This window comes from Aythya fuligula, chromosome 5, assembly GCF_009819795.1.
Source record: "Aythya fuligula isolate bAytFul2 chromosome 5, bAytFul2.pri, whole genome shotgun sequence".
In the NCBI taxonomy this organism is placed as follows: Eukaryota; Metazoa; Chordata; class Aves; order Anseriformes; family Anatidae; genus Aythya; species Aythya fuligula.
In genome coordinates this window covers 7,161,385-7,302,483 of record NC_045563.1, presented here as the reverse complement: position 1 = coordinate 7,302,483, position 141,099 = coordinate 7,161,385, and the positions used below count along the sequence as shown (strand labels likewise).

At 41.2% G+C, this 141,099-nt stretch overlaps 2 protein-coding genes and 1 long non-coding RNA gene across 13 annotated transcripts; 2 read left to right on the top strand and 1 right to left on the bottom strand.

The window, feature by feature from the left end:
• Positions 1-791: 791 nt before the first annotated feature.
• WDR89 (WD repeat domain 89) lies at positions 792-22,297 on the top strand. Of its 8 annotated transcripts, none has more exons than XM_032187782.1 (4): positions 5,933-5,991; positions 6,897-7,010; positions 7,910-8,044; positions 19,204-22,297. In XM_032187782.1, exons 3-4 carry the CDS (start codon positions 7,992-7,994, stop codon positions 20,402-20,404), a joined length of 1,254 nt encoding a protein of 417 aa, XP_032043673.1. In that variant the 5' UTR covers positions 5,933-5,991; positions 6,897-7,010; positions 7,910-7,991; the 3' UTR covers positions 20,405-22,297. The 8 variants fall into 8 exon arrangements, 7 of the variants coding, with proteins under 7 accessions (XP_032043674.1, XP_032043679.1, XP_032043673.1 ...); XM_032187785.1 differs by lacking the exons at positions 5,933-5,991; positions 6,897-7,010 and adding exons at positions 8,158-8,287; positions 9,348-9,663 and having other exon boundaries at positions 7,991-8,044; XM_032187786.1 differs by lacking the exons at positions 5,933-5,991; positions 6,897-7,010 and adding an exon at positions 8,158-8,287 and having other exon boundaries at positions 7,991-8,044.
• Positions 22,298-36,041: 13,744 nt separating this feature from the next.
• On the bottom strand, positions 36,042-47,769 carry LOC116489420. 2 transcript variants are annotated; one of them, XR_004253293.1, is made up of 4 exons: positions 47,598-47,769; positions 42,901-43,099; positions 41,861-41,978; positions 36,042-38,778 (listed from the first exon to the last, which is right to left on the bottom strand). It is a non-coding gene; the product is annotated as an uncharacterized LOC116489420 (long non-coding RNA). The 2 variants fall into 2 exon arrangements; XR_004253292.1 differs by having other exon boundaries at positions 36,042-38,102.
• A 709-nt stretch (positions 47,770-48,478) lies between these two features.
• Positions 48,479-125,027, top strand: PPP2R5E (protein phosphatase 2 regulatory subunit B'epsilon). 3 transcript variants are annotated; one of them, XM_032187827.1, is made up of 14 exons: positions 48,479-48,552; positions 51,144-51,307; positions 95,626-95,822; positions 108,184-108,285; positions 110,191-110,283; positions 114,671-114,801; positions 114,896-114,955; positions 115,574-115,682; positions 116,705-116,758; positions 116,860-116,910; positions 117,783-117,902; positions 118,946-119,073; positions 121,560-121,646; positions 124,429-125,027. In XM_032187827.1, the coding sequence occupies exons 2-14, from the start codon at positions 51,151-51,153 to the stop codon at positions 124,526-124,528; spliced, it is 1,389 nt and encodes a 462-aa protein (XP_032043718.1). In that variant the 5' UTR covers positions 48,479-48,552; positions 51,144-51,150; the 3' UTR covers positions 124,529-125,027. The 3 variants fall into 3 exon arrangements, with proteins under 3 accessions (XP_032043718.1, XP_032043717.1, XP_032043716.1); XM_032187826.1 differs by having other exon boundaries at positions 48,480-48,552; positions 51,147-51,307; positions 121,560-121,661; XM_032187825.1 differs by having other exon boundaries at positions 48,480-48,552; positions 121,560-121,661.
• Positions 125,028-141,099: the final 16,072 nt, after the last annotated feature.

Here is a 141,099-nt window from a genome sequence, read left to right as displayed (position 1 = left end):
AGGGAAGGCATAAGGAGTCCTTGCCACTAACTAAATGGCCAATTAAAAACAAATCTCAACACATGTACACCCGTAGTATGGGTGATCAGAAGGAGGAGAAGAACAGAATACCTGTCTGCAATTAATCTGTTTCTTTTATCTGAACTTTTCCTGAAACACCTGCTAGCCTTTTAAGGGTAGTTAGAAAGTAGTTGGGGAGGCTGAGGATGAGCCCACACTGCATGCCCTAATTTTCTCATGTTCAACAGGATCATCTCTGAAATCTTAAACTGGCACCCTGTGCAGATTATGAGTAAATGCTAGCATTTCTACCAATAGTAGCATTTGCTGATATAAAAAAATACTTCAGAAAAGAGATGACAGCTCTTACTAGAGGATGCAGAAAGTTAGCTTAGGTTCTCTGAAGTCAGAAACTGGTAGCTCTGAGCTAAACTTCAGTAAATGGTGTCTTTATCAAACAGCTTGACTTTGCTTTCAAAATACCCTTTTATTGTTGTATATAATTAGAGTACATGATTTGTTTTGATTTATTCATCACTAAGTGGCAACTAAACATCAAAATACCATCAGTAATCCAGGAGCTTGATAATCAGTCATAATAAACTTGTGTCATTTTACAGTTTTTCTCAAGTTCTGTTTCTCTTGACTTCTGCAGGTGTATCTGCAAAACATGATGTAGAGAAAATCCAATTGAAACACAAGTGAGATGTAACATTTCAAGATGTTCTAAATCAACCCTTCTTTTGAGCAGATCTCATTATCTTTTAGTACTTGACCTGCAAAAATCTGCTGAAGGAATTATGTTCATTGATTCCAGGTATGTAACAATTTGTCTATGTACCTATGCAGATTAATTACAAATTGCTTCAATGTACTAGTTGGCATAGCTGGCCAAAATATACTATCACATAAATAATCTTTGCATGCTGGAGTGAGCATACAATGGAAGAAGAGACATTGTATGAAGCAGAAAAGTATGAAGAAGTTTATACAAGAAAAAACTTCATTGTATGTATTTATTTCATAGAATCATAGAATATCCCGAGCTGGAAGGGACCCATAAGGATCATCAAATCCAACTCCTGGCACTGCACAGGTCTACCCAAAATTTTAGACTGTGTGACTAAGTGCACAGTCCAGTCACTTTTAAAATTCAGACAGGCTTTTTTTAGATAACCAAGTAGTTAGCATACCTCTGCTTGATTTGATAGACCTTGCCTGAGTAGCTCCAAGTAAAACTGCAACCGGCAATATTCATAGAATTATCAAGCCTTACTAACATTATTTGACAGGGAGTAATTGAAAATATTTTCAACTTCAATTGAAAGTAATTTCATCTACATTTAGATATTCTCATTTCTTTTTCTGCTTTGAGTGTTATACGTTAAATAACTAAAAATAATGGAGCTTTCATTCTCCCTCCGTTTTTAAATTGAGCTTTACTGGGGGGGAGAAGAAACGCTGTTCAGTGACCTGTATTTGAGCGAACACAACCCAAGGACAGGTTAAAAGCAAGATACTAAAAATATTTATGGTGCTTTATGGTAATGTCTAGAAGTTACTGGGCACACCTGGGGACAGTCATGTGCAAGAATATAGCAAAAAGTTCCTGTTCCAGAGAACTTACTATTCGAGTACTTGAGCTTAGTCCTGGACTACATGACACTGAATGTCAGCTTTGTCTAGACAGCTTCGCTTTCTTTTAAGGTGGGAATCATAAAGATGCCTTTCTAAAAACATGTTTTAAGTTCTTTCTGTAATGTAACTGTCAAGAGTTACAAGCGATCTCCAGAGCAACTGCCATGCAATTACTGTGGTGAACTTCACAGATATATTTCTAATATATATTGTGACTCAGTACCTTCTGTAATATAGCTGGATTCATCTGGGAGTACTGAATGCCAAATGTGAGGCTGTGTAACTATGTCATTCCAGTTGATCTTGCAGCTGTTTTCGCTATGTGAACAATGAACAGAAGGTATTTGTTGAATTTGTGGCAATACTAACCAGCCTGGGAAACTCAGATGGAAAGCTATTGACTAAAAATATTTCTCACTGTATTATTGACATTAACCACACATCCTTAAGTATTATAATGTATTAAATTCAAGATTATTTTCAATGAAGCAATATAGATCTTGTTTTGACATCTTCAGAAAAAGTGATTACAGTGCTGGGTGTTGGATGGACTTCAGCAGGAGTAGCATTCACAACAACGATGGGAAGTATTTACTGTGAAAACTGTGCATGTAATTTGTGTCTTTGTGCTTTGTTGTCATGTGTTTAGGCATTTCAGGAGGAAAAAAAAAGGGGGGTCCCCAAATGAACTAGAGCAAAAATTAACAAAACAAACAACAAAAAAAAGGGCACTTCATGGCAGTTGGTGAATTGGTCTGTCCTCGGTGATACCTGCTTGATGAGCAGTTTTCTGTCAGCTGTGCACCTGAGCCTCCACATGAATACAAATAGCTGTATTTAATCTGGTTCAAATAAACCATTTAAAGAGCAGACTTTAAGGTGAAATCTAGGTGAATTATTAATGTTATCTGAAATGCAAATTGAGCATCTCACAATTTTGCAGAGTGATTATAGAGAAGGGTATGAGGGTACTATCTTCTGATAGATTATAGTGCTGGTAGGTACTAAAACCAACAATACTATACTTACACTGGAGTATGTAGAATTAATTAAAATTTTGCACTGAAATGTCAGGCGACTGAAATGTCAGTACTTTGAACTAGCTTTGGACTTACGTTCTGTGTTATGAGTTAAGCGTTACGTGTTAGGAGTTCAGAGTGCTATTAAACTGAAGCAAAATAATATTTTTAATTGTGTTCTGTGGTTATTACCCATGTGACCTGATCTCATTACTGGATTTAGTTAAAGCTCCTTTTTGTCTTGCTAGAAAAATATAGTTAGTCCAAATATTTATATTTTAGGTTTAAAAATGCCCGTGGAAATCAAACATGAAAATATTTCCATGTTTAAAGATGCTTGTTGAAATAATGCATTTATTAAAAACTAAGACTTTATCTACGACATTGATACTATTATGCACCATAGTTTACAGAATTTTTCAAAAAAAAAAAAAAAGACCACAAATCTAATGTTAAGGGGTACAAAATAAAGATTTAATCGGTATTTCTCATTAAAACCACTTTATTATACTTGTCAGGGCTGGAAAATTCGAGAAATATTTTGATGATTGAAGGACGAACTGCTGTCCGCCCTTAGGATGACGTTATTAGCCCAGTAAAACACGTCATTTTATTTATTTATTTTTTTGTGCGGTTCCCGACGCCGCCTCATGGCGGCGCTGCCCCGCGGCCTCCCGCCCCTTCCTGCGCATCACTTCCCGCCCGGCGCACAAAATGGCGGCCGGCGCGGCGGGCGGGGCGGCCAATGGGGTGGCTGGGGGGGGGCTGCGGGGGCGGGGCTCGCGGCGTGCGCGGCTCGCGGCGTGCGCTGAGGTGAGGGGCGGAGGGGAGGGGGGGCGCTGAGGGAGGCGGTGGTGGAGGGGCGCTGATGGAGGGGCGCTCCTGGGGCTGCGCTGCCTCTTGCCTCAGCCCGAGCTGCCCTCCAGGTGTGTGACAGCGCTGCTGTCCGTGCTCCTGTGAATAAAAGCATGCGTGTCCGTGTTGGTGCTCGGGGGGGCAGTCAGCGCCCGCGCTATTTGGGGGGCTCCAAGCGTCCTGAGGGGGGCTCTGACTCGGGGCTGCGCCCTGACCGCTAATTTTTCTTATTTGAGGGGGAAGAAACTTGTTTTCTGTTCTTGAAGAGCAAAAGTGTACTTAAACTACTGTCAAAGATGTAATGCTTGTGCTCTTAAATAATAATTTGTATAACCAACGGGTATTTTGGAATACATTGTGCTACAGAACTTAACTTCTTCCTGTGGAATAACGGGAGTGGAGTTGTTAATGTTGTGTCGTGACTATCATGGTTATAACATTATCATCCCAAATTCACTTTCCCTACAAACTTACTTTCAGAAGGATCCAGAAACGTGAGATTTCTGCCAGGCAGAGAAGGACCTGGGAGTGATGGTTGATAGTCGGCTGAATATGAGCCAGCAGTGTGCTCAGGTGGCCAAGAAGGCCAACGGCATCCTGGCTTGTATCAGGAACAGTGTGACCAGCAGGGCTAGGGAGGTGATCGTCCCCCTGTACTCAGCTCTGGTGAGGCCGCACCTCGAGTACTGTGTTCAGTTTTGGGCCCCTCGCTACAAGAAGGACATCGAGGTGCTTGAGCGGGTGCAGAGAAGGGCGACGAAGCTGGTGAGGGGCCTGGAGAACAAGTCCTACGAGGAGCGGCTGAGGGAGCTGGGCTTGTTCAGCCTGGAGAAGAGGAGGCTCAGGGGCGACCTTATCGCTCTTTTTAGGTACCTCAAGGGAGGCTGTAGCGAGGTGGGGGTTGGCCTGTTCTCCCACGTGCCTGGTGACAGGACGAGGGGGAATGGGCTTAAGTTGAGCCAGGGGAGTTTTAGGTTAGATGTTAGGAAGAACTTCTTCACTGAAAGGGTTGTGAGGCACTGGAACAGGTTGCCCAGGGAAGTGGTGGAGTCACCATCCCTGGAAGTCTTCAAAAGACATTTAGATGTAGAGCTTAGGGAAATGGTTTAGTGGGGACTGTTAGTGTTAGGTCAGAGGTTGGACTCGATGATCTTGAGGTCTCTTCCAACCTAGAAATTCTGTGATTCTGTGAGATCTTCTCTTACTATGCCACATCTTGGGTCTGTAAGAAGTTTATTCTAGCAACTAAGCCCTGTTTTTGCCTTTTATTCCATAATATTTCAAATGAATTTCCTTTTTGACAGTAATCATCAGATACAGAGAAATGTGGGCACAAAGCAGCTCTTGTAGGATAACTGGTCATCAACAGTGACCAAAAAGATTTCTGTAGTATCCCGGCGATTGCTTTCTATGTGCTGATTTTACAGAATACTTATTTAAAGCTTACACGTAGGCTTCTGTTTATTGAAAAATTAGAAAACAGAGTAGTTTCATACATTTTCCTCCAAATACCTTTTTATGGGGGCTGGGAGCAGTCCTGTAGGGAAGGTAGACCTGGTCTCCTTAGTATGCTCTACGTGTGTGTAGGCAGTGATGTGGGGCCTGGTCAGTAGCTTTTTAAATGCCCTGAATAAGGTGACTTTTATTTTTTTTCTTCTGAATGAGTCTTGGGAACAAAGGTCCTTTTGCTGGGCAACCCCAAGATCTGGTCTGTACCGACTGTGTGGGAGGGAGGTCTGTGAAATGACTGCTGGCATTATGTGCTGGTAGCAATTCCCAGCTGGGCTCTGCAGCCTTGGCATGCTTTTACTGTAACTGTACAAACAACGAGATTTCTGAGCTTTTCTGAAAAAAGCAAAGCTGAAGGAAATCACTGCTGCCATGCTGATGGGAAGTTGCCAGTGCAGGATTCTAGGGCTCCATCCTAACTGGTGGATGAAAGACAGCTCTGTGGGTCAGCATCTTCCGTGTGATGACAGCTCTGTTATGGGGCTTCACACAGCCATAAAGTGTTGAGGCTTGTGAATTTGAGACTTGGTCTGCTCAGGTTTTGGACATGGGTGTGTTTTGTGACTTGCAAGCATTTTAGGCGTGAGCTGGACAATGAAGGACGTAAGACAGGCAGGAAAAGTGTATTGCCTGTAGGCATGTGGGGTTAGGAAGTTCAGCCTTAGATGTGACTTTGCCTCTTCAGATTTTAGCCTGACCTGCTGTGAACTTCTCCCTTAGCTCCTTCCCCTTCTCACGTTGCTGCACTGTCTCTTTTCCTTTAACGCAAGCTTACACAAATATTGCCGCTGTATTATCCTCACTTATTTCCTCCTGTCACCTTTTCCTTCCCTTTTTCTCCTGAAGATGCAGGAAGGCACAGCTGAGCTGCAGCCCTGCGCACCTCCAAACCAAGCAGTGTTCTTGCAGGTTCAGCTCTGGCTGAAGGGTACTTTGCTGACCGGTGGGTTGGTGCAGTCAGCATGTGGAGGTGAACGTTGTCAGTGCAGTCTGCAAAAGAAGCTTAGAGCATTTCGTTTTGGGTTAAATAGGTCCGAAGGTAACCGTGATACATGGATGTGACCAACTCTAGAGTGTTGTATTAGCTTCTAAATCAAATGGGAGGAAGGAAGATTATGAAATTGTGTGTAGAAGATTGTTGCTTTTTAGATTTAAACTGGAAGAGAAGGATGCCTGACGCTGAGATCTTATCTCTAGTTCAAATGTCAGTAATTTGGTTGAAATGCTTCTATTCTATCTTAGCTGATATTTTGCTGAGAGTTTTGACTAAAAATGTTTTGGTGAGAATAAAACAAAAAATGGGGGCAGACAGCTCACTGGAAAACTAAACCAATCTATAACACTGGCTCAAATTGCTGGACAAGTACTGAGTAGTTTCGTTAGGCTATTCTGAGCATCCCAGCTTTAGAATGTGTTTTCTATGCCCTCTCTAGGTCGTAGGGGATATGCAAGCATTTTCAACATTCAAAATATTTTGTAAGTAGTGGAAGGAAGCAAATACAGCTATGCAGCTGTCTATTTTGACAAGTTCACATTAATATTTTCTTAAAAACTCATCGATCGGACAAATTCGGGTTATTTCATTATGCCAGATGTTCAAGTCCAGAAGGACTATTGCATGATCCAGTCTGATCACCTTTGCAAGACAAACTTTACTGCAGCTTATATCCATTACAGCCTTTGCATAAATTTATGTTCCATTTTGAGGTGAACTTAATGTTTAGTTTCAGACTAAAAGTTGCAACAGATGAAGGAAAAAAAATATTTTCAAACCCATTAGTCCATATTGGTTTTGTAATTTTGAGTAATTATTTGTAATTTGTGACTTCTTGCTTTGTCAGACTTCACTTTGCTTACTATTTTTTCATTCTCTAGTTTTTCAGCTGTTCTGGTAAATGAGAACCCACGAGAACCCACTGCAGAATGAAAACTAAGGGATTCCGGAAATCCTTTTCCTAATAAAGCAGCTGAAGCTGTGAAAAAGCAGAGGTGCACTAAAATACTCAATTCTTACACTAAATTAAACTAACTGATTCAAAAAGCTTTAAAATTACTTTTTTTTTTTTTTTTTTTTGCTATATTGTGTTTGTGTGTAACACTGATTCAGTTTGAAAATGTTGAATGCCTCCTTTTTGCACTTCCATTTTGCTTTAGGATGGAGGAATGTGCGTATGGTCAGTACCTATAGCCACTACTGACATTTTTTCAGCAGAATCTTATCTTTGTTCTTGAGCTATCAGCAACTTTCCACTTGCTTCTTTCTGCAGCTGGACATAACTGTTGTGATCTCTTTTTCCCTCATGCCTGTTATTCCTAGGCAAAACTTTCCTGTTGCTTAGCTTCCCATTAAAAGTAAGATGTAAAAGTGCTGTCTGGTTGGTAAGCAGAACTAACAAGCCAACAGTAAAATGAAATTGGCAGATGGCTTGCTAGCTGCAGTTACGCTGGCAGTACCTGGAATGGGAAGCTCAGATGCTGAAGATTTTTCAATAATTTGAGGATCTTTTAGTAATAAGCTTGTACTTACGTTTGTTGCTGTGGGAATGATTGAGAACTGGAGTTAAGTGCTGTTATTCCCTTGTGCAGTCAGAAGGGACGAGCAGATGGCTGGGAGAGCAGGAATTCCTGTTCAGAAACATACAAACATTGCTCTTTTACAAGCAGACCTGACTTACTCAAGCTTTTTGAACAATTTGTGGGGGATTTCTTGAGGGAAGTGAATTTGATTTTAGCTTAGTTTAGTTTAGTTTAGTTCTCAATAAATTTAAGGAGGTAAATGACCTGATTATGAACGAAGAAATGGGTTTAAGAAAAAATGCCTTTAAGTGCTTTAATATCTCAGGTAAATATTACCACACCGCTATGTTTATCAAATATTTTTGCTTCAGGAGTGTTCGTGGGACCCAGACGTGAGCCTCTCAGACTGAGAGAGGCACGGTTCTTCCCCCTGTCATAATAGAAAATTTAGTGATGGGTGTTTCTGGACTTCATGCTTCTGGGATGCTTAAAGAACAAATACACATGTAAAAGTCACTCAGTGTGTGCTGCTTTGTGTATTTTTTAGAAATACCAGATCTGGATCAGGGTTGTTGTGCAGGAGTGTAACTGTGATCCATGTGTGTTCCCTACACCTCAGGGCATTCTGTGGTTCTGTGAAGTCTGGAAGACAGAGAGCTCTGAATTGATTTCACAAAATAAGACTTCTGGACAGCCTGCAACTCAGCCTGATTTGGGAAAGGAAAAGTTGCAGCGCAGTTGAATTTGAGGTGGTGTTCTTCTTGGGTTTTTGAGGCTCCATAGCTATATATGAAAGCTGTCATTTTTTTGATTAATGTTCTGATTTGAGGTTCTTTGGTTTTTAAAAGGGGAAGAAAAAAGTTGGGAACCAAATCCTGTTGCTTGTAGTACTTCAGACTTATTTCCTATGTCTTACACTGTACATTTAGTTTTTATTTCTTTTTAACATCACTCTGTCAAGGAGATGATCAGCTTATCGTGAACAGATTTAAAGGAGTGGAGGAACACATAGAAGTAACAAGAAGAGCAAGAGCTCTCTGGTGGAACTGCGTGGTCCAGAGCTGAGCTGCAGGCGCTGAGTGATGGAGCTGGCTGACTGCTGGTCATGGGTGACATCCAGCGGGCTGAGTGCGAAATAACACATCCTGCACGCCCTGGGAGCCCCAGCTCCGTGGGGTTGGCTGCGTGTGACTGTTTGGGGGCACGCTCAAGCCCTCAGGCTCCCCTCCCAACAATTTCAAGGGTTTGTGGAGGGAAACCCATCGCCAGCTGGGAGTTGGGTGCTGGCTGTGTGCCTGCCTGCCCTCTTGGTGCGGGTTTAGTGCCGCTTCCGAACTGCCCATGAGCAACTGTTGCTGGCTGGCAGGAGGTTTGGTGTCCTCCAGAAAGAACTGATGAGCCTGCTTATCTCGCAGCTGCTCGCCTTTCAGTCGGCTTTCCTGTTTGTGCAGGGACGGTTGTAGGTGCCAGGCTGACGAGGCTCTGAAGTAGATAAAGCCAGCCAGACTTTTTTGCCCCCGCTGTTTCGGTTGGAAACTCTTGACAGTTAAACTTGATTATAATTTCTGCTCTAATTTTTATTTATGGTCAGTTTATAGTCTTAAATTGCTGTGCCAGTATTGTTCTTCAGCAGTTCCCCTCCCTACCCAGCACTTACTCCTTTGATGTATGGGGAGATAGTAATCGTGTGCCCTCTCAGTCTCTGTCTCTGCCAAACTATACAAGACAAAGTATCCCAGCTACATCTTGTAAAACAAACAGTCCATTCCCTGGATCATCTAATCTGTCCTCTTCTGCTCTTGATTACAGTTTAGTTATCAAGAGATTGGCTTCAGCAATGAGTCCTGCTGGCAGCCTGCCGTGACCCTGGAAAATCTGGAGTGACCAAAGCGATGAGAACAAGTAGGGCTTGAGAGCGGGGTTATTAAAATGCACGAAACTTTTGACTTGCCTTTTTGACCTTGTCTTGTTTTAGAGCAACATATTCCACTGAAGATGTTGGAAAGGTCTCTGTGGATCTCTGGAAAGTAAAAATTTCCTTCGTTGGTTGTAAAAAGCATGTAGTTTCTGTTTGGATTTGCCAGCTCACTTGGTGCTTCAGCATCTTTTATATGGAGACTGGAAGGTAAATTCTCTTCAGTATCATAGAGTCAACATAGCTCCAAGACCTTCTATTTCAGCCTCCTCCATCCTGCTGTTGTCACTTAGATGGCCTCTTTTTCCTTTTGTCTGCCACAAAGCATTGAAAATTGAGCTTAGAGCATGGTAATGGTTCACCAGAGCCTGCCAGCTGTCGGGCTCTGCACAAAGGGCATGTTTTGGAAACTGATAGCCCGTGAGCTGCCACAGGCATGCAAAGATCTCTGCTTTCTCCTGTTTGATATTGGAGAGGCTCTGACAAATCACCTTGGTGTGGTGCTGTTCTGGATTAGCTGAAAGCTGTGGGATGTGGTTGGGGAGGATGCCTGAGGGAGCTGCACGTTCCTGGGGAAGCAGACGAGGAAAACAAGGAGATGCCATTTCCCCTGCTTAGGCTCTGCAGTTTGGGCTTGCACAATGCACCTAGAACCAGGCACAACGGTGCTGGCAGCGTGGTATCAGACTGTCTTGCATGTGACAATGTAGGGGCCACGTCTGCACCTGCAGGGGAATATTTCTGATCAGCTCACCGGCAGCATCCTTAGTGAAGGTGTGAGCTGTAGTAGATGATTTGAGCTTGTTTTTTTTTTTAAGAAAAGTATCCTGAAAGCATAATAGCCTCGTGTTTTGACGCATGTGTGTACTTAAGCTAAATTGCTGTTGTGAAAGAACTTCTAAAATATCCTGGTAAATAAAGCGTTTTATCTTGTTATAGGTATTTTGGCACCAACGTGTGGTAGCAAGAGCTATTTTTCCTGCTGTAGCGAAGTTTCTTTATATCCTTTTATTCTGGTTGCTGCTAAATTTAGGCTGAAATTTCCCAGGCTTCCTGTGGTGTAGAAACAAATTCCTTGGAAGAATTTCAGCAGAATTTACTAATCCCTGGGAAGGCTCTTCTCATTTCCAGTTTCTCATACGAGGCAAGTGGCAGTACCTAATTCAAGGGAAATAAATGCTCTTATTTCCGAGCCGCTGAATTATTCATGCAGCAGCACAAGTAATTTTTTCTCTCCGCCTTTCCCTGTAGGGTGGATCTTTGGGGTTGCCCACTCGTGTGGTGGTTTTGTTTGGTTTAAAATGGCACTGAAGGCTGTCGCTCCTGGAGTCCTGTGCTGTGATCCCAGACTTGAAAGGGCATCGAAGAACTTCTCAACTGGGGAATTGGAGAGTGCATCGCAGCATTCTTGTGACTTCTGCTTTTTGTCTGGTAGCACAGATGTTCAGAACAAGGCTTTTCTTTGAAAGTCTGCTGCTGGCTGCACTTACTAAGGCTTCTGTACCTGGCTATTATGAAGTAGGCAAATACCATCTTCATTTCACTGATTAAGAAAGGAAAGAGTGAATGTTGTGGCTTGCTGGGAACTCAGTAAGCTGTTCTTCTAGGATTGGGACTGGAAAGTGTTTGAAGGCCAAAGTCTTGTCCAAATCCAGCCTTCCACTCAGGTACATGGCATCGTTCCTGCCTTCCTTCCCTGTGAGATGGCCGTCTTGGCGCGTAGCTCTGGTGCCAAGTCACACACCTTGCTGTGTCTTCTACCAAAAGCAAACTGTGTTAGTGAGAAGGCAGGTGAGAAATAGTTCAGAGGAAGCTGTGGGCCTTCTCTTAGCTGATAACAGTTGTGTTGTGGAAGTGTGAGTGGAGACAGACGTGACGCTGCACCCAGCAGCACATCGCACCCTGCACAAATGCTTTGCAGCAGCGCTGCTGGCTCCGTGCAGAGGGATGAGTTCCCTCTCCCCTGTCCTGTGCTGCTGGCCACGAGAAGTCAGGTCGCTTGGTGTCTGCAGTGGGACGTGCTCACAGGAGAGTGGAAATGACTTCTCTACGGTCGCTGTGCTTTGAGAGAAGCACAGATGCAGAAGGCTGAGACTGGGATTCCCTTCGTGGTTTGCAGCAGCTGGGTGACGAGCCGTGGTGGTGTTACAGACAGGCACCGGGACGTGAAGGTGCTGTGCTGTGAGGCTGGGAGCTGCCAGGCGTGCCCTGGGGCTGCGAGCGCTGCTGTTAGCACAGCGCTGGGACCGCGCAGGCTGCGGGAGCTGCTGGGTGCACATCGCCTGCCCTGCGGTCTGCCCGCGGTGCTGGCTGGCACCCCACGTCCCTCCCTGGGTCAGGGGTTGTTAGAGAAAGGGTCACAGAATCACAGAATCACAGAATTTCCTAGGTTGGAAGAGACCTCAAGGTCATCGAGTCCAACCTCCAACCTAACGCTAACAGCCCTCCACTAAACCATATCCCTAAGCTCTACATCTAAACGTCTTTTGAAGACTTCCAGGGATGGTGACTCCACCACTTCCCTGGGCAGCAGGCCAACCCCCACCTCGCTACAGCCTCCCTTGAGGTACCTAAAAAGAGCGATAAGGTCACCCCTGAGCCTCCTCTTCTCCAGGCTGAACAAGCCCAGCTCCCTCAGCCGCTCCTCGTAGGACTTGTTCTCCAGGCCCCTCACCAGCTTCATCGCCCTTCTCTGCACCCGCTCAAGCACCTCCATGTCCTTCTTGTAGCGAGGGGCCCAAAACTGAACACAGTACTCGAGGTGCGGCCTCACCAGAGCTGAGTACAGGGGGACGATCACCTCCCTAGCCCTGCTGGTCACACTGTTCCTAATACAAGCCAGGATGCTGTTGGCCTTCTTGGCCACCTGAGCACACTGCTGGCTCATATTCAGCCGACTATCAACCATCACTCCCAGGTCCTTCTCTGCCTGGCAGCTTTCCAACCATTCCTCTCCCAGCCTGTAGCTCTGCTTGGGGTTATTGCGCCCCAGGTGCAGGACCCGGCACTTGGCCTTGTTAAACTTCATGCAGTTGACCTCAGCCCATCAGTGCAGCCTATCCAGATCCTCCTGCAGAGCTTTCCTACCCTCAAGCAGATCGACACACGCACCTAACTTGGTGTCATCTGCGAACTTACTGAGGGTGCACTCGATGCCCTCGTCCAGATCATCGATGAAGATATTAAAGCGGCACATGTCAGCGGCACAGAACCAGCTGCGATTCCCTGCTGGGCAGTTTCTCTTGCTTTAGAGGGTGATGTGGATGCTTCACCACGGGTGCTGTCTGCGTGCTGGGCTAGAGGGCACTTCGGGTGCTGATTGTGCCTGGGGGAGAAGGAAGGAGCTGTGGGCACGAGCCTACCTTGGATGTTTGCTCCGGTCCAAAGATGAGGGCCCAGCACTAGGACAGTTTTCCTGGCAGTTCTTGCCTGTCTCCTGGCATCCAGCTGAGGCTGTGAGTGTGCGATTCACATTTAGATCTGCCTTTGCAGGGAGTTCGTAAATAGAATATTCTTTCCAAAAATAAAGCAGGGAGAATAAACATCATTTACAAGATAAATGCCCTGGTAACGGTATCCCTGTTTGTCATTTAACCTGTCCTTGGGCATGTTTGGGTCTGCCGTCCTAAAATAGGATTGTTTCCGCTGCAGCACCTCTCAGCTTGGTCTGGGAGTAGCCAAGAGAGTAAAAGAGAGCGTCTCCTATCCTCCTGTTACTCCTTCTCCTTTTGCTGGACCACCTCAGCGTGTGGATGCAGTTACAGCCTCTGCCTGGGGAGGTCACTTCTGAGAAACTTCCCTCCTTGATCAGATCCAGCTGCTCGAGCGTGGTGACAGAGCTCTCACTTTGCTGCCCCTCTGTTAGCAGGTCTGTGTCACCAGCATGGGAGCAGAACAGAGAAGATAAAAAATGCAAGACCCTCAAATTCCTTTGAAATAAGGGTTGACACTTGTTCTGGAGTGAGTAGCTTAGTTGTCTGGGCATCAGATTTTAATAATTCTAATGTAAATTTGAAGCCAAAATGAATAATTCGAGCATTTTTACAATTTGTACAGTATTTTCTGGCTTAAATTATTTATTTACACATTTTTTGTGCATCCAGTGGATATTGGGTTGTTCTACACTTAAGTTTTCTTTTGGTTCGTGAACTTTTATCATAAAGCTTTCAGTCACTGAAGTTTAGATACTGACGCATTGTACTTTGAACCTGAGGGCATGCCTCAATTTTTAAATCTTCACCTGCCTCCCCCATATCTTTGTAGTGTTGGATATGAAATCAGGATAGGTCTTACTATTGTGAATGCAAAATCTTTCACCAACAAACTTATTCAAAAGTTCTGTTTCAAAGGAGATATTCAACCTGTGGATTTTGATTTCTGCTTTTAAAATCAAGCTTAGTCAAATCCAAAAGCTGTTCTCTCTGTAAATGTCTGGTATAATTGAAAAAGAGGCCTTGTTCCTGGATGCCACGACTGTTTGTGCCCTCCAAAGATGAGTACCCAAATACTGCAGTTTCCTTTTCTGTTGTTGCTGTTTCTTAAAGCCTAAAGCAGCAAGGTCCTGTGATGTTTTCCCTTTGCTCTTTGCTCATTCTGATTCATATTTTTCCTCTCAGCAGTACTGGTGTTTAAGGCTATGTCCTTGGTTCTCTGTCCCAGCTACAGATTCCATTCCTGAACAGGATTGTAGCCCTGAAGTCTGTGCTGGAGGGAAGGCAGGATGAAATTGAGTTCATGGGATGCAGAAAGTTCATTAGCTCTGTTGTTTTTTGTTCTTTTCATAGACTTGGGCAGTCATTTGTATCTTTTTGCTACTTTCTGTTCCCTTGATGTAATATTTTTCTCTGTGCTACAAATGCAAAACGGATGAATTTTTTTTTTTTTTTCTTGCTGTGCTTTATTTGGAACCTACGTGTAGCTGATCTGAAAGGATGAAATAATTCTGGCAGTTTACGTCTTGTCTCTGCACTTTAGCACAGCCTCTTGTGCATCTTAGTCCCTTCCTGCCTGGTGGGCTGAGTGCTGTTCTCTTTGCCTTAGCAAAGGCTTTATGGGAACGCTGGAAAAACACCTTATCTTGCTGCTTTGGTAAAAATAACAAAATCAGCCCCGGGAGCTTGTATCCTGCAGAAATTATGCATGCCTGATGGGGTTTGTGCGCTTCCCCTCAGTGCTTAGATCGTTTGGCTGATCCATCTTCTGCTGTGAAGTGGTGCCAGCGAGGAGAGGTCTCCGAAGACGTTTTGCATTAGTGAAGTGCAGCGTGCTAATGCGTCTCCTGCACCGATGCTGTGCTTTGCATTTTAAAACAAACCCGCAAAGCACACGTAGCCTCGCCTGCGTGAATTGCTCCCACCGTCCAGGGCTTCAGGTTTAATCCTCGTTTGTTCTTGAACTTTCAATAATCATAAAAATAAAGGGAGGGCCTCTCAGCATTGTTTATAGTAGGAAAGAGCGGTGCAAGATTTCATCTACTGTTCAAATCCCTTGCTATTTTTGGTATTTGACCTCTGCGGAGAAGATTGCCAAACCTACAGGTTGTTTTCATTTTTATTACGCGCGTCTCTTCTCTCACAAGTTACTCTCGTGTATTGGCTCAATCTTTGAGGCAAAGTTCCATTCCTTCCACGTTTCCCATGGTGGTTTTCAGAGATAATTTTATGTTCCTATATGCTGTTGAGCTAATGTTCCCTTTCAGAATTGAGACCTATGCAATTTCACAGCATCTCATGTGCAAAACTAAAAGGAGAAGGAAAATTGCTTATGAATTCTGATTTATTTTTTCAAAAGCTTTCTGGATTATAAAGGACTCGGGAGCCTGTTGGCTTGAGTTTAAACTGCGATGTTTGGAGTGGTACACAGAGAGCCCAGCACTACGTGCTCAGACAAAATGAGAGGTTTAGTTAAAGGGTGGCTTTGCCTCATTCGGGGTGCAGGTGAGGGATGCAGCAGCAGTTCGGGATGAGGAGCGGCACCACTGCGGGTGGCGGTGGGCATTGGTTTCGGGAGCAGGTGACTGGCAATAGCCAGATGCTGCAGCCAGTGCATGTACTTGTGTAAATGCACGTGGTATTTATTGCTTTTCCTGGCACGTTGACAGCGCTGCGTTTTGTCTGCGGTAAGACTGTACTCAGTAGGTCCAGACCGTGGGCCTCTGTGAGTTGGAATAAAGGAGGAATCTGAACTTAAATCGACTGCCTCATGCCCACAGCACCGGCCCAAACCTCTTCTTTTCCAAAGGCCTCTCTGCCTTCTCTGCTGAGACAGGAGCGGCGCAGCCTCTGAGCCCTGCAGCTTGCCAAATTGATCCCTGTGATGGCAGTTGTGCCGTGTCCAAACCGTGCCATGCTGCGAAGAGGCTGCTCAGTGACTGACCCAAACCAGGTGCCCGGGTTGTCGAAGTCGGACTGCGCGAGGCTAAACCACCGTGCCTGTGCTTCCCTTCTGTGGCGCAGAGCAGTGTGTGCTTTGCAAGTGGCAGCACTCCAACGCGTCGTTATCTCCTATTGTGTTTGGAAGACCATTGTTTCCTATTTGTCTCATAAATTTAACGGAGATCCTATTCCTGCCATTTAAACTTTCCCATCAAAATACAACAGCGACTTCCTCTCCTGCAGAGGAAGGGCTGGCAGCTACACCCTGAAGTTTGAGCATGAGTTGTTTATATAACCTTCAATCACAATTTCGTAATAGTCTGAAGACTTTCTTGCTCAGGCAGACATTTTACTGAGTTTTTAGCAAAAACCTGGCTGCCATCAATGCGCTATTACGGCTTCTTAGTTGTTGCAGTGGAAATAGGATTGAGAACTGTACCCTCCAGCCTCCTGATGATATATAAATTGCACATCTATCTGGAAAACATGAAGTGTTTGCTGGTACTTTAACCTAGCTGTACCTGCGTCATTTGGGAGTGAAAGCTTAGGAGCTATCTTGGGCTAATTTTATTTCCCAGAGAGTATTATTAAATCTGGATGAAACATGGTTCTGCAGTCTGGCCTTTCACAACTTCCGAGAACCTGCAGAATTCCCTCACCCTCCTCTGACGTCAAAGCCCTGACACGAGAGTTGCAGAAGCTGCTCCCTGAGTAATCTTCCTCTATCACAGCCGGTAATGCTGAACCACTTCAGCCTGCTTCCCAAATGGGCAGCGTTTGTCAGGAATGTGTCCGAGCTTACTTGGCCTTCTGAGTATAAAAAAAATAGGTCTCAATATTTTGAGCTTGAAGCTTGGGTTGGTCTGGAAAAGTACCTTTTTCTAACGAAATTTACAGACCCCACCCCAAATTTTCTCTAAGTGTGGCAGTGCAGGATAGCTGGCTTATTAAAAAAAAAAAAAAAAAAAAAAAAAAACAACAACAAACTCCTTTCTCCATGTTCAAGCTCGTGCTTGAAACTGCATTTTATTGGAAGCTGCTGTTGTGATTCTTCAGACTGATTTGATTCTTCAGATTAAGTAAAAGCTGTCATTATTAATAATATTGTTAATCATAAAATATTCTAGATGTTTAAAATTTCAATTAATTTACATGGAATTTTAATAATTTTGTAACTTTCTTGCAGTTCTGTCTCTTAGTATCGTGTTATGATTTTTGAGTTACCTTAATTAGCCTGACAAAAATACTGTTACAGTGCTATGTGGTGATTTTTCAGAAAATGAAGTTCAACAAATCCAGATACAATTGGGCCTTAGCCTTTCATGTAGCTGAGCAAGTGGCGTTTGACAGCAGCCTGCTTTTGGTTCTGTTAAAAGCTTGTTCCATTTGAGGACAGACCCGGAAAAGTGGGTAAGAAGTAGGCTCCGTGGGTAGGTTGTACACAAGCTAATGCCAGAAAACATGTTGAAATTCTTGGAGGGGAAAGGAGTTTCCACAGGATGTCTGCATTTTATGGCAAAAATTACTTGTAGATGTGCTCTGAAAGGCAGCTTTGATGTAGGAGATTAACCTGGGACCTCGCTGTCGGGATATTACCCAGTTGAATAGCCTCGGCACATTATTTGTGACTTGGGAATTAAGCTTTTATGAGTGTGCCTACTTAAGCTGTTTTATAAGAATTTGCTCATTTGTTACACGGTGTGATGAGTATCTGTGGGCGCCTAACAGGAGCGGGGAGAGCAGAACCTTGAAACTATGAACAACAGGGTTAAATAAAAACAAAACAAACGCAGAATGCAGTTTTGTCATGGCAACTTTTCCTTCGTTGCTGGTCTCTCTTGGAACATTAAAATGATTTGCCAAAACCAAGGAATCGTGGCAACTTGCTCATTCTGTCCCTAAAAATCCAGCCTGAAGAATTAGGAGGAAAAATTGATAGGACAGCTGGAAAAGTTTGAGGATCTCTTCCCGCATTCTGGCCTGCCTGAGTTCTCTTTGGTTTCTAACTGGATGTTCTCAAAAAGAATCCATCTGTGTATGTGCTGGGCACTGGCCTGGTTCTTAAGGCAATAAGGAGATTTTTTGAATACTGCTTTACCCATATTTACATTAGCTGAAGTACCTGTACAGCTGAGAACTTCAGAGTTGACCCCCCGAACTTACTGATTCTTTTTTTTTTTAACGCAAAAGAGTAGTCTAATTGACCCTGTAATTTGGACAGGAATCATCCATGTGGATGGTTATGCCTCCTTTCCATACCCCAGCCATGTCTTTTTGTTGAAAAATGATCAGTTTGTGAACTGTGATGGGGTTCAGAACACAGGGTTTGAAAACACCTGCTGTTTGTAGTGGTAAATACTGCATGTCAATTGAAATGTTTGAGGACTTTTTCTGACTGAATTGATGGAAGCCTTCCCCACAATTACAGAATTGAGTTTTCCTTTGTGCTGCAGCAAGGAGAACTTTTATTTTCCCAAGGACTCCTCATTCTTTGTGAGGGCTGAAAGAATATGTTTGAATGTTGCTTTTGCTTTGGAAAATTTTATACTTCTGTATATCACCAAAATACTGTCTGTTTGAGAAGAATTCAGTAATTCCAGATGAAGAACTGCCTCTGAAGGGAAGATTTTTCATATCCAGGTGCACTAAAAAAAAATAAATGCGGGTATGTGTTTTCTTTAGGAGTCTCAAGATGAGTGTGGGCTCTTAGGAGGTTTGATGCAAATGCCAAAGGCACTCAGCTCCTGCGAATTGTGGTGTTACCCTGCTGCCCGTGTAGGTGGCCCATGGTACACTTACTGGCGTTGGTGTGTGTCATTGGGCACCTGAACACTTGTACAATTTCCCTCATCTGGCCATTTCAGGCTGTAGTTCTTAATTTTGTCTTGTTCTCTGCCTATGCTTTGTGTGGCTCTCAGTGGAGAAGTTAACCCAGGAAGGCTCTGCAGTTGTCCTGGTGGAGCTGTCCGTGGGCTGTGCCTGCTACCAGACAGAATTGTTCTTCAGGTGCTGCTGATGCCTTTGCCTTTCCACTTGTGGAACATCGCTTTGCCACTTACTTCAGAAAAACAATAAAGCAAATGTAGCTAAATGACTCCTACAGCATTCACAAACAGACTGTGTAATCTTTGAAGGGGATTGTATGATGTAGTGCTTACAGTCAGGAGAGACTGAGCACCTTTACTTGGGAAACCCTTGCAGGTTTTCTGTTTCTGTAAATGAAGTTGTAGGCAGAATGTCAGGATAATCAGATTTGATTTCATACATTACCTCTTTGCAACAAACTTTTTCATATATATGTGTATATATATATATATATGTAAAAACCTCATATATCAGAATTTTATAATTAAAACTCGGATTTTATTTATTGCAGATTTCTGACAAGGCCAGGAACAGCGTTTGAGATGTCTGCACTCGAGAAGATCGAGGAGCAGCTCGCCCGGCTGCGCATAGCGAAGCGTTCGGTGCTGAGGGAGGAGCCCGCCTACTTACTGGACATCGACGTTTCCCGCTCTGCCCCATCCGAGAGCAGTCGCTGCGTGGCAGTTTCGTGTTCCAACCAGTCCATTAGGCTGTATAACAGGGAAACATTAAACTTCCTGCGGGAGTACAGTAGCCGTCCTGGGATGCTTAATGGAGTCAGGTTTGCGCACACGTGTGACAGCCTGGTGTTCTCTGCGTGCAGCGATGGCACAATAAAATGTTGGGATATTCGTTTAGCGGCTCAGAAGGCCGTGCAGATATTTAGTGGCTATCCTTCCAACGTCTTTATCAGTTTTGATATCAATTGCAATGATCTCATAATTTGTGCTGGAACAGAAAAGGTTGAAAAGGATACGTTTCTGGTGTTTTGGGATGCAAGAGGCAACACAGACTGTGCCGGCACGACTAGGGAACCCTTGGGAGTCTATTCTGAAAGTCACAATGATGATGTCACCAAAATCTGTTTTCATCCTGTCAAACCCAGTTGGGTAGTTTCCGGGTCAACCGATGGCTTGGTTAATGTGTTTGACATCGACAAGGACAACGAAGATGATGCTTTGATATCAACCTGCAATTCAGATTCATCGATAAGTTTTATTGGCTGGTCCGGGAAGGGTTACGAGCAGATCTACTGCATGACACATGATGAGGGATTTTGTTGGTGGGACCTTGCTCAGTTAGATACTGAAGAGCCCATAACTCTGCTGCGCATTCAGGATGCCAGAGACACGGTCTGTATTGAGAATGACAGCTTGAATTACCTGGTGGGTGGTGCGTACCACGAAAAGGCAGACAGACTCTTTCTTATTGGAGGAACATCAACAGGAAAAATTCACCTACTGAGCTGCGGTGCTGATGGGCTGAGCCTGGTGGGCACCCTCGGTGGAGGACACTCGGCCACCATTCGCTCTTTCTGCTGGAACCTGGCAGATGAGTCACTGCTGACGGGCGGAGAGGATGCTCAGCTGCTGCTCTGGAGGCCCGGAGCTGTGGAAAAGTCCCTCGCAAAGAAAGAGACTCTGAAGATCGCTTCCTCTGTGCAGAAGAGAGTCAGGGTTCACAACAGCTCCCTCAAGAGCAAGAAAAAATGAAATTCTGAAAATAGGAGCCTGCTCCGTGGAGTTCTTCCATTTGCTCAGTCTCCTGGGCAATACGTGGCCATTGCTTTATTCGGAGGTGCTCTGTGGAAAGAACCATGCTGCTTGAATTCTGCTTGGGAATGTACATCCGTCATCAGATGAATGCCTTTTTTAAAAAAAAAAGTTCCTAATATTAATCTGAAAAGAGTAAATGTTTGCTCTTTAGTTCTTGAACAATAGATCTTAAATCATTTTATATAAAAAGATTTTTTTATGGTTGTTTAATGTCTCAGCCAACATATTTAATGTGTAATATAGGCCTGTGGCTTGCATAATTTGTTACTTTCCCAGTGAAATTCCCTGGCATGTTTTAAAAGCTTTTGTATCTCAAGCTGTGTTTTTCTTCCTTTACAGAGAACTTAATGAAATTGCTCAACATATTAAAAGATTTTATGTCACTTCTGAACGCTGGAGGGAATTACTTCTTGATGAAACAGAAAATAAGTCCTGTTCTTGCATTGTCATGTTACTGGTTTGTAGCAGGCTCATAAAGCAGCACTTGACAGAGCCATCTTTTTCATAGCAAAGGTACAAATGTATTAAACTAAACAGGAATGTGCTGTTCCATACAGCTAATTCTTTCAAGTGTATGAGAAGTGTTAAACTGGCATTATTTAGGGTGTGTTTCCTGCATGAAAACACGTGAGGATCTCCCCAGCAGCTTCGTTCTGTCCTGGTGAGTGCATCTCAGGGAGCGCACCTGGAAGACGGGAGATGTTCAGCGAGTTAAAGATGGGCATAATTACACCAGTTGTGCTTAAAATCCCCAGTCCTGCATTTGAAACCAGCTAGTGTCATGTGCAGGGTGGGAATGGTAAAACACAAACCAAACATGGCCTTCTGAGAATAGTTCCTGAGCAACAGACCGACATGGGGGAGCTTTAACAAAACCTTTTAGGAGTCAGTGCCTGTCCTTTAAGAAATAGCTCTCTTTGCAGAGTTTATGCATTTCTCTCAATGATATCTCTGACTGCTTTGTTTCAGTGTTCCATCAAAGAGCCATTAAGTGGTGTAAAAATTGCCTTGTTCTGAAAGGGCTGAGTTTTTCTGCTTATTCTGCTCCCCTGGCAGCCTGCGATCTGTGCGTCTGGCTCTGCACACACAATTACCTTCAGCTTTCTGAGTGCTGCTGCAGTCAGATTTCGGGTGTAATTACACTGAATTGAACATACGGGAGCCACAACTGGAAGCAGCAGAAGAGTATTTAAGGATTGTGATGTTACAGAACAGCTGGCAAAAGAAGGGAGAGGGTTGTTCATGTGAGCCTGGACAGGTGATTCTTCCACAAGTTATGAACCTCAGGCTTGGAGGATTAGCTTGGAGTTCAAAAACAGTTTCTGAAGTACAGAAAATACCTCCAGTGTACGGTCACGGCTGTGCCGAAGATGCCTTAATGATCTCTGGAAATGAATCCCCTTCACACAGAAGTACCAAGTTTCCACATGGTGTGTTTTGCAAGCTGCTAATGCCCTCCAGCCACAGCTGTGCATCCATCGTTGTTCTGGGTCTGCCTGGTGGTAATTAAGATGTGATTCACTTTGCTTTTCTTCCTGCTGGTTATTTAAATGTGTGGCTTCAATTCAGAAGTCACATCTCTCTGAACCTTATTTTTTTTTTAATTTGTGTTGAATTTAAGTTACACCAACATCCTTATACATGAAGGATCATCAGAGTCTGTCGCTTCCCAAATTAGTTCATGCTATTTTAAGATAACTTGGGTGGTGTTATGGCTATGATGCACCTGCACCATGTGCCCTTTCAGGTGTCTCGGGTCACAGGTTATTGCCTGTTCCTGTGGTTTTGTAACAGAGTGGGCCAAAAGATTCAGACCCCTCTGAATTTACCTCAATGGCCAGATGTGGACGTGGGTCGGTACCAGCAGCTGGCGGTGGGGAGCTAAAGGAATGTTCCAAGACCTGTTTCATTGCAGGTGCAATGTCCAGCTTGGTTTTTGTGTTTACCGACCCTTTTCCTGGTATCTCAACACGTTCCATGGAGTAAGGTCTTTTTCTTGAATAAAGTTGTGTGTGTGTTGCAGAAATGCAGAGAGGGAGCTTTGGGTGCCTCTGCTTTCTTTGAAGTGTCTCAGATCACTTGTGTGCGCTGTCAGCGGTATCTCAGTGAGAGCAGTGGAGATAGGAGTTGTGGGACTGGCATGTTTGAAGTTTTCAGCCTCTATCTGTTAATTAATTTCTATATTAATTTGATCCATAACAAATCCATACCCATCACAGTAGTTAATTTCTATATTAAATTGATCCAACAAATCCATACCATCGCAGTTAAGCCATGCCTTCCCTGATAAGTTCACCCTTTTACAAACGTGACTTCTGCAAACAGTGGGATGGGAAAAATGTGTGTATATCTCAAAAACCTGCAAAAGCACAGCAGCTGGCAGGAGTCTTGGGCATGTAGTGCCCCTGAAAACATTTGATTCCTCTTAGTTTTCTTTTGTGTTGACTTAATTTCAGGTTAGTATCCACTAACAACTAATTAGTGCTCTGTGCTTTTGTGAACTGAAACTTTCTTAGAGCACAAAGCAGAATATGGAATCATAAATAACAGCCTTTAAGTGAGGCAGGTTAACTTGTCTGAGTGCACTTCAACTCTTAGGTCAGTTTTGATGTCTCTGAGTTGGCTTCAGTATTGTTCAGAAACAGATTTGACCTTTATAATTGAAACTGCAAGTAGCAGGCATTCAGAAATTGGCATTGTATTAACTGCTTAACCCTGGGGGAAGCTTTCATTCCGGAAGCAGTATCAGATTTTTTCCAGTAAATGAAAATTAAAAATCCAGATAAATTACCTGAGTGAAGAAAAGTGTCTGTCTTTATTCAGAGGTGACAGCAAACCCATGGTACAGTATTTCTGAGCAGCAGGAGAACGTTATTTAGTGAACACGTGAAAGAAAACAGGTTTACTCACATTCAGCATGTTCCCAAATTTCCTCTCTGTTTATTCTTCTGTCCTCTGCAGGTAAAACCCAACACTGGCATGCCAGCCCTTGTGCTCTGTATATGAACTTCCCAGAACCAGAGAATCACAGAATGGTTGGCAGAGACCTCACAGCCCACGTGTGCCGGGGTTTGGTAGGGATGTGGTTATTTGTAGTTATTTAGCAGAACTTTTATGCTCCTGAAAGAATCGACACTTCTAGTGCCCCTCACAAAGCTCGTCTGTGTTTGTCATTGTTAATTTGGAACGACTTCACCTCATCCCACGAAAATCATCTCCTGTTTGGCTCCTTGGTTTGTTCTGGGGGGAAGCGGTGAGGTGTGGTTTGGTGACTGCCTCTCTGGAGTGGGAGAGAGGCGCAGCAAAGGCAGGCTGGTGCTGGTCCCTGCCAGCCCCTGCTCCACCAGGGGACCCTCTGCCTTTGAAGTAAGCGTAACGGCTCGATGGAAGCAGGATAGGGCCTTCACTGAATTATGCACAACATAAACACCCTTCAAGCATAAAAGCCAGTTCCTGTTTGTCCCTGGGATGAGCAATTTGCCAGTGAAGCGTGCAAGAGAGGCAGAAGCTGCTCCCAGGGCTGGGTGTGCTCTCAGCCTCTGCTGCCGCTGCCGTGTTTCACAGGGCAGAGAAAAGGAGAAGGAAAGAGCGAGCGGGGACGTGACAGAGGTGGCAGTTTGGTCTGTGAGTTTGCGACTGTCTGTTACAGAGAATCCCAGGCTGGTTTGGGTTGGCAGGGACCCCTCCCGCCAGCCCAGGCTGCCCCCGGCCCCTTCCAACCTGGCCTTGGGCACTGCCAGGGATGGGGCAACCACATCTGCTCGGGGCAGCCTGCACCAGGCATCATTGTACTGTGCTCCATTTCTTGGTTCCTTATCAGAATTACTTGCACATAACTCAATCTTGTGAAGATCTTTGGTAACTTCTAGTTTTCCCTACCAGTTTACTAACCTGCAGGGGGATGGTGGGGTGACAGGAGCGGAGCGGGGTTAACTTCGGTTGCTGCTGTCATCGTGGTCTGTCCTTCTCCAATATCAGCACGTGTTTTGTGAAGTCATACATCTTCACGCCTTTAGATCCTTTGCAATCTGTATTTTGAAAGTATTTCTACCTTTCTGGAAAGTGAGTGACAGAAAATATTACTCTTCGCTTTGATCCTATATACTCTTGCTGCAATTTCGACACCAGTATTTTTATGGGAACACATTCTATTTTCAATTCAGTATCAATTTCAGTCTCACCCTCTCATGTTCTGAATAAAGATTTGATGCTGCTGAGAATCCCATAAAGGCGGTGCTCGAGCAGCTGTTGCCACAGGAAATCAGAACTGGCAATGGGAAATGCGAGGAGGGATTCAAGAGAGTTCCCTGCACTAATTTAAAACGATCGCTTGGGAAGGTTAAATATTTAATAAAAGTTTAAAAGAAAAATACGCAATTTCAGCAGATCACCAAAGGACCCTTGCATCCCAAACCTGCTGTTATTGATGGCAGAAAGTACATTCACAATGAAGCTGAAGCACAAATGCAGACTTCACTTTTCTGGATGTTTTTAATCCAGGGACTCTCAGTACCCAGTGGAGCACAAATCATGCCACCATCCACTACTTTGGACCCAGATTAAAACCAAGGGGCGCATGCACACAAGTAAGAAAGCTGGAAGTGACGGTAACTCAGCTCTACTGGGACTTCTCCAGTGATGGGGAGCTATGCCTAGAAATTAGCACGGTTGTTCTGAGTTTTTGTTTGATACCATTCTTGCGGATATGTAAGGAGTGAAAGCATAAATCAGTAAACTGTTTGTTACACTACCTTAAATTGTAATTATTCCTGCCACAAATTATTCTTTGCAGGATGTTGTAAAGCTTGCATTCACAATTTCATGTCTCTTGCTTTAGGGAAAAATGATTTCATCCTGTACTGTTTTTTTCCCTTCTTATCCTATCAGAGTAAGGGACGACAAAGTCTGGACTCTGTGCCCAAACTCTGGTTCTGTTGCGGTGTCAGTGGCTGCCCAGCTGCATGTGCCTCTGAAATAATCCCCGGGTTTCCATTTGGCAGTAACGTAAGATGTTTCTTTGGTATCTCAGCAGCGGAGTGCTGGGGAGGACAGCAGTCCATGTGCGAGCTGGGAACCATGACTTGAAAGAAATTGAGTCTGACTTGCTTTGATGATGGAAAGGGTTATTTGTACATAGAAATCTCAAATACTGGTTTAAAATTATTTTACTTGGGCATCTAGAGAATGCAGGCGCAGCATTTTTGGGATCCGTTTGGAGAAAGAAGCCTCAGGACTTCACTGTGCCGGTGACCTTGGTGAACTGTGTCAGTTTAGGACTGGTACGTGAGGGATCGGGAGAAGTAGGCGGGGTGTCCCTTGCCATGAAGTACGGTGTTTTATTTGTTGTTATATTTTTTTCACAACTTTGTGTAGCTGTAGATTTGCAGCAGGAACACAGAGTAGCATTGGCTATGCTACACTTCCTCAAAAAACACATACCGACTATACCTGAACACGCAAATTTAAAACTTACGCTACCAAATGAGCGCTTGGCTGCCAAGCAGTTGTGTGTCTCCACATCAGGCCTTTTTGACAAGACTAAATGGGGAACAATTACATTTGTCATTATGCCAGCACTGCAGAGACAATACCCGGAGGGACAACAATGTCTTGGATCAGCCGGGATGGTGTTTGTGCTTGACACCCTGAATCAAAGCCTAGCTGAGGCCAGTTCTAGGCAACCTGTCCTTTACTAGAAAGAAAGGAGCACTTCATAAAACAAATCTGTTTTGCTAAGTGACAATGTACAGCGATGCGTGGGTTAGAGGAATACCTCTAGATACCAAACCAAGGTAGTCATAAAAGATCTCAGATAGCCTTCTACTTGTGTATATCATTAGAGCGACAAGAAGATTAAATGATTGCTGGAGATAATTCTTAGTTAGGCTGAATTTGTTAAGTCCTAAGTATTGCAAGTAATAGAAGGTATGGAGGCAATACAGGATTGTAACAGGAGCACAGAGGCATCCCATCCCACCCCATCCCATGGAAGGAATGGTAGCAGTTTGGTAAAGCATCTTGGCTAAAACATGCCCAAATCCTTATTTATTTTTATAAGTGTTGTTTAACATTTCTGATCTGGTTAATTGCCAGGATGCCTAGACAGAAAGCAAACGAGCTCTCGGCTGTTATGAACCAGAGTGGTGGCACGTGCAACAAGTGACTGCTTCTCATCCTTTTAGGCATCCACCTGCTGACCAGGACATCGTGTTTCTCAGTTTTCAACTCATTTTTGCTGACCCGTTCTAAGCCTGAACATTTATTTTATTTCATTTATGAATTTGCTCCCATTTCTTTTCTAACCTGTGCATGCCTTCAGATGAGACGTAAGTAGTTGTGGATTCTTACAGGCACATGTAATATATTAGGCTCATTTGCTGATTGCTGGATTTATTAACATAGTAAAGTTGGCACATGGAGTCACCTAGTTATGCATTAATGCGGCAGTTTTAACTGTCCTGACAATACCCCTCAAATATTACAATTCTCTCCCCCCCCCCCCCAAAAAAAAAAAAAAAAAAAAAAAAAAAGGCCCAAGACTTGATTCTAGTTCACAACTTCTGTAGGTCTGGGCGTTTTTAAGAAGTTTGGTTCATGAAACAATTCAGAAAAGCTCTGTAGTATTCTGTAAGGGAAAAATCAGTGTTTCTCAGATGGCTCTATAAATACATTTGGTAGCTTCAGAAATAAGTGAAGGTATTTCGAGAGCTCCAGGCGTGTTTTTGCACATAATGCTCTGGTGAGCTAACAGAGGAAATGAACTTCCTCTTGTTTGCAAAATAGAAACCCCCTCAAGTTCTTAACATTTTTTCCACGCTGCTTGGAGAGTTAAGCTACGACGCAGGTTTTTCTTGTCGATCGCAAGCTTCCACACCTAGCATGTTTCTGAGCCCTCCTACAAATCCTCAAAGAAAGGTCACAGCATTAGCTAGTGAGGATGCAAACCAGCATGCTCAGTTAGGCCAGAATCAAAGGAACAGGAGAATGAAGTGTATTCATATAGCTGACCTATAGAAGGAAAGAGGAAGAACAGGTAGTGGTGTGTTTGTGCCATTTTTCCATTCTTTTTCCATTTTTTTTTTTTTTTAAGTTGGTTTAATGTACTCTTCAATCCAGGGTCATTTAGTATAGAAGAGAAAGTTCTCTGGTACCTCTGAGAAACTCCTGTCCTTGTTCTCTTCTTGATCTCTCACTATTTCTGCCTTTAAACCATTTCTGTCCTTCAGGCACAGGTGAACTCAGCAGTTACCAGGATGATTTCCAACTGTATGGCTCCCAGCACAAGAGCTGGGACAGCACCAAAGAAACAGGAAACACTGTTTTTAAAAAACAACAATGTGTTTTTACTCGCCAACCTGCAGGAACATTACCGAGTGCTCTACAAGCACTGTTTGGTTTGCTGACGTTTTGGGCCACGTGGTCTCCACGCAGGATGCGGAGCGTGGCGTCTGTGTGCCTGTTATCAGTGGGATTGCGCAGAGGAATCTCGTGTTCACCCACACCTGCTGAAATGATGCTCCAAGAAGTACTTCGTGTGATGGGCCAGGTGGAGGAGCTTGCAACTTGCTTATGCAGGTGATCAGTCAGCTATCAGAAGTGTTTTAATGTGGTGGATATTAAAGCAGCTACGTAAGCGGAATATTCTAAATATACATGTGGAATAATAAACCATCGGTAATCTTCTGGAAGGAAATGGTGTTCTGACATTCAGCGCTTACTTTTCCCAGATTTGAGACAGGATTTGATTTTTTTTTCCACTGACTCCAGTACAACTAAAAATAAACCGCCTCATTTTTAAAGGCACACCTTTAGGCTTTACGTGGTTACTTGGTTATCCTCAAGGAGCGACTTTAGGACTGCTAACCCTTACAGCCCAAGCACAACCTGGGTGTCTAAAAATTGATATTTCAGTTTTTGTTTCCCAGCCAGGGGAAACAAGGCAAAAAGCTCCCCACTTGCACATGAGAGATCTGTGCCAGAACTGGCTCGGAGCTGAGAGCTCCTGCTGCTCTCCTCCAGTTCCTCTGCACGAGGCTGCTGCGGCTTTGGCCTCTTCTTCAGGAGCTTATCGTATTACTCAGAATTTATTCTGTTCATTTAATGCCTTGAAGCCCCTGCTGAGGTCTAGACCCCCCAAGGACAGAGACGGTCTGTGCCACAAGGAGCATGCAGACGATGTACCAGAGGGAATAAAACACATAAAGAGAAACAGATGGGTGAAGCAGGTAGGTAGGATGTGGCCTGAAAAAAAAAAAGTTTTATATTTCAGTAGATCCATTTAGCAAACATGGTGGTAGGAGTCCTGATGGCTCTGTTCTACCAACATTATTTTCCTTGCTAGGAGAAGGCAAGCACGGACAAGCAAGTGCTTGTGCCAGTCTGACAGGCAGCTGCTCTTGGGCAACGAGGGATGTGGGGCTGACAGCATGCTCAGCTCAATTTCTCTCCTCTAAGCAAGGATCTTTGCCAAGCTCTGCCCTCAGACCTCTCACGCTTTGCACCTGTACGCACGTGTCATGCTGCTGAAGAACAAACCGTCCCTGTGAAACGTCGCAGAGCTCAGCCTGCTTCGTTCCCACTGCCCCAGCCCCACTACTCTGTAACCACGTCAGGAGCACACCAAACATTGTGTTTTGTGCTTCAGCTGCTGTGCACAGGTCGGGACTTACAGTTTGGGAGCCCTGAGGTGGGATCTGACCTCAGCATGGTTGGGCAGGTGCTGCAGGCTGTGCTCAGAGCATGGCTCCATGGCTGGTGGGCTGCATCGAGTGCAGGAGGCTGGGACCAGTTCAGAGGTAGGAAGCCCGGGCTGTGATGGCAAGTAGCTCCGAGATAAAGCTGTGTGAAGGCTCTTCACCTGGGTGAGATGAAAGCAATCTTGTTAGGTTTTCTTGGTCTTTTGTTATCGAAGAGCTGGAGGGGAGAGCATTAACGGCAAGCCTGAGGAATGGCAACAAAGGAGGTGGCCGAAGTGGGAGCCAAGGGAACACGCAGAGGCTGCTGCCTTCTGAGCTCTGCTGGAGTGCCTTCGTCTGCCCGCTGCATTCCCCAGCGTGTCCCATAAGCTGCAGCGCCTCTCGATCCATGCCCATGTGGGATGGCAGCGCGAGGTGTGTGACGGAGGAAAGGCTGCGCTCAGTTCCCTCTGCAGATTGCGTAAGAAGCAGAGATGGTACAACAAGGGTTTTGTTTCACTGAAGTTTGACAAGCCCAAGGAGTTTTCCTACCAGGTCTGTTTGGTTACCGACAGCTGAGGGTTGTTGCATTTCATGCACTAAAGCCACTGACAATGCCTCTAAAAGCTTTCTCAGAAACCAGGGCAGGTCTTCAAAGGCTGTGATCATTCTTAGCCTCCATTATGAGAAAGTTAAATATGTTTTTAGTACACATTTGGGCTTTCCCCAAGCCATGGAAAACACCTGGAAAGCATATGGAACACACCCTGACACCTGCTGAAAAATCTTAACTTAGATAAAGTCTCCCTTTTATTCTTAAACAATGCAGGGGAGAAAAACCTCCTTCATGCAACACAGACCTCAGCTTCAGAGATGCTCTCAGGTGGAGCGAGGGCAGCTGTTGCCCTTTTGGAAAACTGTACAAATCCCCTGGGGTGATGCTGCTGTGTAATGGTGATGGAAAGCTGCCAGGGCAACCCAAGGGCTTCGTGCACCACCATCAGGGCTGCTTTTGCAGGGGTCCACCTGCTGAGGCGACACACTGGTGGAAGGTCTGCCAGCAAAGAAGTGGTGGTGATGTTACTGCAGCACTTGCACCACAAACCTGCTTGGAAGGCTGCATAGTGAAATGCATCTCTTTAGTCGTGTGATGTTAGAAGCACTGAATCTTCCCAGGAATAAAAGAGCTGCTGTTGCAGCCAGGCGCAAGTGCTTTGGATGTAAAACAAAACAAACAAACAATCAAGAAAACAGCACAAGTTGTAAAAATTATGATCTTTAGATGGCACTTCTGGTGTTCTGCAAGTGACGCCAGGACACCAGTGGCTGGATTTTACGCTTACAGAGTGGCTAGTTAAAAGAGAATTACCGAATGTGTTTTTTATCTGGGACTGTTACAGTTACAACTGTACCTTGTAACTCCTCAACTGGCTAGAAATGTGCACATAGCAACATGGCCTCGATTAGTAACGTGGAAATACACACAGCAAGCTGAACTCTACAAATAATTGTCATTTCTCTAACTTACGGTGCTTTGCCTCAAGTGCAGCATATAATTATAATGCCAAATTAGATGTGAGTGGTGATCTGCTGCAGGGTAGGAGGGCTCTGGACAGCAGGACTGATGGGCTGAGACCAGCTGTATGGGGTTCAACAAGGCCAAGTGTCAGGTCCTGCATGAGGGGCACAACAACCCCATGGCACACGATGGGCACGGGGAGGAGTGGCTGGAAAGCTGCCTGGTGGACAGGGAGCTGGGGGTGTTGGTCAATAGCGCAATGAATATGAGTCAGCAGTGTGCCCAGGTGGCCAAGAAGGCCAACAGCATCCCGACTTGTATGAGGGATAGTGCAGCCAGCAGGGCTAGGGAGGTGATCGTCCCCCTGTGCTCTGCTCTGGTGAGGCCGCACCTCGAGTACTGTGTTCAGTTTTGGGCCCCTCGCTACAAGAAGGACATGGAGGTGCTTGAGCGGGTACAGAGAAGGGCAACGAAGCTGGTGAGGGGCCTGGAGAACAAGTCCTATGAGGAGCGGCTGAGGGAGCTGGGCTTGTTCAGCCTGGAGAAGAGGCTCAGGAAAGGCCTTACTGCACTCTACAAACAGCTACCTCAAAGGAGGCTGTAGTGTGGCAGGGGTTGGTCTCCAAAGCAACAGGACAAGAGGAAATGGCTTCAAGTTGCAGTGGGGGAGGTTTAGGTTGGGTATTTGGAAAAATTTCTTCACTGACCAGGTTGTGAGGTACTGGAACGGGCTGCCCAGGGAAGCAGTTGTGTCACCATCCCTGGCGGTATTTAGAAGATGTGTGGATGTGGTGCTTTGGGATATGGTTTAGTGCCCCATGGCAGGCTTGGCTGTGCTAGGTTAATGGTTGGACTTGATGATCTTAGATCATCACCTAAATGATTCTATAATACACAGCCTCTGTACAACTGAAACCTACACACATACTAAAAAAAAACTTAGGGCATTAAATGCATAATACTTGGACATAGCAATTTTTAAAATTTCTTTCGGACCAAAGGTTTCTCTGAATACATTAGAATTAGGGTAAAATTAATTAACAGCCAAGAATGTTAAGTATCTAATTCTGCAACACATCTGTGAGAACTGCTGAATTCAGATTCAGTAGGATGACTGCACTGAGTGGGAGCTCAACTCATCAATATTTTCCTTGCAGAGGTCATAATGCAGAGAGAAAACATGCCCTTCGGCATGTGGCGGTTTATCTGTGTACATTATAGAATTCAACCTTTGAAGACTTTTTTTCCATGTAATTACAGTTACAGGAAGCTTACAGTCTCTCTGAAAGGCATGTGAGTGTGGGCCCTCTAGGTGGGGTGCCTGCACTGTTCTGAGGAGTACCTGCTGCTTTGGGATCTCAGGTGCAAATAGGATCCCCTAGAAAGGAGCCCTGGCTCCGTGGCCTCTCCTCCACTGCCATACCCTGCAGTCCTTCATCTCTCCTGCGTGCCAGAGAAAACCACAGGAATGAAGTCAGAAGGATGTACAGAAGCTGCTTACAACAGCCCGTGAGCACTGCAGCCTCTGCTCTTCAGCTACCAACTCCACGCAGGATAGAACTCAGTCATTTATTACAATAACCGAAGTGCGAAAGGATGAATGCCTGCAAGCTGAAACTGGACACCAGTCAAATTGGCAATAAGGTAAATTATAATGGGGGTAGGGGGCACAATTAAGCATTCCAACAACTTCCCTAGACCCATGGAACACCATGCCACTGGAAACTTTGACTGGAGGTTTTGTTTGTTTGGTTGGTTTGTTTTGTTTTGAGAAATGGTTTAATGCAAGTGCCAATTTGAGTTGTATCTTTTACCAGACTAAGTGATCACAACAAATTTCTGGCCTTTTCCGTCTACAGTTTGGGCTGCACCCTGTCCCAGTTAAAATATGAACTAGAATAAATGCAACTGTTAGATGTCTTGCGACATGAGTGCTCTGTTTGGCAATGCACGCAGACTCAGCACAATGCATCGAGTCTGACTTCAGCCTGCACGACTGTTCCACTGGCACCTGCTTTCAGAGGGAACTTGTGTGATATGAAGGGACGTTAAAAAAAAAACTTTCCCGAAGTGTCCAAGGACTTTTTGTAGAGTCAAGAACAGAGATGGCTTAATGCTGGTTTTGGTCTGAGCAAGCCAGCTGGATCTGGGAAAAATCTCCGTCTTTCTCTTAGGTGTTCTTGGAGTTTCTGAACAAGCAGAAGCGATGAACTTGTCCTCTCCAGATGACCAGAAAAGTCTGTTAATGTATCTGTCCCCATTCTAGAAGCAGAAAGGTAAGATGTTTCCGACTGGAGGTTTATTTCAAAACAAAGAACTGCTGGCCTTATTTCCTCAGGCAGCCTCAATTTCCAGGTGGGGTCTGCTGTGGCTGTGAAATGAGCCGGATTGTCAGCTGTAGCCTGCCTGACCCAAACCCAGTCTCCACAATTATCTGGTGATAGAGGTCTTGTAGCAGTCAACTTTGGCTTTGACGAAGTGTGGCTGGTTTTGGAGGAGAAAGTTGCTCTGAAATCAACCTCAAGTGATTAAATCGTGACCGATGGATTACAGCTTTCGGAATAGTCCTTGATCACCTTACTGACCTTGATTAGTATTTACGAACTAATATTCTTAAAGGGCTTTTCAGCATTTATTTTGCTCCATCTTTTGTTTGCCAAAAGAAAATAAATAAATTGTCCACCAAAATGTATGTTTGTAAGCCTTTAAGTTGTAGATGAACGTTGTGAAGGCTGTTGTGCCTTGTTTGTACGGTACAAGGAACTAGATTTTCTTTAAGTGTTGGATTGATAATTCTAGGTAATCCTAGTGATAATGCAAACTACAGCTACTCACTACTGCATCATGTTTAAGCACTAATAAATATTCAATTTTTTCCCTCAAACTTATTTTACTGAAAAAAATCAGAATTATCTTTGAACTCGTTAGCCAGGAGTACCAACTTTCATTGAATTCTACTCCCTTCTCTTTTCCCCATTAAGAAATTCTCACTCTCTTTAATTCATTTTAATAATTCTGTTGAAGGCATTGTGCCCTCTACACTTCCATCAATTCTCAGCTTTCCTTAATTTGAAACATTAAATGTTTGAACTTCAGATCCAAACACTTAAAAAAATGAAGTCAACTCCCTGAAAATGCACATGCTAGCCCGGCCTTTCTAAATTGGGCTCTGAAGTCAAACTTAAGCTGTAAGCAACACCGGATTGTTTCAGGACTGCATGGATATGGTCCACGATACAAGTGCAGTTCTGTGAGTGAAGAGTTGAGCTTGTGTCTTTGTCTTAATTCTTGAGTACTTTTCATAATAAAAGTGCAGATGAGCTCCTCTGAACAAAGGAGGGAGCCAAAGGAGCAAGGAGCTTTTGGAACCACCTCCCTGCTTTGGTTGCCTTGATACTTAGCATAGCACGAAAGCATGAGAAGCTCTGAATGCACATGGGAAGGATTTGGCGACTACCAAAGGAGCAACTTGTGTAAACAGAGTGGAGCAATTATGGAAGCAGCTGCTAAGGATATGCCAAGCAAAGAACTCCGTATCTTTTAGTAAAGAAACCCCACGTGTATGTGTGTGACCCTAAGCCAGAAACCTCTTCGTTTCACCTCCCAGAGCAGAACCAGATGCTCCATCCTGCTGCAGGAGGGAAAGAAGATGCTCTCACTGGGTCAGATAAGGAACTGAAGGAAGGGCAACATCTTCAGTTTGGCTTTCAGAAAATGTTTATCTGTGCTCCTGGTGTATTTTCCCTTTGTTTAACTTTGGATATGTTGTTTTCTTATCCATTTTTAGGAAAAGCCTGCAAAGCTGAAGGAACCTTGTGCACCCTAGGACATGGGAATGAGAGAAACTAGTAAAGGAAGGCATAAAGGGAAGTTTTTTCCTCCTCAGAAGCCTGATGAATGGTGCATTAATACACATAAGGTTTTTAAATTGCAATTTGTAACAGGGATGAGAGCAGCAGGAACAAAGATATATTTAAATACACACTTATGTATTTCATAACTATATTTAAAGGTGTTAAAGAACAACAAAGTTATGGGAGAAAATGGTGCTAAGAAAGACAGGAAATAAGCAATTCACAGGAACAAAAGAACTATAGGATGAGAGAAATTTGCTAGATTATGTGTCGTGTGTTGCAGACACGGAGTGGTTTGTTTGTACAGTCTAATAGGTGTATGTTTGAGTACAGCATTATTCCTATTTCCCCCTAGGTTACAAGATCCAAGGAAATGGTTCAGGTTGAGCTAAAAAGAACAGTGAAATGGGCGATGTTTCCAGAGGGGAGGTATTATGCACTTACTGGGAAGGTTTGAGAATTCCTCTTGCAATGATTGGCCCTGGTCCCTCGCTCTTGTTTGTATCTTGAATTAGCAAGTCACATAATGAATTATGCCAAGTGACAGAAGGGAAAATTTCTGTGTGTGGAGCAGAGTCACGCTCCCACAGGGAATTGGCTTCCTTGGCATTATCAGTGTTTTCAGGCACTGGTGACCCTCTGAGTGAGAAATGGAAAGAAAAATGATGAGCCAGATTTTCAGACAGGCACGCACAATTAAACACATTTGAATGTGCCTTATTTATGCTCATAAGGAGTTGTTTGTACTTCTCTCCTGACAAGTTTCAGCTTACTGTAACCTTCTTTGATAGCCACGCAGGTTGCTGCCCTCCTAAAGGGCTTGATTAGCTTGACCTTACTTTCATCCTTTCTAGCAGCAACATAGCCCTGGCTGGCTAGAATAGATTTCAGCCTGCTGCAAAGGTATGCACAGAAGTTACAAATTAATTGGGGAGGAGAAACGAGCTAGATGTAAGAGATTCATATACTGCATCTTTCTGTGTAAGGCTATGGAACAAGAAGGTGAGGGGCTGCGTGTGTTTACTTTGGGCTTACCAGCATGTGTTTGAGGCTGTGGCTATGATCAGCACTTTCATATGAAGTTTCTTTCCCACTTAAAATGTATAAAGCTGTAAACGTGGTTTTTTTGCTCTTTAATGTAACAAACATCAGTAGAAATCATTTTACCTAATGACATCTTACCTAATGAGTTGGCCTACACTTGAACCTGGCTTTCTGGGTGAGGAGTAACAGATTCGGATGCCTCGTGTTACCACTGGTATCGTTTGTGATGGTTTTACTCAAGCACACTCGTGTGTGAACCAGAACTTTTTGTACAGGTGGAAAAGTTACCCTACTTCTGGGGCTCTTGGGTTTGTACTGTTGTCCAGCTTCCCAGACAAGAAGGGAATTCTACATACATAAGCATGTGTCTTACTGTAGCAAGCAAATGGGTTCAGGGATGCTTTTGCTGAGTTAGTGGAAAAGTTGAATAAGCATGGCTGTGGTAAAAAAAACGCAGAATGAAGATAAGAAGTAGATAGATACAACTTTGCAGCTCACAGTTTATTTAAAAGTACTTGCAAGTCAGTACAAGCAGTCCTGGAATCTTTTTTTTTCTAGATTAAAGAACCAAAAGAAGAACTGAAATATTGCAATTAATAAAACGTAAGGAATTCTTGGCAGAGTTCAGTGCATGCAGGTAGTCCACCCGATGTCAGTACCCATCTTTCTGTGGCCAGGGTATGTGGTAGGATAAAGCAAAAGGAAGCTCTGCTCCATGTAGTGGAAAATGCTGACAGATAGGTTGTTTTTTTCTGTAGTATTGATTTTTCTGAGCACAATCTTTTTTTTAAAAAAAACATCCTCTCAAGAAATTCTTTGGCTGTGTACAGCAGTCAATGGCACTTAGTCCCATTAGTGGGAAAATGGATGTAACCACCTAGGGAGTCTCTGTTCAAGGAAACACGGGAAGACAGACTGAATGGAGTCTCATCTTACTCAAACTAGTTAGACATTTTGACCAACAGTGTACTCTGTTTAACCACAGAAAAACTGCTCCGAGAGGATGTTGCCATTACTGGGAGTTGTACCAGAAACGGCATCACCGTGATCACAACTCCGGTGAGAAACCTTTCAAGTCTCTGGTTTCACAGTTCCTGCCTCCTGGGTTGCTCTGAAGTGACCAAACAGTGAATTGAAGGATGAGACAGCTAATGATAACGCGATATGATGCAAAGGACATGGTATAAAATATCTTAAAGCACAGTGAAAATGGGCCTAATGGCCAGTTTGTTAAAAAAAAACAAAAACAAAACACCATCAATTGCAAAGTAATTGGAAGTGTAAATAACTTCAATTTTGTAAATAAAAAAGACTTAATGGGTTTTGGAGTGTGGCCAGTCTACTGGATTCTCAATGAAAACACACATTTTACAGCCACTGGAAACTTTCTGTGTTGGTATGATGGAAGAGAATATCCCATAAGTACTACAAATCAGAGAAGTTCTTGATGATGAAGGTATACAAGGGTAGCTAATGCTAGATTAGCTTGCACTCAGCCATTTTGGTAAATAGTATGTGTAGAGGAAAAACATCAGGAATTTCATAATTGTTCAGAATTAAACTGGCCATAAACATGCCTAAACAAATGGCATAATTCTTAGGGCCTCAGATCACAGCAGAACAGATAGGTAGCTCACTGAAGATTTTCCACGCAAAAAAAAAAAGAAAAAAAGAGTTAGTATACAGGGTCTAGAAGAATGCAAAGTGGTCTTCGAAAAGCTTTATTTTTTCCTTAGATGCTTAATATAGTCAGTGGAGAGTGGTCACAAGCAGCTCAGAGCAAGCCTGCCATTCAGTGGAGAAAAGTTTTAATGGAGAAATGGTGAAGACTGTTCCCAAACTGCCTCTCCCCAAGGGACAAAGCAGCCTCATGAGCGTTTTAAGACTTAAACAGAGACTACTTGCCTGGACCTTACGCCAAGGTTGCTCCCTTGTTGAATTTTTAGGAAAAAAAACTGTGATGGGAAGGGGTCCATGAACACACACATGCACACATACAGGGGTTGAATCTCAAGCTGGCATTGCTGCTAATTCACCCAGGCACTGAAGTCCCCTTGCTTCCAGGATGGGGGGCGGTACAGACAACATCAGCATTGTGCTGCTGCAGGAATACCAGGCTAAGACATACCTGTGGCATATGTTGGCTGATCGTTAGCTGAGGTAGAGAAAATGTGTACCAGTTCCTGCTTATTCTGACAGCACCCTGAGCAGGGACTGGCTTTGAGTGTTAAGGAGAAATCATTCTAAGTCCTTAAGTCATTCTAAGAGTATGACAGATCTCCAAAAACCACTTAATCACTGGGATAAAATAAACACGTAAAAGTTCTGACAGATGTATTGTACAAAGGAGCTTTAGGCTTGATTACCCAGGCCATACATGGGCAAGCTGTTACCAGTCTTCCTGCAGCTCTGGATGGATCAGGAATACAAGGTACTTCCCTTTGTGCGTCCATTCCAGAAAGCAGGGGGATCTGAGATGTGAAGAACCACCACGTAGGACTGCCTTGGGCTAAACTGATTTGTGTCTGGATCCATGCTTCAACCTGCAAGAAGGATACTGGGCTGGGATTCCAGAAATAAGACTTCTGCATGGGAAATATGAGCCATCCTATTCAGCACAGTTTGTAAAAGTAGCAGCCATCTGTTGGGGTTTATAGAAGGCTGAGAAACACAGGATGTTTACTTTCATTCAGATGTGCAGTGAATGTGCCTCCTATGAGCAGACTTGTTACAATACTAATAAAACAACTGGGACATTAAGCCCAAGAGAAAAGCTCGTTAAATGTAGCAATTACATAAATTGAACGAGCAAGATAGAAAGCATTGCAAACATACATGCACGCACATACATACATAATCGCTTAAGTAAAGGGTCAGCAGAAAGGAGGTCAGACAGAAATATGGAATGAATGCACTAACTTCCAGACTCAATTGACTGCTTTCCTGGGTGCTCTATGGAAATAATAGGGGAAAGGTAAGGTAAGAAAGGATCTGCTTTCCAAATAAGCCTACAAAGTAGAATTATGAGCTGAGGTTCATGTAGGCAAATTCCCCCAGTTGGAATCTGGTGTTTCCAACCATACTGAAACATCGGCCACACAGCGCCAACAGGACTTGGGACCTCTAAAGGGGAGACAGCAGCATTCCCGTATCACTGATGGAGACCACCAAGATCATGTAAGACGCCTGAGAGGGGATCAGGTCCAGGTGTCTTCAGCTCTGGGAAAATGTGACTCACATGTGAATAACCTGATGCTACTGTGAATTTTACCACTAAACGGGAAAAATTCCCATGAGAATTCAGAGACGTGAGCAGACTGCTGCAAACACTAAGAGAAAGAATCTAAGAAGTAACCGAAGATGCAGATGGAGACACTGGCAAACAGCACTAGCAACAGCTATGGTTGTTTTTGCCAACAAACGAAAAAGTTAAGTAAAGTAAATCAAATCAAATTAAACATGTAGCAGCATAGATAGATGTACTACCTTCTTTATTTTTACTATTTTTTTTACCATTTTTTCCCCAGCAGGTAATATAATGTCTTTGTAGATCACAGAGGAAAGCAGGCTACCTTACCTAAATTTGTTTAATGGTTTGAATAAACGGGTAACATTTTGGATGGCAAATATTTTTGCTAATGAAATTGAAATATGCATGTGTGGCATACTGGTGGAAATCTCCTGTAGACGATTACCAGCAGGAGCAACAATAGATGACAATTTTCTTGAAGAAACAATTTGAATGGGATGATGGGCAATGCTAGCGTGTGACAGCTTTGGTGTGCATATTTGCTGTAATTCTGTCAATCTGTTAAAAGCAAGGCAGGGAGTTGTGGTAGAGACCAAGAGGCAAGACGTTAAATTGCTTATATGTATATATCCAAACACTGTGCCAAGTGTCATAGCATCAGGAATGACAAAATCTACAAATCTCTTTGTAAAATTGTTCTCAGCCAGCCACTGAACTTGGACTCAGCCAGGCGTTGCCCTTGGAGCATCCCACACTCAGACTATGAGCTGGTGATAACCTTTCAGGAACTACGCTCATCAAAGTTAACAGGGCAAATAAAAAATGTCTCAAAAGCTCATCACTAAAACCCAGTAAGACACGGAAATTATTCTAAAATAACTTTGCAGAGAAGAGCTAATTTGAAGAGCTCTCATTAGCTATTTGTGTACTGAAGGCTCTTATTATTAGAATGTCATTGTCCAATCTATTTTTTCTGGACTTAAATAAATGCAGTGCAGAGGTACACCTATAGAAACTGCAGTTAAGAGGTGAATCTACTTCCATGTAGGAGCTCACTTCGAAAGGCACATACCAGAACTAAATATGCTCAGAAGTGCACAATTACATTAAATATTTATTTATTCAGGATGAGTGAACAGTCTATGTGGTCTGATTATCTTTTATCTGTATTTGAGCTGATATGGCTCAAGTGGGAGCCACAGTTTCTTTGAATGTACTAAACATAGCTTAAAATGAATTTTCCAGAGGTGTCTGGTGGTACTTTTGCAAATCATGTTTTTAACTCCTATTTGCGTTCTCTTAAAAAAAAAAAAAAGAAAAAAAGAAAAAAAAGAAGAAAGTCTTAGTTCTATTTTTGATCTCTCATTCAAGTCTTGGTTATAGATTCTGGCTATAAATCCTTCTGGGAACTACCTGACAGTGGAGAATGTTGAAAACTCTGTAAGTATGAGGGTTGGATAGCATAATAAAATATCCACTTAATAATGGTAATAAGCCAAATCTTACCATAACACATTACGGATTTTATATTGGTTCAAATTCTTTTACGTTTACTGAGTTATCCTACTTTAAATCTGGTTTCTAGACTTCTCTATAGAAAGCTGATCGTGGTGCATTTTTATTTAGTGGCAGATAAGCTTCTAAACTCATTAATGTGTTGTATATATAATGTATGTCGCAATTATGCTAGCATGTTAAAGTCCAAGGACAATCTAATCTCCTTGGTGTTCTTCAGCATGTTGTTTTTTTTTAATCTGTTCATACCTTTCGCCTCTGTAATGGGATGTGAAAGGTTGTTTATTTCACCTTGCCAGATGTACATATAATACAAAACAGTTTTGTAAAATAAGTCACTCATTCACTGTCTCCACTCCATCAAAGATATTGACAGACCTCTGCCAAATTCAAACTGGAGGTTTTTTTTTTTGTTTTTTTTTTTTCCAAGCTCAAGATTCCCAGTATATGAATCCCCTCCTTGTGTGGTAATTGCACCAAGCCATCTTAACTTTCAGTCTTCTCATATTCTTTTTTCTAAATGCAATCTATACCAAAGTAGGCGGCATTAAAGATAAGGATGCGTGATGGATTTGTACAATGGTATAATGACGTTTCCCATTTTATTCTCCATTCCTTTCTTAACCTTAACATTCTAGTCTCTTTTTTGTCATCAGGTATGTGAGAGGCTTGAATACTATTTCTTTTCAGCGTTTCCAAAGAAATCAGTTATATCAATATGCTCATTTAAAGTGAGAAATTCTCATTTCTTCAACTAAGGTTTTGAACTTCCAGCACTTGCACAGAACACCATTTCTGTTCTTGTTCCAATTATCTAGTTTTGTGTGGTCTGCTTAGTCAGTTGTTTGCTATTTTTCATCTCAATCTAATCGATGCCTGTGTTTTTCCAGGATTCATAGCTTTCTGATTTCAACTCCAGTTCCTGTTCTCATTTGAAGACAATCCCTTCCTTGCTCATCGTTTATATGGTATCTCTAATTCCTGCAGAGTGTCAGCAAAAAACTACAAGCCTTCCTATTCATGTATTTTTTTCAGTGGTAAAATTATCCTATTTGTTTAAACTTGACAGTGGGTTTGGATTTTAGAAAATGCTCTTACAGCTTTTCTTTTCCTATCCTTCCTATTCCAGCAGTATTCACACGTTCCTCTCCAGGCAATGTTCCTACAGCTATACCTGCCAGTCAGGGAACAGACAGCAGCACTGAGGGGCTTGCACCTGTACTGTTTATGGCTCGCCCTCACAGTGGGTGTAGAGGGCACTACTTGAGTGCAGGAAACAGCCAGAGCTAAGTTATATGGTGTGGATGTTCAGGAGCCTGGTTCTTCACCTTTGATTTAGCAGTACAGCTCCAGACAAGATACTAGCAACCACTTTGCAGCTGCAGAAATACCACACCATCGTCGTAACAGAACACCTGCCTGTATGTTCAACAACCCAGGCTCTACCAGGCATTTCCTCCCTGCTGAGATCACTGCTCCAAGGAAAATATCCTTACTATAAAGTGGTATTTCTTGTATGGAAAGAATTCTGCTCACCTGTCTGCTTTCTTCCCTTCTCCAGGCCAATGTTCCCCTTGAAGTAAGACCCTTTCTTTCACTGTAATCTCATCACCACTCTAAAATGTTCCTGCGAGTTGCTCCGTATCTTGATTTTCTGTGCAAAGAAATCATACTTTATGGCCTCCACTGACTACAGTCTCTTAATTTGCCTCTACCACATGCACCACTAAGTGAACTAAGCTTATCCCACTCAATTCCTGCCTCTGCTGCAGTTTATTTGTTGTGTTCTCCCCCCCCCCGCCATGTTTTAGCCCATTATTTTTCTGAAAAGGTAAGGCTGGAAAACACATTGCTCCCTCCCAAACTCTTTGTTTTGTTTTGCTCAGCGTGAGGGCAGTCCTGCGCATGCAGCAGGCTCCCACGAGGATTTGTGTTTATACCTGTAACTAACACTCAGCCATTTCCTTCTAAGTATTTCCGCTCCTGCTGTCTCTAACAGTTTGTTCAAAAAGCCTGTGGAAATGCCCTCGGCACCTGTACAGCCCCTTCCTCTGCCTAGGTTCATGTTGCAAGCTTTGGAACCCATCAGGACTTATATTTTAAACTTATCTAAGTGCTTTAAGACTCCCCCTGATGTTAAACATTCCCTACAATGCTGAGCTACAGAATATAAATGTATACTTTTATTTGCCATCATTTGAAAACTTTAAGTTGAAAAGTATCTAAACGTTAAAGCTGTAACATCGGACTGGTGTGGGGTTACGTGGGTTTTGGTAGTGGGGGGCTGCAGGGGTGGTCTCTGTGAGAAGAATCCAGCAGCTGCCCCGTGTAAGGTAAGGGCCAGTTTCAGCCAGCTCCAAAAGGGACCCAATGCTGGCCAGAGCTGAGCCAATAGGTGATTTTGTGCCTCTGTGAGAGGAGATTTCAGAACACTCGCTTGTTCTCTTTCAAAAGAAAATTCTTCTGTCTTAGCCTACTCAGGCCTTAGTGCCTCTGTACTTTGGGTGAATCTCTAGTATCAGCTGCTGCTAGAACCACAGATACGCACTAAGCGTGGGAGGGAAACCAACAGGTACCTCACAGGAGCTGCGGGAAGCGCTCTGAGAGCTGTTCATACATGCGAAGCACTGCTGGACACCTGGACCACCCACTGGTATCATATCCATTTCGTTCGTTCTGGAGTGTGACGATGCTGGAAGCTGGGCCAAAGGAGAGGTGCTCGTCTGGAGAGGCCGGCAGCTCATCAGAAGAGGCCAGCTTTGTACTGGGAGAGAACTGAAACGAGAAAACTTGAGCAAAAAGCAAAGAAACAGAAGAAGAAACAGGAGGACTTCTTTAAGCTGGGATTCAGACATGCTGTGGTGGTGCAGGGGACAACATAACGCGAGTTGGCTCTCCGTTTCCGTGTGTACTTTCAGCCCACAGAGGCAGCGCCGCGTGTGGCTGCCCCTGGGGAGGGCTGCAGAGAGCTGCAACCCCCCGAGGCCGTTGGGCAGCGACCGTTGGAGAGGGATCGAGGACGGCACCGCCAAGCCCGAAGCAGGCAGAGGGAAACAGGCAGAGAAGGGAAGTTAACTAAAAACCCAGAAAACTACGCCCAAAGGAGCACCTGGGACTAGAAGGCAAGTAAAGAAGCTGGGGGAGGGGAAGGATTTAATAATAATTAAAAAAAAGAACAAAAAAGGTAATTGGGGAATAAGCAAAAGCAGCTCGTTTGTTGTGCTCGGAGGCAGCTAGCCAGCTGCAGAGGTGAGCACGATCCTACTTATCTTACCCAGCTGACTACAGAAACAGGCTTCTAGTGACGCCGTGTCTATAAACAGAGAGGAGTTAGTTCCCATTCGGGTAGTTGTGTCTCTGACCCTAAAATCCTCACCCCACAAGTTTATCAGGAATTCGGCTCCTGAGGGCACTGACAGCGTTATCGCAGAGCTGAGACGTGGAGGAGCGGGAGGCAAAACATCCATGTAATCATACAGGCTTCGTATGCCAGAAATTTGGCACAGCAATTACATGAGTTGGCCAAAAGCTGGCTGTACCTTTCCTCTCCAAAACATGAAACATAAAAATCAGAAGTCAGCTGAGGTGTAAACAGACAAAATAGATTTTTTTCTTTTTCATTACAGACCGATTTGATTCAAGAGCAAACAAAAACTCTCAGATTGTGCTGTTTCAATCAAACTGATGGAGCAGGACAGTCACTTTGATGCGGTATTCCACTGTGTTCATTTTTGTTAAAAGATGCATCAGAAAAGCCTTGTGCTCATGCTGATTTGCCTCTTCAAACAGCACTGCTGCTTCCTCCATAATACTTTCTCTTTCTGGTCTTTTTCCTGCTGGTCTGAATAATTAGTTCTCTGGGGAGATCATGTCTTTTCTTGCTTAGCAGTATTGGAACAGGGAATATCTGAACTAATCCCATGGTACCTCGATAATGCTCCTTTTGACATATAGGAGATCCTTTATGAAGCATTATATGACCCCTTCTGTAGACAAATACATGTCGGATGTGCCACGTGAAACATTTACAAGCTCCAACTAAATCCATTTATGTTTATCACTCAGCAGAGCAAGACTTCCACAGCGTTACCTATTTAGCAATCCTGTTTGATAAGTTTCTATGTAAAGAGCAGACAGAACGCCAGTGTGGATGCGGGCTCCGTATTCCTGCCTGGGTGGCCATAACAGATGGTCTATAGTGGAACTTCCGTCACAAAAAAATAACGTGAAGCAGAACAAATCTGAGTCACTGGTACAAAAACTCTGTTCTGGAGGACTCTCGACTGCTGTTCTGACTGCTAGGGTGCTAAAAAGGACCGTGCGTAGCTGGTGAGGAGCTGGCCCTGAAAATTCCTCTCCAAGCTATTTTTAAAAACCCTTTTGTAGACCAGTAAGGCAGTGGAACTTTTAAAAGGTAGGCTCATCTTGTGCCTTTGACAGCAGTGGAGAAAGAGTGATCAGAAAACCTTATTGTTTGTAGCTCTTCAGGAGGGGTTGCAGGTATCGCATGCATGCCTATTTGTAGATAGCTCCACCGTATGTGAGCCATCGGTTGTGAACTTTATCTGGTGACAGTTCATTTTTATTCTTGCAAATTAGTATTTTATATATTTATACAGACACATAAAATATGCAGATGTGTAAAATATCTGTAGTACTTTTTCTTTTTTCTTCTCCTTCACCTCATTCTTCTCTGTTACACTGGGACCTGTGTAATCATTTTTAAAATACTAAACTTTACAAAATATAGGCCAAACAGGGAATAGGAGAAAGACAAGTAACCGTGCCCCTTTTAAATATTAGGAGTTTTACATTTGTATCTTACGTTGTGATCTTAAATCTCCTTACAGATGGAGATTTTACAGACCGAAACAGAAAAAAGAAGGCAACCTGGAAAAAAAAGGGAAGGCAACTCTGTAAACTCTGCTGGCCAAATGATAAAAAAGAGGTAAGATTTTTCTTTATTCACTGATAAACCCCATATTTTTCTTGAATTGTTACCATAGAAATATCACCAAGTATAAAGCATCATAAAAATGTTTTACACGGTCAGAATGGACAAAACCATAGCACATGAAGCAGTTCTCAGAGAAGACAAACTATCTGAATGCATTATTTACCACCCTGTTCAGCTGTACTGAAGAACTAATTCCATAGCTATTCCTCAATGACAGAACGACAAGTATAAAGCCTTGCGTGCAGGACAGCGAACTCGCACTGGGAGCTCTTCAAGCAGTCTTGAGTTTTATCCCTTCTACGACAGGCACCTTAATAAATACCCCTACCACGTGCTTCAGTTTTAGATTTTTAGCATTTCGCAACGATCGGTCTTCTCATTGTGAAATGAAATCCAAGAACAACCATTTCACATGCCATGCTCAACTTCACCTAAAAAGCCTGTCTAGCCATCAGGCTGCGCTACAACTTCCCTTTTAGAGTTTGCCATCAATAACTTCATGAGCTGCTCCCCATGCACTGTTCAGTCCAGACCAAAAGAAGTGCACAGGCCAGTGAATAAATCTCAGTATTACTGTGTGAGGCTGACAAACAAAACTAATGGAATTAAGTACACGTAACAAAGCCAAATATGTGCATCTGTGGGTTTGGTTCCTCATTGATCAGAGCAAAAGGAAGTTAATGTTTTTGCAAAATTTTACCTGATGTTGGTATAAAAACCAAACTGACCTACATTCTTTGTTACAAGCCACTGCTTGCATTTAGGTTATTTTTGTGAAGTTGGTTTAAGTGAATTTAATTATATACAAATACCTCTTTTAAATTCAGTTACACATTCTGTAACCATGGTACAGCTCAATCTCTGCTGAATTTTGGTCTTCCAACTACACTACTGAGGAATGCAATTGATTTACAAAGATGACATGTTTACAGTTTTCTGACTTAAAAGCACACAGAATTTTATTTTAAAGGATGTCTTGACTGCTTGATTGTCCATCTGTCCAGTAATAAAAACAAAGGGAAGGTATTAGGACTGTTGCAATAAATCAATTCTCAAGTGGCATTACTGTCTACTTGAAGTAGAAATAACTGGCTTGGTAGGTCAGCAGAAATGGATGCTGGGGTAAAACAGCTCAGCAATATTGTGAATAAATCACACTGTCTGAAAAGTATTTGTATTGGCATATGTAAACAGGAACATCGTCTGTGATGGGCATGACAGAGCAGATGCTGGTGTTTATGAGGCCTTGGCTGTAGTGCTGTATCCAGTCTTGGTGCTGCAGGTCAAAATAAGATGTGGGTGTTTTTCAGAGAAGACAGTGAAAAGAAATAAGCGTATTCAGAGGATTAAAAATTAGACCCACAAAGAAGGACTGAAAAGAAGTAGAATTGTTCAGTCTATATGTAGTAAAATTTAGAGGAAACATGCTTCTTCGGATATGCAAGAGGCACATTGAGAGATGTGAGGCAAAACTGTTCATGTCTATCACAGTTACCCTTCTATAGCAGTGAGCTTTTATTTAGTGCATTCCTTCTTCCCCTTAGGGCCGCAATGTGAGTTGGACCAGGGAACTTACCTGACTGAAAATTAGTAATTTTGAAAGCAGGTTCATGAGAGCCTAAAATCGGTCTCGGTTACCTCTGTCACAGTCCCAGCTCCTCCATTAAACCTGTGATGGTGCTCATGTAGCAGAGGAGTCAACAGAGTGGGACAAATACTGGGTACCCTTTGCAGGATTTTGTAGTTCTCCGGGACATGACTGACCCACCAGAACAACCAGCCTGCAAATTGCCCTCAAGCTCAATTCATGAACAATTATTGTGCATCAGGGGGTTTTGGCTGTATCAACCCAGAAGGGCTGCAAGTAATCGATTCTTTTTCTTTTCTTTTACTGCCAGAAATACAAGGGCAATAGGGGATGGTAGTTTAACCACAGCAGCCATATTAACACCACTAGATGTAGTCTGAGAGAAATCGAGCCATCACGCCAACAAATCTAAACAAAACGATGGCAATCCTCGATGCCACCTACAACCGCTCATCGTGCTGACCGCTATGCATATAAACACACTTAAAAAAAAAAAAAAAAAAAAAAAAAAAAAAAAAGGAAAAAACAGAAAAAAAGCGAAGCCAGACAGATCTTCCCCCTGACAGCCCCCCGGCAGAAAAGGGCCCGGGGGTGCCGAAACCCCGCTCCCTGAGGCGGCCTCGCGACGAGGGCCGGGGAGTTTACCTCAGGATTACGGGTTTTTACCTCAGGATCACCGTTTTTACCTCAGCAACACCCTTTTTTACCTCAGAATCACCGGGTTTTACCTCAGCCGCCGCCGCTCGTCCGCCTCCCCCCTGCCCGCCGCGGGACGAGGAGGGCGATGGCGGTGCCGCTCTCCGCCACCGCTCTCCCGTCGCCGCCCCCTTCTTCTCCTCCTTCTTCTCCTTCTCCTTCTTCTCCTCCTCCTCCTCCTCGTCGTCGGGCCGCTCTCCCCTTTCCCGGCTGTCCCGGCGGCGGCGGCGGGCGCCAATGAGGCGGCGCGTCCCGGCGGCCGGCTCCAGTGGGCGGGCGGGGGGCGGCGGCAGCAGCAAGGCTGAGGCTGTGAGCGAGCGAGTGCCATGGCCGGAGCCCGCTGAGAGCCACAATAGCAGCGAGCCGGAGCGCGACCCCGCCGCCCGCCGGGACCCCCCCGCTACACCCGAGGCAGCCGCCGCCGCTCCAGCCCCGTTCCGCCCCTCGCAGCGCTCAGCCTCCGTCGCTAGCCCCCCTCCCGGCCGCTCCCCCTCGGCTCGGCCCGCACTCCTCCTCCTCCTCCTCTTCCTCCACCTCCTCCTCCTCCTCCTCCTCCTCCCCCCTGAGCCGCCTCCTCAGGGCCCCCTCCGCCAGGGCTCCGCCGGGAATGTGAGAGCGAGGCAGCGGCCATCGCAGGCAGGGGCCGCGCCGAGTGCATGGGACTGAGCGGAGCCCGCGCCTGAAGCCGCCCGAAGCCGCCAAACGCCGCCCTGCGCCGGGGAAAGGCCGCCGCCAACGCCGAGGCCTACAGGCTGCGGGCCTACTACGAGGCTGCGGGCCTACTCCGGGCTCCCGGCGTACCGGCTGCGGCCGTACTACGAGCTCCGGGCGTTCAGGATCCGGCGCCGCCGCCGCAGGGAGCGAGCCCGGCGCCTCCCGCCCTCGGGCCGCCGCCGCCAAGCAGCGGCCGCGCTCCGCCGAAGCCCGGCTCAGGCCGCCGCCCGCCCCCGCCCCGTCTCCTCCGGCTTCTCAACCAGGAGGGTCAAGGTAACGGCGCCGGCGGGGACGGGTGCCCCGGGGTTGGGGACGGCCGATGGCAGCGGGCAGGAGGCGGCCGGGGCCCCCTCGGCTTCCCCTCGGCGGTATTTGCACCGCTCCCCCCCCCCCCGAGGCGAGCACACGAAGCGAGCCCCTGTGGTGAAGGGAGCGACCCCAGCCCCTCAGCACTCCGCCCCACACAATCAATAACCTCCCTTCATCTTATATATATTCATATTTTTTATTTTTCCTCCCCTCGCTGAGGTAGCGTGGCTCGCCGCCGCGCCGTGCTGAGGGGAGCGAGGGCTCGTTTGGAGGGATGAGGGGAAAAAAAAAAAGAGCTCAGTGTTTACTGTAAGGCTGCTAGGATGTAGCCTGGTTGAATTCGAATGAGGTTTTAATAATTTATCAAGCAGGTTAGGGAAACTGTTACTAAATTTACAGCAGGGAAGTGTCAGGAAAGCTGCTCGCTGACACAATGAGCCTGCAGTTTGAGTGATCTGCTCGGGTCGCTGTCCATTATTGTGGTTGTTATTATTATTATTATTTTGGTAATTTCGTTCTGCGAGAGGGCGCAGGCATCCCTGCAGAAACGGTTACACTTCAGTGATGCACGTGATGAGGAGATGAATCTTTTTGACGAGATGAAACAAGGCCAGCAAATTCAGGCTCCACGTATATGTTTTTTTTTTCTGGTATCCCCAGCGTTTGCTTTATGTAACAGGTAACTTCGGGCTCCTGTTTTTTTTGGCGGACTGGTGAAATCTTAGAAGTGGGCTGCTGAAGTACAGGCTATTCTATTTCAGTTTATCTGACTTTTTTTTTATTTATTAATCTTGGCTGGGCCCTGAATGCCCTGGTGATGGTGGCATTTTTTTTTCCCCCCAGATGATAAACAAGGCCGGTTTAAGGTGCAGGATCTTGTTGCCGATACCGTATTATATTTAGCAAGTATGAGTCGGTAGTGGAGAATATCTCAGGAAAAATAAAAAAGATGGTGTAAGGTTTTTTTCGTTACTGTAATGCCAGCTGCACACTTTAGCATCTGGGTGCTGCACATGCTTCCTTCAAGAAGCTCTGGAGCTTGCACTTCCATTTTTGATAGATTTAGTGCACATATCTATAATTTTGCATTAAACAGTTCTTGTCTTTCTGAACTTGTTTACGCTTGCAGTAAATCCTGCTTTCCAAAGGTTTTATTCTAAAAGACAAATCCAAATAACGTCTGTTTCAATGGATTTAATAATTTCTGAAGCACACGAGTAAACAAATATTTTAATAATAAATAAAAAAAGTACTCATAAGTGCTCTCGATCTTCGGGAATCAACTTCTTTCAGGCTCCGAGTCACTTTGGTAATTGAAGTCAACAGACACTGAGGATGAGTAATGCTTTCCAAGGACACGCTCTAAGACCCTGATCCTGCAAGTGCTTATGTCGATGCTTAACTTTGCACGAGCTCGTGGCCCTCCTGAAATCAACACAACTGCTCTTGCTGCTTGTCGTGCTATTGATGTGGATAGTTCTGTTCATTTCAGCAGAGGTGCACGTGCTGGTGAAGTTAACTGTACACAGAGCTGCCTGAAGGATGTAGGCCAAAATCCCTCCTTTCTTGTTTTCCTTGAGTATTGCTCCTGTATTGCACCAAGATGTGGTAGGCCTTTTTAGCAGCCAGCACAAGATTGGTGAATACAGTAGCTGGGTGGGTGAATTCACTGTTTAAATATTTCTTTTCGGTGTTTCTGAGTATGGAATTAGCTACAGCAGCATTACCAAGGCCTGCTTTATAGGCAGAAGCAATGCTTATTTCTTAGACCAGCTGATAGAGTTGGGAAACAAACAAACTTTTGCTTGCAGAAACCTTCTCTTGGCTCCCTGCCTCTCTCTGCAAACCTTGTCTGGCTTATGCCCTTAGAACTATTATGGCTACCATGCTGCTATTATTATAGAAATGCCAGAACATGGAGTAACTGCGTGTTGAGAGACTCAGTACAGAAACTGAGAATTTTTAAAATGGAGAGTAAACAAGCAGTATGTAAACTTTGTCAGTGCTAGGGCAGTTGTGCAGCATAACAGGACTTTCTGCTGTACTTTATTATGTTGCTGCAAAATCTTATATGGAGTTGTGGCAACTAAACTGTTTTTTTTTCATCCTATTCATTTTGATGACTCTGCTGTGAAAAAAAGACATTTGTACCTTTTCAAGTACCCATTATTTAGCTTGCATGGTGCCTCACAGCATGAGTTCAAGGTACTTTGTCCCAGACAATATATAGTTCAAGGCTTCAATCCTGTGTTAAGTCTACAGGTGTATGAAGTTCTAGTGACACAATAATGTCATCATTAGGTCTGAATTTTTCCTGTTGCAGGATTTTTGGTAAGTGCGAGGCAGATAAAAAAAGGGAGAGAGAAGAACAATTCCAGTATTCCATTAAGGTTATTCCATAAGGCTTGCTTGTATGTTGGCGGGTTCCTAAAACTGTCTGGGTAAATTGTCAGGAGGAGAATGGTAAAGAAAGAGTGAGGGTTTGGGAAAGTTTAAATTAATCTTTACCCTTTTCATTTGTTTGGAATATGTTTGTAATACTTGTTTTCCTTCAGTAGGGATATGTCCTCAGCACCAACTACTCCTCCATCAGTGGATAAAGTAGACGGATTTTCTCGGAAGTCCGTCAGAAAAGCCAGACAGAAGAGGTCACAAAGCTCCTCCCAGTTTAGGTCTCAGGGCAAGCCTATTGAGTTAACTCCCCTGCCTCTGCTGAAAGGTAAGATCAAGAATGCTTTTTAATTCAAAACCAAAACAATTCTACTTTACAGCTGACTTCTGAACTCAAAGTATTCTATTGCCAGAAATTGCGGGGAATTTTTGCCAGTAATGAGGAATGTTTCATGCCAGAAATGTATGTATTTAAGCTCTACAAAATATTTTATCTGTGACTTGAGGGTGTGGTAATTGTTTGCGATACTTGTGGAAGTTTTAAATGCTAATGTTAACCCGTACCATGACTCGGATTTTCAAGGCGCACACACTGCTCAGCAGTTGAGCTAAATGAGCAATAATTTTGGCGAGGGCAGATTGATTTGTGAGCAGAGGGGCACTGCGTGACTTTTAGGATCTTACCTTGTAACGTGTGGGCCTGCAACCTGTGGCCCTGGTGCCAAATCTAGCCCGCAGGCAGATGTCGAATGATCTACAGCAAAGCATTACCGAGGAGATAGCATTTGTGAGTAGGTAACTCCCAGCTCCTGGCTTCTGCTGGGTTTGGAAATTGAAAGGTCCCATGAGCTGCAACATCTCAAGAGGAAAGATTCTGCCAATCAGGTCTTAGGCAAGACACTACTGCTTGGACAGCCTGCGTATCCCCGCTCCAGATGAATTTCTGCTGGCAAATTTAACCTCTAATTTGGGAAAGAAAATCATGATCCAGCATACAGCTCTTAAAAGGATGCCAATATCTCTGTAATATCTTGAATGCTTCCCCTAAATCCTAGTTGTCACTGACTTTCAGCAAAAAATACAGGGGCTGACAACACTTCTGAGAATTGCATCTGGCTTGTGTGGAAGAGGGAATCACCTTCCAGATGCGTTTCCTTCTACTGAATTCTTAAATGTTCTACTTGGTTTTTAGTTTTTTTTTCCCTTCTATTCCTTTTTTTGTTCCCTATTACAACTAATGAAACTAAGCACAGTTGGTGCTGATAATTCTGTAAAATAACAGGATTAATAAGTTTAATACGAGACCTGTCCCATTTTTGCTTTGCAGGCATGTAGATTTCCCATGTCCTGTCCTCTACCTGTTTGACAAATTTGGTGATATGTGTACAGATATATGTATTGGATGTGTAATTGCACTTTGGTTTGGTTCTTAGCCATGCTACTTCATAGGAATAGAGAAGGTGAGGGAAAACAAACAGGCAAAACCCAACAACCACATGCCCCTTATATGTATGTCTTTTAAATTAAATGAGACTTAGATTGTAGGATTTGTTCTGCTGAAGTTGTTACTGAAACATTTGGGGCTTCTTTCTGTGGGATGTGTGTGAGAATGCCCAGATGGCCATGCTCAGCCACAAGCAAGGTCCATCCAACTGCGCCGTGCTGGGGCTGCCACTGACCCGTTTGGAGAGCAGAAGAGCGGGTTAGGCCTGGAGTGACTCTGGAGCACGACTCTTCTACTCTTTGCCATCTTTCAGCCCAGGGTCTGCCAGTGCTGGTGGATTTTTGACTTTGTAGTCTGCAGTGAATATTCTTTGACAAAATTTTCCGGTTGTTTAGTGAAAGTATGATAAAGAAGCAAATGTTCCTTTAAAATAATTTGAAAACTCATTTTTATACTTCTGCAGGTTGCTTTTGATCATTTCTCTGAAATGCAGCAGCCAGTATTTTTAAGTATGTGAATAGAGTTTGTCCTTTTGTTAAATGGATAAATGACTGGTAAACATTTAGATTTATATTTGTATAAATGACTAAATCAAAGTTAAAATTATTTTACTTTGTGTATCCCTTTTCAGGGAACGCACTAGATCTCAAGCATAGGAAAAACACTGGCTTTGTCTGAGGACCTGGTCTTGCAGGAACACGGTCATATGCAGGTGCTTAATTTGACTCCTGTAGCTAGTCCCATGGATTGAGATATAAAACTCTAATAAGATAAAACAGATGGGGCGCAGAGAGTGTTGTTGAGACATTTATGATTAGTGTCATAATGAGTTACAGTGGTCCAGCTTCAAATTAAGAATCTGATCCTGTGAGGTAGTTTTCCCTCTCTGACTTAATGCAGATTCCCGCAAGCACAGGGATCTACCTGCACAGGTCAGTTTGTAGGATTTGGGCCTAACAATCTGAAACAACAGCGGGGTTGGGGTCCCTCCTGAAGGGACACTGGCAGTTAAATACTACACTACTCTTTAGAAATGTTCTTGACCTACCTATCAGTGTTCTTGGTATTTGTGACAACTAGGAGTATTTAACCTGCAAGGAGTGAGAAAACAAAACCCTTCTGCGTTTTTTTTTATTCTTTTCCTGGAAAATTGCCTGGAAGTCCTAATCTTTAAAAGCCTTTGGGATTGCACTTATCTTCAAACAAGTGACCAGTCCTATTACTTTATTCAGTAACTATACGATTTCCAATTTTATCCTTATTATTTGGGTCTTCCAAACCAAAATAGAAGAGTTATCAGTAAAATTGCTTTTTTTAAGATCCTGAAAAATTGAGATCAGTTTAGAGATCTACAGTTGCTAGGTTTATTTAAACTTTTTGTTTTGGCTAAGTTTCAAGCTGAATCAAACCTCTTCAGAATTCCAGTACAGGAAAGTTTTAGAGGACAGACTTTGAATTCAACCTCAAATGTATTTTATATTTGTGATGGAGGGGTTTTGCAGACAAAGCTATACGTGATATGCTCTTCTATTTTTTTTTTTTTTTTTATTAGAGCTATATTGCATATTGACAGTTGCAGGCTGTCTTCTTTCAGAGAAGCATCTGCATGGACCTCAGTATCTTTTTCTGATCACAAGTATCAAGTGTGCAGCAAACCAGATAAATGCTTAGTCCATTCTTTGCAAGTTCTTATGCTGCGCCTGTCACCATAATGATTTGAGCACCTTCCAGTCGTGTATTAAGTGACGTGACTACACATCTGTCACATCTTATCTGCTCTCATTCTTTTCCCCAGGGGCAGAGTCATATATAGTGAAATGGCTTGTTTTGGTAGTGTTTTAATGCAGCCTGCTGCTTTCTGTGAACATACATGAGTGTGTTGCAAAAACAGATAAGTCAGCATTGTTGTTCATTTGGTAATAAAAATGTTTCAGGAAAGAGAAATAGGAGACAGAATATGTTTCAGTGTTATGGACAAGTCTGGATGGTAACTTGCTACTTAGGAAATGTAGTGAGAAGTGGAGTTTTCAGTGCTGCTTCCTCCAGGTAAAGAAAGTATAGGGAAATGAAGTTGTTAGCATGTGTTCTATTGTTTTTTTAATTAGCAGAAGTGTGTGTATTGTTTAGCACTATGTAAACAAACACTTGATGTATTTATAAAACGCAAGGTGCCTTCTGAGGCTCTCTTGGGCTCTGTTCAGACTTCGGAAGGCTCTGAGCCAAAAATCTCCTGTGATCTCCTACAGTCAAGACTTAACATTTCTGATAATTTAATTATTTTGTTATTTATTGCACTGTAACTCAATCTAATTTGGAATTCCCTTTTACAACATGACTGATGTTGAGTATAACATTTTGAAAGCAGCCTTTGCTCCTTTGTTTTGAGTGTAGATGAATGGGACAAGTAGTGCTGATGGAAGTTGTGATGCAGATGTCCTGCATTCTCAATGTGTGAACTCTTAAATATGTTTCAGTCTCACTTGTATTTAAATGTTTGCATGCTCTTGCCTGGTGTATCTTGCACTGTATTATGGTTTCACGTTTTGCCTTTGCTTCTAAAGAGCCATCAGGGCTGGCAGGTCCCTTAGGAAGCTGGTTTGTGGCAGAGCAGTGCTGGTGAAGAGCCCTGTTCTGGGGATGCCTACATCCACCTCTGTGCCTTAGCCAAATCCACACCGAGTTTGTTAACCAAGTTTGTGGTGTGCCTCAAATCATGCTTGGTCTGTAGTGGAAGGTAGTACTGTATATGCCCTGGCAAGGGGTGTTGCTTATGTTGCTTACTGGCAGATGATTTTACTTTCATTTTGTACAGATATCTTTTTGCTTGGAAGTCCTGAGCAGAAGAGCAGTAGGAGTGCAATGCTGGAAAGCAATTAGTGGGGGAAAAAAGTGTCTGGTAATACTGGACATGTGAAAACAGACTGATTTCAGCATTACCTGTAAAAGCTGAGTTCAGTCCTGTTTGTGCCAGTACCTGTAACAGTAGTGGAGTGGCCAGGGGATGAAGACATACATGCAGATGACTGAAAAGATCATATGGCTTATGAAGAAATGTTGAGCATCTTGAGAAATTGGGCAGAAAAGTAGCATGTAATTCACAGTATTCCCCCTTCATTCATATCAAAAATACATGAATAAGGTAAAGCAAACCGTACACAAGTACAAAAGTAAGGTTGTTTTTTAGCAAATTTTAAAGCAATCTATCCTATTTTTTTAATTTCAGGGTATGCCTCTTGCTTACTATCATTCTTCCACGTTTTCCAATGGTCTAATATAGTGTAGTTACTTTCGTTTTTTTTAAACTAGTGCATGTTTTTGTTGAAAACAGGCCTCAGCTCAAACTATAATTTTTATTTTTAGATAATTTTTCTTAATTAAAACAGGCACTCAGAACAGAAGTTCTCTGTCAACAATACCAATTGCTTTGCTACCTCAATATTATGAAATTTATTGAGCTTCTAATACATTTATCAGATAGTTTCCATGGTGTTAAAGAACTGCTGTATTGGCAACAAATGAGCACTGCATAGTCAAAAGGGGAAAATCTTTCACATGCTGTTTGCTTTTGATCAGTATGTTATTTCCCTACAGGTGAGATTTTTATTATAAGCATTTCGTAAGAATCCTATCTGTAGGTTGAATGCTGTTGGTCCTAAGCAGTCAAAAATCCTATCAACTCCAGAAGACTTTTGCTTAAGTGAGAACTGCAAGATGCATACCACCTTTTTCAAACATAGCTACATTTGATTTTTTAAAAATATCTTCTTTATCATAAGATTTAAGACTGAAAAAAGCTGTTTGTTTTTAGAATACCACCTTCAGAATTGTACGCATGGGAAATGATTATTATTATCTGAGTTGTAAAAGAAGAAAGCCTCAATTTTCTGTTGACTTCCATGGGGGTTTGGCTGCTTGTCATTTCTGTGCTGGTCTCCATTTGTGAAATTTGGAATGCTTTACAAATGCCAACCAACTATGAATAAAATATCTAAACTAAATACTTTCTCCTAATTTATAAACAAGAATGTGGGTTCATAATGGCTGTGCCTTTCCAAAATCAAATTTTGCTTTATTTCCATAATTGGTAATAGATCCCAGGACTCCTCATTTATTGTTTGGAAGAAATGCTGGAACTTGGTTAGTTCTGCACATAATCAATGGTGAATCAAACATCAATCCTGCAACTATTATAAAGAATTTTGCACTTGTTCTGGTTGACATAGATCTGGACATAATGGGCCAGCTCTGTGTAAGATTTGAGAAAAGGGCCCTAATCCCAAAAGTGAGAAGGATTTATCCCCGTAATTTTCCTTAATGTGTGGGGTTCCTGTCATACATAATTAAAGTCTTCACTTTTTCTTGTGCTCTTGGCAGTTCTTTTTTTAAATTTATATTTAACTTCCTCTTTAATTTTGTAAACATCTGGTGCTTGTAGAATAATTCCTCCAATGGTCTTAAAGATTTCTGTTTCTGAAATCTATTTGTTTAGTGGTGTTTAGAGAGGGCCATGTACCAATTACATTCCGTCTTTTTGAAAGTTTTGCTGCTTGTTGTTGTCTCCCACATCTGGAATGCGGTTTTGTAGAACTACATTTGTAGAAAATGTGCATTTGTACAAATGTTGACTTGGAAGTTAAGACCATATAAAACAAACAAACAACACCAACATAAAACTTCTTACTCCAACAGTGTGTTAGTGAAGCTGCAGGTGTTGAGAAATCCTCTCTGCTTAGCCCTGATTTTCTAATGGTCTTTGTTGTTGTTCAGTTGTCTTTATTTATGTGTTTTTAAGTCTGTTTAGGTCTGGAGATTTTTCCTTTAGCCTGCTACCAGTCCTTGAGCGTAGTTGCCTTACTTTTCAAATTTCTCAGTCCACCTCCTTGAAGTGTTAAGGGATGATCATTCCCACCTCTTTCTTTTTTATTATTTTATTTTTTAAAGTGAAGTGACTTGCAATCACTGCGTACGATATATTTCTGTACTATTCACAAGATTGAGTCTAAAATCTTGATAACTCTTTGCAGGAATGTCTAGACTTAACCATCATCAGAAGCATTTGTTGTCAGTCTGTATTTCTCTTGCATGTCTCTATAATATACTTACTAGGATTATTTATTTCTTTAATAATCAAGTTTTCTTTTCTGTGTCCAAGTGTAACCCTACGGGTCTGTAATAGAACCTACTCTTTCTGTAATAAGTACCTCCTTTATATCCCTTTCCCAAAGTACTTTTGACAAATAAAAATTCTGGTTTAGCCACGCAGTCAGTTCTGTGCAGCATACATCATTGTTGAAGCTTAGTGCTGCCTTGATAAGTAATTACGATACAGAGCTTTACTGTTAAAAAGGGCATGTTTTCCATAGCTTTGGAATCATGTGTGTGCTTGTAAAAATGTGAGCTTATGTGTATTAAATGTGTTTAATACACATCTGTGTATATAAACAACTTACATGTTTATTTAATGTCACATAAAGTTTAGGTATTGAGTTATTTCCTTTCTCATTTATTTATTATTTTTAAAATTCAGTACTTGGGATGGGATACTACTTCTGTTCCTTGGTAAAGCTCTGTCGTAAGGAGGCAGTCCCTTCGTGCTCGTCCATCAGAAGCGTGTGTCTGCCTGAAAAACGAGCGCCTTTATTTGTGCTTGCTGGGGAGTGGGAGGAGGACGATCGACTATTTTTAGGTTCAGGGTAACTTCCTTTCACCTACAGCTTGCTCATTCAAACTGCTGCTATTTCTTTGGCTCAGTCGTGCAGAAGTTCTTAGCTGAAACAGTCGAGAGGACTTGCTGAGCTCAATGAGCTTTGGTAGGGTTAAGTGTTTATGGATTAGCTGTGGAACTGTGTGATCTTGATAACTGCTTAATTCAGAGATACCAACAAATGGACGCGTGCTCGTTCATAAAAACTTCAGGAAAATCTGTTAGAAAAATGCTGCAGTCTTGTTTCAGAAGCCCACAGCAAGGTTTTATCTTAGTTTGAGTCCCCGCTGACTGTGGTGGTTGTTGTTGTAGATGGAGTTTGGTGATTTTTTTGTTGCTTTTATTCTGGTTGCAAACCTTTGAGAAGTTGCCAAGAGTACACCCCAGTGTACTGCCTCTCGTTTGTGCTGAGGCAAGTGTTTTTGGGGCCACAGTGTAAACCGGATTGTTAAATATGTTCTGCCTCCCCCTTCTTGATTTTTTTTCTTCTTTTTTTTTTTTTTAACCATGATAATCTCAGTGATCTGCTTTATTACCCCATGCCCTCTCGAACAGTTGAATCAGCGGAACTTAAACGGGGGTGAACTTCTCCGTAGGGTTGGTGGCTTCTCTGTGTGTGGTTTTCTGGGGGGAAAAATGCTGCTGCAGCGTGAGGATCTGTATCAAGTGTTTTGAAAAGATATGGTAGCTGTCCAAAGAACTAGTGTAAAATATTTCTGCATGCTTAGTCACTGCACTTGATTGAAAAACTGCCTGTTTTGAGCAAAGGCTTGAAGTCAAGCTATAGGGAAATCAGTTCTGTTCAAAAGTAGTAATGATTTACGATAATGGCTTGTTACAGGGTTCTTCAACAATAGGTTTCTCTAATTGATACTGATGTGTGTATAATTTTGAAAATGTGTATGTTCTTACATGTAGTCAATGTAAAAACATATTTTCAGCCCATGGGAGGTTTATTTTTTCTATAGGAATTTTATTTTTGAAGTCACAGCATGTCTTATACTGATTAACTGTTACATTAAATTGTATTACTTGAAAACAAAGTATATAATAATTTCATTGCAAAACACTGCCAACAGTTCATGATGTTTTTCTTAGGATAATTATTTTGCATTTAAACAATTTATTAAGGTTTGTCACCGTTTTGCCCTTTCTGATTCACGTGTCAGGTTAACTGGGGGAGTTTTCTCTGAACGTGAAGTGCTTGGCACCTTCCTGAGCATCTGCAGGAGTTCGTGGCAGGGAAGGATCACAACATAACTGGGTTGATCAACCTGGTTAAACGGTCAGAAAGTGAGAAAGAGAAAGGGGTCCGTTCTGGGTAGCTTCCTAGAAGGAGAGATAGAAGAGCAGATTGCTGTAATGTCTGTTGAACATCTCTGGACATATTGCTAGCTCTGTTGTAACAGTGGCTTCATGTGTTCCCTGACCTGGAGAGCTTCTTTCAGTAATTTAGCATTGGACTTCACTACTGAGCAAGTTAAAAGAGAGGTGGAGGCAAGCAGTTTGTTCCTATAAGTTTGTGCGTAATTCAGTGGTTTGGGACCATTAAAAGTTGAAGATTTTAGGAATTTAAATAAATGTATCTGCTGCAAAACATCAGTCACAAACTTAGCCTTCCTTCGTTGATGGGTGTTCTGCAGAAGTTAAAATAAATTATCAGTGGTGTCTCCACGATGATGAATAAATGCAGATAACTGCGTGTACCTCGTGGCGAAAGTACTCGTTTTTCGGACTTGACCCCTAGTTGCAGATAATGGTGAAGTACTCACATACAGCCATTTGTTAAGAAAAATCTAACACCTTTGTGAAGAATAAAGGTAAGGTAAAATTCTATCTTGTCTGCAGAAGTGCTCAACTGTCAGACTTTCATTAAAACAGTGAAATAAATGCAGCTTGCATAGGCACCCGTTTTATGCCATTCATTATGAATGGTGCCTACGTATAAAATATGCTTCATTGTGTAATGAGGGGAAAACTATTTCTTTAGCTATTCTTTTATCCTATAGTTAAGATCTGCTGTTGGCATTATTATTTTTAATGGGTCTGTAACTTTTTGAGGAGCATGAGGAAAAGATTAGTGTTATTAAGAAGAAATAACTGTGTTTTGTGTTGGCTTTGGTCTGTGGTTTCATCCCTTAACACTTCTCACCATGCCTGTGATACCTATCTGCTCCGGGCTGGCCTTTTGCTTGGGGTTTCTGTGCCTTTGTCCGGTGTCATTAATCTTATTTAACGTCATCTTTACTTTCTTTGTTTCTTTCTTGTGTGTGCTTGTACCAAACTTATAGGTTAAAATTTTTATATACAAGTTGCAATAAATTTGCTTTCAAGGTTTTGAATGTGCCGTCACGTGGATTATGTTGTAAAGGGAGACTACTGGAAAAAAATGTAATTAATATTGGGGATGGTCAGAAACAGAAGAAAGGATGGTTCAAGACTTTAGGGTGATTAGATACTGTTTTCTGTTTTGTTAACCAGCAGGATGTAATGCGAATGCATGAGCTCTCATTACTTCACAAGTTTAGCTCGTGTCCTCTCCACTGTCAAGTTCCAAGAGCAGGGCATAGATGTTCCATGCAGTCTATTTTTAAAAAAGAAATTCGGTCTAGCAAGTGTTTTCTGAACTCAGTTTAGAGCAGTTAGCTGTGTGTGTTTATACAGAATACATTTTTCCATCCAAAGATGGAAAAGGTGCAAAAGACGATGATTGCAGCTGAGGCAGTGCTTGAAGCCAGCGTAGTGGACATGCTTCTTGAACAGAGTGAATGTTACCGAGACAGTCACTTTGGCAGCTGGTTATCTTTTGGTGTTTTCAAAGAACATTTTTGGGATAGCTTTTGCAGACCAGAGTAGAGGTGGCACAATCCAGAACCGTCAAACAGCTTGGGTTGGACCTTACAGATCACCCTGTCCCAGCCCCCTGCCATGGGCAGGGACCCCTCCCGCCAGCCCAGGCTGCCCAAATCCCATCCAGCCTGGCCTTGGGCACCTCCAGGGATGAGGCAGCCACAACCTCTCTGGGTTGCCAGTGCTTCACCATCCTATACCCTAACCCTGCATCGCTAGTTACCATCATTCACTTCAATTTCTCTTTATTCCACCCACCCCATGCTTTCCTTTCCTTGTTCTTTGCTTGTTCTCTATCACTGTCTCCTTTACTCTGCTTTCCTCTTCTTCCCATTACCTCTGACAGATACAATTCACTTACTTTTCCACAAGAGGGTGATAAAACTCACTCATACATATGAAACCAGGCGTTCCAGGTGGAGTGGATTGCAGAGCTCATTGAAAATCTCCATATAATAAAATCAGCTGTATTTAGAAAGGGAGGGGGGAAAAAAAAAGTCCGTTCATCATCTTAAGCTCCGTCAGTGTGTTACGGTGGTTGTTTGTCTGCGCTTCTGGAGGCAAGACGAGACCCGCCAGGGAGAGATCCACCCTGCAAAGAGCGTGCCAGTGCTGTCCTGCCTCTGCTGCAGTAAGCAGACCTCACTGCAAGGCAGGCTTCTGCTCCTCGTGCAGTAGTTCTCCTCAGCCTTTACGCTCTTTGTGCTTTCTTGATATTTTTTTTCCTGTTTATTATTAGAAGAAACAAAATCTCCACCCCCCAGTGCGAAGAAATTACAGCGGTTGAAATTTATTCTCACCTTTCAAAAGTGCAAAAAGGGTGGAAAAGGCAAGACAGAGAGAGAGAAAATAGAAATCTCTATCTGCTTTTGACCAAACCTAGACCTTAGGTATTTTATTAAAGATTAAAATCCTCCCTGGTTTGTGTTTCTAGGATCAGAAAGGGCCTATTGGTTACAGGGCTGATGGAGAGAAGTGGTTATTAGTCCTTCTGGGAGCAGGAATGGATATCTATTGTGCCTAAAGCTCTGACACAGGGTTTGGCTCATGGAAGAGTGGTTTATTTGTCTCAGTACGCTGGATGGCAAGGTGCAGTAGCAGACCCTGTAGGCATGTGTGGGAAGGTTTAATGCTTTAATGCACTCTGAGGAAGAGGCAGTGTGTTGGGGGTGCTCTTAATCTGTGTTTTGGATGCCATAAACTCAGAAAGTCTCCGTTGCTATAAACTAAAGAATATCAATGCTGTAAACTTAAGAATATCAGCTGCCAGGTTGTCTTGTTAGCCACAAGTGAAAAGAGCTGCAGCGAGTCCTTTACCATTAGAGCAGTGAGCAAGCGGGATCTGTGCTGTGCGCCAGGCGTAAGCGAAGCGGTGGAAAGGCTCCTGGAAAAAGTCTAGACACTTCATCGCGATGAGTCAAAAGGAGGCCTGGCAGGGAAGGAGAGAGGAACAAAATGCTGGAGGTTATGTTTACCCCGGCCTCCCATTACTGTGAACTTCCAGGTCACAACGTGAAATTTCTTACTCCTCCTTAAATTCAAGAAGAAAAAACACATGCCCCCCAATAATAGGTTAAAATTGCCATCTTTCAGGAAAAAGTCACTCATAAAACGAGTGGTCCCTTTAGAAAATCTCAATATTTCATCTCTTTCTCACAGTAGGGAATGTTAAAGGCAGGAGAAACATGGCCCATTTCTCAGGACAGGTCTGTTCCTCTTCCTCTTCTTTCTGTGTCCCGTTCTCCCCCACCTACCACATCCTGAATGAGAACAGCCGTGCTTGTGCGGAGCTCCCTGCTGCTGGCTGGGGCAAGCAGGGCCACCTGCAGGTTAAGGTTTGGTTCAGATGTCTCTAAGGGACAAGTGGGACAGATTCATCCCATTACCACTCCTGAGGGAGACACTCCCATCCCAAAGCAACCCTTCTACAAAATAAAAGAAAACCCCCGAGAAACCCAAATCAACATTAGGAGTTCTGCAGGTGTTTCTGAGCTGATCATGAGAAAGTGAAACTTTCATTTACATTAACAATGTAAAAATCTTGTTTTCAAGGTAGTGCCCTGATGAAGGAACGTCATAATATCTAGAAAGAGAAGTGGCTGGAAGCAGGTTTTGAAGCATACTTCTCAGTGAGTTATTTTACTTCTGCTTGGTAAAGAACAGCCACTCCCATTGCAGAAACTGTCTTAATCAAGGATTTTACAGAAAGTAGGATTGACGTGCTCTTCGGAGTCAATTCTGAGGCAACCTCATTTCCATGAGCACATCGTTGATCTCCATTTGTTTCTGCACAGTCGATCACAGCAGAAATTCAGTTGTTTGGATCTGAGTTGATTCACTTGTGGTGGAGTGTGCCAAAGCTTCATGGTCAATAAAAAGCAAACAGTTTGGAAGTGAATGTATTCTCATGTTTGGTTCTGGATATGTATTAGGCTTCTGAATTAAAAACCCTGATACTTGAAATACAGTTAATTGAAAAGTTCTATGGTGGTATGTAGGACGGAATAAAGTCCAGACTTCTTTTTTCCATTACAGTTGGGTTCTTTAGTAAAGCATTCAGTGCTTAATGATACTTTTGCCTATGTACTTTTACATGTCTCGAGCATCAGGAGCAATGCAGTTTCTTGCACTGTTGTTTCCCAGGTTTCTAGTGCCTATTGGGTATCTATATTTGGGATTATTTTTCCCAGACGTATTAGTTGGTGTTTTTCCAAACTGAATTTCACTTTATTTTCTGGCCATGTAAGGAATTTGCTTAGGTTCCTTTGTATTATTTCTGACCTTACCACTATTCAGTGTTCCCTGTTTGATATCCTCAGAAGGTGTTGTCTGTATGCTATTTTAATCATATAGATCATTAAGGAAGTTATTAATGTCTGGACTAAATTGATTCTTACATCTCACTGGCATTGCTTTTCAGTTGGATACCTTGAGAATTTTCTCTTTTTACTTCCAGACTTTTCGGCAGTACTGAGTTTCTCTGCCTCTCCTGTCCCCCCAGAGTTGGAATCAATTTCAAACACAGGGCTTTGAGATAAAGAGAAGTGTGATTTTTCATTTCTTGTGCTAGAATAGAACAAAATCTGTAAGTCTAATCACAATCAAAATTGTAGCTGTATTACCACTGCATATATATCTACACATTGATTTCAATCTGCTGTCTTTGCACTTTAATTTGTACAGTAGTAGTTCTTAAATGATAAATTATTAAGTAAATATTTTCCTAGCGGAATGTGCCTTCTATTTTTATATATCATCTCGAGAACAGAATGTGATTCCTTTCTGTAGGGTCAGCTGCTTGAAATACTTGCCTCTGTTTGTTCTAACTGCATAATCTATAATCCTCAATATGTCTTTAATCCACTTTATCTCTTACAGAACTGTAGCTTTGGGATAAGGAAGAATATTGTATGATAGAATCTGAGGGTATAAAACTTAGAAAGACAAATTCTGTTTCTGAAGTCAGTATTGATAGACTTTGACAGATGCCACAGAGAAGAAATAACTAGTTAAGAAAATTAAATAGTGGTATTTTCATTCCTATAGAATGAACAAATAATAACAAAAGTTTTATGTTAGTTCATATCAGGGACTATGATACAATTGAAGATGAAATTTACCACTGGGCTAATCTGAAACGTCTCCTGCAGTGTTAAGGGAAAGGAATTGATTTGTTTTATTTTGACTCTTTATGGTTATTGTGTGAAATTGAATTCAACTTAAAGATGTTTACTTCTCTGTGCATGGCTAGGGTAGAAAACTTTTTTTGCATTGACCGCTTGAGATTGAGTGAATCCATTCCCTGGAATAAACATAGTTGTATGTATGCAGGAGAAAAACTTTTTAAAAATAAATTGCTTGTAACCTACATATTGGTAAAATGTGACCTTTAAACAAAATTACTGGTGCTGTTAGGGGCGTCTGTTTTGATGGACTTGGTAAACTGTGTCCTTTTTCCAGGAGGATTATAAGGGAAGACCAGGCATAAACAACCAGCTACCAACATTTCAAAAGATTTATTTAAATCCCAACGAAGATTTATTTAAAATAACTGTTTTCATACATAAATTTCAACTTTTTTTCTATGTATATTTCAGGTAGAGTACTTTATTAGATGCATGTTGAGTTCCACAAGGGTTAGGTGTAAATATAGATGTTTGTTTTTTTCTTTTCCAAGTGTTGCTTTTGCTTTTGTATGTTTTGGTAATTGACAGCAATTGAAAATTGTTAAATAAGTTGTCAAAGGTCAGGTTTCTATGTTTGTCTAATCCTAAGGTATTAGGTACCACTTGGCAGGGGATGATGGATTTCTCATTTTGTTTAGTGACAAATAATCTGATGTTACGAGGTTTTTGGGTTTGAGAGGGTTGTGCAGTGATCTTGTTAAATGACAAACCTGTGCAGCACAAATATTTGTTATGAAGCCACACCCCAGAGCAGGCCTGGCTGCAAACACCACCAGTACTTCTGATTTTTGTTAAACGTGGTTGATGTTAGACATGAATGTTCCTGGTTTCACATTGTAGAATAAGATCAGAGATGTTAAGGAAACCTGGCACTGCAATCCTAATGTTTGTTGTTCTTACAAGTATCTAGGAACATGCATAGCACTGAGAACCCCACACTCTCAAAACATCGAACAGGAGAAAAATGTTAGTGTGGAGTTTTGGAGTCACACATTTACAAAACTTCTGAGAACCCTGTGAGGAGGTTCAAATTGCACTGAAGCTTGTTTTTGTGAGTAGAGATTTCCTTTATAGGGAAAAAAAAGATGCTACGTAGAGCAGCATGGTCCCTGCTTGCTGCTTCCATTCCCTGGCAGGATGGGAGGGAGGACCAGCAGCACCAGCAGCGTGCGAATCTCAACACCTAAATATCAGTTCCTGCACCTCTGTGATGCCGTGCCCTGTGGTAACAGGGAGGGAGGGCCTGCGGGACTGACTGCCACTCCGAACAGAATCTCATTTTAATTTTTGCAGTGAAATAAGTGGGAATTTGCATTTTTGCTTTTAGACAGCTAGAGATTGTCTACCAGGGCATTAGCTCCTCTGCTTAAATTCATACCGTGCTTTCTGCACTGCCATACCATTTGCAGTAAAAGAGCAGTTGCATGGAGACAAAGAGACTGCTGATTTAAGTCTCAATAGAGAAGTCTGTTAGGCTTCGGCTGTGGGAGGATACTAAATGTAGCTAAGAGGTTGGCAGATGCTACCTGGACCAAAACTACTTGAAAATATTAAGCAGCTGTTTAGGTTTGCTTAAAAAACATGTGATGGCTGGAAGAGATGCTGGGAAAAATATGACAGATACAGGAGTTTGGGTTTAAAAATGTATTGTTTTGGATTTTATTTGCTGATCGTGTTGAATAATAATAAAAAATAGAATTCAGCTGCAAATATTTTGCCAGAATTGATTGGGAGGGGGGCAAGCCAGTCCTTCATCTTCCCACCTGTCTTACAGTTTTTTGTCTTGGCTTATGCAACATCCTGGCTTTCATTTTCAAACGGGGTTTGATTATGTAAGTTAAGCTTAAAGCTGCCTGGTGTTGTCTTTTAAAGTTTTCAGAAATCTTGGTGTATCTGCTGATATTAATGCTTTTCTAAGGTGGAACACTGTAAAAATGTACCGAAGGGGTTTGTTTTGCACTGCCACCTCTGAGAGCACAGAAGCAGGGTGGTGGGACCGCTGAATTTCTTCTGCCTGTGAGCTGTGCTGCCCAAGAGGGGGAGCTTGCTTCACCTGCTTTGGACCACGATGGTCCTGGGAGCTGCCCTGGTTTCTCACCTTGGTGCTGAGCTGGAGCGTAAGCGCTCCTTAGCTCTGTCATTTCTGCCCTGGGAGCGCTGTGTGGGACGCCTGCAATGTGCCACCCCAGCACGTTTGGTTTGTTTTTCCTCTCGGTGGGTGGAGAGGGGAAACGAAGAAGTTCTGCGAAGCTGTTGTGCCGCATGCCTGAACGTAGAGGAAAGGCCCGCGGAAGCCATTGCTCAGGACCACAGTAGTTAATTTAGGAAAGTGTGAACTTCTAATTAATTTCTAAGTGCAGTTCCCTGTATGATCTGTTCCATGGGTAGAGCTGATTACAGGATCTCTGGGCAGGGTCATTAGGCAGATAACGTTAATGGAGATATTTATGCTTTGCAACCTAGGTTGGCACACGTGTGAGTATGTTTCCAGTAGAAGGCATTTGATGCTTACCCTGCAGAAAGTCAAAAGAGATGATTAATGCTTTGTGCCTTTGGAATATGTCTAATATTGTGTGCCTAAAGCTTTTAGCGTGTGTTATAGAAACTGGAAGAAAACGCTTCTTGGTGTGTCCCCGCCATTCCTCACATAGAGCCCCAAAACAATGCTCAGATGAACAAAAATCTCTTGGTTGAATCTAAATGGAAAATGCAGTTTTCCATAGCTTAATTATCGCAGAAATGGTGGTTTCATTGCGGGCAAGCTTCACTGAAACCTGGCAGATTTCTGCAAAATTGTCTGAAAGAAATACTTCTCTGAAATGAGACAAAGACAAGGCAAGAGTTTTACCCATGTGCATTTATCTGGGCTGCTGCTCCTGCTTGTGATGGAAAGGGGTTTTCAGGCTCCATGAACATCCCTTTTCATTCATTTACTGTGGTGGCATACAGCAACTATTGTGGTTAAAATTTCTGCACACAAGTAGGTTTTTCTTGTACAATTTCTAAAGGGACTATTTCTGAAGGAGTAGATAGGAAAAAAATGCACTTGTGTCCATACTAAATGCTTACTTTTAAAACCTACCTACAGGCTCCTTGCCATTTGCCTGCCGTGGTTTTTGTGCCCTGGCTGAGACTTTTGCCTTGCCCGTAAATACCAGCCCGAATTTGTGAGTGTTGTGAGGCGGTGGAAACTTTGTGCGTAACAGCTAGATAGGGCTATCATCATTAAGCATGATGAAGCATTTAGCATCTGTTATTAACTAATGTGTGTGTGTGTGTCATCCTCGCAGGGCAAACAAGTGTGGTTTGTTGGCCCTTAGATGTGAGAAAGGCGTCGGTGTTACCTCTGCGTGGCATTGGGGAGATCGATGCTAGGAGGTAGCACGGTGTTGGGAGATGGCATGCTTGGAGAAGCTACGGGAGAATCACAGCGAGAGAGACCCATTAAACGACTGAAGAAACAGCAAATGTCTTATCCAGTACGTTTGGGGGAAAGAAAGTCTTTGTATTGTTTATCCAGAGGTTGAGAGGGGATATGGTTATAACAATATGGGGAGAAGATCCTGGTCAGATGTGAGGACTAATGCTGTTGGCTAAAGCCAGAAATGAGGCGTGCATAGTGAGGACAAATATGTGCTGGCAGGAACTTCTTAAAATGACGTTGGGTTCTGTGTTGCGTGCTTCCAAATCAAGAGTCAGGACTTTCCTGAAAGTTATGGTGTAGTCAAACACAAGTTACAGGACTTAATTCAGGGGGGTTGCTTCACTGTGGATCTTACGGACAGGTTCACTTGCGTTAGGTGGTGCCTTCTGGTAGCCCCTTGCAGCTTTCAGTTTTTAAAATCTGCATAAAATCCCAGCCTTATCCATTTCAGGAGCTGTGGAGGTTTGTCAGAAAGGCCCTAAGGGATTTGGGAAGAAAAAGTGAGGATTTCGTGACTAGAATGGTTGGGTATTTCCTTGGAGGAATTGCACTTTGTTGTTTCCTCAGCTCTGTGCATCTTGGGTGATGCTCTGCTAGCTGTTCAAAAACTGTTTGCCCTTTTTGCTGCTTAGCCTGAGCCACCAGGTCGTGGCTTACAGAATGGATGATGACTCAAAACGTGAAGGAGCTTGGTGGGAACTGGTCCTGACTACTACAAGGTGCCACATAAACATGCAGAAAAATACGGATGTCTCAAATTGGGCATCGAAAATTAATGGAGGATTTTAATCAGAATCTTTTTATTTCTCAGTGCGCTTTCAAATTAGTATCTTGTGAGTAATACAGCATAAAAATTACTTTCTTTAGAAGCATTATTCTTGTTTGGTTTGAGAAAAACAAGAAACAAAAATTAAGTATGACATTATGCAAACTCTCTCAGATTGGCTGCTTTTATTACAGCTAAGTAACTGGAAGATTGCTCTAATCTTATTTAAAAGGAAACAAGTCTGATAGAATTCATTTTGTTTTTTTCTCTTCAAACATCAGACTGTCACCAACACTTTTCAAAAGCCTTGGTTAGAAGAAATGATGCAGCCCAGTGAAAGGCAGGTATAATCCAGAATGGAGTGCTGTTGCTGCGTTGCCTCACCTGCAGAAGGAAGGGACTTCACGCTCAATCAGCTATTTTTTTTTTAGCAATAAAACTTTTAATTATCTTGGTTTTTAATTCACCGTTTTAAATCATTATTTCATTATGCAGAATCCTTAGGAGTAGCATGCTGTGTTAGTGTTTTTACTGAAAACCATAATTCATTTTGTTTCATCAGATGCATTTATTCTCATTAAGCACGTTCTGGCAAGCCTCGCCACGTTCAATAGCAGTGTTGCTGGAGTTTTAAAATAATTTGAAACTGTGATCCCACCTAAGCTCTTCCGTTTTCTCGCTTCCTTCTGCCTGCCTTTAGTACAACTAACTTCATGTGCCCTCTCTCCTGTCTTTCTGTTTAGAGCACCACTACCACATGCATCTGTCAGGCTCATTTTCAATGTGTTGTTCCCTTCTTTGGCTCAAAATCTTAGGGAATATCAAACAATTTCTACCAGAACTGTGAATTGATATTGCACAGAGCCCAAAAGTTCATCTGTGAGGACAGATTGTCAGTGCCTTTCAGTATCATGTTCTACGACTAATTCCATGGTGTAATGAGTACTAATTTATTGCAGTGTGTTACAAGCCCTTGCACTAATTTTTGCCGTTCTTGGCTTTTGCCTTCTCATTTCCAAGCAACTCTCTTAAAATGAATCAAGCAGATCACTAAAGATGAAAGGGAATGAGTGTGAAACCTCAGAGATGCTGCTGAGGAGATTTAAAATAAATAAATAAATAAATTGTGGCTGTGTGTATAAAAACTTAAAACTTGCTTTTTTGCTTTAGTCATTTTGTGAGGTTCAAGAAATGAAACATTCCGTGCTGAAGAACACAAAGTTTGTGCAGGTTCAATATGTACTTAAATACAAGCAGTGAATTGCTAAAATGAAAGCCACTTGGCACACCTTGTTGAAAAATGATTACGCTCTTGTTCTCTGAAACTAAAGGATTGTAATTTAAGGCTGCCTTCTTAAAAGAAGAGTTTTCTTCTGAGTTGTTCCAAGGTAGAGCGTGAAAAAGGAAGTAATTTGTAAAATGCTGAACTACAGTTCGGTGTCAAAGCAGCCGAAAAAAAGAATTACTCAAAATAAATAGTTGCTCTTATTTTGAAAGCGTGTCAGAGTGTGGGAGCTTTATTTATGCATAGTTGCTATTGGCTGTACAAAACCCTCATTTCTGCGGCTAATGATAGATAGGAATACTAATAATATAACTCATGCCTTGTCATATTTTGCTGCTTAATCATCTTGTTTGGCACTCCCCCGTTCGTGTTGTGTGTGGACATAATTCAGGACCGAAAGCTCACTCGGGCACTGGTGTGACAGTGCAGCAATCACTCGGGCTGGGATTATGCAGATAATGAAAGGACTGTGACTGGCCTCTGTTTACCTGCTAAAACCCGAGTGAAGTTGGGGACAGCAAACAGGCAGCGTGCCGGGAGCAGCCTCCTCGGCAGGACCATGGCCACCTCTCTTGCGTCACGACTGCTTTAAAGATCCAGGGTGGGTAAGCAGAAACCAAGAGCTCTGGCAGGCTCGGAAGCATGTGTCAGCAGGGTTGCTTTAAACTTCTGCCACGCAAAACTTCGTGCTCTTCAAGTCTTAAAGACTGCCCTGCTTTCAGAAGTAGTATTAGAAGGACATTGCTGACCTCTTACTAAAAATATTTGATTTATAAGCAAACAATTGCCTGGAAATTGACGTGTATTTGAAACGTAATGGGGGGCTGTAGCATGAGTTTGAGCACACATAAAATAGAGAAAAAAAAAAAGTGTTTTGTGTGTTTTCCTTAGTTTTGTGTTAACAGCTTCAATTTTAAAATTTAAAACTAACATTTTCCTAGATGCTAGCACTGAACCTCGTGATTGTGATTCAGAGCCATGCTGTCTTGCTCTGGACATCAGTTGTTTTTTTTTGTGTGTGTGTAGAAAGCAAATCCTTGGCTTGATACTGACTGTGGGTGCACTTGGGGGGTGGCCTGTAACAGGTAAAATGATGACAGGATAAAAGGAAGCATCTAAAAACCAAATGGGAAAGAAGTTTTATTTATTCAAAATCCTTTTTCCTTCTCCTTGGCTTTTAAATGGCATTTCCTCTTTAAGCACTATAGGTTCTTCCAAGATAGCCCTGATTTTTTTGTGAAGTGGTTTCCATGCTCTTGTGGATGCATGAATACCAAATAATAGAATGGGTGGGGAGGAAGTTGATTGCAGTGTGACTTAAAAGCATGCATGTTTTGACCTCGACGACTGGTTGTTTGAAAAGAGTGATTTGCTGTGCTGTTTGTTTGAGCCTCGGGTTGTTTGGTGTTAATCACCAGCCAGTTATGAATATAATTCAGTAGTTAGACTAGTGAATTAAACCATAGGCTGGTGTTGGACTTCTAAACTTCAGCCAGCACTCGAGTGAAGAGGAGGGATGTTGGCGGTGCTGTGTTAATGGAAAGGAGCAGTATTCCACCTGGGGATGGCATGAAGGTAAGGCTCTTCAAGCTGAAGAGGAATGGAAAGATAAGGTGTTTGTAATTACTGCTGTGGTTGCTTATCTGCTTCAAAATGGATTTTCTGCGACGTTGTGAGTATTCACTGTGAAATGAGGCATAATAAAAGGGCAAGTTTTTTTTTTTTTAACTGCTTGCTCTTTCTATGTTGTTTATGGCGTACGTTCTCCTAAGTTTGGAGTAGGCGGCCTTTTTGATTTGCTTTATAACTTGCTATGTCTTTCTTTATCAGACTTTTATTGATATCATTTAAAAACATTCTCTTTATGAATGGTGTAGCAAAGCAGTGGACTCAGAGGAAAGCTGATCCTTTTTTTTTTTTTTTAAGTGATTAATCATATTTACAGATGTGCGATGGTTTTAATGAGAAAGTGAGTGGAAGTTAGATCAATTTAGCACCAGATCCTGTATTCTGGATTCCTCTGGCGTGTGAAGGAAAGTGGGATCAGTCCCCGTGTTATAACAGTTCTTCCAAAACTTCAGAATCAGGACCAGATCTTGTGCTACTCAGGAACAAATATAATTTGATTATATTAGCATTTTGTCCAATTAAGGATTGCTGAATAGGGTTAAAAATGTATAAGACAGGCAAGTAAAGGAGGATGGGTGTCAATGTCAGTGTTACTCTAGCTCATGTATTATGTGGCTTATCTGTGTTCAAGGATGTTAACAGGGACTGTATTTGGTTTTTAATTCAAAAGAGATCGCATGTATTTTATTTTTTGAAAATCTTTGCTGAAATTGAGACTACTTTTGAAGTTGTTGTTATAAATTAGACCACACAATTTACTGGTCTATTGAAATTATTTTATTAATCAAGTAAGCAGACACAAGCAAAACAGCGCTGGGCGGCTGGGGAGTCTCTGCTCCACCACGGCACGCAACTTCCCCTTTCCAGTGTCGCTGTTTTATAGCATTGAAGTTCCGGCTTGTCGAAACTTGTCGAGACCTGTCGAGACCTGTCGACTTGTCGACTTGTCGAGACCTGTCCTGAGATTGCGCAGTCTGTTGTTGGGGGTCGTTGTTCTTCCTCCGGTGATCATGCGTTGTGCTTGTGTTCAGGTGGGGACAAAACAGGATGTCTTGCTTTGTCCCCATGTTACAATGCCGTGAGTTGTGAAACCTTATCTCCTCAGTAGATTCTTTAAATTCTCAAGGACAATGAACAAACCCCTACTAATTTATCACAATCCCTCCTTTTTCTTTTTCAAACATATTTTGTTCATTGAATTTTTGCAATATCTTCTTGCTGAGCATCAAAGTTTCTGCGTTGTCCTCCTCCTGCTCAAGAGATTTATACTTAGCATGCACAAGCATAAGATGAGCAGCTTCTAATCGACTTTTAACAATTGCGATTACTTGATTGAATATACATGGTCCAAAAGTCAGTGTTAATATAAGTAACAACAAGGGGGCCCTGCTATGGTTGATAGCAGGGTAGTAAGCCAAGGTGAGTAATTAAACCAGGATTCATACCAATTCTGACGAGCCTCATTTTCCCTTTTGTGTTTTTCTAATCCTTCCCGCAATTTAGTCATTGTATCTCTTACCACCCCAGTATGATCTTTACCAGATGGTATTCAGCCACTGTGTGATGGGTATACATATACTCTTCAGTGTGGTATAGAATCCTTGGTATAATGACCACCTGTACACAAAAATCATGAGATGTGTTAAACAATTTTAAAGATAGGCAAGGAGTGACTCCCAACAATGAACATACCCACCTAGTGTTATTTGCAGGAATTAACCATTTATGTGTTTGGTCCATTCTTATTTTTATTTTTTTTTTCAGTGGCATGGCACAGATCATTTTTATCTCTTGGAACTGTGCCAATACATCTACCTTTTCCCGTAACTTGGGTCAAAGTTATCCCAATTTCCTGACCCCAACTGCACTTGGAAGAATTTGAATATGGGGGCTTAACACTTACACATAGCCAGTACCCTTCAGTTATCTCCTCGGGTACAACCCCTTTCTTTTTTTCACAATGCTTGGAAGCAGTGTGGGAAAGGATAACTCTGTCAACTTATTAGAAAACACTGTAGTAGGTTGGGCAGTCCCAGGTATATTTACAGTCTGGACAACCAAACCTTCCCCTAGTAACTCTTTATTAGGCCCGACTACCTTGGAAGTCTCGGGCTTTCCCTTCTTTATTAGGATGAGTCCTCCCCTATCTGTTCCGTGTTCGTAAAATCTGACATTTTTCCTAGTACCCAGCTAGTATCGTCCGAGTTTGTTATATTTATATATAGAACCTTGCAAATTTCTTTATTTCCGTGGAAGGTTCCTGTATACCCTATACCATGCCCTCACCACCTGTAACGGGGATCCAATTGTCGGTTACAACTTTGCAGCCCATATCCCACTTGTAAGAATTTATCCCGACCAGCCCCAAGTGTGCAGTCTGTAGCAATGGTTTCACACCCCCGGTATGCACAATAATACACGTTCAGGCATTTACAGTACCCCCTTCCCAGGTTAGAACTTGGGCAGAAATAAAATCCCACATATTCCCAGCATCGGGGCCTCGAGCCCCCCCCGATGTTATCTGGGTTGCAATAACCTGTTGATCTTCGAATCGACTTAAAGTCCATTTAAAAGGTTGGTGGGGGTGGTGTTGAGTCGCTATGCAGGATGAAATCACTGCGAGAACCCCCAAATACCGATAGGAATGGCTGAGGCCCATGTCTTTCCCCACTTATTCACTCCTCTGCCTCACTCGTCAGTTGGGTTGCAGCCAACTACGAGGTTTTAGTTCTTCTCGGCAGCAGTAGTGTTCTTCAGGGGAGAGCCTCTACCTTAACCCACGGTACCTATCGAGTTCGTCACAATGTGAGCTTCAGGTCTTTGTTTCCTGGAGCGATCTCCCACATCTTGTCACAGGTGGGTCCTTTAACATGGCTGGCATGTGTCCATCCTTTCTCCGCAGTCCAAACGGCTGTTTCTGTAGTAAGCAAAACAACATAGGGGCCTTCCCCATCGTGGTGTTAAAAAGAGTCTCTTTCAAAGTCTTCATTAGAATTGAGGGTGATCAAGTGGCAATTCCAAGTCATAGGGCATACCATATAGCATTTCAAAAGGAGAAATTCCTACATCAGTTCTGGGCTGCATCCATATGTTTAACAGTGCAAGGGGTAAGCATTTTACCCAAGAAGCCTTAATTTCCAGCATAAGTTTTGTTAGTTGTTTCTTAATTTCACCATTCATTTGCTCTACCTTTCCAGAAGAGGAGGGGTGCCAGGGGCTGTGAAAATCCCACTCAATCTCTGCTTTAATCCTTGCAGTAAAACTTTACACTCATTCAGTCACATGGTCAATTAGGACAAACAAGTAACTCAGTAAAGTCTACCTGTATACTTTGGAAAGGTCAAAGCCCTGGCTCCCGTCCCCCTCTAGATAGGTTACAGAAGACCTTTTTTATTTACCTTTTGACATATAGTACATCCTCTGCATGTATGCTTCCCTAAAGTATATATTCCTACACAGACATGCTTTCTTAGAACAACATCACACATTGCTTGCACCTCCCAATGACTCTTCTGATGTAAAACAGTTAATATTTGCCTCATTATCACTTTATTCAGCATTTCTCTCCCATTGGGGAGTATCCATTTTCCTTAAAATGATCCACATATTTGTAACATTAATACCTCCTTGGGAGGTTGTAATTGCTCCAAAACCTTTTTTAGAATTTACCCAAATAGATAGGTGGCCCTGTAAACCCCTGAGGTAAAATTGTCCACCTATATTGTTGCTTCCACCCCCATTTCAGAGTCTTTCCAGTCAGAGGTGAATATACGTTTGCTCTCAGGGCCTGAGAGCACTTCATTAACAACACTGTTATTCCAGTCTAACAATTTACTATTTGAATGCCCAATTTAATCATCAAATCCCTTCCCAACAAGTTAGTTTCCGCCTTGGATACATACAATAATTGCCCAGTGATCATTTTATCCCCTGGTCTCAGCTTAGTATTCCCCAAAAGTGGCACTGTTATCCCAGTACCTTCTACCCCCATCACATTTAGGGTTTCATTAGTTAATTTAATCCCTGAAGCTTTACAAGTCAGTAATGACTTAGCTGCCCCAGTGTATTGGGTTTGCTGGCAAGGTTCGGGGGGGGGGGGTGTGTGTGTGGGAGTGGGAAACTGCAGTGGCAGCCCCCGTGAGAAAAACCCAGAAACCTCCCCGTGGTAGGTAAGGGACAATTTCATCTGGCCCCAAAGAGGACCACTGCTGCCCAGAGCCAAGCCATGAGCAACACAGTCCGTGCCTCTGTGACAGCACATCCACGAAAACAAACAGACAAAGAAATGAACAAAACCCTGCTGCTCAACAGCAGTTGGGAGAGCGAGAAACCCCCCCACAGACACCAAAGTCAGTGCAGAAGGAGGGGCAGGAGGCGCTCCAGGCGCTGGAGCTGAAGCCCCCCTGCGGCTGCTGGAGAGGCCCCTGGTGGAGCAGGCTGTTCCCCCCCTCCCCGATGCTTGGGAAACTGAACAAACATCACAGCAAATATGCAAATATACCAAAACTTCTAGACTGTTACTTAGATAATGCCTACATCACCTTTCCCTGCTCATTCAATTTCAAACAGCTCTGTTAAATACTACATGCCACACCTTTAACACCTTCAGCAACCCTTTTAACACTTCCTTTATCTTTCTCAAGCCCGTACTTTTCTAATACCAACACCAAAGGCTCAGTCAGAGTCCAACTTAATTCCATACCTTTTCCCTCCAAGATACTGAAACAACATATCAATCAATATACCATATTTCATCCCATTTTCCTTCTTTCCACAAAAACAACATTAACTGTAATATGGTGTTATAATTAATAGTTCCATTTAGGGGCCACTCCGCTCCATCCTCTAGTTTATAAAGTGGCCACCATTGATTACAATATTTGATAAGAGTTCTTTTACTTTCTGTACCCTCTCACCCCACTATATCCCTCCAATGTGTTAGTATACATCCTAGGGGGCTTTTCCTCGGGGTTTCTTTGCTTTGAACATTTCCTATTGTTATCTACAGTGGTTAATATTCCACTGTTTTCCTAGAAGCTCTTTACTAGTCAATCCCAATCCCTCCAAAATTCACAATATATAGATACACAAGTAAAATCAAACCACTGTAAATTAACTGCCTGTTGACGATTACACTGAGGACATTTAAACCTGATGAGCCGATAATATGCCTGGGCAAATTTTGTTCCCTTAGACATACACCTCAATGGCAGTTCTTATATTTACATATTTACATATTAACATATGAATAAAAGAATACTTTAACAAAAATGCCCGGGCTTTTATATATACAATATACAATGTACAGTTATTATTCCAGTTAGAATTATTCCTCAGCAGCTGCAAACATCATGCCAGTTGCCATTAAAGCTTGCTTACCGTCCTCCTGTCCTTTTCTTAAAATCTCGGACATCCCCAGAGTTAATGGGGATGGCCACATATTCCATTCCTGGCTGGGGTCCCCCCATCGCTATTTCTCGTAGAGGATATAATCCCTCCCTTAAAGCAGATTTCTGATTTCTTGCCCTGCTTCTGGTTACCGGCCCCTGTGTTTCATGATCCGATTCCGATTCTCCTGGATTAGCTAATTCGGGGAGTCCATTAAGGACGGGAGCCGTTGGTGCGGGTGGTGGAATATAGGGCGGGGGTGGTGTCGGGACTTCTAAGTCCTTTCTCTTTTTATCCCGCCCTCCTTTTTCTTTTAGAGGATATAGATGCATCCTCATATTCTGAATTTATCCAGAGGTGCGCATACTCACTTTCTTCTAGACTAAAGGGTTCCTTTGAGTTTACATAAATATTGAGGCCTGACAAACCCAATCTTCAAAAGACCCAAATACAGGCCAGTAAAGGTGGTCTCCTCGAATCTGTTTACCATCCCAAACTTCAACACAATAATGTACCATTTTTACTTTATTCCTTCCCCGCCTAAAAGGGGAATCCTGCCAATTTTTAATCATTAATCCCGGGGTAACCTAACATCAGACGTTACCCCACCCATGGGACCAGAAGGCTTACTCTTCTTCTGTCCCATCTTCCAGAGTGCCCTCACACGCACACACACACGCTCCCCCTTTTCGTGGCCCAGTCCCTCGCGGGATGTGGGAACCGCACTACCGAGGGGTCCGCTCTCGCTTCGTCCGCAATTGGACGTCTCAGTTGTCACACTCTGGGAAACCCAACCCCAACCGAACGGAACACCGGCCTATACTTACCCACCCCGTGGGTCTTCGTTCGGGCTTCGTGCACAAAGGTTGCCTGGGGTTTACCGGTTTTATTTGCTTGTGTCTAATTTTGGGTTCGTCGGTGAAGGGTTTGAATGAAAGCAGTCCTAGCGAAGGCCGCTGAAATCAGCGGGGCGCCCCCTCCGAAGGTCTTTCAATCAGATTTGCCTTCATCCGAGTCACGGCACCAAATTGTTATAAATTAGACCACACAATTTACTGGTCTATTGAAATTATTTTATTAATCAAGTAAGCAGACACAAGCAAAACAGCGCTGGGCGGCTGGGGAGTCTCTGCTCCACCACGGCACGCAACTTCCCCTTTCCAGTGTCGCTGTTTTATAGCATTGAAGTTCCGGCTTGTCGAAACTTGTCGAGACCTGTCGAGACCTGTCGACTTGTCGACTTGTCGAGACCTGTCCTGAGATTGCGCAGTCTGTTGTTGGGGGTCGTTGTTCTTCCTCCGGTGATCATGCGTTGTGCTTGTGTTCAGGTGGGGACAAAACAGGATGTCTTGCTTTGTCCCCATGTTACAATGCCGTGAGTTGTGAAACCTTATCTCCTCAGTAGATTCTTTAAATTCTCAAGGACAATGAACAAACCCCTACTAATTTATCACAGTTGTCATTGAACGTGGGAGGGCTTCAGTTAATTTTCCTCCTGTTGGATCCAGTCGGAGGTAGAAAACTATGTGCAGAATGAAGGCAAAATTGACTTCTAAGGCCAAGGTAGAATTCCAGGCTTTTATGTGAAATTTAGAAATCCAGAAGATTTCTTACCAGTCATGTGTTCTAAAAATTTCCATAGGAAAAAAATACTGTTTCTGTTTGGCTTAGGAAAGGGCACTGTCATTGTTCAGTATGGATAATAAAGAGCCCATAGTGCAAGAAGCTTAATTTTCAAATACCAGTCTGGCAGGAATTTTGTAAGCTTCCTTCTAGCCTGTGTGTTCTACCCCTTGGACATCCAGAAAATGCTAGCAGTTTAAATTATCACAATTTAAACACTTGTTCCCATCATCAGTTTTGTTTTATTGTTTATTATCATTCGCAAATAGTTCTAAAATTCCTACAACTGGTAGTAATTTAGTTGCATATTTTAAGAAAATAAGTTTTGTTTATTTTTTTTAAGGTTCAGGAAGTTGAGAAACATCAGATGAGCTGTGGTGCTTATCTCCCACCCACCCCTCACCTTTGTGAAGGGTGAATGGCAGCACATTGGGTAGTCACAAGAAACGGTAGGATGGTCACAGGAGGGGGAAAACCGAGCAGAAGACGTTGCTCATTCGCAGAATGAGGAAGTAAAGAGGAACTGGAAGGACCTGTTGTATAAAAAGGCCGGGGTTATAGCTGGTGCAGAGGTATTAGAGCTGCCTAATACCGGAAACCGGGCGCAGAGGAGGAGGGAGAGCTCTGCTTGAGCTCATTTATTCTGCGGGAGAGAGGAGGAAACGCTGCTGCAGGCGCGCTGTTTCCCGTATCTGAACTCGCTCTAATATCTTAAACCGCTTTCTCCTCAACTTCTTTAGCTGGGAGGGCTTCCTAATGTTGAGAAGTAAAAAATAAAAATTCAAGGAGTACTTAGCGTGCTGCTACTTGGTGATGGTGAGCATGTGGAGAAATGATAAAATTTTTATTCCTGACGAGGGTGGAGTACCGTATTTCATAATAATAGGATTTTTTGCCTTACAAGTGCTCTGGTCAAAAATACTGATGCGTAAATTTGCACCTGTCTACAAGCTGATTTAATTCTAAAGGATTTTTTTCGGGTGACCTGAGATACTGAAGGGAGGGCCACAGGTAAATAAATGCTTGCACCGTGAGTGCCCTAAGGTGGTGCTGCTGCCTGGAGGAGGGATTATCTCGTAGAGGGAAGAGAGAGTAGCACCCAAAGCAGAAGAACCTGCTGTTTTCCTCCTCATTGCACAAGCAGCTTTTTTGCAGTTCTCCTGCCTTGCTGTATCCTTATCTTTGCTTCACAGTAGAACGAGGCAAGCTGTGTGTCCAGCCGTTCTCCAGGGAGGGCCTTGTGCAGGAAGAGAGGACAAACTGGGGGCTTCTTGTCCAAGTGAGGAAAACAACTCGGAGAGCTCATCCAGCTGTGGTAGGCAGGTCCAGATGAGTGCAGGAAATGACCCTGAAACGTCAGAAAAGCATCACAGGCACCTTTGGGTCCAAACCAAGAGGGCAGCTGGGTGGATGCATGCCATGTGAAGTCAGCAGTGTCCTCTGCAGGGCTCAGGCCAGCTGGGGGACTTGGACAGGCTGGAGCTGAGTGCCACCAGTGAGCCCCAGAATCTCCTGGTTGCTCACATATTGTTGTAGCTTCAAGAGTGCCACACCTGCCTCGGAGCTCAGGTGTGTATTAACACAACAAACAGCTGTCAGGCCTCGGTCTGTGCAAAAAGTGCTTTGGTTGTGCCCATACACCCCATGAAAAATGTGAGTACACAACTGGGAATAGCCATGTCCTGTCCCATCCCAGCTGTTTCCACAAGTAGTAGCCCCCCAATGTTTTTCCAGAATTTTGGATCACCAGGCATGAGGTTTGGGAGCTGGAGAAAGAGCAAGAAGGGGCACTCTTTAGCTGGGTACTCAGAACAGGTTGCCTGGTGGGCTCTGCTGGTCTGACAGGGGCTTGCTGTCCCTCAGCTCACCCCTTGTGCTGCTCAGACAGTGAGAGCCCCTCAGGTGCTGTCATGGGAAGCCAGGACTTGTTGCCTATGAGGCCCTGTATATTTGAAGCCAATTAAAAAAGAAAAAAGGCAATGGATCTTTTCTATAATACAATTAATTGGAGTTTTTCTTTGCCTTATTACCTATACCTCAGTCTGTACCAGGGCTGAACACAACCATATAGAACACTTTTTGTTTTTTAAATCTAACATGGAAGTGGGCAGTAGGACGTGCAGGATTAACAGTGTTGGTGGCTTCCAGGGGAAGGATTGCAGTCTGCTGTCCGAGTTAGTGCTTTTTGGCTGTACCAAATTCAAAGCCCATCCTTCTTGCCTTCATTTCAAGCAGAAGCAGCTCCTTTCTCAGCGACGCAGCAAAACAAACCATCACAGAAACATGCAGCTTCTCATTTGCAGAATAAATGATTTCAAGTTCTCTTGGGTCCACATGGAAAAAGTACTCCACCGTTTTGCCGGATGCTGTGTTTTCCAAAACATCCCATTTTTTTTATGGCTGTTTCTTAATGATCCACAGCTGAAGGCCCTTCCCCTTGCTCTTGGCAGCCTGTGCAGTCTTTATGGGCTGGAACAGGATCTTTCTTTCGTCCTCGGGAAGAGCATTAATCCTGCCAGTATTTAACTGAATCCGGGATTACTAATCTGCTGAAAAGCTCTGCTTTTGGTCTTCACAGCTGATGTACAGGACATCTGATGGTTGTGTTCATGTTATCGAAAACGCGTGATGTGTTTGTTTGTGGTAACCTCAGAATTTTGAGAGGGGATTCATTAAACTATTATTAAGTGATTGCGGTCTTCATTAGTAAAAATGAGTCAAGTTCTCTTAATAAAATGCTAATTTTCTCATTTATGTTGTATATTTCTGAAGTAATGGCTTTTAAATAGTCAGCATTTGAATTTGCCTTTCTAGTGGAATAATAAACTATCATAATGACTAAAGTAATTTAGGATGAATTTAGATCATTTAGCTATTTACTTTTCCCACTGTTTTCCTAGTAAAAGCTGCTTAACTAGTCTGTCTTATGATCTGTTTTTTTGTTTGTGTCATCTTGGTTGGTAGCTATGCAGAAGCAGAATACCAGAGAGGAAACTCTGAGATTCGGTAACTTTTCATTAGCAAGATGATTAAGAAGCACACACAACTCCCTGAGTTGTGTGATTGGTGTCTGTGAAGCCTGCTGTTTTATGTCATGTATATAAGAAAAGTCTGTGTGGAAATACACCTGTGTGAGACTTGGGTGCTCCTGTGCATGTATTTTCATCATTTATTTCACTTCTTGCAAATCTAATTTCGGCATAGGTTTTCTGTCATTTTGTTTGAGGAGATCTTTGCATCTTTATGTATTTATCTAGATAATACATGGAAAAAAAGACCGGTGAATAAGGAGAAAACAGTTGATAAATGCTACAGCATCTCTTGTTTTCCGTGGTGCTTTCTCACTTGGATTTACAATGTTAAATATATAAAATCCTCATGCAATAATGTCATTACTTTAAAAAGTGTCTGAGTGAAGTCGCTATAGAATCTGACAGGCTAAGACTTGGTTAATTTGTATTAAACTCTGGGCTTCCCCTTGCATGGGAACAAATTTACTGGAAGTTTCCTCATTTGAATACATGCAAGTATGAGGCATACGTATTCCTCAGTGCAGCAGCTGAGAAAGAGTTACTCGACGAGGTTACTTTTCCAGTTGTGACTAAGGGGCCAATTAGCAGCATCCGGAATGAGACGGCAGCACCTGGGTAAAAATAGATGGCATTTGGAGAAGCTGGGGGCTGTTTGGGAGAAGGTCTTCAGCTGCAGACTGAGAGAAGCGAGACAAAGAGGCGAGCTTCAGAAAGGAGTATTGCAGACATGATTGTGAGAAACTCCACGAACAGGCAAAGGTAGGAGCAGCCACGGACATGGCAGGAGGTAATGGGATCAGCTCCCCAAACCAAGGGGCCTCAGCTGCAGGAGGAATGCAGAGCTGGGCTCTTCACTCCCTTCTGATAAGAGGGATAATGCTAGCGTTGATATTAATGTGAAGCAAGCTGTAACATCCTCTAAATGCCAACAACCAGAGGAGTGGGTGTAAAGCTCGCTAAAATTTTAGGTCTTATATTAAGGATTGATACTTGAACGCTTCTGTCAGAGGGAGGAGTAATGCACACAGAAGTGCTGCTTCAGTAGGCTTGCTTGAAGGTGATTAGTTGTTGCCTGACACTCTGAGACCAAATAATTGAGTAACCTGCCAGATACTGGGAGGTGAGCTTGATGTTACGAGACTGTATTTTGCTTGCCAGCCCTTACAGTTATAAATTCATCCTACGACTGCAGCAGTTTCAGAGGTCCTTCTGTGCCGTTCCTGTAGGATACGGAAGCTGCTGGATCAGTGTTGTTTAAAACTCTTTTGTTCTTTGCTGACCTGTTTTGACTGCGTGTTTGCTGCTGGATTGGGACAGGGCTGCCTGCATGTGCTCACTGATACAGCCTAAATGTAATGTAAAAAGAATGCAGAAGGCTGGCTGCTTTCACTTGGTAGACTTCAGTCCAATGGAGGCAATTATTTAAAATACTTGTTTTCATTGTAAATGGCATGCTCTAGTTGTCATTTAATAATGTATCAGTGAATTTGATATTTCATGACAAATAAGGCGAGAAAAGATGCACCTGAAGTCCTATTTTGTAAAATCCAGCTAAAAGTAAGTTTTAAAAAACAGGCAAACAAAGCGTGAAAGTTCAGAACTCTTACTAGTGGCCTAGTAATGGAGCTGCCAATCCTAAATGTTTGTGCCAACTAGAAAATGTACCATTTCTGTGTTCATATGGTCAGGTACAAAGCATGCTTGCTGTACTATACGTGCTTTCTTAGTCAGTGCTCTTAACTTGCAAAGACTGTGTAAATTGCCTTTTAAAAGTTATGCTAATTCTTAGATACAGCATATTTGCATATACATATAGCATATTTGGATAACCTCACTTATGAAGAGGTCTGTTTAGACTTACCCAAGTACATTTAAAGCTGCAAAGTACGCACTTCTCCTGTTGAGTCTTTCACCATTAGTTTTTAGTGGAACACATGACCGATGAGATTGCTCTTCCTTTTCTTGATTACTAAGCAATGAGCTTTCTGCCAATTAGAGCAAAGGTGTAATTGCCGTTCTGATGAACTGATGTAACACTCCCATGAGTTCAGTTTGAACAAGATGCCAGCTGAAGATGAAGTTTGCAACCACAGTATGACTGAGGATAAATATTGTTGATAATCTAATTTCCAGCTTATCATCTTCATTCAGTACAGAAGCACCTTAACTAGTGAGTAGTTTGGGAAGAGGTAGAGAGAAGGTAGCAGTTGCCAATGAAGTTTAATGTTAGGTGACCGCAGAGGAGAGATTTTAATTGAGTGTATTTAATGCCTAAACAGTTACGTCTGGTTAGCACTTGTAATGGGCTAAACTAATAAAGTTTTGCAGAGTGACTCTTGATGTGCAGCAGAGTCATACCTTCAGTTTTATTAGTTGCCTGACATATCCTTGGTTATGTAGTTTTCATTTTTCTTGAGCTTGTTTATGAATCTTAAGAACTAAATGTAAAACTCTGACCTACTATAAATATTTTACAGATAACAAACTGTTGTAGATCGGTCATAATGCAGATGTGCTAAATAATCTTTAGTGGAATATGCTTCAGGTCCAAAGGTGCATTGATCATCAGCAATATTTGTCTGTGCAGTAACAGATGAAGTTTCTGAAGGACAAAAATAAAATACCATGACTTATATTAATGGGTGCAGGTAATATATTCTACCAAAAGAAAACTGCTTTCTTTTTTTTTTTTTTTTTTTCAATCTAGCGTTTTCAGAAGAGGTCAGAGCTAAAGATGATAAAGAGAAAACTTCCATGGACATTGTGGTAATGCAGAGCTGTGAGAAAGATTGTTCTTTGGACAATTACAAATATTCAGAAATTAGGTCTTTGCTCTCTAGAACTTTGTGTTAGGGTGATAAAGGGTCTATCCCATTTAGTATTCAAGCAGGAAAAAAAAGAGCTACTGTTAAAAAGGTAGAGGAGTGTCCTAATGTTCTACTTCAGTCAGATTTCCAAGTTTTAGCAAAAATACCCATTTAGGTATAACAGAGCATTGAACTCAAAATGTGAATGCTAATTACTAGTAAATGAGCATCTCAGGTGTCGTTTTAAAACTGGTAACTTGAGATTTGCTGTTCTGTGATGGAAAAGGCACTAGTTTTGAAGAGAGAACTGGTGTTTTTACCCAGAAATAGGTAACGTTAATACAAATGACATAAAATATCCAGCATGACATGGACTAATGTGGCAGGTTACTGGGGAGTAATATTTGTCATTCTTTCTCCCTCTATTGTTGAACTGTTCCAGATCCTGAATAATCTGAAGATGAAGAGGTTGCTGGAGGAAAAAACCTGGAATGGGGATATATTTCTGTGCCCTGGTGTGTGTGGGAGAGCTCTGCGGGAATTGTCAAAGCAAAATACAATGAAGTAGATTTATTTAGTTAGTCAACTAGATAGATCTATGAGGCTTGGCAGTATGAGAAGGGACATTCCTGTATCTTAACAACTTGGCTAATTTGAGTTACTGTCATAAGACACTGAAAAACAGTCTGAGCCATACAGATGGCCCTATCTGAGGGGTGGCTGGTTGGTCCTAACTGCTGGGGAGCCATATGTGAGGGAAATATCTTGAAGGAGAAACTGATATGGTAACCTCCTCTCTTGGCAAAGACCTCGTGTAGCATCATTGAGTACTGCTTTCTAGCTTCTCAGCTGGCAGGGGGCTCAGCATGTGCCCTCAGGTTTTTGGGATGTAACGGGGAGAGCGGTGACTTCCGTGGCTGCCTTCCTGAGGGACGAGTGCCCTCCAGCCCCACGTGGCATTGGTGTGACACTGAGTGCAGCTGGAGGTGCTGATTCTCATCTCAGAGCCTCTCAGTGGGTAGAGGCGGTGTTTAAAAGACTGAATGATGAAGGCCAAACCTGATAATTTTGTTCTGCCATTGTGCTGGAGCCTCTCCAAGAAAGAGGGAGCTTGTGTGAGGAGAACTTCATAGGCTTCCTTCGGAATGAACTCTCAGCTTCTGCACTGTCCAAAGGTATTTATTATACATCTGGTCTCTTTTCTTACACAAACCTGTGCGGTTCCATAAAACTCCTGCTCCGTTACACACATTGCTCCCTCTGCGGAGAGCATGAGAAGGCAGACACGAGGTGGAGGAGTCAGCTTGCGTAGCACGTTACTGGAAAACGCTGAGAGGCTGCTGTGCTGAATTACTGCTGAGTAGAGTGTGTTCTTGAGGAAATTTCTGCTGCCAAATGAGAAGAGAATGGAAGCTGTGCTTTCAGGATTCAGTTAAACTCTTTTAAATACATAAATCGGGTTATGTAATTTTTTTTCTTTTATATCTATGTGTATTATTCAAGTAAATAAATATAAACATTTTGAAAAACAAGCCTGATCTCTTCAACAGTGGGTTGAATATGTAGAATAGCTTTCACTTAATTACTTCTCTGACTGGAGAACGAAGTACTGTGACTTCTGGTATGATTTATTGGGTTGGTATCAAGCAGAGCAGCAGTCCAGGTCCTTGTTCTGAGCACATCAGGGTGAGAGTTATGCTTTGGCTTTCCTGGCTCTTGGTTCAGTGTGTGTCTGTGGTGGTGGTGGTTTTAAAGCATCTATGTGTTTCTGAAGAAATTTCATAGAGATACTCTGTGGTTCGAGGAAAAGGAGTGTTACGTGTTTGTGTTTGAATGCAGAGCAGTTTCAGAGCACTTCTGAAGCCAGGTATAATTATTGCACTCCTAAAGGAGGCAAGTACACGATGTAGTTCTGTCATGATTTCGTTCTGCACTTAATGTACAAAACAAGGAAATTCCAATGCAAATCCTGCCTTGTGACCACAGAGTGGAAGGTAGCCATTAAGATTGCTGCGACTTGTTTGCGTTCTTACATTTAATAATCATTACAGAGCAACAGCTTCTCGTGTCATCTAGAAAAGAAAATAGTGATCTGATAAGAATCTTATCAAAAGAAGATAATAATCCTCTTAAGGATTCCTGTGTCTTAGGTCAGTGGGCCATCCTTTTTTCTTTCTGCACAGGTGTTTGTTAATAGCCTGGAACTTAGAAACATTCTTCTGTTTCTTGTTTGTTTGTTTTATTTTTATTTTTATTTTTTGCCATCCAAGGAACGTGAAAACCATGAGGAGTTCATTACAAAATGCTTGTTCTGCCATTTTTCTGATATTTGTCACTAATTTAAAATACAGACAAAAGAAATGATGAAGTTGAGGCTGCAGCGTCATCACTCACTCCTACCTAGTACTGTGTTAATTTTAGACAGACGCACTCATGGTCTGGCAAAATGGAAATGAGCCAAGATTTGCATCTGGGCTGACACTTGGAATACCAGTGCTCTCCTGAAGTCTCCAGGAATGGGGAGAGGGTGGCAGTGGTCCTAGAGATGAGCTAGGCAATTAAAAATACACACTGAAAACAGCTCAAAGGGCTCTAGGCGTCCTTAAAGGAAAGGAAGACAGCAGGAGCAGGGTGACCCGGAGGAGCACTGAGCTACCAGTGACACTGTGCTCTACATCTGTAACTTAAGAAATCATTTGGAAAAGGAGATGTTTGTTTACGCTCTGTTCCTGTCTCAGGTGCTTGTTAGGCGGTTTAGCATAGAGGAGCTGAGCAAATAGAAGGCATTTTGGAGTGAAGTTCAGCTGCTTTTGTACCTGCTTTACCTGTAGCTTTTGCAATTTAAATGTGTACAGAAAAGCCTGAATGTTGAATTGAGGTTTGCAGCTCCTCTGGTAGCCACTGAAGGAACCAGTGGAGGGTTTGGAAGAGCAGGCACGTGCAGCTAGAATTGGGCAAGGAGTTGGACTTTCTAGTTACTGGTGGTGGAGTCTCAAGATTTTTCATGTAGAGTCTCGTGTTTGTAATGGAATATAATGTGACAAATTATATTTGGGGGTTTGTGAATATTTTAATTCTTAGTTTAAGGATGTTCTAACGCAGCTCCAGGAGCTCCTGAAGTGTGAGCTTTTTGTACCAGATTTTACTGTTTTCTTCCAGCATACAATTGGGTTGGTGGGTTGTTGTTGTTGTTTGCTTTTTCCATACTTAGATAAATTACCAGGCTGGTGCCTAAAAAGAAGAAAATAAAATCCAGTAAGCAGACCTGTGCTTGTTTTTACATAAACTTGGAAAATAGAAGATGAACAGTTTTTTTTTTTTTTTTTTTTTTTTTGTGCATGTCTAAAAATGTTTAAAACTTTTCTACTATTTTTTTTCCTTGCCCATGGAGAAGACTTTGAAAAGAGCCAGTTACGTCTTTCTCATCTCATGGTGGAAGATTAGGCAGAAAGTGTATGGGAAATGTGTCCCTTTTTTTTTTTTTTTTTTTTTTTTTTTTAATACCTCGGTTTGGTACCCCACGTAACCAGCGGGACACTCATGGACAGCAGTTCCTTCTGGTACGGGTTGAGCAGACCCAGTGACTTTACCTCTTCTGAATGAAGGTTGGCTTGTACTTTGAAAGTGCAATTTGGTAATAATCTACTTAACACAACTAGCATGAACTTTCTGAGCCAGTGTAAAAGAAACTTGAGTCAGCTCAGGAAAATTGGCCACAATAATTCTTGGTGTTTCAGCAGAGTATTTTTGTCTTATTTGGGGATTTTATGCCACGTATGCAATTTAGGAAATAGAAATAACATCTGTATTTCTGCCAGCCTTTTTCACTTCTGTTAAAAATAAATAAATACATATATATATAAATCACTGGTATTGAAATATTAATAAAACATGGGGGAAAACAGAAAGCAATCCACAAAAACTGTGATCACTTTAGGACTTAAAAAAAAAAAAAAAAAAAAAGTGTTCTTTGACATTGAGGTGAACTCAATGTAAATATTGTAATGGGATTATTAAAGTTGTCACAGTGTCAGGAACCTAGAAATATGTAGATGCTTAATCAAATCCAGACCCTAAGCAGTAATTCATTCATTGTGTTTTGCTTAAACGCTTCTAGAAAGAAAATACGGGAGCACAAGTATTCTGCTCTGTTAATTGTGTTACCTAGTCTCCACAAAACTTTTTCCTCTGTCTTTTCTTGCTCATGCCTTACCTCAATCTGTTTCTCTCCTGGTCTTTTAATACATTTTATGCTCTTACTCTGCTTCTTTGGTTTCCCACTCTCCCCTTCTCGTAATACTTTAAGTTTTGTCATTCTTTCATCTTTTCCAAAATATTTCAGTATATTTATCCACTTGATCTTCTATCAGTTTTTCCTCTAAAATTCATGTCATTTGAATTCTTTTCTGTACCTTCTCTGCCATCTTTTTTGACCTGGATTGGTTTTGGTTTTGGTTTAAATGTAGTTGTAGGAAGAATAGGTAAACTCTGCCTGTCTTGGATTATGTTGTTAGTCCAAACTTCCCATTCCTTGAAGAACTAACAAGGGAAGGTTGAAAAATATTGTCAGCTTAAGAAGCCATTGCTGTTTGGTTATGGAGAAACACGGTGATTATTAGTACTGGCGTCAGCGTTGCTATATACTGCCGGGTGTCCTGTGAGTCACTGTACTTTCGTGGGGCCCAGAACAGCAGCTGATGTACCCAAATACCTGATAACCTCTTGTTCCATGAGGTGCTGGAGTTCTGATTTCTGTCCACTGTGTGTTTCCTCAATGGCTTATTGCTAGCTGAGATGTTTGGTATCACTTTGTTTCATAAGGGTTTCATCACGTTAGGCTAGTGATGAATAAGAGTACCCAAACTTAAAAACCTTGTGTGCTTGGGAAGCTTTCTGCTCACATCATTAGTGCTAATTTGCATTAATACAGTCCTCTTGCAACATGTGTGGATGCAATAGTGTTTTGCTATGCATCATCAGTAGCTTGACAAGTGAGCTCGTGGTCCTGGTCCACTTCCAAGCTGAAGGATGTCCACAGTACAGGTACCACTGGCATAATCAGGAGTGGGAGGAACATGTATTGGTCATACCCCAACAAAGCATAGCCTGAAGGCATCTCTTCATGGAACCACGGACTGCCATGGCTCTGGATTGAGCTGTATTGGCACATGAAGAGGCTTGAATTGTTGTATGCACCATGCCTGCTCTGGAAGTAGGCAAAAAGTTTGGAAGTTCCATAAACTTTAAAAACATAGTTTTTAAAAATACCTTTTTATTGAATTTTTTCTCGTTGTCTATTTGTTCTTAATTCTTGGTCTTGCTATGAAGGAAACAGCCCCCCTTCATCCATGTGTTCTATTCAGAGACTGAAGTTCGTAATATTTTACATGCATGAATAAAGGCTGAATTGTGTTTAATATATTTAAAAGTGTGTCTATGTCCAAAGATTCAGGCAGCGTATATAGCAAAGAGTGCATCTATAAGAAGTAGCCCCTGTTGCTTGTAATGCTATTCTGTACACACGCAGGGCACTCAAACCAAATCCCAGATCTGTGCTGTTTTCAGACCACTTGTCCCAGTAAATGATGTTTGCTGAAAACCCCTGTAAAATGATCAGCAAGTATGAGCAAGCACTAAAAGGATTCGCAGTACCCAAGATCCCTGAGAAAGCACCTGGGAGATTCCCACCTGGTAAGAACATGCTCGGTTTGAGCAGGGAGATGTTTGCAGTCAGGTGAATAATTCTCAATTTTCTGATTGATGATCTGAAGGGACACTGATTAAGAAGCAAGGTGATGGAGCATATCCTCTGCTACGTTTCTGCTGTGAATTTGAACGTGCTGGAAGCAGCGTGTTAGTGTTGTGCTTTGCTTTCTGTGCGTGTTCGCTCATGAAAGTCAGCTTGAGTTTGTCCCACTGTGTTTATTGCTGTGTGAATAATGTTGGTGCTGGTTAGGCTTCGTGTATGTTGAACACAACGTCTCGCTGCTGCCCTGCCTAATTATTAAGTAGAGAATGGATTGGGAAAATGGCTTTAAAAAGAAGTCCTTATTATAAATGAATGATTACTGACTTCACAAAGCGTTCATAATATTGACAGCCAGTCATGAAAATTAAATGAATGTAATCAGAACAGTGATTACTTTCCTTAAGAAGTGTGTGTGAGAGGCTGGAGGAAACATTTGTACTACTTGGCATCTCAAGACCAATTCTACCATGAAAAGTGACTTATGGAAATGTAGCTCATTATACCCTGGGTGTACATACGACAGGACCTTGAGTTAGCCAGGGCTTTGGGCTGAAGTTTACTAGGCCTTCTCATAAAGTGAACTCTTCAAAGAAGACCAGCAGACTTTTACATTCAACTTTCCAGGTTTTAGTTGAACAAAAACTGGGAATTTTGCTTCTTGAACAATAGGAACTTCATATAATATATAGGGGCTATATATTGCCAACAGTAATACACTGGAAGTGGTAGTTTTTCTAAGAACATTTTGATTTTAATTAATAAGTGTTTTGATAGCACGTATGGGCAAATCATGGTTTTACTTAAATATTTTATATATAATCTGCAGCATGTGTCTTGTTTCCCTCTTCTGTATGCCGTCTTCTGTCTTTTGTCTAACTTTTCCTTGCAGTCTCAGTGCTTGCTTATTAGTTCGGCACCCCATCGTCATCACTTCTTTGCTTCCCAGCATTACACCCTTCCCTGCAAACTACAGCCTGAAGTGGATCACGGGGAGATGATTGAGGTGTTCAGTATCTCTCTTCATGTTTCACTGTCACTGCAAGGAGCATGTTCAGAACTGCAGCTCTCTGTTCCCTGGATGCAATTTTACAAGTTTGCATAATTTGACTTTTCCATGATCCAAAAACCTATTACCTGTAAATTATTTTTCTTAAAGTATGCATGTAGCATAAACACTTTTATTTACTTTATGTTAGAAAGTTGCAATGAAAGTATGCTCTCATTTTTCCATTTCTTCATTTGGTAAAGGAGCTGGAAGGCAGAGACTGCAGAGATGATTGATGAGAAGGGATGGGCTGGTTGGATTAGGATTGTTTTGGAAAAAGGCTATCAAGAGAAACTGAATTGCTTTGGCAATTTTAGAATTAGTGTTCCAGTTATTGTAGTGACAATTATTAGTCCATGCCTGCAAAATTGGTGGTATTTTAGGTCAATTTTTCTGATCATTTTATAAAATACTTCATTTTTATTGAAGGTTTTAGAATTTTTTCGTATTATTATTGTTCAGACTTATGAGTAGGTGCTGTCACTGAGCTAGTTTCTTCTGAATCTGTGAGTACTCAGTGTATTTCAGAAGCTCTGTGCTGTGTTTAAATGGCTAAGGAGAAGACTGACAAGCTTCTCAGCATGAAATTTAACTAGTGGAAGAGACCTTTTTCCGAAAATGAGCTGTGTTCTCACAGTCATCCAGACAGAAGCTTATCAGTCTTTAAATTTAGTTCTTAGTAAATGTATGCTCTCCTGAGCATTGGGCATAAATCACACAGGACACTTAGTATGGTCATTTTGATTTTACTTTATATATTATAAAAGTATTCTAGATCTTTATACAGATTTATTACTGCCCTTGCTCAACTTTCTGTTCTTTCAGCTGAAAGTGGTTACAGTGGTGATACAGAAGGTTACTAAATTTCAGCTTTTATATGTTTTGTTGCTTGTTAGCACAAGAGTAAAATGTTGCAGTATTCATTGAAATCTCTGAGTAGCTGTCTGCTGAGAACAAAACAATTTGCTGTTACATCAGCGAGTTGGGAACCTCTGCAGTGAGCTGCGTGTTGCATTTCAGGCTGTTGCACCGAAGAGTTAAGCTCCTCTGTGGAGCTAGGTCACACCTGTACCCCACGTAGTAAGTAGTCTTGGATGTCCCTTCCTAATGATCTTTAAGTTAGGGTTGTATGCCTGCAAAAGAGGCACCGGAAGATGAAGGAAAACACCAAACACAAACAAACGAACCTCCAAAAATCACAAAACTCACCCTCAAACAAACAAAAGTCCAAACACCAACTAATGATATGGTTGTGGAGGGGAAGTTGGGAGCATGGAATACCAACTTTATTTACACTGCCCCATACGTGGCCTCCAACAAGTCTACTCCCAGAGACTTTTCCTGTTCCCAGGTAGAAAAATCAAGACATTAGGTGTTACCTGTTCCCAAAGTACCTGAAATCCTCAAAAACAATAATAAATATTATTACATGAGACTTGTTGCAATTTTATGTTGCAGTGTGGATGGCAAATTGCTTCGTAAACAAAAGCAGTTTTGATCAGAACAGGTTCGGGGTTTTTCTTCATCTTTGTTTTGTTCTGAAGAGCTTGCCCATATAGTTTGTGTGGCTTGCTGACATGGTGGGTCTGACGTGGAATTAATGTAGTATTATTCTATGGTAGCTTTTCTTGAGAAGAATTTAATTATATTTTTCGTTTCTTTCTCACACCCCCAGATACTTAGCTGAAAAAGGACAGTAAGCTTTTATTAGTTACTTTAATGCTTTAGGTTTTTTAAAAAATCCTTATTTAATGGTGACACTACAATAAAATGAATGCAGTCTTGAGCCTGGTTATAACTGGTGGTGAATTGAAAATCTTAATGGATTCTCATTTGATTTCAGCCTGTGTTTGTCTCTGACTAGGGTGTCCTTGTTGGCCAAAGTAAATGCATGCAAGCTATGTGGAACAATGCGAACAAAAACCCATTATGTTTATGTAACATCATAGATTTTATTGATGCCATTTACATGTTGTAAAGCCATGTCCTGCACTAGCATAAGGAAGAGTGCAGGTTAGAACTGAACATAATGCTCTTGAGAAATAACCAGTTGAATTCTTTATCTCTTTTTTCAGCTTGTTTTTACAGTCTGTCTTTTGAGAGAAGTATTTAATCAATGAATTGTTGATTGATTGCTAAGAACAGTGAATTCTGAAATCCATTTTCCTTTTTCTGTATCATTTGAGGGCAAGGAACAAAGAAAGCAGTAACGCATTAGTTCACAAATACACATGTTCCTTAGGCCTCTCATCTCTTAGACTTCAAACTGGCTTCTACCTTGGAAAGGGCACTAAAAGAAGTGATCTCTTTTGTAATGAGTAAGGGCTGATGACTTTCTCTGACTCCTTGACTTACCTTAGGTTTCAGGACAGCCTGCTCTGAGAGACCTTGCCAGTGGAATGACTTGATGGTGCCCTGATTTTGTTCCCTTCAGTTGTCTTGAGTGTCTGGGGGGATTCTTCTCCTGCACAGCTCTTCTTGATGGAGTTCTGCAGGGCCACGTTGCTTCTGTTCCACAGATGAATAAACCCTTTGGGAATGTGGGGTGAACAATTAAGAGGAGGATCTGAAGTGTGGTGTCGTAACTATACAATTTTTCTCCCCCTTAATTTTCTTTAGACAGAGCAGTTGCTGAGCTTACCCAAGCCTAATGAGTAGTTGACAGGTGCATGCTATCTTGTTTTGTTAGTTAAACTTTGCCAAGATCTTCGTTGTTCTTTGTGTAATACAGTTTGAGAACTATTGAATCCTGTCACAGCTGCGTTGCTGTGTATGGAAGGTTAAATAAATTATTGTACTTGTCAGTTTAGAAAGCATCTAGCATATTTATTTGTACTGAAATCTGTATTTATTCTTTTCAGTGATTAAGCAGTGCCAGGAGTTGATGCGAAGTACATGTATTATGACCTTTTAATATTTCATAGGTCTTATGATTTGAGACTAGTAACTGTCGTGTATGTGGTTTTAAATTAGACAGATTTGTGTTTTTTTGTCCTTAAAAATACTGTAAAGCTACTAACAGCTTGCAGTGTTTAGCAAGTATTTCTTGACGTGATGTGTTCTGTGTCTTAAGAAGTTTCATCCTAGGTTGGCTTTTAAACTTGTGTCCAAGTTTTAAGAAAGAAATATCAGTTCTTTACTACTTAATTTTCAGTTCTTTACTACTTAATTTTTCTATCAACAATTTTTCTATGATCAACAATGTTTTTCATTTGCATGTGGTATTGTTGCTTTGAAGATCACTTGCTGACACACCATTTGTGCCTTGAAAACAAATTAAAAAAAACAAAAACAAAGAGGTAGATCAAAGGAAGTGAAGTACCCTCTAGTTTGAGGGCATATTTCAGAATAAAAATGCATATTTAATTTCTGCAGCTCTTCTGTATTTGTTAACTTCTTACGTACATGAACAATGAATAAACTGAGCTTTCTGTGCACTTGTGATAAACTTGGTAAACTAACAAACCACTAAGAGAAGCTGATGTTCCCTTTATTACTTTAAGTCTTACCCGCTGAGAACTAAGAAAAATGAGAAAAAGTTGTAAGTAGTACACTCTGCTTACTTTATTGGGCAATTAAATATTAATATTCCGTGTGATATTTTTCCTATTAATGCATACTGTGTGTTTGTAATACAGCAAAAAGGCCTCACTGTTTCAGTAAAATTGCAGTTGATTTTGCTATGGAAACTGTCAACGTGGGGGTAATGATTGAGTCTGAAAAACTGTCTGCAGAATTAGTCTTACTGTATGTTCGTATAGAGTTCTATATTCATGTATATTCATACGCAGTTCTAAGTGACGCAGTATTTTTGGAAGTAGCTATTAATCAAATGTGATCTGACAGTTCTTTCATCTTCCTTTGGTGTGGAAGTTAACAATGGGGAATGTTAGCCTCCTGTGAAAGTAGTGGTGTATTGTATTAAGTCTTGAATGCTGTTGCATTTGTATTTTCCACTCAAGCCTGGACTTCTTTTGTGAACCTTATTTTCTTAATAGCGGTTGATTAACTTACTACTGCAACATGTTGTTTGAGATCGCAAACACAAAATAATAATATAGTTCCTACAGGGGGTGGGTGCATTTGTTTATCTGAGCTCTGTTTTATGAAAACTGCATGAATGCTGCTTTTCTTTGAAATTAATCTTCAAAAAGAAATCCTGTTTCATATAAAAAGATGCCAGACTCACCAAGATTTCCTTTCTTGTTTCATAGACGTTCCATCTTCAGAGCAGCCTGAACTGTTCCTAAAGAAACTTCAACAGTGCTGTGTCATTTTTGACTTCATGGACACGCTTTCAGACCTTAAAATGAAAGAATACAAGCGCTCCACTCTTAATGAACTGGTGGACTACATTACAATAAGCAGAGGCTGTTTGACAGAGCAGACTTACCCTGAAGTAGTTAGAATGGTGAGTTTCTTCTTTCTCATGGTCTCTTTAAATCCACTTGCAGCTCCAGTTACACGTTGTGGGCGAAATTGAACCCTGGAGTAGGTGGATTAAATGAGGCCTTTGGTTTGTGTTTTCTGCTAGACATCACTTGGGGATGATTCTCCAAAGGCAAAGTTATTAATTTTTATATATATACTTAATTAAAGTCAAGTAAATGATGGTTATTATAGTGTAAGAAGTGTATGAAAGGAAACCTGGCTTGTTTCCTGATCGAAAGACCCAGCAGACATAATATCAGAGCCTGTCTTTCTCCCCTGTACCCTTCCCTCCCCAGTATAAATAATGGAACAATTTTAGAATTTTCTTTTCTTTCTTTGAACTTTATCCAAGCATTTGAGTTTGTACTGAACTCTGAGATAGCTCAAAGTATGCACGGGTAATTAATTTTAAATAATAAATGGTAGAAACGTTGTAATAGGAATGGTGTGAAAATTTTATGGGTGTATCATGTAAAAGCCATACCTTATACATAAATTGTCAAATAATGGTATTTTCAATCTAAAATGGTAACAGAATCAAATGCTATATTGTGAAGAATATTCATTATAATTGGCAAAACCAATCTATGTTTTGAAATGTTTATTCTGTACTGCCGTATGGAACTCTTATAACCTGCTATCTAAATGAAAGGACAATTAGTTTCAATGTCAATTTGGTGATGTTGGTTTCCTAATGGTGGTACCAGGTGATCATGGAATCCACTGGCTATATATGTGCTGTGAGAAGAGAAGCGTGAATAGATTTTATATTGCAGAATATGTGTTCTTTATTTATTTCCTGGCATGCAATTACATGCTGTGTTGCTTGTCTGTAGTATTTAGAAGTAGCTGAACATTGTGACAGAATCATCCAGCACTTAATAGTGAATTGAAAAGCAAACAAAACAACAAACAAATGTTAAGTGTGTGTGGAAAAAATCCTAATATGGCTTCTTAATCTGTCTGCATTTACACAAAGTCTACAATTACGTGATGAGACTGCTCCTTCATCTCTCCTGCTCTTCCGTTTTCCCTCCTGTGCTGGTACAGTCTTCTGAAGGAGCTGCTGCTTTTCAGTCATTTGTGTTATTTGTTCAGCATGAGGTCTAATGCACCATTCAAATACTGTCTGAATACAGAGTTCCTAGTCCATTGCTGAATTCTTCTGCTGGTGCTGCATTGTAGCATCTGAATGGCTTGCAAATGGTACTTTATTCTTCCTGGTACCCCTCCAGGTGAACTGATGAGATCATACTTCCTGTATAGACAGGACACTGCACGAATAACTGCAGTAAAAATGGGTGCTTTTTTGGTACATAGAAGACACCTTGAACCTTGCTTTCTGTAAGAATTTGGTATTTATTTCAATGTTTCTGTTTTTGAGATTATATTTTCTCTTTGACTTTGTTTATAGCATTTTTTTTACCATAGCAAGAAATAAGAAACATCTGATCAGTAACTGCTCATAATTCGATTTGAAAAATATTAGATTTGAATAATATATCATAACCTGTGAAGCAATCTGAACATGAACCCGTAATGAGACCCATTTGCTTGTGTGTTCTACAGTCCCTGCAGTCGCCTAGGTTGATTCACAAAACTGTTTTTATCTTAAGGAAATGAGGCATTGCCTAAATAGTTTGAAAAGCAGTTTTAAATAATTTACTTAAGTGTAGTCTCTAACTGTGATATAGAGCAGTCACTGCAAGTGAAGACAGTGTGATTTTTTTCTGGTGGATTTCAGATATTTGCTACTGGAGATTCAGGAATTTCAGTCCATCATTTTTGATGGAAAAGCGTTCTATCTTCTCCTGTATTCTCATGTTCCTTTCAGTGCATCCTGCTCTTCTTATATCTGGACTCTAGTGCTGAACTCAAGCCACGTTTTATCCTCGCTGCCATGGTACTTAAGAATGGAAAGACTGAAGATATTCTCAAGCCCTGTAGCTGGCTAGTCAGTAGCCCAAGCCTAGTTTATTTTTCAAATAAAAAAGATGCCTAACTCATTAGGGAAGTGGACATATTTTTTTTCTGAAATAATTTCTGGAGAAAGTTAGAATCGTAGACCATCATGAGGTGAAAGGGGGGACCCGCAAGGATCGTCAAGTCCAACCTCTGGCAGATTGGACTGCAGGTATTCTCTATTTTACAGGTGGGCTATGTAGTATAAGTGCTATTTTTCCTCCTGGTCTTTGCCTGTAAAAAGCAAGACTTCTCCAGTATTGAAGTACTGAACTGAGTGAGTACAGTTACACAGGTCACAGAGGCAAAGGTGGGATTCCTAATATTACAGAAAATAGGTTTTTAGCATAGATTACCTGATAAGCAGCAAACATTAGTCTGATTTGGTGACAGCAAGTGCTGTGGTGTGATGTTTGGTCTGACTTTTCTATGCAATAAATGCATCTTCTTGTTTCAAGCAGAAGGTGCTTACACTGTAATGCCAAGACAGACGTAATTGGACGCAGTTGACATCTGGAGGTCACCTGTGCAACTGCCACCATTGTCTGCTTCCTAGAATTTTCATCTAGGTCTCCAGCTGGGTTCACAAATGACTTGTCAAACTGACAAGCTCTGACCTGTCACGATAGCCAAGAAAACAGCAGCATCTGCAGCCTTACCAGATCGGTGTCTGCACTGCCTGCCTGCCACAGTTGTCATGGGAGTGTTGTGGTTGAAAAACCAGTGTCTTAAAACGTACCATAACAGAGCACAAATGTTCTTTTTTTCTTTTGGAATGTCTTCCTGATTTTTTTTTTTTGCGCTCAGATCCTAGGTTGTGACATGAGTGCAAGAATTAATTGGGCTACTGAAATTTGGAATAGAAAAGAAGAATTCTAATCACAGGGGAAAAGCAAGCAGCTGTTCTGCAAAATGTGGCATCATTTAAGAGCAGAAGAAAAAATGCAGCGGTCTGAAGCTGATACTCTAAAAAAAAAAAAAAAAAAAAAATACTTACATTTATAAAGAAGAATTAATGGCAGAAGTACTTTCTTACCTTAGTTATTTAAAACGTCAAAATAATTGGTATCTCTGGAAAAGCCTTAAAGTTTTACTAAATTCATGTATATTAGTGTTCTGTTTATGACCCAAATTTTCAGATTTACAGATACTAGGATAGAGGAAAGCTGCCTATCAAATTCATCAGAAACTCAGACTTTTAATTACTTTTAAGATGTGGTACTGTCACCATATAAGGATTTGAAAAACAGTCGTTTGGGGTAGCTAGCATGACAGCACCTGGGCATTTTTACTGTTGGTCATCTTAAATGCTATTAAAACCTTGCTTCCTAATCATAATATCACATTTTCTCTTCTGTGTATGATATGATATTGTTTATAGCTCGGTTTGAAATCACCTGGCTATTTCTCAGCCTGTGTGCCTGCTTCTGTAAACCACTCACTTCAGCTTTTGGTATATGTAGAAGTGCTGTATTGTGGTGTTTGTTTATTTTAAATTACTAATGGTCACCAAAGCCAGTCTGCAGCAGCTTCATCACTGTCATCAATATGGCTTGATGGGGAGAGCTGCTGGGATTGGTGTTACTGGCGTAAGCTGGACACATTTATTCAGAAGGGTGCTGCTCAGCGCACAGCCCCTGCAGTTTGGATGCGTTGTTCAGGAGGGCACATGACATTCTCTAGAATTAGGCTAGTCTTAGGAAAAAAGGTCCTTGCCAATTAAAACACTCTCTGCTAAGAAGGAAATGCCAGTAATGTGACTTTATGAGCCAGTAATTGGACACTTCGGCTAAAATTTGATCCTGTCTGAGCAAAATGCAGAGGCTTAAACTAATGATGCCAATTTTGCTGGTAGATTACGCCGTGGTAGTTGACTGAAATAAATGTTTGTTGTTATCTACAGTATCCTGCAGGGTGTACATAGTACAGCTTTTTGTGTTTTCTGGAGATTGACTTAGATTGAGGAAACTGATTTGTTTCATTTCAAAAATCAAAAGACCGTGGAAATTAGCAAGTTGTTAAACTGAGAAATCTGGATGCATCTTCTCGTTGGTGAGGAACATATAAGCTCTCCTCCTTGCCTCTTCAGAAATTGGGAACTCAACCCAACATTTTCTGTGATGTTTATGTAACATGCATAGATGCTTCTCAGCCCATGAGAGTTGGTTAAACTTTTTTGAGAGGTAGCTTTTATAATAGAGAATTACTTTGGTCTCCATTCCTGTAGGTGCAGAAATATCTCTAGTTTCCTATTGTCCTCTCCCTTTTCTCTAATGAATAATCAAGTAAAACAAACAGCAATCTCTATAACCAAAATCAAATACCAATATATATATATTAGGTGTCTTGTGGCTTACAACACAGAGAAAGAAACTTCGATTAAGTGAATATCCAAGTAAATACCACAACTTGCCGTTGAAACCTCAGATTCTAATTCTTTTCTGTAGACATAAACCCAGAGGAATTCCCTTCCTTTTCCTGCAGGAAGGATCCTTTCAACAGATGTAAGACCAGATTCTGCTCTGGAGCTTTTTGTGACTGATACACTAAATATAAAGAATACCTTACTAAGCCATGAATTTTGGGGCATGTTAAAATACTTTTTTTCTTGGCTATTTGTTGTCTGTTGATGGGCATTATGAATTGCTTTATAGTCTGTAATTTTGCTTATGTCCAAGTGTTTTTACTCAGCTGGGCATCTGAGCTCCACCACAGCTGCTCTCTCACTCCCCCTCTGCAAAGAGAAAGGGGGAGGAAAATATGACGGAAAAGACTTCAGGGTTGAGATCAGGACAGGGAGATCGCTCAACAATTATTGTCATGGTCAAAACAGGCTCAGGGTAGGGAGACTGGAGAAATTTATTGCCTATATTACTAACAAGTTAGAGCAGTGAGAAACTAAAAACAAACTAAAGACACCTTTCTCCCATCCTCCTTTCCCCAGGGGTGCAGGGGAACAGGGGATGGGGGCTGCAGTCAGTCCCTGATGCTTTGTCTCCGCCGCTCCTTCACAGTCCCTCCCATGGGATGCCATCCTTCCTGAACTCTTCAAGAACTGCTCCCACACGGCTCCGTCCCATGGGGTCTATCCCCCAGGAGCAAACTGCTCCAGCACAGGTCCCCCACGGGCAGCAGCTCCCCCCAGCCCCCCTGCTCCTGCGTGGGCTCCTCTCCACGGGCTGCAGCTCCGGGCCGGGGCCTGCTCCTGCGGGGGCTCTCCATGGGCCGCAGCCTCCTCCAGGCCACATCCACCTGCTCCACCAGGGACTCCTCCACCCATGGGGGGGCTGCAGCATGGAGATCTGCTTCATGTGGGACCCATGGGTGCAGGGGGGACAGCCTGCTCCACCAGGGGCCTCTCCACAGGCCTCAGGGGAACTGCTGCTGCCTGCCTGCAGCACCTCCTGCCCTCCTGCTGCACTGACCTTGGGGGCTGCAGGGCTGGGTCTCACTCCTTGTTCTCCCAGCTGCTGCGGCACAGCAGGTTTTTTCCTTTTCCCTTTCTTAAATCTGCTATCCCAGAGGTGCAAACAACACTGGTTGTTGGCTTGGCTCTGGCCAGCATTGGGTCCATTTTGGAGCTGGCTGAAACTGGCCCTTATCTAACATGGGGCAGCTTCTGGATTCTTCTCACAGAGACCACCCCTGCAGCCTCCACTACCAAAATTTTGCCATGTAAACCCACTACAGTGTTACACCCTATGTGCTAAATATTCATCATACTTTTTTTTTTTTTTTTTTTTGCTCTTGGCTAGAACTCTTTATGCAAGTCTATCTTTATTCAGTCTTACTTTTTCAGTTCATCGAAATCCCTTTGCATTTTCTCCTGTTGGTTCAAATATTTGATATAAAAATATAACACTGAATGTCATTTTTAGGGAAATAAATAAAACCAGTTACTCTTCTAAGAATTGACAAATAATGCATCTTGTCTAATACAAATTTGATATATCTTCTGGAAGTGTGCGAAATAGTAGGAGTTGATCTTCAATTCAGCTTGAATCAGAAGAAGAAAAGATTGTTTTGAATCCATCCCAAATGCTGAAAGGAAGCTGCAGTGTCCTGGGACACCCCCCAATGGACTTGGAGTGAAAATTTTCACATGGGTGCACCTGTGATGAAACAAACATGCCATTGAAGTTTACAAAAATACATAAAATCATTTGGTATTATAACTTATCTCCTCTTTAACCTGAGGTTTATAAATTCTATAGAAGCAAGAAAAGAATCTGTTTTCTTTTATGCATTATTTCTAAATTCCTGTTAGATGCTTTATAATATTCACATTCTTTATACGCTTAGTTTGTATTAAAAACAATACTTACTAAAGGAAGAGGCTCCAGCATTCTCTGTTCCTTTCAAAAACATCAGTTGGAGGCAGCTCCTCTTGCAGCAGTTGTCCCTAATAATTTTTCTCGACAGTCTGTAATTAGGTTTACCCGTATCCATTATTCCTCCCGCTGGTTACATAGGCCTCTCGTTCGTCAGACTTTATCTGCATAATAGTACAGTGGCTTGGTCTCAAGCAAAGAAGCAAACTGGAACAATATTTTTATTCCGAGGAGTACTTGGATGTCAACTGCATTTTTTGTTTGTTGGTTTTGTTTTGGTTTTGTGGAAGACGGGTGTGCAATCCCACCCTCTGTTTTGGCTGTGCCATCTTCTTGAATGCCTTCCTAGCATAGCACCTGCCAGCAGGCTCAATGTGAATCTCCTGGGGGATTGTTTTCTTGGGTTTTGAAGTTCTGTTTTGTTCCTGAGGTTGGAGTCTGAGACGGTTTGAGTTTTGTGATGCGGTCTAGAGTTCAAGTTCATGCACTGGCAGACTTCTTGCTCTGTTGCCTGCTGTAGAGACAAGGGTCCTGCTGGTACTGTGCGCTTTGGTTTGCCCAAGATAACTGGGTTATTTCTATGATATTGTGCTGGTATAGAATTAGGTGGCATGCATTAAATAGATTTTTCTGAATTGTCTCAAAATATATTTACGAGGCGATAGTGGTGCATGGAGTTGTTACTAGCAGGGTACCCTGCCATGCTTTGGGTCTAGGTGACCTAGAGGGGAATTTCACAGCTCTGGTTTCCAGCAGGCAGAAGGTGTACCTGTGAGCCTAGGGATATGGCAGTGTTAGCACTTCTAACTCAGATCATCTGCATGCTTTCAAAGTGCATCTCCCATTTGTTCTCACTGTACTTTGATGCTTGTCATAGAGAAATCTTGGGGTTTGTGAATTACATTCGTTCCAGACAAAATGTGTACTTCAGGAGCCTGCCTAAAGCTCTCCAACTCGCTAATGGACTTCAGTGCAAGAGATCACTAGAAAATAAGTCCTCCCTCCAAATAGAGGTAATGTGGGTTTTTAGGACCTGAGCACCAGCCATTTTGTTGTACCAACCTGCTCCAGTTGCACGTGCCTGTTTGCTAACACAGCCATATCCTAAGGATCTCAGTTCTACCACCTGCACATCTTAATGGGCAAAAAGCTGCTGCTACTGCTAAAGTGGGTGATAAGAAGTCAACAAGCTTAGGAGACCTGATCTAGAGCTAAAATCTTGCAGGTTTTTGATAGTATTTTTAGAAAAAAACATGAAGAGGACCCACCTGCCCAGTGGTCCAGATAGTTGACTGTGTTCATGGTCCATAGTTCATGTAGCCTGGCCAAAAGTAACACTGCTGGGCAAAAAGAAGGTATATAATAATGTTTATGTTAAACTCTGACTGTATTCTGGCAAGAGTGGTGCAGACAGAGACTTGACCATTTTGTGTGACTATTTTGGCTATCTTAATGAGAATTTTTGATGCAGCGCACGGTTCAAAAAAGGGAAATAACAGGGAGATGGTCTGGCTTTTTATACATACCCCAATGCATCTGGCATGCGTTATTTGGAGGGGTTATGAAAATACAGGTGGGAGCTTAATGGAGGGTGGCAAAAACAATCACAGGATTCAAAACAAACCAACATCTGCCTGAGCTCTGACTGTTTAGCATCAAAGAGGTTGAGAGGTGTCATTTATATAAATGTGTGTGTATGTATATGCGTTACGTATGCATAATGTAAAAATACATACACATATAGAGACATGCTGCGTATGCAAATATGTGTATGTATATATATATGTATGTATATGTTGAAGAGATCTGATGGTTTAACAGGAACCAGTGGGACTCAGGCTAGTTCAACCTTGAAACCAAAAGTAGTGCCCTAGTCAAATTAGTAGTAAATCTTCAGGTTACGAGAGCTGGTGGAATCATGATATGTCAAAATAAAATTGGGCTTTTCTTTTTGTAAGATGTGCTGTCAAACTTCTGGGAGCGGTGTAACGGGATATAAAGAAAGATTACAGCTGAGTGACTGCAGTAGTCACTTCGGGCTCTAAAACATGTAAATCCATGAGCAATACTAAAAACAAAAATGCAAACCCGTGTATGCAGATGTGCTTCAGAAGGACGAGTGCCAGTGCCTGTTCCATGAGATGTTGTGTCTCAGTTCCAAGAGTTTCACATTTGCTCTGACCGCATTTTGTTGTTGCAGTGTGCAGGCGAGTTTAAGCAGTGTGTGTGCACAGATATCCAGTTTCAATCTCATATGCGCAGGGGGTTTATTTGGACAGTTCCACATACCGGTAACAGAAGAACAGGTGTTCCTTGTGCACTAATTCATTTATCTTGTTTTATATAGCTAATACATTAAACTTCCCTGCATGCACACTGTTTTTGTTTCAGGGTTCATTCAAGAAAACTATTGCTGATAAAAATCTTTCTTCCAAACAGCACGGAATATGAGCACCGAGTTGAAATTGAATTTGTGAAGGGTTTCTGCTATAGCACTGATTTTATTGTGCCCCAGTGAGGGGCAAAGAGAGGGCTTCTCAAAGCAGACATTTATTCCTGACGTCAGACTTAAGCTTCTTAGCACTTTATTTTCAAAAAGTTAATATAAATAATAATATATTTACATTTCAAGTATAACTATGGTGATAAAATCAGAGCATTCTTGAAGCCTGTTACTTTCAATTGTGTATTCATACCTTTGTAGTTGTGGATTGCCAGGTACCAACCCTTGGATCTGTCCAGAACTTAGGGTTCATCCTTTGTGGTGGTACCAGAGCAGCCTTCTCTATCTTTTCATTTCAATTTTAATGAATTGATACTTCTTTGTAATTGCCTGGAGGTTTTGTCAGAGTTGTGCCTGAGTGACACAGGCATTGAGCTCGGAGGCTTCTGGGCATCTCCAATTTAAAAATCAATCACGTTGGCTTTTCCCACTTGATACTGGAATCTTACTTGTTGCTGATGGATTAATTTCACTGACCTGTTAAATTGGTTTCTGGCACTTGGGTGTTCAGGTTGTGGGGAAGGAGCAGTAAGCTGTTTTGTGCCTGCTTTGATGTGATCTCCTGTAAGGAGCAGTCCTGGAGAACAGCGTGCGGACAACTTGGAGCTCACGGTAGGGAAGATCTGTCATGATGGAGCTTTCTAGACTATCAGGCTTCAGGTTTCCCTTGCAAAAATAACATCAGGGCTTGGAGGCGCTCCTAATCAGGGGAAGATGGAAGTCGGTATTGATTGGTAGTCATTTGTGTTGGCCGTGGGAGAGGAGTCATCAAGGACTGCGTGCGCAGCCTGGCAGGGATGTCCTTTGGCTTGATAACCGGCCGGGGTCAGAAGGGAAGTGATTCATCCATCTCGCTGAAGGAATTTTGGCACATTGCTTGGGCCCAGGGATGAATACTAAATAGCTGCCTTCTGCCTAGCGGAGAAAAATTACTCTTTCCAGCTCTGAGGCGGCACATCCCCACCTCCGTGTGACGGCTGTCAGTCCGTAACGCACAGCTGGGCAGCTCGAGGACTTGGTGCCTTCAGTTCTCCCTCGGAGGCTCGTAGGCATCAGGCACCCAGCGGCTGCTGATTCACAGGAGCGTGCTGCAAATTGGCACTGCGGGTAAGCGAGCTGTCGTGCTGCGTCGGGGTGATTAATGGAGCTGTAATGGCACGCATTATCTTTGGAAATGATGATCCCCCTGGGAATCACCTGAAGATAACCTGTTCTGTCTGTTCTCCTCAGGAGAATAGCTGCAGTTGGGCTCCCCATCTTTGCTCCTTGTGCAAAAAGAGAAAATTAAAGAGAACAAACTCTATACGAGGACTGTATTCTACCTTGCCTTGCATTTACTCCTGTATGTTGAATCTTTTATGTAAAATACTGCCTTTGAGTTGTCTTAAAGCTTCTGTCTCTTTTTAATGCACACTCCAGAAATCATTCAGGCTTTCTAACAAGCTTAAGGTTCAGGTGTCGGTGCTGGCACTTCAGTCGCTGTTGTTGAAACCTTTGTTGTTCTGTCGTGCTGGTAAGGCCCTGGCACTAACCGTATGAAACTTGGATTGCCTTAATTTAAAGCTTACAAGAATTTGTATTTGATTAACTTTTAATTCTGGCAGTACATACTTTTCCTTGCAGGTTTTGCTTGTGCCATACTTCAGCATTTGTTCCAGTTTTAAAATGTTAATAGCTGATAAATACCGATCTTTTCTGTGATGGTACAAATTTCATTAATCTGTATATCACTACATTTATATCTCACAAGAATTGCCTATTTCAAATGAAGTTTAAAGCAGAAAAAAATAGCTGCAGACTGCTTTTGATTTTGCTAGTTCCCTATTTTTGTTGAAGTGCTGAGAAAGTTGGTATTTTCAGATGTGAAGCAGTGACCAAAAAGGCTTCAGTAAGTATTGCAGAATCCCAGATGTTCGGATGGAAATGTTCCTATTGGTGCCTTCCCCTTTTTACTTGGGAATCTTTTGGGATTTCTTCTTTCTGTTTCCTTGTGCCCTGATACAGAAACAACTCTGTCCTCGTAATTCATCACTTTCCTTGTCTATTTGCTCATCTACCTTCTGTATCCTCAGGGATATAGAAGGGGGAGCTCAGGAATCTCTGAGGAAGGACAAACTGAAACCAGTGTCTTTGGGAGCGCTTACCTGGTTTAGAAAAGTCTTCTCTTAGAGGGGCTTTTGAGAGAACTGAAAGAATCAGGGAAGAAGATGGAGAAGAAGGAAGGAGAATGTCTTCTATTAAATGCTAGTAATCACCTGGCAGGTGTGCATACAGAACTCTCTCTGTATGTACGTTCAGTATGAGCACAGGCTGGGAAGTGCCGTATTAGGGTTGAAAGTCATGCGACTTGACAACAGATTTACATGGACAGGGAAGGCTCCTGTAACACTGCTTTAACAGTAGTGAAATACTCCCTCTTGTGGCAAGACGAAAGAAGTCCAAGCAGAAAACCCATCTGGCCAATCTTTTTCTGTGCTCTCTGGTTTGCCATATTTATTCTTCAGTTAGCCAGTTTTGTGTTTTCCCCTTGTGTCCGGTGAATATTCCTCACTGGTATGTACAACGTGTGCTTTCCTACAGCTTCTTTTTGCTTCATCCTTTTATTTATGCAGTTCCTGAATCTCTTTTGTTTATCTTGCAAGTTCTAAAACTTCACCTTAACTTACAGTCTGTTTTCATCAGTACCTGGATTGTTTTAAACTCTTGCCTTTAAACTGCCCTTTCGTATTAGGTTGCCAACATCCTGAAAACATGCCTTACAGACTAACTTTCGAATATTTACAGGAGTAAAAGGCTGGAAAAATAAATTAGGGTGCTGAAGAGTATGCTACTTCTGTTTCTTAAATAGATTAATTTGTCCGAACTGCTATGCAGGGGTCATGTATAAACAGGATTAGGAGATAACATGCTGCTTTTCCCAGCTGTTTGATTAACCAGCTTAGAGATGGGTCAAATGCAGTGGCAGAGTGTAAAGAAGGCACACCACCACCTTCAAAGTGCAGAAGAGGCCCTGCAGCATGTTTACAGTTTATCAGATTTGCTGCATAATAAGCTGTACACTCCATTCAGCAGTATAATTAACTCAGGAAACCACTCCAGTTGTCTCTGCTTTGTGAGGCTCGTGCCATCAGCAAAGCAGCCTCAGCAAAGTACCTCTAAATGAGATTAAGCAAAGTGAGGCAACCGTGAAGTAAAATCTGGGCTAAGCGACAAGCAAATAGTATTTGTTGCTTGCATTTAGTACCAAGTTCTGTGCTTGGCACGAAGTGTCCAGGCACATAAATGATGGCAGATGAGGATGATCACTGGGAAGGAAGGATGGGATGATCACTGGGAAGAAGTGTGGAAAGCTGGAGAAGGGGAATCCAAGGTTGCGAAGCGATGGGTTCCTTTGACCTATACCATTTATAAAGAACTTTGTCATGCATAAGTAAAACAAACCCTGCTTATGCGATAGAAGACACGTAGAGTAGGCATAGACACAGTCCTGAAATCTAGCACCTGTTTGAAAAACAGATCTCATTATTCTTTCTTTCACCTTTCAGGTATCTTGCAATATCTTCAGAACTCTCCCACCTAGTGACAGCAATGAATTTGATCCAGAAGAAGATGAGCCCACCTTGGAGGCATCGTGGCCACATTTACAGGTTTTTGATCATTTATCTCAAAAGAAACGCTTATAATTACTTATTGTATCTAATCATTTTCAGCAGGTTTTTTTTTAACCTGTGAGTCAGAACTAGTCTCCGAGATATTATAACAAAATTCTATTTCTGCTCTTCTAATGTTGCTCTTGGCTTTCAACACAGTACCTACAAAGACAGGAGAGTACTTTGTAAATTTGCCCCATGTTAGAACTTTATTTCAAACTCGAGTTGACGGTGTCTCTTACATTCTTGTTTTCCTTTGCTGATTTAAAAATTAATTTGTTTTCCAAACTGCTCTGATGCACAGGTATTTTTCAGCAACATCAGCAAAGGCATTGTGGGGATGCTGCTGCAGCAGTTCTGCTTTACTCAGGATAGTTAACTTTCGTAAAGAAAAGCATGCAGGCGTTGACTGCAGATCAGAAAAACAAATGAGAATCTACATCCCTATCTGTCTCCCTTCCTCTCTGTGGGTTGAAGTTTGCTTTCAGGTGGTCATAGCAGGATGCATGCTCACTGCTGTCTGTCATCACTTCCTCTGTTTCTCAAGTGTCAGTGGAAGGTATTTTGAACAAAAACATGAACTAATTTTGGAGAAAGACATCATAATTGATGGTAGTGCAGTAGTTTCTTTATAGACAATACAGGTGCAGATCCTGTCTCTGTTATCCAGGACTGTGACTTATGCCACAAGTAAATTTAGAAGAAGTTTGCCTGAGTAGCAGTTTGTGAAGTCTAGGAGTGTCTGTGAGCAAAGACATATGATTGATCTCAGCTTGAAACGAGTGTTTTATTTGACAGTTGCATGCAAGTATTTGCCTATGAGCAATTTGTTTCACTCTTTCGTTCTCAGATTTAGAATCCATCGGAACGTAGGTTTTTACCCCTTATTTATAATAAACTTCACAAAATAGAAATCTTAAAATCTTCAAGGAAGCTATGGACAGCTCTGCCTGCCTGGAAACAGCAGAGGCAGATGCATCTGTTATCCTGTGTTCATTGACATTGGTACTGTAGTTTTAAAAGTCACTGTTTAAAAGGAAAGGATGGAAAAAGAAATATCAGACAGAGAGGTATATTTGAATTCACATTTTGTTTTGATATTTAAGCGTGACACTCAAGTTTATGCCACTGTCCATGCAAGTTTAGGATGCTGAATAATTTCCTGATAAAGAATACTAAGTAGCAATCCCCCAAAACTGAAAAGGTGCAGTAAAGAGAATTGCTAGCTGGTAGCTCATCTCATCAATGACAGGTCAGAGTTGCTGTCCTACGAGGCCACTGGAGTGCCTTTCACTTCCTTTTTGCCTGTTTTTATACTCTTTTTCTATATTGAATAAAAGTGAGTAGTTTGGGCAGAGATCGAATTGCATGAAAGCAGGCAGGTTTTCTCCATCCCTCTGGCTAATTGTTACAGTAAGTTAGGAAATCCTGATTAAATTCTGTTTTGTATTTTTTTCCATGTTTCAAGTTGCCATAGAACACTACTCTAAGCAGTTTCTAAATTAAATCAAATATTTCCAACTGTTTCACCACCTCTTTCAGAATCATAAATTTCTGTATTTGGTATGACTTCCGCAGTTCAGAGACAGTTTAAATGTGCTTTCAAGTTACCCTGGTAAGCTTTAGGAGATGATAACAAGCATTACAAGATGGCAGTGTGTTCTTGGTGATGAAATGTCTCTGACTGGAGTTAAATAAGCAAAACTAACTTACAAAGCTTAAGTATTTAATTTTAACATTAAGGTAGCAATTTGATAATAGAGAATGATATTTTTCATTTTTAATCCTTCAGCTTTGTGGAAAAATAAGTATTTTATTTTGTATGGAAAGAATTTACTGAAACACTTAAAAATACAAAGAGTAATGAAGTCATAAACTAAAACATTTTTTTCCCTTTTGCAGCTTGTATATGAGTTTTTCATACGATTTTTGGAAAGCCAAGAATTTCAGCCCAGCATTGCCAAAAAGTACATAGATCAGAAATTTGTATTGCAGGTAAGCTGATCTGTTTTCTTTAAGGCTTCGTTTTGCTTTTGAAAAAAAATTGCTTTGAAAAGATGCTGTTTGGAATTTGAAAGTGAAACTCTATTTGCATCAGAAAATTATAAACAAGTGCTTACAATGCAAGTTGTCAAACTAGAGATAGAGGAAGTATGTGTGTTTATATGCAAGTCTCTGTTGCTGTAGATATATACCATACTTGGACAGGCTCCAGTTTTAATATGTTAATCAAAATATTTGACTAGCTGGAAGTGAGAGTGAGCTGAAAGGATAGCTGTTGAGAAATGAAAGCCTTTCTGTCAAGTCATCTATAAATGCTGCCATCTAGAGAGACTACTTTAACCCCAGTTTTAATGTCTTAATATTGTTAAAATATTTCTGTTGGAAGGGGAAGCTATTTTTCTCTACTGGAGAGCTGGCAACAAGGGCAGAAGTTCGTTAACAAGCCTGTTCCCCAAGTAGCATTGGAAACAGTGATGCTATAGTGCTTGGGGAGGAAGTAAATCAAAAGGCCATATAAAGTTCAAGCTCTATTAGAAGCATAGAAGTAGCATCAGTAATAAACAACATGGAACAAGGAATGGGAAGCTTTATCTTTGAAATTTGCTTGCCATTATGCCTGAGTGGAGGAGAGCCTCAGTCAGTGAGCTGGTAGCCACATAGCTGGCATGTTTCATCCTCCTCCTCCTGCTTCACGTGGAACTATAGCAGGTAGACTTCTCTGCTGGGGAAGTTTCTCCCAGACATCAACAGAAGTCAGAACAGAGATAGCTGAAGGAAGGTGTTTTCTGGGATAAACCAGGTAACTTCACAGATAGGCATCCTTTGCCTTTTTGTCTTCAGCTTTCAACAATACATCTGTCTTGTGTTTTCTGTTCCCACGGTGAATTAGTGGTTCCCATTTAGAACCACTAAATCAGATGGAACTTTGTGTTTAAGGCAGTCTGCAGCTTGCTTTTGAAATCATGGAAATTCATAAAGATTCCTACTTAGCTGGAAAAGGGAGTTGCCTTGGGGAGTGAGACTTGAATAAAAGCCAAACTAGATATGGCAGGAGAGACTCAGCGTTTCTGAATGCCTTTCTCTCACCTCTTCTTCATGGAGCTTTTACTTTTCTCTGTGATGCTCAGGCAATAAAGGTAGTGGTTTTGCTGCCCTTGTACATTACTCATATAAAAAATACCTGATAAACTTAGCAAAGAAAGCAGTTTCTATTCTTAAATTCAAAGAAGGGACTTCAGTTCCCTTCTTAATATCCCAAGACCTTCTTTCCTCTAGAAGAGCATTAGAATATGCATGTTTTTATTTTATCCATCTCCTAAATATGAGAGTGTTTTTTATGCGGATCAAACCTCTGTGGTGGAGCTTCCTTTTTTGTTCATCCAAATATTGATTTGAACAAGAGGTTGCAACAATCTTGTCATCCAGTGCCTGATGGAGATGTCAGAATGTGACTGGGGGGAAGTCACTCTTGGCAGGTTTTTCCAGGCTAATTTTATTTTGTTCAGGTAGAGCAGGATTGACTTAGAAGGAATGTTTGTGTTTGTCTTCCAAATCTAGAGAATAAACGTTTCCAGGTGCTCCTATTACATGCTGCTGAGTTTGTTTGTGACTGATGGTATCCTACTCACTTAAACCTTTTCAAGGCATTTTTATGGTTTGATGATTTTGATGATTTTATGATTTATGCCCTTTTATGATTTGGCACAGCAGGTGCCAAACACTTCTAAATAGGTCTATGACAAAGATTTTGAAGATCTTATTAGTCTTCAATAAATCTGCTAAATGACAGAATATATCTCCTGAAAGGGGGAAGTGTGATATTTTGAAACCTACGTATCTGAAATGGATGATACAACAATTGGAGCTTAAAAGAATTCTAAGAATTTGAAGCTCTTGCCATATGGTTAGGTGATGCATTTTTATATAGTGCTTCGTATCGTGTGTCAACTGAAAATTCATGTTTTTCTATCAAAAGTTCTGCTGAGCCTTACATACATGTGCAAATAGATATATTTCTGTGTCTATAAGCGTTTCCCTGTGGTCTATAGGAACTTGAGTGTGCTTGCGCTTCTTCTTGCAGTATTTTTTTGTATGCCCAGAGTTAGGAACCTGTGATTACAAATGACTTATATTGGAAACCAATTTGAGCCTTAAGAACTTAAAGCATGTTGGGTGTTTCATGACACCAGTAGTACAGCTGTGACAATCTTCCTAATCAGCTTTCTCTTATTTTTTTAAATTTGATGGACTTCTTTGAAATGGGCATTTTTCAAGTTTTTTTCTTGCTTGCTTCTTGTTTGCTTTATTTTTTTTTTGTTGTTGGTTTTTATTTGTTTTATTTAAATACAGATTTGTTGCTGGCTTTCAGCTGTGTGTTTTGCTAAAATGTTGTGCACTAACAGTGTAACTGTTCATTTCTAAAGACCGCTGGTACACAGCCTGAAATGGTTGGCAGTGGTTGCTAAGAGACTTGCTGTTGAAATACCTCCACAAGTATCTGTGTTGCTGTAGGTTGCTATTTTGGAAATTTTATTTCCCTTTTCTGTGTATGTTTAGTGTCAGAGTAGTCATGCAAATTATGGAAGTCTTGCAGCTTATCCATAAAAATAAGTCTTTATTGTTGAAAACTGATAACAAATTGGACAAATCAAAATAATCTTTTTTTTTAAATGACAGACTGAGTCTGACTTCAGTAACGTTTCCACAGAGGACCTGTATTACAGAACTGGAAATATAAATATTTTGCTCCTAAAAACAATCCAATAAGAAAATTAAAAACATAAGTGCTTCCAGCTGTTTGCTATCTTTGGGTGAAATTTGCTATTTGGGGAAGGATGAGGTGACTATTTATTTATTTAACTGCAGAACTGATTTAACGAATGAATGTGTTTATAACCTCGAGTGGGCAGCTGACAAACCTTGTAATTTCCTCATGAAATTCCCACCACAGCTCCTTACTGCAAGGAAAAGTGGGATACATCTGACACAATGAAAAAGAACACACACATCAGTCCTAAACCTAACTATTAGAAAGCAAAATCCCAGAAAGCTTAAGACTCTTTAATCATCTTTTTCTGTTTTTTTTTTTCCCTCCTTAACCTCCTCAAAATGGAGTAGCAGTTTAACAGAGATAAGGTAGCATATATAGACTTACATATCAACTTATAATAGGTGTTTATAATTTATCTGATTGTAAAACCAAGATAATTTTGTTTTCTACCATTCCTGTAATGATTTTCTGACAGCATCTTAAACATTTGTAAGGTCTCTTTAGAATATTTAATTTCTCTTGCAAGATAGGTACTAGTTCACAGTTACTTTATTTTTCATGTAAGAGAGAGATCCTTTTGATTACTAGCTTAGATTTCATTATTTTCTGTGTAGTTGTTTTTTTTTTTTTTTTTTTTTTACTTTGTTTACCTTTAAATTCATTCCAGCTGTCTGCCAAAATAACAAATGTTGTGGTGTCAGAAAAGATGGAGAAGGGGTGAGGTGAGACTCAGATATTTGTCATAGATGATTCAAGGGGAATAGAACAAAGATGTGTAGCTGACATTGCTGCTGCTTGTTCCGTACCTTAATTCTAAAAGGCAACTTAGGGTAGCAGTGTTCCAAGATATATTTTGTACAATAAAACACAGAGGATGGTATTCTGTTTTGACTGTGTGCCACGTAACTATTTTGCTGTTTTAAAATCTGATTTAACAGTTTCTTAGTAAAGTTTTTTTTTTGTATGTTTTTGCTTTGTTTAAACTGAATTGAAGATAACATTTTGTTCAACCTGGAGGATTAATTGTCCTTGATTCTTTGATTCATGTTGAGATTAGTGGAGATCCTGTGACAGCGGATCCAGTGCTGGCACAGATGTCAATGTTGAGTCTTTCCACGTTGTGCAGGCCATGTAATCACTAGGAAGACTTAAGAGCTCATAATATAAATTACAAGCAATTAGGAAAAATGTGACTTTGACACAAAATTGTGGGAGTAAAATATTAGAGCAAATGAGCAATGTCTTTCAGTTCTTCAGAGTGAGGGGGTAGGTAAATTGTCTTAATTTGTAGATGCGACAATATCATATTATTTATTTTGGGGGAGGAAGAAGGCAGCGTTTTAGAGCCTGTTAAACAAAAGTGTCTTTGTTGTTGGAAGATTTCCAAATTTTTATGTCAGAAGTGAAGATCAATAAGCTGAGCTTCGTGATGTTGTATCTGGGTTGCAACAGATTTTTTAAATTCTGTATTTCTACACCTTGGGTAATATAGATGTTCTTACTCGTATAAGTTTGCATGAATTTAACTGTCATATAGAAGTCTGTGTCATACTTGTCAAATGTAAAGTCAATATTCAATTTTTGTTGTTCTGTTTCTTTTAAACACAGCTGTTGGAGCTATTTGACAGTGAAGACCCTCGAGAACGGGACTACCTAAAAACAGTCTTGCACAGAATTTATGGCAAGTTTCTGGGTCTTAGAGCATTTATCCGAAAACAGATTAATAATATTTTTCTACGGTAAGTTGTGGGAGAATGTATTTTTCTCTTAGGAACATTGTAGGAAACTGATACATTACTGATGTTTAACTTTTTTTTTTTTCTTTTTTTTAAGATTTGTTTATGAAACTGAACACTTCAATGGCGTAGCTGAACTGTTGGAAATTTTAGGAAGGTAAGTGAGTCTTTATTATCTATCTCTAACTTCCATCCTGAATGTGTCAGAATAGTGTCAGACTTAGAAGGAAGTATTGCTATAAGCCCCTATTCTGAAAACAAATGTGTGCATGTGGTCATCTTTAAGCTCATGTGCAAATCTATCACATTTTTGCCAAGAGTATTTAACTGGGTGCAAGTTACAGCCAAAGAAGTGTTGGATGGATTTGTGTGTGTTACACTTCATTCTTGCATGCTATAGTTTTTTGTTGTTTTTTTTTTTTTAAGTATGCTAACAGTGTGAATGTTTCAAATGTAATTCTGGTAAGTTAATTACCCAAGAACACCTTTTGTATATGAATTTACAGAACAACAAAGGCAAGTTCTTATCTGTTTGGCAACAGGTTTGTGCAGCTGTTTATATCATTGTTCCTAAGTCAGAGCTGAATTACTACATAGATATACTGCACTGCTAATATAAAGGAGGAGAAAATTTAGCACTTGTTAAGACAGCATGATCCTGCTGTCTGTAAACAGGTGCTGACTGCTAAATTATTTGAATGTAGAAAGATCTTGTTCAGACCTTCAGAATGTTTTCTATGATAACACTAACAAATATTTCTCTTCTAATTTCTAGTATTATCAATGGTTTTGCTTTACCTCTTAAGGCAGAGCATAAACAGTTCCTGGTGAAGGTGCTGATTCCTTTACATACTGTCAGGAGTTTATCACTCTTCCATGCACAGGTAGAATTTATAAAAATATTTTCTGATCAGTTAGAATGATGATTTTTTTGTTTGTTTGTTTTTGCTATTTAGGAAATTTAATTGACTAGCACATAAAAAAGGTGGGGGAAAATTTTTGTAATGTGGGACAATACAGCAGTTTTTTATTCTTTTGCTATGTTTTTTGTGATAAATATCTTCTATTCTGATTAGGTAATTAAAAATGTAACCTACATGTATAATTTTGTATAAATAAAAATGTAACCTACGTGTATGTTTAGTAGCTTAACTCTTCAGTTTTCCTCTCTGCAATTTTCCCATTCTCACAAGGTTACCTTTCTCATTCTATCATCCTCTTTCCGTGTCCCAAGAGGATATCCAGGTTTCTTTAGTCTTGTCCTGGCTAAACTCTTCATCGCTCTGGCAACTTTCTGAATAGTAATCCCCTCACTTTTGCATAACCTTAAACGTTTTCACTCACAGACCTCTTAATACCGCGTTTATGCTTTCATATGTCCTTTTATACATTCAGTTTTCATTATGATATTTTTCTTCTGTTACGTGATACCTGTTGCCTTTCTGTCTGATCTTCAGATAGTGCAGTCTTTGTTCTGCGTTTCAAGCAGCACTTGCTGACTATGTTACAGGTTTTAGCTGTGCTAGCACATCTTGTGAGTTTTCATGATTTTGCCAATACACAAGAAGTGTAAAATGTTATTTCAGAGAGTAACAATCATCTAAACTTCTGTTATCTTCCTGTTTTTAGAATTCTGAGCTGCTCTGGTTTTTAATTGTGTATGGTACTTTGTCACCTTAAGGTTTTTGTAACGTGTTACCTGTTGTTCCTGTGAACTGGACTTTGAATGGATTTACACAGTGCAAACTGCATCTCAGTGTAAAATTGGATACATTTTTAGAAAGCTGTATAGCATCTTGCCTTGAGCCTCTTTTTTTTGTTGTTGTTGTGGCTTCTTAAAATACTTTTGTGATATCTGTATAGAAATGTTCTAACTTCATTTTCTGAAATCTTTTTCTCTTCACAGCTGGCATATTGCATAGTACAGTTTCTGGAGAAAGACCCCTCGCTCACAGAACCAGTAAATATTTTTCATACTTTTTTTTTCTGTCATAAACAGCTTATTTTTTTCATGAGGAATTTAAAAAAATATATGTCTAATTTCTTTTTTTTCTTATTCAGGTCATCAGAGGCTTAATGAAATTCTGGCCAAAAACCTGCAGTCAGAAAGAGGTAAATGACATGCTAGTATTAACAACAACAACAACAAAGTTAGTTTGCTCTATGATATAATGTGCAGAGAATTCTTACGTTTCTCCAGGTAGATTGCACATGCTGTATTGGATGTTGGTGTTAGTTCTTGTAGAAGATTTTCTATGCTTGAATTCTGCTTTTTTGTTCTTTTGTTTTGTATCGTTTTCTGGATAGTTTTGACTATGAAGAGAAAAGCTTCTGATAGCCATTTCTACTCACAAAATAAGCTCTAGTTTTTACACAGAAAATACAATTTTGTTTTGTTTTAGAAAGGGGACAATAAATATATAGAGGATAGATTGGAAAAAATGTTCGATTTGGAATTGTTTATATGTGAGGATAGTATTTTCCCAGGGTGTATAAAGAATGTTTTATTTTCTGGGTTTACCCGCTGAACGTGTTAAGAGGCAGTTAATACTTAGCATTTTTGTTTCAAATTCTTAATGCAAATCTGAATATCCCTGAGATTTCATGACATAGCAAAACTGTTATTTTCAGTATTACTTTGAAAAATGAGTTAAAATTATATGACTTTCTTTAACAGACTTAAAGACTTGGCTATTCAAAGTCTTTGTATGAGACTAGGTTTTTCAGCATGGGTATCCTGGTGCAATTCTGAAGTTTGCTTTAAAGGACTACCAATAGAGCATTTGCACATACTTCTTTCTTTAAGAAACTAGATCCAGAAGCTGTCAAAGCTAGAACTGATTGGGTTTTTTGACCAAGGGTCTTGTTGAACTAGTGGGAGCTTCTATTTTTTCCTGAAGTGGTGGGATTTGAGGGTATGCAGCATTTTATTGATAAAGATAATTCATAGTTGTTGAATTCAGTGCTTCATTCCTTGTCTGCAGGTCATGTTCCTAGGAGAGCTGGAGGAAATCTTGGATGTAATTGAACCGTCACAATTCGTCAAAATCCAGGAACCCTTGTTTAAACAAATTGCCAAGTGTGTCTCTAGTCCTCATTTTCAGGTCAGTTTGTATAGGAATGTATAGCCTCAATTTCAAACATAAAACCCCCTCAAATGTAAATACTATTTTATATTATGTAGTTTAAAATACTTGTTCTTCTGGATTTCTATGGAAAGGTATGTTGCAGTAGATGTTTAGTTCTGAGTTCTATTATAACATTTTAAATATATTTGGGGTTACAGCACAGAACCGAAGCCACATAAGAGTTTAAATTTTATCCAGGCAGACTTTGAGCCCTTATAGGTATAGGTACTCACTGTATGGCCTTTGGACTGATAGGCCCAGTAACATCTATTTGCTTACTTTTTTAATGTGTCTCTTGTTCTACTACCTCCATCCTTCTCTAAAGAGATGTCTGGTTAGAGGTGATTGATCCCATAAACTATTTTCTTTCTTGCATGATGGTGAGAAGGGGGATGAATAGGAATTAAGTTTAATCGTATGCGAAGATGAGACAGGATTCATGGCTTGTATCATCTCTGTATTAAGTTACGTGACCTGTCCTGGCACAAAGGCAGATGGGAGTGCTGTAGGCTCTTCCTTGGGCTACATCTGTTTTAAACACTATGTAGATCAGTGTTTTCCCTCCTAGTTTCCATCTCCCTGCCAAGGTGATTCTGTCATTAGTCTTCCCCACATTTAAGACCTCATCTCACGTATTCCCTGCCTTCTTCCTCTCGTATCCTGGTGCTGTTACTTCCAACTGGGAAGTCACAGGATTGAGAGAAAGGGGAGATGGTAAGTCCTTCCACTTGCCCTTCTCTTCCATAGCTGCGGTATTGTTGCATCATCTGCTCTTGGTCTTCAGTGAGTCACACTGTATTGTTCAGGGGAAAGAGAAAATGGATGCTGTGGGATCTGAATTACAGTACAAAGATACCATTAATGCAGGTTATACTATTGATTAAAATAGAGTTTTATTTCCCAAATTAATGATTTCTGTTAATTCATCTTAATGAAATTTCTATGACTTGGTTTTGCTTCAGATTATTACAAAAAATGTATCTGAATTCCCATTAATATTTTATTCCTTTGACTCAAAGGTGGCTGAAAGAGCACTGTATTATTGGAATAATGAATACATCATGAGTTTGATAGAGGAGAATTCAAACGTTATACTTCCCATCATGTTTTCCAGCCTTTATAGGATTTCTAAAGAGCACTGGAATCCGTAAGTTTTTGCAATTAAATTTTAAATTACCTCTTGTCAAACTGCTGATCAACTTAAGGAAGTGTCTGCTGAAGAATGACAGAACAGGAAAGATCCAGATTCAAAACTGACATGAGCAGGTGCAGCTCTGTTCAAGCCAATATAAATTAGACCATGCTTAAGCTTGGCTCAAAATGTTATTAATTATCTGGTATGTAAACAAAAATCAGTACCTTATGGGATAAAAATAAACCTTCTCATAAATTGGAAGGAAGAGAAATTAGATGTTGCATTGTTACTGAAGAAAAAATGTTGCTCATCAAGCATTTCTCGTAAACAGATTTTTACAAGCTAGTTAATGTGTTAAGTGTGTTCCTAAATTATCTGGAATAATATCACTTGGCATTAATAAGGCTTTGTGGCTGTACTGCGGATGGTACTGATCCCCCTGGTAGACTTCTGGTACAAGCATTTTTCTAAACATTTATGCAGCATATATAAACCAGTATGTTATTAGGTTGTTTTTTTTTTTTTTCAAAATGCATTTAAATACAGCTGTTCTCTATTATGCACAATCGTAGAGCAGTAGCTTCCTACTGATATCCTCTTAATTTGGCTTTTTGATTTTTAAACTTGATGACGTAGTAGAAAATGTTGTCATAAAAAACAGTGTTACAGTTGGATGTCACACATACTCTACTTCGGTTGAAATGTGTTTCTAAGCCAGAGTGGTGACTGTTTAGTAAACCCAGTGTGCTGTGGTCAGGTCCCAGCTGATTTGGTAAGGCCTTACTCTAAAGTATTTGTAAAACATGTCATCTTTAAAAAGGTAAAATATGTCACTTTTTAAAAAAGGCGGCTGAGGGGAGGGAGGCCTTACTGTTCTTTACAGTTACCTTAAAGGAGATTGTATCAAGGTGGGGATTGGGCTCTACTCCCAAGCACCAAGTGACAAGATGGGCAGAAATGGCCTTTATTTGTGCCAAGGGAGGTTTAGTTTTGATATTAGGAGAAATGACTTTACTGAAAGGGATCTGTGGTGTTGGAGCAGCCTGCCCAGGGAAGTGATTGAGTCACCATTCCTGGAGGTCTTCAAGAAACATATAGATAACAGAACACAAAAAAAAAAAGACACTTTCCATGGCATTAACACTGCATTGCGAGTCTCAAACCAGCCTGCCCAACCTTTTGTGCTATGTACTGGGATGCTTCTGGTAATAAGAATACGCCAGCATCCCAGATCTCGGAGTTTTATACCCACAGGAGTGTTGTACCTTTGACATGCAAACTGGGTTAAGATACATGTGAAATAAAGAAGGTATTTAAGGTATCTTTCTAAGAACATTCTTAAATGCAGGCAACAAAAATGAAAGCTTATTGAAAGAAGCGAATAAGATGGGGATGGGGAACTGGCGCATTTTCTGGATAGGTTATCTTTAAATGTTCCTTGCACCTGTAGTGTTCATTTACTTTACTGGATGAAGAGTTGTTTCATAAGCAGATCTGTGTCTGTATATGATAACTTTAGTATTGGGTGAGGAACTTGGATTTCTTGATAGATAGTCTATTCAAATTCTTTGAATATTTTCAGATTTTTTTCTCTTTTTCTTTTTCATTTTTTTAGTTGTTTATCTTCATCTCTGCCAGAAAAGAATTTTGAACTCTGGATAATCAGACTATTGGCAGACCCATATTACTTTGGAAATTGTTATATTTTAGGTTAGTTATCTAGTCAGATGGTGTAAAAGAGTAAACTGACTTTAACTTTCTTGAACCTTTGTGGGACAAGATGCCTTTGAAACCTTTTTGAAATTACTAGGATTATACATCACCTCTTATATAAGCCCACTTGTCACATTTTATGCAGTTAAGCAACGAGAAATAAAATAAGTGATATATTGGCTTTTGTGTAAGGTCAGGAACAGCAAAAAGCAAAGAAAGCAGAGGTTTATATAGATGCTCTATACTGCTTTGCATAGGTACTGCAATATCTCATCCATAAGTTTTTTTTTTTTAGATTTATTTTTTTGATATACAAACGTGAAAATGAATATGAAATGTAGTGGTACAAGGAAATCACTCTTGAAATGAAGCCTTGTATTTTGCAGAGATGCACTGAATATTCAGCTTCCTAGAAAAAAAAAGTTAAGGAAATATGAATCATTCCCTTCTTGTGTTTAAATTCTGTTACTTCTGCAAGCATTGATGATTTTAATCTCTGGAGTTGCATTCAGAATTGCTCCACATCAAGAGCTATTACATCTTCAATGTGATAGCTTTCTGTTGTTACCTTTTACCATAGCATTTTGGTTTACGCCATGTAAGTAGTCAGTAGAGACATGAGAGCAGATTCTCACCTTCAAATGTGTTAATCAAGAGTAGTTCCATAGAAATCAAAGAATTAGCATACTTTCAAGAGCAGAAATGATGGTAAGAGAAATACTTTTCTTTCATGTTTGATTTCACCTGAAACTAAACTCCTTTTTTTCTTTGTTAATGTTTCACAGGGCTATTGTGGCTTTAGTCTACAATGTGTTGAAGGCTTTTATGGAGATGAACAGCACCATGTTTGACGAGCTGACAGCCACTTACAAGTCAGATCGTCAGCGGTAACTTTTTAAAGCTTTTTTTGTCAGCTGTGCATAAGGCCTGCTGTTTAATTTATTCCTTACACTCAGCTGCAGTTGCATTATCTCACACATAATTGACACAGTGCCTTGTTTTTTCCTCTATATTCTCTTGAGCCTTCTCTTTGCGAGTTGTAAGATAATGTCATGTAAATGTTGTTCTTTACTCCTTATAAAATACAGTACCTGTTGCTTAGCTTGGGAATCCATCCAGAATTCCTTTTGACCCCATACTGCAAGAGAGTTAGATATATAAAGCTGTTTTCTCTATTTGCTGTCTAAACATCAGGAAGCAGGTCTTTAGTGTGCTCTTGACAGAACACTGTTCCAGATCTCTCAGAGAGGTTGTGGAGTCTGCCTTCTTGGAGATCTTCAAAAGCCATCTGGCATGGTCCTGGGCAACCTCCTCTGGGTTTTCCTAAGAAAGGGGTTATACCCAATAACCTCCAGAGGTCCCTGCTAACCTTAACCATTCTGTGAAGCTCTTCAGCAATAAAAGAAAACAAGTGTTTAAAGATAATGCTTCACTTAGTGATGTAAAAAACAAACAAACAAAAATACTTACACAGTTTGGAAAAAAGCATAAGGGAAATCCCAAAGATTTGATTCTTCCAAAACACTGCGCATAGGCTAGATGTCTTAAAGCAAAGAGGCATCTCTCAATTCTTTTGGTTCTGTTTCGGAAGTCTTGCTGTAGCTGAATCTTTGAGTATGCAGGATCCATTAGGTGCACCACTCATACAGTCATTAGTTATGATATTATGATATGGTATTTTTATTTTGCCTATTTTCCTGTGCTCCTTAATTTTCATTTTGCAATTACAGTGCAGATTCTTTTCTCAAGAATTTTAGCTTATACAGAATAGCAGGTGTCTCCCCCCCACACACAAATAAATAAATAAATAAATAAAAAATCATGAACTCTGAACAGTCTGCAACTTTGTCATATGTTTGGTGTGACTTGGAGTTCCCACAAGCAAAGCGAAGGGTACTGTACGTGCTGTATGTCATCAGAAATTGCTATGTTGGTACAGTCTTTCAAGCCTCCTGGATGCCATTTGTTTTGAATTGTGTGGCTGGATTCACACCGTCCTTTTGTTCTGCTTAATTACTGTAAAATACAAAGTTTTATACATGTAAAATCTACAATTGACACATTAATACAGCATTTTACTTTTAGAGACTTAGAGCTGTATTTTAGCAAAGATGCAGATGAATTCTAGATATCTGATGATAAATAAGGCTCAATCTGCTAGATTGAGCACTATGTGGTTTTCTTGCAGAAAAGGCTGAGGGTCTGGTCATCTAATCCAGCCTTTTATGAAGGAACCTCAGTGGCTTAAATCAATGGCAGTTGCACTTTGTACCTTAAAACGAGGCACTTGCCTCTTAGCATGATCAGACACTGGTGTAATATGTCCTGTGTCTGGATAACTAATTGTCATTATAAAACTTTTAAATACTTTCTAGTATAAACTGTGATAATTACATTAGTTTTTATAGGAAAACTTAATTATTTTAACAGAACAGTGTTTTCTTTTTTTTTTTTTTTTTTGCTAAACTAAACCAGGAGAAATATATTCAATGTTAATGACTGTGATAGGTCAGATAGGTAAGTTGAATGAGGTTATCATTACCTAAGGGTTTTACTAAGTAGGCCTATATTTCAAAATGATTGGATGATAAATATCTGGTAAGTAGCCTGAAAATGTCAGGCTATTTATTTTTTTTCTCAGTTTTAAGTGCGTTTTAGTGACAGTGGGCTCTATTCTTTTTTTTTTTTTTAATCTGTTAAGAGACTTACCTAAGAGTTGCTTTTATTTTTTGTATGCATAAAATACTATTGGAAGTTACAATTTAAAATAAATGGGCTAGATGTTGGCATTGTGGCTGAATTAAGATGTGTATGAATAATATTTCTAATCTACTGAAATATTTTCAAGAATACTGTAACACAACAGGCATGGAATCTGTATCTCTATAACTATTAGATTATTACTTCAGATGAACCTGGAGGGTGATATAATAGAATTTAATGCATTTTGCACCTTGCAGTATCAGGGAGATTTATTCAAAGTAAGCTACAGCAGATACAGGAAATTTAGAAAACAAATAACGCAGGTTCAGCAAATATTAGTTTAGCTGTTTAATTTTATCAAATCAGCTATTTAAAGCCTGTTGTTAAAGCAAATGCTACATCGAATTTTTTATGGGGAAAAAAAAAAAAAGCAAAGCACTGACCAGAAGACGTATCTTAGGTCTGAACTTTCCCTTGGGTGATGATGCCTAAGGTGTATGAAAGTATTGTATGTAATAACAGTGATTCTAAAAGAATAAAGGAACACTTATTCTAGAAAGTGGCTGTTATTTTTAAAGTTAAAAATAGCTTCCTTAAATAAACATGAAAATTATCCAATGAAAATTAGTACTGAAAATATTCTTTTTTTACTAATCATGATATATTAGACCCATAATAAAAGTCCACTGCATTTTTTCTTCTGTATTACAAGGTAGTGTCTATGAACACTGTTACTGTGTTCAGTGTATGGACGTACTCCTTTTTTTTAGTGATACTTAAATAGGTAACAACATGGAAAAATAAAAGTAATTTACAAAAGACAAGTATATGTTAGAATTGCAAATGTGTTGAACAAAATTAGTGTTGCTAATTAATGTCAACTGTACATTTTTTATATAAGTTCTCTACAGTCTTCTCTCCTGCTAACTTTTTGTTTCATTTATCTGTCAGTGAGAAGAAGAAAGAGAAAGAACGTGAAGAACTGTGGAAAAAACTGGAGGATTTGGAATTAAAGAGAGGTCTTAGACGTGATGGAATAATTCCAACTTAACAAAAAAACAAAACAGCATTATTAACCTGTGGAGTCACACATTTATGTAGTAGAAGATGGAGCAACAGTTTTCTGTATTGTGCAACTTTACAGTAGATTTCACATTTGTTTCATTATTACAACAGCACTGTATATACCTGTCTCTAAGTAAAGGAAAAAAATAAGGACTTTAATCCAAAGTTTGGACAGCAGATGGACTTCTCAGAACTTTGCAAACATAATCATTGTTTTAACCCTTCTTTAAAACCAGTCTTCAAAGATCTGTTGATGAAAATTGCAATGTCAAATTCCATTGTCAGGACCTGTTCCTTATTTATCGTTAGCAGAGAGTATAATACAACTTTCAAATGTGAACAATCTTAAAATTTAGCTTGTCTTTCTGCTAAACTGTTAAGTGTATTTATAGTAAAAGAGAAAAAAAGACTGTCATTTCCTTATGAGTTTGTGTAACATCCTCCTTCTCTGGATAACTTTACTGTAATTTGACTTTTTTTTTTTTTTTTTTTTTTTTCCTTTTGCACATCTTCATAAGTTGAATGTCCATTCAGATCAGGGCCATGAAAAAACATAGGTCCTGAATAAAAGTTTTGTTTACTGGTGTGAGCATTTTCTAGTACCAGGCTGTCTCTGGTGCTTCTTTAATTTGAACATTAGGAATAAAAAAACTAGTAGGTGATAAACATAGTAGAAAAGGGAGCTTTGGATTCACGCACCTATTTATTGCAAATCCAAATTAGTGTCCACAATCCTTTAAAAATGGGCAGTGGTAACACCCTAGATTTCAGTACCTAACCAGTATTAGTGTTATGGAATTGGACACACATACCAGACCTGTTTTAGAAATACTAATTGCTAAATTATTACAGTATGTTTTTATTGGACCATTTTGAAAGAATAAAGACAAACACTAAACAGTGCAAGCATGAAATTGATCTCCAGTGGTCATGGATCTGATTGGAAAATGAGTTGAGATAGCAGTTTGGACTGTTTGGAGTTGTTGCCTTACTTTTTAATATGTATTTATAAAGTGTTCCAGCAAAAGAGGATGTAGCCTCTAAGAAACATACTATAGTGTTTTTGTGGTTTTAGTACTATTACTCATCACAATACCAGCCCTATGATCTTAGCTGGAAAGGATTCTGGATAATATACTTCTGCATTCTCATCTGGATGCTCATTCCTAACTACTGTATTTGTTACCAAAAGTGGTTCTACAAATGCTACTGAAAAAAAATTCTGGAAATCCTAATGTTCTGAGTATTAATAATAAAGTTTAAAATGCTTTTATATCAAAGGTGCATTGTGACCAAATTGTTTAAAACAAAAGAAAAAAAAACAAAACAAAGAAGAGGGCTGTATTATAAGTATGCATTATTGGCTATCTGCTTTGTATTTGAAAGTGGAATCTTACATCTTTGGTAGGTAAAATGCTGATAAGACTTATGTACAGTATATATTTAGCTAATGCAGTTGCATTATTATATACCGAAAGGTATGTGTTTTGGGATTTTTCTCCAGGATGCTTTTGAACTGTTATAGACATATGACAACAGTGAATTGATAATCCTAAACCATCAATCCAGCAGTATTTACCGTATAAAACTGAATTGGTGTTCATGAGTCTTTGTGATAGTTGCAAACATGAATTTATGACCTGTTGCCATTGATAGAAGTACAGTATAAATACAAGCTTGTATATTTTCCTTCCTACCATTTAAACGTGCAGTAGGATTTGAAGTTTTCTTGTTTCCAGGCACGGAAAAGAGGAAAAAAAAAAAAAAAAAAAAAGAATTCCCTCCTAGACTACTGACTGTTTCAGGATTATCAGGTCACAGTGTATGTACTCCTGGGTCTGCGCACACAAATGTTGTAAGCTCAACAATTTTGTAAAAAGTTGGCACTGTTAATTCTGGAAAGAAAAGGTGGAACTACTCATATGCAACACCAAACACAACATGGTTTAATGGGATTAATGAGCTTCTTTAAAGAACACTGACTGGGACGCAATGTAAATTAGGCAGTTATTGTCATAGTTGAAACATTTTATTTTAAAGTGCTGAAGCAAAGGTGCAAGCTGAAATACTGAAGATTAAATAAATTTATAACAAATCATGTCCCTTAGCCCATTGATTTTGACAGTCTTTTATTTCTGTTATAAAAAGAAATATTGACTAGTGTGATTTCTGTGTGAGATGATCACGCTTTGCAAGAGGGTGGACTTTAAACTCATGCTTAAAGACTGTGTTCAATTGTGGAAAAATTGAGATGTAACAAAGGAAAAAAAAAATGTTTTCCACCTGGTGGAGTAAAACAGAACAATGTGAAATTAGAAAAAGCACCTTGTCCTGTACTTAGAGTTTAGGTGAGTGTTGTTTGTTCATAACTTTTTGGTTTTGACATGACATTTTGGTATTGATCATACAAAACTGATGAGAACCTGATGGGTTGCAATATTTTGTTACCTCTGATGTTACCTCTGATGTGGGGATAGTGGGGAGTATCTAAAGTTTATAGATGATTTATCACTTCCGAGAAGGAATGTTTTCTTTAAGCTGAACGAGACGATGTGATATTAGTCACTTGACTCTAAAAGGCTGGCACGACGCTAGGTTGCACTGTGCGATGTATGCGAAGAAGCACTTGCCACAATGATCTGACTGTACCCCCGGGATCCGCTGTTTGCCGCAACCCAAATGCGATATTCTGCCGCTGCACAGAGCTCCCCTGGGGATCGATGGGAGCTGTAGGCAAAGAAGAAGGCAGCATATGGGCCCAAGTGTGATCAGTGCATCTATTTAATTGTGCTTTTCATTTGCTTCTTGAGTTCCAGAAACTACCTTTATTTGTGTAAATGTTTTTATGAACTGCTCGGAGGGCAGTTGCTGGGTGATCGCTCATGTCCTGTGCCATATTGGTTTCAGGGGCAAGGATTGAATACTGTCTGGTAAAAGGAAAGAGCTGCATTTTCAATACTAGGGCATTGCATCAGGTCATGGGGATGTAACAGCTGTAAAAGTGAAGTTCCTCTCAGATACTTTAAATTGAGCACATATTGCTTTCTTCATCTTGCAAGTCTCCCTTATTGTTTTCCTTTCATTGCTTTTGAGTGGTTTTTGTCTCTCTTCCAAAGGTTGGAATGCTTTAAATAAAAGTGTTCTACTGCCATTGGAGCGTTCACTAGTAAATTTAATCTTGGTTTTCTTAGCACAAATAAAAGGATTTAATTTATTTTTTATCTCCTCCTATATATGGAAAAATCAAGGCTGTCGGAGCCAAGAATTGCTTGAGCAAGAAATGCAGCAGCTGTACTTACATTTTACATGTGTAAGTACAGCCTCAGGCTCTTACTCTATGGAAAGGAAAATAAATTTGAGCTTTAAAAACCTTTTTATTGTTTTGTGAGGAAGGAGAAAGAACTGAACAGATTCTTCTCCCCCCGAATAAAACCAAAAGGATTTGGTTTGGGTTCTCTCTTGGAAAACAAAGATGGCCTTTTCTCTTAATTGTGTAACTATCACTGCTAGCGGTGGCCCTAAAGCAAGATAAAGGTGACAGTGCAAGATTGAAGAATGTTTTTACTTACATGTGACCTTTTTCTTTTATTTTTATTTTGGCTCACCTGCTTCCCTTAGCAGCTAAGTTGTGAGACACAAATTAGTTTTTCTAGTTGGTATCTGCAGCAGATTTTGTATTGCCCAGTTTTTCATTTAAGGTTTATGAAACAGTATCTTGAAACAGGATGGAACTAATTTTCATTGAAACCTTTTATCCAAGTGTTGCTTCCCATCCACAGAAGTGTACACTTTTTATCATGACCTCTCTGAATACAAGTTTTTGTTATTTGGATCACTTACTGTAAATATGTTGTATTCATAACCTCATGTAAAGATGAGGAGTTTTCAAATATAAATAGTACCGATACATTTCTTGTTGTTGTCCTATTTTTGATTGTAGTATAGCGAATGACCTGTCATGCTTTTTGTTTAAAGGTTAGCATTAGATTCATAGATCTTAATATTTTAGCATTTCATTGTTTAAGCAGGAGAGGGCAGCAAAAGTTCATTTTTCCCCATAGGAATGCTCTGGTCCATTACTGTTTTTAAATTTAGATGCATTAAACTATCTGTGGGTAGGGGGGAAAAATGAAACATTTTTTATATTATATTAAAAGGTGCATATGAAAATATATAGACTGGTCCAACCAGACTGTGAAAATGTCTTCTACTTACATCAAAGTAATAATAAAAGAAAAATATCTTCCACCTCTGGATAAAAGTACAAGCAGGTCTTAAGCTCTTGGGTTCAATTGTCATTCTTTGGAAATAGTTTACTTTCTTAAAAATGGTATCAAAGAAACTCGAACTCAATGGTGCTCCCAGCTATAAATGTGTAATCTTCCTCTTCTGCACATGCTCAAGAGGCTCTGTACTGTGGGTGCATCTAAATAAAGAAGCAATGAAGTGTTTTCCAGGTGCTTGGCTTTTTTTTCCACCTCCTCCCGCCTAAACATCATCTACCTTTTCAACAGTGAGTTACCAGCTACCTATTCCTATGCCTTAAATGTAAGGACACTAGTCTAAGAAAAAACACTCAGTGAGGTGGTACTGTTTATGTTTCTGCCAGAATTATCAGCATAACCTTCCAATTTCATTAGGTTTATGTGTTTTTTTTAAGATCCTTTCATGATGATGAGCATCCTCATACTGCATGCTTGTGAGGAAGGTAAAAGCAGTGGCTAAAGGAAGACAGACATTAGATCTACACAGTGTTTTGATAAACCCTTTGAGCCGTAACACAGCAGGTGAACAAGACTTACTCTTTGTAGCATCATTCTACTGTTTCAGTCCTTGTGCTGCTCTGCTTTGCATTTTAGAAGTGAGGAGAAGGGCTCAAGATGGTTACTTGGATGGGAAACAGCCTCTGGAGAGAAGGACAGGTAGAGGTTGGGAAGGGGTAGTGCTGGTGAACGGCTTTAGCAGAAGCACGGCCACTGTGGATGCTGCGATAAAACTGGGGACTGTATGTATTAAACATCTACTGCTGATTTTAAAAGGTCAGCTTTCCTAGGTGAGTTATTCCAGTAGACTGATTTAAAAAAATTCTTTCCACTTTGACTTTTTTCCAAATTGAATTTTCAGCAGTTGGATCTTGCATGTCTTCGTTAGAAGAGCCTGTTATTGGAAATCTCTTAAATACTTGTAAGACCATATTCAGATCGCTTATCATCTTTCTGTCTCTTTACTTTCTTATTGCAAGGCAAGTCTTTTCCAAAGAAGTTCAAAAAATAAAATTCGAACCTGCAGTAATTTGGCCTTCAGGGTAGGATTTGTCTTGAGTACTTGCAAGTTAGAAAGCAACCCTTAAAGGACTGGCATTAATAACTTAAAGCAGTTTCCTACTTCTTGTAATGATAATTGCTTTGCTAATTTCTCACTTTGTCTTTCCTTCTCAGGAGTGTTCTGGTTTCCTCATGTAATAGCAGAGCTCCTAGTTTATCTTGCATTAAGTTTGGACCCAGATCACAAGTCTGTGGCCTACGAAAGTGGTTTTGCATGCAGGTAAAGGCCCAAGTCTCTATTCAATTATCGCTTTAACGTGCAGTGAAGCAATAGTCTGGATATTAAACTAGAAACTGATACGTGCTCTTGCAGTATGAATTCAGAACGATTTGGTTTTGAAGATTAAATGCTGAAACCAAAGTGAATATCTGAAATTTGTTAGTAAGTACCTTGAAAGGAAGCATACTAACCTGAAGTGAGTAATGACTTCAGGTTTCTCTGGAAGCTCGCCATCACATGAAAAATGATATACCGAAACTTTATTCTTTTTTTCCTGGGTGTTTCTTTTATTATTATCGTTATTATTCATTTTGTCTACTCAACACTTTTCTTCCTTCAAACCACTGAAGGTTCAAGATGCTGGAGATCACTCAAAAAGAATCGAAATCTTGTGGTATATTTAAAAAGAAAAAACACGTACTTTGTATTACTGGACAGTGGTGCATGCCTTTGATAAACACTTGACAATGTCTGGGAACTTGTTCTGCATTATCCCTGAAAAAATAGCACAGGGAAGGGAATGCAGTCAAAATATTCTACGTGGCTTCTGAGCCTTGGTTTTGAGCTTATTTTGACACCAGCAGAGACAAGTTTTTGATGTACGAAGGCTGCACTTCACCGACCAAGCTAGCAGCAGCCCAAGAGGCAGTATTTGCAGAGCATCTGGCTAGCAGAGTGGTGCTCTGAGGATATGTATGCCAACCTGCCCGCCAGAGCAAAATGAAGCTCGAGTGTAATTGGCCTGACAGTAAGGAAGGAAAGACAGTATTTGTACGAGTGTCTGTGCAGGCTTCTAGCAACAAATGCAGAGGTTACATGCCAGGCTTTGCTTGGGTTGAGCAAGCTCTGGTCAGTTCTGTAATTCTGAATCTTCACCTCCTGAGGAAGCAGACAAGGGTTAGCTGGGTGAGCCTACTGGTCAAACAGCCCGGCTCAATTTTGGATATCTTTTTAATGTTCATTCCGTGAAATGTACTGAGTTGGACTACAGATTATGCTTATCTCTTGTCCCTAAGATAATGTGATGACTCCCATGCATTTTCTGGAGATTGCTTTGGCTCTGCAGATAATGTGCAATGAGTGGAAAATAGCTGTACACATAAATGTCTTACATCAGAATGTGCATCTGTGTTCTACAGCCTTCATTTTAGGCATCTTGGGGGCAGTAGACTGGTCTGCTGTTGATGCATCTCAAGGTAAACTGAAATTTGGCAAAAGACCCTCGATTTCTGCAGCGAGGAAATGTGGAATTCAGACAGTGGTAATTAATTTATTAGCCCACAGACTATTTCACAAACACAAAGGGGTATTATCGCTATTTGCTGTGCATGACACTCATCAGACAGTAATTGTTGATTTGCTTAGTGATTATTTCAAGCGTCAGTTCTGGCCAGACTAGAATTACCCCAAGGAATACAAAGGAGAGAAGGTTTCCCGCTGCAGCATGGTGCATCTCGCCGCCCCCGCTCATGCCATCCTCTCGAGTGATGCCAGCCTCCTGCTACAAGGCTCCTCCAACGCAAGCGTGAGGACTTGCCACGAGCTGAAGTTGAGCAAAATTTGTTGTTTTGGTCAAATTCTTCCTAAGGAAGATGGATTTGGTGTTCTGGGCCAGTGGGTATTTCGGCCTTACCAAAGCAAATGGCTTTCCATGTGGTTAGCTGAACATCTGCGAGATTCAGAGTGGCCCTTGTGAAGTAGCTGTGCTTTAGCAGAAGCTGTGTTGAAGCTTTTTTTCAGGTTAAATTCTGTTTCTTTAATGACCTTCAATCGATTAACTCCCTCTAAAATTTCCAGCTTGACTCATTAAATAACCCACAGCCTGCTTCCAATCCCATTACTGTCTCTTTGGTTATCTGGAGTTCGTTGGCAGAGTATTTGCAACTGTTGCATTCTGTAAATTTACTCCAATTATTAGAAATGCAGTAGAACAGCTGAAGATGTATGTAGGACGTCAGGGCTTTGATTTGACACCCTAATGTAAGATCACACAGGGAATGATTTTCCCCTCCCATTTTTCTTCTCCCATCTGACCTATTTCTATTTTCTTTTGCTCTAGAGCTATTTCTGCTGATGGTAAATTTGAATACATGCAGCACAGAAGACAAACGAGAGGAAAAAAAGGAGCTGCTTTCAGGATCCGTTCCTCCAGAGGTTTGTAAGTTCCCCTTACAGTGTGATCTTCAGTGCTCCTCCCTCCTACTCTTTTCATGTGCATGAATATCCATGTCCAGCCATCCCCCAAAAGCTCCTAGAAGCACCATGCCTTAATTTAGGGAGTACCTGTGGTCAATATCTGCAAAAATCAGGTCCTTAAAGGTAGTTAAGCCTCTTTAAGCCTTTCTTCTGCTAAAACAGTTCAGTCAGGCCAATGGTATGCAAGAATTCTTGCTGGTTTGTAGGTTTTGTCAGAATATAGGAGTGTTAGAATATGATATTTTACTCTATCAACTCATTTGTCTTTTTGTCCCTCTGAATTTTCATCTGTTTCCATTGCAAAAAGTGTATGTTAGTAAATTTACGCAGTCTTTATTTAATAAAAGAAAAAAAAAAAGGCAGTTCCGGAAGGCTGCAGCAGAAGCTCTCACACCTGGCTTCCCATGTCCCTCTCCCCCATGTGGCTTCCTTGGTACAGCTTGTGGCACCTACAAGAGCTACAACCAAGGCAACAACTCCTCGGACACGTGGTGGGACTCCACAGAAGCTGGAGAGAAAAGAGGAGAACTACCAGCAGTCAGGTACACATGGTGCAATAACACGGGATTTGTTTCCATAGGAGACTTTACCATCAAGGGGTAGCAGGCTCCTTGCCTGGATTGAGAGGTGTTGATCCAACAGCAGCCCCATAGTTTCTGCCAAGTGCTTCGGACTTGCTTGGCCAAACCAAGAAGGCCCTGGCATTCACATGCAGGAGCACACGATCGTGCTGAAGGTACCAGGTATGTACAGAGTCTGCCTTTTACTTGATGAATTCAGTGTCTAGGAAAAGAGATTAACTAAATCAGTTAGATTGTTAAGAAACTCTCCCACTCTCCCCTTTTTCCTTTTACCCCTTTTAATCGAACATAATTTATATTCCTGCTAAATCCACTACCATTACGCTGCTTTCTCTTTTCCTCTTCTAAATTACCAAACCAGTTTCAAATCCTTGGCGATGAAATGTATGCAGTGTGTAACTTAATGGAACAAAAATTAACCTATTATTGGGATTTGAAATCTAATAATTAAATGTAAATGCTTGGATTCATTGTCTAGGGAAACAGAACCTATAAATAAGCCATTTAATGTCATACTGGTATTTTCTTTTGATCGGACTTCAATTAGTCAGTGATGTAGGATATCCTGTTTTGGTTGCATCATTATTGCAGCAGGGAGTGTTAGCATGAAATCCAGATCCCGTACTCATAAATAACAACTCATTTTCCAAAGCTTAAGATGTCTTTTCAGCAGAAGCTTGATTTCATGGGATAACTGTTTGACCAACCCTTGTACATTATGGTAGGATAGTCCTGAGGCAGAACTGGGAAATATATTACATCTCAGTGCTTTAATGACAGCAGCAGTAAGAACAAAAATCAGCTAAAAGGGAAAACATTTGCCTTACAACACCCTTTTCCAGTATGCAGGATGGGTAAAATACAGGTGAGGCTTGAGGTAAGTGATACCAAGCTTGGTATGAAAATGCTGGCCATCAGTTAAAAATGTGACCTTCCTCCCATCCTGGCTTTTCTCCGTGTGTGCTGCCTGACTTGGCAGTGGTTGAAGCTTCGAAAAGTATTTTCCTTTGCTGTAACCTTGAATTGTTTTCCATGTGTTCTCATTCTGTCAGTCGCATCCATTATCCTCATCGGTTCGTTCATGCTAATCCATTTTCTAAGTAACATCTGGAAATGTCTCTTCATCAAAAAAACAGAATTGGGGTGTTTGTCTCTTTGCCTGCAGAGTGGACTGGGCAGGTAGGGGAGGAGAAGGGTTCCTGGCGTCTCTGTGCTGGTGGGATGGGAGTGTGAGCAATGCAATGTGGACAGGTCTCTGTATGGGTGCTGTTCCTCCATGCCCCCAGGTCCACTCTCCCCAGGAGGTCATCAGGTTTCCCATCCCATAACACGCTTTCCAGCGCTTTGGTGAATGGAAGCCTCCTGTTCTCTCCTTCCCCCCGGCTGGCATGCATGCTTTCTCATCCACAGCTTTCTTTTTCTCCCTCTTACAAGAGGCATTCATCCTTCCCTAACTTCTTTCTGCTCCCCCAGGTGCCACCATTACTCGTTATCCCAAACCCACTGCAGCCCCAGACCACGTGCCTCTGACCTGGAGCTCGTGTAGGCTCTGGTTGTTTTGTTGGGACCTGCTGCTCCTGCTCTCCAGAGCTCACACCCTCATCAGCCACCCTTCTGTTGGATCCCTTGGCAAGTCAGGTCGAGCCTCTCACCTGGCTCTTCTAGAAGAAACAAATCTGCTCTGCTAACACAAGGATGTGAAAGACATAGTGAGTAAGTAACGGTCCAAAATCAACCAGTGCTTAGAGGTCAGGGTGTGTAGACAAAAGGAGTGTGTTGGTCCTGAACAGAATTTGTCCCTGTGTAGGAGGTGATTCTGTCTTAATCTCAAAAATAAAAAAGCAACAGTATGTTTTTCTATCAATGACTAAGTTAGAAAGAATAATAATTTGAAAAGAATAAATATTTTATGACTTTTCTTTGGGTGCACTCATGGTTGCTTGAATGAGGGAGAAATACCCCCTTCTAAGAACAGAAACATGTCAAGGCAGCTAAGGACTCTGTCTGGGAACTGCAAGACTTAATTCTGGTCTTGCTGTGGTCATTGGGGGAAGTCCCATTGCAGTCAACAAAAGTAAAACAAAGCCCTATGAGGCTTTTTCTGCTGTGTCTCTATGGGAAACTGGACAATAGTAATAGGAGTGATGTGGACTCAGTTTCCTCTTCCTGCAGTACATTTATCCTATTAATATCATCTGTTGTTTTGTGTACATTAGCTGCATGACCTCTAGAAAGCTTTTATGCCTGTAAGCTCAGAGAGGAGTTCAGTCCCACTTTGCTTCCTGCACGTCTTAGAAGGATGTACCCATCGCCTCCAGACAAAACTTTAATAAATTTATGCTGCATTATTTGTGAATAGTACGTGAGCCTGCAGTCAAACATTTAAGAACATATAATAAAACCCAACCCCCTCATGTTAAGTAAAGTGATTTTTTTTCTAAGGCTGTCTAGACACAATGTCTGTGTACAAAAGAATTTTGTTCTGAATAGGGCACCATTGTTAAACTGATGATATTGTGCTAATGTGGAAATTGAAAAGGAATTTTTGCTTTCAAGGGTAGGGAGCTATCCTTTTCTGGTGCAGTTGTCATCTTAAAACCAGTGTTACCAAGATGCTGTCTTTTCTCTTCTGAGAGTTTCCATTAATATTACTTACTTAAAACATTGTTTTGAGCAAAAACTGCTTACTTAATCACTGAGGTGAGGAAAAAATGGAAACTAAGCAGTGTAACTTCACTTCCTTGTCTGGAGAGTACCAAATGCATACAGAAGAGGTATTTTGTATGGGTTGCAGTGAGCATCAGTGTGATGCTGAGAAGCAGGATGCGTGCTGCCCATCGTGGCACCCTGTAAGGAGGTGGGCTGATATCTTGTAGACTCTGGAAGAAGTTGGCATGCATAAAATGCACTGAAGACCAGGCAAAATCTGTTGCAACATTCACCTTTCCTCAGGGTGCTCAGATGTATAAGAAATAGGAGAAAAAAGAATCATTTTTGAATAATGAACACGCGAAATCTGTCTACATCCAGGAAAAATCTTTATTCCAGTTGACCCAGTGTATCAGGGCAGAGTTGTCATAGCCATGGAAGTCAAGGGCTAGTCTGGGTCTCTCTGCTTTTTCTGTCTGTGCCATTTTAGTGGTTGAACATTATAGCTTTGTCTCATAGCTAATAATTTCTTTGATACGTACAATAGCTGATGCAAGGTTAGCATGCCTGATGTCTCCCCAGGAGTAGCCCAAATGAAAAAAGATAAAACCACCTCTGGATGAAATGCTGCAAGCCTTCTTTAGGCTGCTGTGAAGATCCTGATTCACTGCCTGCTGCTTCGGGGATTAAAACTCCCCCTTGACATTAATGGTAGCAAGGCCAAACCACACGGCAGGATTCGTTGGATGGTGAACTTGCCACACTTCTGTGACACAAAGAATCATTCTTGTTCCACACCTGCCCTTGGGTTGGGGTGGGATAAACCCTTGCTGCTCAGCCTGGAGTCACTGCCTGGCTCTTGGATATTAGCAAGAGGTTTGCAAAACTTTTACCTCAAACCGAAACCCAGTCTGGACACAGTCCTACACATGTAATCAAACAACCGAAATGGGGGAAAATAGCAAGTTAACCAATTCTCATCATTCTGTCAACACTGTAGCTCCTCGGATTAAAAATAAATGAAGTACTTTCTCAGTTGAAAAAGACTGTGAAATTCAGTGTGCAGAAGCTGTCATTGTCACTGATCTCTTCAGAGACACATTGCTAGTTCCACCAAAACCCTCTGTACTAGGCAGACAATATCACCTAACACGGGAAAATGTGGAAACCCAAGTGTCACAGCCAGTTACCCAAATATCTATCCCTTTTCAGCACCCTGGGACCAAGCTGTGTGGGGTGTGTTTTCCAAAAGGCCTGTGGACCAGCCTCATTGACCACTGTCCGTGTCGGTAGGGCATTGCCCAATGCTCAACTCTTGAAAGTATGTGTTGCTCTTGAGTGATACCAAAGGGCCCTGGGTTCAGAAATTCAGTTCCATACAGCTGGAGCCAGCAGGCCATCTGATCCCTTCATACACTCATCACTGATATTATTAGGCAAACTTTCAATTTTCTAGCCATGCATTTAGGTTCAAACCCAACATCTTATTATTGTTACAGCTTTATCTGCGAGTCATTTGTGATGCATTTTCCTTATAAAGCAACATCTGTGTGTTGTATTCTTTGCATATTGATGGGGGTTCAGAGTCTTTCAGTATTTCAGCTTGAGTGGGAATCCCTGGGGTACAGTTTGGCACACTATTCCGAAAACATACCTTTCAGCCGTTTCACTGCTGGGTTTCAACTTAAATGGCTGATTGAGGATTTAAACAGCTGGATTTCGGCATCTGTTTGCCACATGCCAGCTGCCACCAAAGCAAGAAATTATTACGCTGGGTCATGATTTACATATTTGACCTTTGAGCATAGGAGAATATAGCAGAAATTGTCAGAATCAAATGCAATATAAAACCCTGTGAAGTACAAAGCTTGTCTTGTCAGACCATCAGGTCTGTATAAATTAATCTCTGGTTTGGAAGTCTTTTTAAACGACAAAAACATTTTGTTTTTATCAGGATTTATCTGTCTAATCTAATTAAATTAGACACATTTTACAAAGGCTGCTGAATATAAAGTGCTTGAAGAAAAGCAGAAAGTATATAGCAGTAGCAGCATGAAATTGAGTGTGGTTCTTTTTCAGTTAATCTGTATTGATTAATTTGTATGCAGAAGACTACTGGCTCCCACTTGAACTTGCAGCTCAAGTAACTATCAACATCTTTTACTAAATTATAATTCCTGAACTTGTAAACAAGTTATAAATTATGAGTGATGTGATCCCGGTGACAGGGAGCTATTCCCCTCTGGGGCAGAGCTGTGTTTTGGAAAGCCCTCCATGTATGAATGCACTCCCAGGGACTGGACATCTGATCGTCCTGTGCTGGCATTGGCATCTCACGGGTCATGGCATGTGTGGAGGCATGAATGATTTACTGTGCCGTAGTGTGCCTGCTGTTGGTTTGGTTAATAAGGGTGGTTTTGAGATGGATTGTGGCTAAGGGGTAATATTCAGGACTGGTCTATGATAGTTGTTAAAAAGAAATAAAGGTGCTAAATATGATCTCAGTATGGCCTCCTCGTTTTTCTTTCACAAAGAATGTGCTTGTCTGTCTCCAGCTACATTACAGAAGAGTTAAAACAGAGATTCCTGCAGGAAGTGCATGGGCTTGAGTACAATGAGACAGTTGCAGTGATGCTATGGTGTGAAAGCAGGAGCTTTGGCATCTCGCTATTCTCATGGTCCTCACCTGGTAAATCTTCAGTTGCTGACAAGTCGGTGCGCCAAGGTAGACAACAGCAAATGGGCAACCCTCTGGTCGCCTCAGCTCACTCTGTAAGGTTGTAGAGTTTGTTTTTCAGGCCTGACGGTTCCTATATTTCTGTGTCTCTCTGTGTTTATGTGAGCCATGCTGGTTCTGTGACATGGGATGACTGCACCCATGAGGAGCTTGTTAAAATCAGCGGGAACAGGGTGATGAACTCAAACTTGAAATAGTCTGAGAACTCGGGAGTGTTGACTGAGATCCACATTTCCCCAGAGGGTGAAAAGAGTTCAGGCTGGAGGGTTTGGTTCTGTCTGCTGCCGAAACATCTTGCTCATTACTGTCTGGGTCTAGGCTGTAATGAGCTTTGATTTGGACAAGTGCCTCTCTGGGGTTTGGGACTCATGTTGTATTTGTTTTCCTGACTGGATTTGATTAGTTCAGTAGTTCCATGAGCTTATTCTAACAGGATTCACAGGAAGAGACAGTAGCTTTGTTTCAAGAGACTCCACTTCTAGCTTTGTCTAATTTGTAAACTTCACTCATCACCGAGGCAATGTTGAAAACAGAGCATTAGCTCTGGTGGTGATGCATGTCAAAATGAGAAGTCTTTTTTTTCCAGTGCACTGGACACAAACAATAGGGAAAATAGTGAATTAAGATAATGCATCTTTGAACTTATATAGTTTTGACTAAGAAGCTTCATCTTCCACTTCTGAGCCCAGAGGAGAGGATTAATAGAGTTATGTCATTGCCTGCTAGGCTGTCCTAAAAGCCTAAAATCTCTTTTCAAAAGACCATTAGAGGAAAGTTACGGAATGCAGAATTGATCTGAGTTAAATTGGTTATTGCAGTCACTTATAATTTACATAGTATCTAAATTTATTGGAGAATCTTTTCACATTGCAACGAACTGAGGGCAGATCTGCAGACAATTACCTGCTGTGCAAATAGAGAGCTCAGCTCTCCTCTATATCAGCATTTAGCCAACTATTGGGTTTGAACTCTTGATTTACATGGGACTGAATGTGATCAGAATCAGGGCCACAAACAGTCTGTCAAGCAAGAGAATGTGGCCACAGCTGAGGACAGTTTAAGGACGTGCACACTTCAAAAGTGGGTTTGAGAAGTGAGAAGCAATCGCAGAGTGTGGTATTCAAAGTCAGTTATTCACTACGGGTTTGATAAAGGCAAAAACAAAGCATGAGAGTAAAGTGCTGCACATTTAAAGCTTCCATTCTATACCCTTAAAAATATAAAGCAAAACAGAGTGCTGTCATCTCAGAGTAAATGTCTACTATTCTGCTGCTTTATAGCATTTCTGTCCAGATTGAAAAAAATAATAATAAAGCAGGCCTTTTCATATATCAGTTAATCCTCCCATTCACCTTACTTCTTATTATTTCTGTCAAACCCTTTGGCTGTTTATAGCAGCTTTGACAGAATAATATTAGTATTACTGTAGTGCTTATTTATTAGTTTTTATATTGCTTAGTGTTTTTCAGATATTATAAATACATTGGTAGGGTCCATGTTACTGCCCACCTGAGCAAAAGCTGCAGTGCTGGTGCAACCCATACCAAACGTCAGGGAACCCAGGTGTCAGTTTGGATGCACGTGTCCACAGGAGCACAGATGTTATGTTTCAGTGATCAAAGAATGACCTAGTTTTGTGAAAATGTTTTAAGATCAGTTAATGCCTTGTTTTGTTCCCCATGCATTATAACAATATATCAGTGTTGTTTCAATCAGTGGTTGTTTTGCCCGTTTCAATAGCTTCCTTTGGCCCTAGTTCTGCAGGTGTTGCTCAGGCATTTTTCCTTGTTGAGTTTCCCCTGAGACAAGGTGAAATGTTGAACAGAGAGGAAGCTAATCTTGGAAGCTGTCATTTACAGGGTGCCATTTATTTTTACATTCACCCACGTATTGCCTTGCCTTAGAGATGTCAAAAGAGCTGAAAACTTGGCAGGAACCAGGGACTGACTCAAGGACTTCATGCCAAGCAAAAGTCTGTGTTCTCTTGAAAAGTTTGCACGTCTCTGTATTGAGGATGAGTTTGGAGTTAATTAGACTCATTTTCATGTTATTTCAGGGTATGTTAGTCAGTCATGGCCAATTGCACGTTTACCTAGTGGCTGTTGTTTTCAGACCCTATTTTTGACTTTTTTTTTTTTGCGTGTATCTCTTAAATTAACACTTTTTTTTCCCCAAATATTTTTTCTAAGCTCTGATCATACCATGTATTTGACATTGGCAAAACTGAGAGCTATCCATTGTCCCCCCAATTAGTAGTGTTTTCTTCCTTGTTACTGGGAGCTATGCACCTTTCCAGAGCAAGGATATGGTAGCCTTAAGGAAGGAGTTGCCTTATTTTCCTTGGGATCATGATTAAGGACTTCCACAGCCTGAGTGTGGGGTTGTGCGTTTACTCTCTCCTCCTCATCCATTCTAGGTATCTAGGTACGCCTTATTTCTCCTTCTCCTTCTCCTTCTCCTTCTCCTTCTCCTTCTCCTTCTCCTTCTCCTTCTCCTTCTCCTTCTCCTTCTCCTTCTCCTTCTCCTTCTCCTTCTCCTTCTCCTTCTCCTTCTCCTTCTCCTTCTCCTTCTCCTTCTCCTTCTCCTTCTCCTTCTCCTTCTCCTTCTCCCTTTTTTTCCCCTGATATCACTCAATATGTGACAACTCCAAAATCTTCAGTGAACTCCCTGAGAATGTCCCTGTTCCAGGTAATTTCTTCCTGGTATCACTTTTTGAGAAATGTGTCTTAAGCAGATCTTAATCTTTGCAATGCAACTCTCCAACTCTAGAGAACAAGCTACAGAGTCAGACCATCACCTCTGATAACATAAAGGCAAAACCATGCCAGCCAACACTCTTGATACTTCTAC

Excerpts from the sequence above, each read along its gene's own strand:
- WDR89 (XM_032187782.1), top strand. The coding sequence starts at position 7,992 with ATGGGTGTTTCTGGACTTCATGCTTCTGGGATGCTTAAAGAACAAATA. Across the intron at positions 8,045-19,203 it reads CTTAAAGAACAAATACACAT|ATTTCTGACAAGGCCAGGAA; the intron begins GTAAAAGTCACT and ends TATTTATTGCAG.
- PPP2R5E (XM_032187826.1), top strand. The coding sequence starts at position 51,151 with ATGTCCTCAGCACCAACTACTCCTCCATCAGTGGATAAAGTAGACGGA. Across the intron at positions 116,759-116,859 it reads ACCCCTCGCTCACAGAACCA|GTCATCAGAGGCTTAATGAA; the intron begins GTAAATATTTTT and ends TTTCTTATTCAG. Across the intron at positions 116,911-117,782 it reads AAACCTGCAGTCAGAAAGAG|GTCATGTTCCTAGGAGAGCT; the intron begins GTAAATGACATG and ends CCTTGTCTGCAG.